Source organism: Eschrichtius robustus, chromosome 7 (assembly GCF_028021215.1).
Source record: "Eschrichtius robustus isolate mEscRob2 chromosome 7, mEscRob2.pri, whole genome shotgun sequence".
Classification (NCBI taxonomy): Eukaryota; Metazoa; Chordata; class Mammalia; order Artiodactyla; family Eschrichtiidae; genus Eschrichtius; species Eschrichtius robustus.
In genome coordinates this window covers 62,573,577-62,717,755 of record NC_090830.1, presented here as the reverse complement: position 1 = coordinate 62,717,755, position 144,179 = coordinate 62,573,577, and positions in this window count along the sequence as shown.

Sequence of the window (144,179 nt, the reverse complement as noted above, 5' to 3'; positions counted from 1 at the left end):
GTCTTTGGTAGTATGGTTATTTTAACAGTATTAATTCTTCCAGTCGATGCGCATGCTATATTTTTCCATCTTTTTGTGTTGTCTTCAACTTCTTTCACCAATGGCTGATAGATTTCTGAGCACATGTCTTTTACCTGCTTAGGTGTGTTTATTCCTAGGTATCTTATTCTTTTTGATGTCATTGCATATGGTATAGTTTTCTTAATTTTTCTTTCTGACAGCTTTGAGTTTTGTTTTTTCTTCTTTTTCTAATTCCTTCAGGTGTAATGTTAGGTTGTTTATTTGATATTTTTCTTGATTCCTAAGAATAAGCTTGTATCACTATAACTTCCCCCTGTGAACTGCGTTGGCTGTGTCCCATAGATTTTGGATCATTGTGTGTTCATTTTCATTTGTCTTGGGTATTTTTAGAATCCCTCTTTAATTTCTTCAGTGTTCCTTTCTTCCCCTTTTATTCCCTTCATCTGTGATGTGAGGACTATCTTTAATATTATGTTTGGATTTCTTTCAGTTTTGTTTATGTGTGTGTGTGTGTGTGTGAGTGTGTGTGTGTGTGTGATTATTTAAGTTGCCGAGCTCTTAATTTCACATGGACACTGAAAACCCTGCATTGTTACTCTGCTCCCCCACAGTTACTGAATTTGACCTTATATTTTACATCTACTTGTTTTGTGTGTCCCTTAACTTCTTATTGTGAATATAGATGATTTTATTACTGTTTTTTTTTTTCCCATCCTTCCTATTAGCTGTGTCCATGGTTGATTTACTACCTTTGTTGAATATTTGCCTTAACCAATGAGGTTTTTCCTTTAGTAAGTTTCCTTTCCTAATTTTTATGTTTCAATCGTGACCTTTTCTTTTTCACTTAGAAAAGCCCCTTTAAGATTTCTCATAAAGCTGGTTTGGCGATGCTGAGCTCTTTTAGTTTTGCTTCTCTGTAAAACTTTAGATCTCACCATCAAATCTGAAGGAGAGCCTTGCTGGGTAGAGTATTTTTGCTTATAGGCTTTTCCCTTTCATGACTTTAAATATACCATGCCACTCCCTTCTGGCATGCAGAGGTTATCCTGAAAAGTCAGCAGATAACTTTATGCAATTTCCCATGTTTGTAACTTGTTGCTTTTCCTTTGCTCCTTTTAATAGTGTCTTTTTATCTTTATTTTTTTTTTTTCCATTTTAATTACAATGAGTCTTGGTGTGGTCCTCTTTGGGTTGATCCTGTTTTGGCCTTACTGTGTTTACTGGACTTGGATGTCTGTTTTCTTTCCCAGGTTAGGGAAGTTTTCAACTCTTATGTCTTCAGGTATGTTCTACACTGCTTTGTCTTTCCTTTTTGCTTCTGGGACCAGTATAATGCAAATATTAGTAGACTTGATGTTGTTTCACAAGTCTGTTCAACTTTCCTCATTTCATTTTAATCTATTGTTTTACCGTTCATCTTCAGTGATTGCCAGTACTCTGTCCTTCAGTTTTCTGATTCATTCCTCTGTATCGTTTAGTCTACAGTAGTTTCCTTTAATGTATTTTTCATTTCAGTTATTGTATTCCTCATCTCTGTTTTGTTGTTCTTTAATGGTCTAACTCTTTTTAAAAAAAATTTCTAACTTCTTGCTCTGGTCGTCCATTCTTCTCCTGAGTTCTTTGATCATCTTTACAGTCATTACCTTGAGCCCTTTGTTGAGGAGATTGGCTATCTCCACTTCACTTAGATCTTCTTCTGAATTCTTATCTTGGTCCTTCATTTGGATTGTGTTTCTGTGTCACCTCATTTTTCTTAACATCCTGTTTTTATTGCTATGTGTGCAGTAGGTTCGTTACATTTCCTGACCTTGGGGAAGTGGCCTTTTGTAGGAGCTGTCCTATGGGTCCCAGCAGCCCCCTCTCCCCTGGTCACTAGAGCTATATATTCTAGGTGTACCCCCTATGTGGGCTGCTTGGGCTCTTCCGCTGTGGTGGGCTGACTACTGTGGGTAGCCTGGTAGGCTTGGCTGCCCCCAGACTGCTTGTTTGCCAGGCTCTGCCTTGTATGGAGGCTGTCTGTGCTGCTTGGTGAGACTAAATCATAAGGCAGCTGGCTGCACAACTCTGGGGGACACCAAATCTGGTGCTGGTTCACTTATGGGTAGGATTGCAGTCCAGGTGATATCAGGGCTAGTGCCCAGTCACTGGTTTTGGGGCTATGCTGGCTACTGGGAGGAAGAGACAGGTTCTGCGTTCTGGCTGCAGGGCCCAGGAGCCACAGAGTTGGTGTTGGATCACTGTTCCTGACACAGCTCTCTGCAGGGCCGGGGGTATCCCTAATCTTGTGTTGGCATTCTGATGGGCAGGGTCAGGACCCAGCTGAGTCCATGGCTGCTTCTGGCCTGCAATTAAGTGGCCTGGTTACACAGGCTGCTGGGCTGTGGTATTCCTGGAGCTGGTGTGTGCCTGTTGGTGTATGAGGCTGATCCCACTGCTAAAGCAGGTTTGCTGTTGGGTAGGTCCAAGCTCCATCCAGTCCCTGTGCAGTTACCACCTGCCGATGGTGAGGCTGACTCCAAGGACAGAGCAGGCTCACTTGTCAGAGGGGCCAGGGACTCTGGGGCTGGTGCCTGTCCACTGAGGTGTGGAGGCTGGTCCTGGGGCTTTTGGTGGCTGGACTCATGTCCAGGGGCAGCTGTGCACTGACAGGACCTGAAGGCAGCCTGTTTGCTGGTGGATGGGGCTATGCCCCTGCTCAGTTAGTTGCTTGGCCTGCAGCATCCTAGTACTTGTGTCTGTAGTCTGGTGGAAATGGGTGGGGCTCGGTCCTGAGGCCGATAAGCTACAGGGAGGATTCTGAAATTATGCTTGCTGGTACCAGCGTCCACGAGGTAGAAGGAGCTCCCACGAATGGCTGCTGCCAGTGTCTCTGTCCCTGAGGCTGTGCTGTAGTTGCCTCTTGCCTCTCTGGGAGACTCTCCAAGATCAGGAGGTAGGTGTGACCCGGGATCCTTTCAAATGACTGCTTCTGTTCTGATTCTCAGATCATGTGGGATTTTGTGAGCATCTTTTAAGAGTGGAATCTCTATTTCCCACAACCCTCTGGCTCTCTGGAAAATAAGCACTACTGGTCTTCAAAGCCCAACTTTCTAGGAACTCTTCTTTCCACAACAGGATCCCTGGGCTTGGGAGCCTGATGTTGGCTTCATACCCCTTGCTACCTGGGAGCACCTCTGAAATTGTAATTATTCTCCCATTTGTGGGCCACCCACTTGGTGGTATGGGTCTTGACTCTATTGAGATTTTGCCCTTCCTTTCTGTCTTGTCGAGGTGCCTTCCTTATATCTTTAGCTGTAAAACATCTTTTATGGTAGGTCCCGGCCTTTTTCATCAATTGCTGTTCTGTAAACAGTTGTGACTTTGGTGTGCCCATGAGAGGCATCAAGCTCTGGGTCTTTGAATGCTACCATGTTGGACAATCTCTCTACTTCATTCTGAAATCATATTATTTAAGTTTTCTTAATATCTTATTTGATTAGCGACAGTTTGAAATTTATTATCACTCATGTTTACTTCGCCTGTTTAAAAAAATTGAATAGTGCATTCATTCAGTTTGAAATGAAGGTAGTGACCTGTGAATTTCCATACCTCAAAAATCAAGGATAGGACAAAAGCCTTTTCTACTTGTGTTACCCTCAAACTCTGCACCCCACCCCAGCCTGGGGATTAACCTCTTGCACCCATGCTCACCTTCTGTTTTCGGACCTTTAACCATCATTGCATCTGTATGTGTGTTGACAAAGTGAACTCTAGTCTTTGCAGTTTTTGTGTTTTGTTTTTTGGTTTAGGGAACAGTCCTACTATGAATGTACATTTACTGCTCTACTGAAGTTCATATATAAACCTGCCAAGCACATTACCAGAATTGGAATTGCTTGTATATACACTTTGATAAATTTTAGAGACAATGGTAGAACAGAAGTAAATTGTATTTCAAATGCCACAATATTCTCACACCATGAAAACCCTTCCCTTTTTAATATATCTGTGTGTAGTTTATCTTTATGCCCATACTATATTTCCCAGAGATGGGTAAGTGTTATGTTTCTTGCTGGCACATTTAACGTATTGTTCAAAGTCAGGCGTTTAGTGGTTTTAGCATGATCCTATTTCCATGAACTCGCAAATACAAGATCTTCTCTCACACTGTCTTTTACTCCCTGCTGTTTTATATTGCCCTCTTCATTCTCAGTCCTGGTCTTTCTTTATGTTCTTCATCAACCTGGATAGGTTATACTATTTTCTCCCTTATTCAAGACCAATAGAATAGAATAGAATACAACACCCAGAAATAAACCCTGATATATGGCCAAATGATTTTTGACAAGTTTCCAAGACTTTTCAAAGTAGAAAGGATAGTATTTTCAACACATGGTGCTGAGAAGTCTTGTGGGCAACATGCAAAAGAAGGAAGATGGACCCTTACCTAACATCATATGTAAAAATTAATGAAAACGTATCAAGAAACTAAATATAAGACCTAATAATATAAAACGTCTTAGAAGAAGATACAGGACAAGAGCTTCATGATATTGGATTTGGCAGTGTTTTCCTCCATATGAAGTGAAGGAACAACAAAGGTACAGCTAACAAAAAAATAAGCAATTTGCAGTACATAAGTTAAAAAAAAAATGTGTATCAAAGAAATGTGAACAGAATAAAATGGCAACCCACAAGATGGGAGAAAATATTTCAGAGCCATCTATCTGACAAGAGATTTCTATTCAGAACATACAGAGAACTCCTGCAACTGAACAAAAACAAACACCCTGATTCAAAAATGGATAAAAGACTTGAATAGATGGTTCTTCAAAAAGATGTACAAATGACTAAGCACTTGAATAGATGCTCCATATCACTAAATGCATGTTTATATGTTTGTGTGCATGCATATACACACAAGCACACACACACATACACAAGCAGAAAACAACTATTGGTGAGGATGTGAGGGAGTTGGAACCATTGTGCTATGTCAGAGGGAATGCAGAATGATACAGCTGCTTTGCAAAAGAGTATGGCAATTTTTCAGATATTGAAAAATAGAATTACTACATGATCCAGGAATTTTACTATGATGTATACCCAAAGGTATTGAAATCAGGGTCTTAAGGAAATATTTGTACTCCAGTGTTTAGAGCAGTAATAATCACAGTAGCTAAAATATGAAAGCAACCTCATTGTTCATCCACTAGTTCCTGGATAAACAAAGTGTGGTATACCCATATAATACAATAGTATTCAGTGTTAAAAAGGAAAAGATCTAGGAATATGTTACAACATGGATGAATCTTGAGGAAATTTAGCTACCAAAAATGCCATTTTTGTGACTTTTAGTGAGTCATAACAATACAACTACTTATTTCAATTATATGGGGGTACTTAGTGTAGTCAAAACCATAGAAATTGGGAGGGTAATGACGCTTTTCAGGTGGTTATGGAACAAAAAGGAAAGTTATATTTAAAGGATATAGAGTTACAGTTTTAAAACGTAGAAAAGAATTAGAAAGATAAATGGTGATGTTGATCGCCCAATAATATGAATGCATTTAGTATCACTGAACGGTGCACTTTATAATAACTAACATGTTATATTTTATGTTATTTGATTTTACCAACATACAAAATTGGGAAAGAATGTAATATCAGGAAAGGGAGTGGACCTGGGATAGAGCAGAGAGTAATCAGAAGGGTGAGACACTGCATATGTTGAAGAAGAAGAGCTGAGAGTCTTCATTGGCCAGAAGAGACTTTATAAAAGAGAAAAAAAAATTACTCTGAGGGTGTATTAGATAGATATATGTGGGTGTGCTGTTATCTCCCATGGGTTATCTTAAAGAGTCTTTAATAAAGTCCATAAGGCTTGCTGAGGCTTTTTTAAAAACTGGATTCCCTAGGAGATAATTAGAGGGTGGTACTTAAGTCTATGTCTAGGTTGACAGATTTTGCAGGGAAGACGAACCTGAGAACAGTGGAGGTCTTAAGAGTGTAAGTACATGGAAATTAGAAAAAAAAAATAATAAAGGGAATTAGGAAAACTTTGGACTTCAAAGGTCATGTATTATTACTGAGTCAGACCTGAGGTTTCTAAGGAGTTATATACACAGTTGCTATTTGGATTACTTGTTGATAAAGATAAGTGGAAAAACTAGAGTCGTTCCCAAGTGTAGGTAAGATATAATGAGAGGATGGAGGTGGAAAGTAGGGAGACCCAGAGAAAAGTGGGAAGGTCATATTGGGCCAAGATGGTGGTAATATCCAACAGAACAGACGGTAGGACAGACTATGGATTCATCTTTTTTTATTTTGCCTCCCCCCTTCATCCTTAATAATTCTTTGGGAATATTTCACTGCTCTGTGATGCAGGTACAGAATTCGAGTGAGGAGGCTACACCTTCAGTGTCCAGCTGTCTGAGTCCTCAGTGTGCTTCAAATGATGGAGAACTATTGCTTCTTTATGAGAAGGGTTAGTACCTCGTAGCTAAGCTTAAGCTGGAGCTTATGCAATATTGATTCCATTTTATATATACTGTTGGCATGGAGGTTCCTCCTCCTCTTTTCTTGAACATTATGAAATGAATCTATATTTCTCAGTATTTGGGTATATCAGATAAATACGTTAAGTAAAGGAATCTTATATATTGCTCCCTGCATAGTTTGCTCTTTCTTGTTTCTCTTTTACCTTTACTAAATTAGCACAGGGAGAGACCTTGAAATGTTCTAATCAGGAGAGATTAGAACATCATATTTCTAGAGAGGTTGCTTGGACAGAGCAGGGGTCCCAGTGAGAATCCAAGCTTCTGTTTCTACTTGGAAGTGTACCTGTGTAGAATAGAGGGCTCCAGGAAATATCCTAGAATATTCCAGTGTCCCTGTGGGAGATCATTAAGAGAGGCAGGATCTGGTACCAGATCAGTGTACTATGACATGTTTGTCAGTCATCTGATGTGAGATTCTCAGAGCCAATCCCATATGGTAGGGCTGAGTGCAGAGTGATGAAGAACCTGTGAAAGCCTTTGATTGCATGTTAAAGATGAAGCTCTGATTTCGGGGAGAATTTTCTTACCTGACTGAATGTCACCCTTCTGTGGGGATGAGATTCTGTGCTTTTCCTCTGTTGATGACCACTGACTGCAAATCATTAGAGGATCATGTCTAGAAAGCATTCTTTATTTAATTTCTTAAAGAAGAAAGCATAGAAAACATTTTTATCCACTTTCAAATTGAGGATCAAGGGGAATTACATCAGTGAAAATGTCAGAGTAGGGAGCTCTGGCTTGTGTCCATCCCCAGAAACACTGACATACGTGGTAAAACCTGTCAAAATGACCTTATCAACACATGTAAGTTTTCTTTTCTTTTCACGCTGTAGATTTATCTTTCATTGAAACTTTACTTACTACAGGATGTGGAGAATAAACAGGGAAGTAGAAACTGTATTTCCTGATGAGAGAATCACTAAGTCACATTAGCTGTTCTGAACTCTGCCTTACTCACCGTGACTCTAATTAAAACAAACAAACAAACAAAACACTTTTTTTTTTGGTAAGTCAGTTCTGACATTTCCTCGTTAAAGACAAGGTAACAGATACAGACTTAGATCTACCAGAATTGAGCAAACTTTTGATTGTACCTGTGTTGAACATATGAGCATGACCTGCTACAAATCTTCATTATACTTATTGCCACAACGGGCAAATTCCCTTTTTCCACTCCTGATATGTTGCATGTAAGGAATGCATAGGTCACTAAACCCAGCTGGTCACAGGTAAACTCTGCCACATGGATTACTGCATGTTTTCCTGCTGGAAGACCACACATTCTCGAGGATCATGCCTGCAGAGTATCTGGGCTCTTCTTTTTTTCTGGATAAAGGTTAGATAATCACCTAATTTTATGAGAAATATATAAATTGTATTTGCATATTTTTCAGGTTTTTATTTATCCATTCTCTTTCAAGTCCTAAGTGCAAATATTAAAGTGATTTCCAAGAGGGTGGTAAATAAGACAGCTCCAAAATTAGCAATAAATCATAATGCAATTGTGAATGCATTAATGTGATTAATATGTAGATACTTATGTAAATGCAAGTTTAGTAATGCTTTGTGGAGAGCTTCAGAATCTAGGTATTAAAAAAAAAAAAAAAAAGAAGGAGTTCTTGAAACTCTCAGGGAATTATAGAGAAGTCTTTGTGTCTATAAATATCATTCTGAAATAATGCATATTCTCAGAAATAAACTAGGCATAACATTGTAGGAAAAAACTTCATGAAATGAAAGAGCATGTGAGATGGCCATACAAGAAAAAGAATATTCTCAGAGAATAATGAACAGTGTGGAGTTCAGCAGAAGGGTCATACGCATTCAGAGAGCAAAACTTTGGAGAGCCTAGTTGTGAGTTCCTCATATTTCATCTCTGGAGACACGGTAGTCATTTGAAATATGATGTTATAAGATGACGTTAACATACTTAAATACTTTCGTTTAGAAATGACCACTTAGAACCAGAGTAAATGAAAGAGAACACAAAATTATGTTTATGTTGATTTTTAAAGACCTCAGGTGAGTGCTGATTATTTAAAAATGCATGATGTCTTTCACTGCAAAGTAAAGGAGCTGTTACAGTGGAGGATTACTGGACTGAATGTCAATATTATGACATAGTATGAGTGTGTTTCGTGTTTGGTAATTGCAATCATTGTTGCTTTTGTTGTGGTCATCCATTTGCAGTGCTTGGTGTCAGTTGATTTATCTCTTGTAAAAATAAAATACAGTCTGTGTGTGTGTGAAAAAAAAACATACATGATGTCTTGACTAAAGTTGTATGGAATTTGAGATCTGGAAAAAAGCATTTCTTTTCTGTAATGCTAGGATGATAATTGGACATTTTTGCAAGAAAGAGATTTCAGGATGCAAATCTCGTGTCTCTAAGGTGGGAAGTCAGTTCATGGTGGAACATTCTATTAAACTTGTGTGAGTGGAGAAATATTTCTTTGGAAGGAAGAGGTCACGAATCCCTTTTTAATAGTTAATGGTTTATAGCATACCGAATGAGCAAAATGGCTATTTCTGAACTTTAGAAAAAAATAATATAGTTTTTCTGCATTTATAACATGAGGCTGATGTAAAATATCAAAAATTCTTTATTTTGAAAAGCAATGTAATCAATTTGACATAATTCATATATATTGAACCTGTGGTACACACACACACAGTAAAACTTACATTCAGAAAATTGTTTGCACTTAAGAAATATTTTCAAGTGTAGGTGATTTACAATGTTGTGGGTTTTTTAAATACATGTTTATTGGAGTATACTTACTTTATAACACCGTATTAGTTTCTGCTTTACAACAAAGTGAATCAGCTATATGTATACATATATTCCCCATACACCCCCCCCCTTGAGGCTCCCTCCCACACTCCCTATCCCACCCCTCTGGGGGACATAAAGCACCGAGCTGATCTCCCTGTGCTATGCGGCAGCTTACCACTAGCTGTTTTACATTTCGTACTGTATATATGTCAGTGCTACTCTCTCACTACGTCCCTGTCTCCCCTTGCCCCCTGTGTCCTTAAGTCCGTTCTCTACATCTGTGTCTTTATTCCTGCCCTGTCACTAGGTTCGTCAGTACCATTTTTCTAGATTCCATATATATGTGTTAGCGTACGGTATTTGTTTTTCTCTTTCTGACTTACTTCACTCTGTATGACAGACTCTAGGTCCAACCACCTCACTGCAAATAACTCAATTTTGTTCCTTTTTATGGCTGAGTAATACTCCATTGTATAGATGTGCCACATCTTCTTTATATATTAATCTGTCGATGGACACTTAGGTTGCTTCTATGTCCTGGCTATTGTAAATAGTGCTACAGTGAACATTGTGGTACATGTATCTTTTTGAATTATGGTTTTCTCCGGGTATATGCCCAGTAGTGGGATTGCTGGGTCATATGGTAGTTCTATTTTTTAGCTTTTAAGGAATCTCCCTACTGTTCTCCATAGTGGCTGTATCATTTTACATTCCCACCGACAGTTCAGGAGGGTTCACTTTTCTCCACACCCTCTGCAGCCTTTATACATTGTTGTATTAATTTCTGCTGTGCAGCAACGTGACTCAGTTTTATATATATCTATCTATATATCTATCTATCTATATCTATATATCTATATATCTATTCTTTTCCATTATGGTTTATCACAGGATATTGAACATAGTTTCCTGTGCTATACAGTAGGTCTTGGTGGGTTGTCCATCCTATGTAGAATAGTTTGCTTCTGCTATTCCAAAACTCCCAATCTTGCCTTCACTCTCTCCTTGGCAACCACAACTCTCTTTTCTATATCTGTGTGTTTGTTTCTGTTTCGCTGACATGCTCATTTGTGTCCTGTTTTCGATTCCACATATAAGTGATATTATATGGTATTTGTCTTTCTCTCTCTGACTTACTTCACTTAGTATCATTATCTCTAGGTCCATCCATGTTGCTGCAAATGGCATTATTTCATTCTTTTTTATGTCTGAGTAATATCTTTTGTATACGTATACCACACCTTCTTTATACACTCATTTTTCAATGAACATTTAGGTTGTTTCCATGTCTTGGCTGTTATAAATAGTGCTGCTATGAACATAGGGTTTCATGTATCTTTTTGAATTATAGTTTTGTCTAGATATATGTCCACAAGTGGGATTGCTAGATCATATGGCAACTCTCTTTATAGTTTTTTTGAGGAACCTCCATACTGTTTTCCATAGTGGCTGCACCAACTTACATGGCCACCGACAGTGTAGAAGGGTTCCCTTTTCTCCATACCCCCTCCAGCATTTGTTAATTGTAGATTTTTTTTAATGATGGCCATTCTGATCAGTGTGAAGTGATACCTCATTGTAATTTGGATTTGCATTTATCTAATAATTAGTGATGATGAGCATCTTTTCATGTGCCTATTGGCTCTCAGTATGTCTTCTTTGGAGAAATGTTTATTTAGGTCTTCTACCCATTTTTCCATTGAGTTATTTGTTATTTTGTTATTGAGTTGTATGAGCTGTTTGTATAGTTTGGAAATTAAACCCTTGTCAGTCTCATCATTTGCTAATATTTTCTCCCAGTCCATAGGTTGTATTTTCATTTTGATTATGGTTTCCTTTGCTGTGCAAAAGCTTATAAGTTTGATTAGTTCCTGTTTCTTTTTTGCTTTTACAGTAAGTCCCCTACATATGAACAAGTTCTGTTCCAAGAGTGCGTTTGTAAGTTCAATTTGTTTGTAAGTCCAACAAAGTTCGCCTAGGTACCCAACTTACACAGTCGGCTATATGGTATTGTACCGTAATAGGTTTATAATACTTTTCACGCAAACAATACATAAAAAAACAAGCACAAAAACAAAGAAAGCATGTTTAATCTTACAGTACAGTAACTTGAAAAGTACAGTAATACAGTACAACAGCTGGGATACTCGGGCTGGCATCGAGGGAACAGGCGAGCAGCGTTACTGATTGGAGGAGGGAGGGGAGGTGGGAGATGGTAGGGGTGAAGGATTATCAGCAGTAGGAGACAGAGGGCAAGCTGCAATTTCACTCCTACCTGACGTTGATGGCAAAGGTTCTGGTTCCTTGCTGGATTTAATTCTATCTACCCTCTTGAAAGAATGATCCATTGATGTCTGGGTAGTAGCTCTGTTTTTCTCATCTTAGATGACAAGGTAACACTGGATTGCAATCTGAATGGCTGCTGCCACCTTTGGGTCCCATTCTAGGTTCGGGTCCTGTGCCTCAAAAACTAACAGTGCTTCCTCAAGTAACGAAGATTCCCTTGCCATTTTCTGTGTCGTGAATCTCTTCAGTTCTTCAGTTACTTTTTCTTCCTCCTGTCCCTCTTCATCCTTTCTCTGGGCCTCCAATTCCATCAGTAAGCTCCTCATGTTGCACAGCAAGGAGTTCAGCGAAATCGTCCTCTTGCAGATCTAGCTCCAGCTTCTCGCTGAGGGTCACTACGTTGCTGAAGACCTCTTCGGACTTCTGATCTACCTTCTCAAATCCACAAAAATCATGAACAAACTGTGGGCAAAGGTTCTTCCAAACCCCATTCAGCGTGACCGCCATACCCTCACACCATGCAAAGTCAATGTTTTTTATGGTCTTGTAGATGTTATAGTCCTCCCAAAGTTGTCCCTAGGTTGTTCCTGATTTGTCACTTACCTTTACTGCCTGACAAATAGTGTGACATAAATAATATTTCTTGAAAGTCGCTATAACGCCCTGGTCCATAGGTTGGATGAGCAACATAGTATTTGGTGACAGATGCAGTACTTTGACGTTGGGATGAAAGTCATCCATGAATGGGGGGTGGCCCAGAGCATAGTCGAGCAGCAAAAGAATGTTTTGCTGGAACGTCTTTCTCCAAGCAATATTTCTCTACATCTGGGATAAAGTGGTGGCAAAACCAGTCCTGGAACGTGGCCTGTGTAATCCGGGATTTGGGGTTACGCTTCCACACAACAGGAAGAGAGCCCTTGGCTATGGTTTTAAGGGTTCTTGGGTTCTGTGAATGATAAACTAAGAGAGGTTTCAGCTTCAATTCACCGGAAGCATTGCCACCAAACAACAGTTAGCCTATCCTTTGCTGCTTTACAGCCCGGCGTCAACTTTTCCTCCTCACTGACGTAACTTCGGTCTGGCATCCTCTTCCAGTACAGTTGTGTCTCATCCACATTAAAAACCTGGTTGGGTAAATACACACCATCATCAATAATTTCTCAAAGTGTTTCTGGAAGTTCCTGGACAGCTACCCTATCTGCACTTGCTGTCTCTCCACTTACTTTTACATTGTGAAGGCTGGCTCTAGCCTTGAACCGATGAAACCAGCCATGGCTGGCATTAAAAGATGTGCCCTCTGATTCTTTGCCGTGTTTCTTCTTCAAGTCTTCATAAAGGCTTTTAGCTTTCTCTTGAATCAGCGTTAAGTTGAGCAGGACTCAGCGCTGATGTTGATCCTGCATCCGCACACTGAGAAGTTTCTCCATCTCCTCCATCACTTTTCCATGCTTCTTGGATATTGTGTCAACATTGTCGGCACAGCAGACTTCACATGTTCCATGATCTTGTCCTTGTTCTTTAGATTCGTGCCAATGATTGAATGATTCATGTTGTAAGAATGAGCGATGTCTAACATCTTTTTGCCTCGCTCCACTCTCTCAATTACTTTCACTTTTGTTTCCGTCATTATCGCTCGGCGCTTATTAACAGTACCAGCTACATCACCTCTGCTTTTACGCTTGCTTCCAGACATCTTGGGCTTGAAATAAATGTACTGTACTACTGTACTCCATACAGTACTGTAAAGTACACAAAAGCACAACCACATAGAGAGGAAGCACGCACGTGACAATGTATGCCAGACACGTGAACTAACTTACATGATTGGACACGCGAATGGACGTTTGCATCTTTGAAAGTTTGCAACTTGAAGGTTCGTATGTAGGTGACTTACTGTATTTGTACTGCCTAGGGAGAACTACCTAGGAAAATTTTGGTATGACTTATGTCAGAGAATGTTTTGCTTATGCTCTCTTCTAGGAGTTATAAGGTGTCCTATCTTATATTTAAGCATATACGCCGTTTTGAGTTTATTTTTGTGTATGGTGTGAGGGTATGTTCTGACTTCACTGATTTGCATACGGCTCTCCAACTTTCAAAACACCACTTGCTGAAGAGACTGTCTTTTCCCCATTGTATATTCTTGCCTCCTTTGTCAAAGGTTAATTGCCCATAGGTGTGTGGGTTTATTTCTTAGCTCTCTATTCTATTCCATTGATCCATGTATCTCTTTCTGTGCCAATACAATGCGGCTTTGATTACTGTAACTTTGTAGTATTTTCTGAAGTTTAGGAGGGTTATGCCTCCTGCTTTGTTCTTTTTCCTGGGGATTGTGTTCACATTTCTGACTTTTTATGGTTCCAGATACATTTTAGGATTATTTGTTCTAGTTCTGGGGAAAATGTCATGGGTAATTTGATAGGGATCACATTAAATCTGTAGATTGCTTTGGGTAGTGTAGCCATTTTAACAGTATTAATTCCTCCCATCTAAGAGCGTGGGATGTCTTTCCATTTCTTTGAATCATCTTCAGCTTCCTTTACTAATGTTTTGTAGTTCTCAGTATATAAGTCTTTCACCTCCTTGGTGAGGTTTATTCCTAAGCATTTAATTTTTTTGATGCCATTAAGAAAAGGATTGCTTGTTTACATTTCCTTTCTGATATTTCATTGTTAGTGTAAAGAAATGCAACCAGGGACTTCCCTGGTGGCTCCGTGGTTGAGAATCCGCCTGCCAATACAGGGGACACGGGTTTGAGCCCTGATGCAGGAAGATCTCACATGCCGTGGAGCAACTAAACCTGTGTGCCACAACTACTTAGCCTGCACTCTAGAGCCAGTGAGCCACAAATACTGAGCCCATGTGCCACAACTACTTAAGCCTGCATGCCTAGAGCCCGTGCTCCACAACAAGAGAAGCCACTGCAATGAGAAGCCTGCGCACCACAAGAAAGTCTAGTCCCCACTGGCCACAACTAGAGAAAGCCCGTGCACAGCAATGAAGACCCAATGCAGCCAAAATAAATTTAAAAAAAAAAGAAAGAAAAACCAGGAAATGCAACCAATTTATATATGTTAATCTTGTATCCTGCTACTTTGCTGAATTTGTTTATCAGTTCTAGTAGTGTTTGTGTGGAATTTTTAGGGTTTCCTTTATATATATTATCATGCCATCTGCATATAATGACAACTTTACCTCTTCCCTTCCAACTTGGTTAGATTTTATTTCTTTTTCTTGTCTGATTGTTGTGGCTAGGACTTCCAATACTATGTTGAAGAGAAGACGTGAGAGTGGGCATCCTTGTCTTGTTCCAGATTTTAGCGGGAAGGCTTTCAGCTTATGAACGTTGAGTATTATATTGGCTGTGGGTTTGTCATAAATAGCTTTTAGTATGTTGAGATATGTTTCCTCTGTACCCACGTTGGTAAGTGTTTTTACCATGAATGGATGTTGAAGCTTTTCAAATGCTTTTTCGCCATCTATTGAGATGATCCTTTGTTTCTCGTTTTTCCTTTGTCGATGGGGTGTATCATGTTGATTGATTTGCATATGTTTGAAACAGCTTTGTGAAACTGGGGTGAATCAAATTTGGTCATGGTGTATGATCCTCTTATGTGTTGTCGGATTCGGTTTTCTAATATTCAGTTGAGAATTTTTGCATCTATATTTATCAACGATATTGGCCTGCAGTTTTCTTTTTTGGTAGTGTCTTTTTCTGTGTTTTTTTTTTTAAGTCTTTATTGAATTTGTTCCAATATTGCTTCTGTTTTATGTTTTGGTTTCTTGTTTGTGAGGCATGTGGGATCTTAGCTCCAAAACCAGGGCTTGAACCCGCACCCCCTGCACTGGAAAGCGAAATCTTAACTGCTGGACCACCAGAAAAGTCCCCATCTGTTTTATTTGTTTTTTAAGTAAATTTCTTTCTTTATTTATTTTTGGATGCATTGGGCATTCGTTGCTGTGCTCGGGCTCTCTCTAGTTGCGGTGAGCGGGGGCTACTCTTCGTTGTGGTGTGCAGGCTGTTCATTGTGGTGGCTTCTTTTGTTGCACATCATGGGCTCTAGGTCCGTGGGCTTCAGCAGTTGTGGCTATCAGGCTCAGTAGTTGTGGCTCGTGGGCTGTAGAGCGCAGGCTCAGTAGTTGTGGCCCACAGGCTTAGTTGCTCCATGGCATGTGGGATCTTTCCAGACCAGGTCTCGAACCTATGTCCCCTGCAGTGGCAGACAGATTCTTAACCACTGTGCCACCAGGGAAGTCCCCCCTCCCCATCTGTTTTTGATATCAGCGTGATAGTGGCTTCATAGAATGTCTTTGGAAGTATTCCTTACTCTTCAATCTTTTCGAAGAGTTTGAGAAGGATCTGTGTAAGTTCTGCTTTTTATATTTGGTAGAAATTGCCTGTGAAACCATCTGATCCTGGACTTCTGTTGGTAGGGAGTTTTTTTTAAATTACAGATTCTATTTTTTTAAAAATTCTATTTATTTATTTATTTATTTTGGCTGTGTTGGGTCTTCGTTTCTGTGCGCTTGCTTTCTCTAGTTGCAGCGAGCGGGGGCCACTCTTCATCACGGTGCATGGGCCTCTCACTATCGTGGCCTCTCTTGTTGTGGAGCACGGGCTCCAGACGCTCAGGCTCAGTAGTTGTGGCTCACGGGCCCAGTTGCTCCGCGGCATGTGGGATCTTCCTAGACCAGGGCTCGAACCCGTGTCCCCTGCATTGGCAGGCCGATTCTCAACCACCGTGCCACCAGGGAAGCCCTCTATTTTGCTTTTAGTGATCAGTATGTTCAAGTTATCTATTTCTTCTTGATTCAGTTTTGTTCGGCTGTAAAAAATATATATATTTTTAAGTTATGTTAGCAGCTAAATACTTACCATGTATTAGACCACAAAAGAGAGAAGAAAAAATATTAAAATATTTTTTCAAATACAACAAGTATTGAAATGTTTTAAAGAAATTAGTATAATAATACTAATTACAATAATGACAAATTGTTCTGAACTTAAAGACTACATATATCTAAGATGCTTATTATATGCTTATTGTTTTATTGTTTTTAAATACATAGAATGTTTTCTCCTTTCTAATGTAATTCTTTTATTTTACCTGTATACTGTGAAAAAAATTGAGTTGCACATAATATAAAAAATTACACTTTAATAGGAGATATTAATCCATTTACATTTACTATAGTACTGAAAATACTTAGGTTTAGCGTTCCATGTCATTGAGTGCTCTTTTTTATTTATTTATTTTTAAAAAAGATTTAATTTGGGGGGGGTGCATAAATTATTCATTTATTTATTTATTTAATTTTAACATCTTTATTGGACTATAATTGCTTTACAATGGTGTGTTAGTCTCTGCTTTAGAACAAAGTGAATCAGCTATACATATCCATATATCCCCATATCTCCTCCCTGTTGCGTCTCCCTCCCGCCCTCCCTATCCCACCCCTCTAAGTGGTCATAAAGCACTGAGCTGATCTCCCTCTTCTATGCAGCTGTTTCCTACTAGCTAGCTATTTTACATTTGGTAGTATATATAAGTCCATGCCACTCTCTCACTTCGTCCCAGCTTACCCTTCCCCCTCCCCATGTCCTCAAGTCCATTCTCTATGTCTGCGTCTTTATTCCTGTCCTGTCCCTAGGTTCTTCCCAACGGTTTCTTTTCCTTTTCTTTTTAGATTCCACATATATGTGTTAGCATACAGTATTTGTTTTTCTCTTTCTGACTTACTTCACTGTGTATGACAGACTCTAGGTCCATCCATCTCACTACAAATAACTCAATTTCATTTCTTTTTATGGCTGAGTAATATTCCATTTTATATTGAAGACGTGCAACATCTTTTTTACCCATTCATCAGTTGATGGACACTTAGGTTGCTTCCATGTCCTAGCTATTGCAAATAGAGCTGCAATGAACATTGTGGAACATGACTCTTTTTGAATTATGGTTTTCTCCAGGTATATGCCCAGTAGTGGGATTGCTGTGTCATATGGTAGTCCTATTTTTAGTTTTTTAAGGAACCTCGATACCGTTCTCGATAGTGGCTGTATCAATTTACACTCCCACCAACGGTGCAAGAGGGTTCCCTTTTTTCCACACCTCTGCAGCATTTATTGGTTGTAGATTTTTTTGATGATGGCCATTCTTACCTGTGTGTGGTGATACCTCATTGTAATTTCGAGTTGCATTTCTCTAATGATCAGTGGTGTTGAGCATTCTTTCATGTGTTTGTTGGCAATCTGTATATCTTCTTTGCAGAAATGTCTATTTAGGTCTTCTGCCCATTTATGGATTGGGTTGTTTGTTTTTTGTTTTTTTTTTTTTTTTTTTGATATTGAGCTGCATGGGCTGCTTGTAAAGTTTGGAGATTAATCCTTTGTCAGCTGCTTCATTGGCAAATATTTTCTCCCCTTCTGAGGGTGGCCTTTTTGTCTTGTTTACGTTTTCCTTTGCTGTGCAAAAGCTTTTAAGTCTCCTTAGGTCTCATTTGTTTATGTTTCTTTTTAATTTCCGTTTTCTAGGAGGTGGGTCAAAAAGGATCTTGCTGTGATTGATGTCATAGAGTGTTCTGCCTATGTTTTCCTCTAAGAGTTTGATAGTGTCTGGCCTTACATTTAGGTCTTTAATCCACTTTGAGTTTATTTTTGTGTATGGTGTTAGGGAGTCTTCTAATTTCATTCTTTTACCGGTAGCTGTCCAGTTTTCCCAGCACCACTTATTGAAGAGGCTGTGATTTCTCCATTGTATATTCTTGCCTCCTTTATCAAAAATAAGGTGACCATATGTGTATGGGTTTATGTCCGGGCTTTCTCTCCTGTTCCATTGCTCTATATTTCTGTTTTTGTGCCAGTACCATACTGTCTTGACTACTGTAGCTTTGTAGTATTGTCTGAAGTCAGGGAGCCTGATTCCTCCAGCTCTGTTTTTCTTCTCAAGATTGCTTTGGCTGTTCGGGGTCTTTTGTGTTTCCATACAAATTGTGAAATTGTGATTGCAATTACCAAACATGAAACACACTCATACTATGTCATAATATTGACATTCAGTCCAGTAATCCTCCACTGTAACAGCTCCTTTACTTTGCAGTGAAAATTGATTTGTATATTCTTTGCCTCTGAGTCCTTGTGGGATTTTTTTTTTTTAATTCAGACAGAAAGTCACAAAAATTATACTCATCCTCATCAGTTCACTCAGTCCCATGTAATTAATTTTTTTTTCATCTTCATCTTTTGTTAGCACTTTTATGAGTTCATCAGTTTTTCATTAGAGTTCTGAAAATGCTTATTCATTCAGTTCAGCAGTACAGTCAGTTACCAGAAACCTGTACTTGTCAGAGTCTTTTCCATGAATTTCTTGAAGATGTAAACCTTTTACAGGAACATATTTGCAAAATCATCAGAGTACACCCAGAACTGTCTGTAAATGACAAAAGACTTAAAAATGACCACGGTTAAAGATTTGATGAAAGTTCAAAATAATGCAGTTGACAAGAAAATTAGTTATTTCTGAGATATACATTTTAAAGTAATAACTAGGATTATTACTTATAACATTATACCAGAACATATAAGATTTTTAGAAATTTCATGTAATGTCTGAAACATTTATATTAACATATTTCCATACATATTTCCATACAAATACAAATATAAGATTTTTAGAAATTTCGTGTAATGTCTGAAACATTTATATTAACATATTTCCATACAAATAACCCAATGAAAGTTTAGTTTTAGTTGTTTTGTTTGTTTTTTTATACTGCAGGTTCTTATTAGGCATCAATTTTATACACATCAGTGTATACATGCCAATCCCAATCGCCCAATTCAGCACACCACCATCCCCACCCCACCGCACTTTTCCCCCCTTGGTGTCCATATGTTCATTCTCTACATCTGTGTCTCAACTTCTGCCCTGCAAACTGGCTCATCTGTACCATTTTTCTAGGTTCCACATACATGCATTAATATACGATATTTGTTTTTCTCTTTCTGACTTACTTCACTCTGTATGACAGTCTCTAGATCCATCCTCGTCTCAACAAATGACTCAATTTCGTTCCTTTTTATGGCTGAGTAATATTCCATTGTATATACGTACCACATCTTCTTTATCCATTCGTCTGTTGATGGGCATTTAGGTTGCTTCCATGACCTGGCTATTGTAAATAGTGCTGCAATGAACATTCGGGTGCATGTGTCTTTTTGAATTACGGTTTTCTCTGGGTATATGCCCAGTAGTGGGATTGCTGGGTCATATGGTAATTCTATTTTTAGTTTTTTAAGGAACCTCCATATTGTTCTCCATAGTGGCTGTATCAATTTACATTCCCACCAACAGTGCAAGAGGTTTCCCTTTTCTCCACACCCTCTCCAGCATTTGTGGTTTGTAGATTTTCTGATGATGCCCATTCTAACAGGAGTGAGGTGATACCTCATTGTAGTTTTGATTTGCATTTCTCTAATAATTAGTGATGTTGAGCATCTTTTCATGTGCTTCATGGCCGTCTGTATGTCTTCTTTGGAGAAATGTCTATTTAGGTCTTCTGCCCATTTTTGGATTGGGGTGTTTGTTTCTTTAATATTGAGCTGAATGAGCTGTTTATATATTTTGGAGATTAATCCTTTGTCCGTTGATTCATTTGCAAATATTTTCTCCCATTCTGAGGGTTGTCTTTTCGTCTTGTTTATGGTTTCCTTTGCTGTGCAAAAGCTTTGAAGTTTCATTAGGTCCCACTTGTTTATTTTTGTTTTTATTTCCATTATTCTAGGAGGTGGATCAAAAAAGATCTTGCTGTGATTTATGTCAAAGAGTGTTCTTCCTATGTTTTCCTCTAAGAGTTTTATAGTGTCCAGTCTTATATTTAGGTCTCTAATCCATTTTGAGTTTATTTTTGTGTATGGTGTTAGGGAGTATTCTAATTTCATTCTTTTACCGGTAGCTGTCCAGTTTTCCCAGCACCACTTATTGAAGAGGCTGTGATTTCTCCATTGTATATTCTTGCCTCCTTTATCAAAAATAAGGGGACCATATGTGTATGGGTTTACGTCTGGGCTTTCTCTCCTGTTCCATTGCTCTATATTTCTGTTTTTGTGCCAGTACCATACTGTCTTGACTACTGTAGCTTTGTAGTATTGTCTGAAGTCAGGGAGCCTGATTCCTCCAGCTCTGTTTTTCTTCTCAAGATTGCTTTGGCTGTTCGGGGTCTTTTGTGTTTCCATACAAATTGTGAAATATTTTTGTTCTAGTTCTCTGGAAAATTCCATTGGTAGTTTGATAGGGATTGCATTGAATCTGTAGATTGCGTTGGGTAGTAGAGTCATTTTCACAATGTTGATTCTTCCAATCCAAGAACATGGTATATCTCTGTATCTGTTTGTGTCATCTTTGATTTCTTTCATCAGTGTCTTATAGTTTGTTGAGTAAACGTCTTTTGTCTCCTTAGGTAGGTTTATTCCTAGGTATTTTATTCTTTGTGTTGCAGTGGTAAATGGGAGTGTTTCCCTAATTTTTCTTTCAGAATTTTCATCTTTAGTGTATAGGAATGAAAGAGATATCTGTACGTTAATTTTGTATCCTGCAACCTTACCAGTTCGTTGATTAACTCTAGTAGGTTTCTGGTAGCATCTTTAGGATTCTCTATGTATAGTATCATGTCATCTGCAAACAGTGAGAGCTTAACTTCTTCTTTTCCGATTTGGATTCCTTTTATTTCTTTTTCTTCTCTGATTGCTGTAGCTAAAAATTCCAAAAGTGTGTGGAATAATAGTGGTGAGAGTGGGCAACCTTGTCTTGTTCCTGATCTTGGTGGAAATGATTTCACTTTTTCACCATTGAGAACGATGCTGGCTGTGGGTTTGTCATATATGGCCTTTATTATGTTGAGGAAAGTTCCCTCTATGCCTACTTTCTGGAGGGTTTTTATGATAAATGGGTGTTTAATATTGTCGAAAGCATTTTCTGCATCTATTGAGATGACCATATGGTTTATATCCTTCAGTTTTTTAATATGGTGTATCACATTGATTTGCATGTATTGAAGAATCCTTGCATCCCTGGGATAAACCCCACTTGATCATGGTGTATGATCCTTTTAAGGCGCTGTTGGATTCTGTTTGCTAGTATTGTGCAGTGGATTTTTGCAGCTATGTTCATCAGTGATATTGACCTGTAGTTTTCTTTCTTTGTGACATCTTTGTCTGGTTTTGGTGTCAGGGAGATGGTGGTCTCATAGAATAAGTTTGGGAGAGTTCCTCCCTCTGCTATATTTTGGAAGAGTTTGAGAAGGATAGGTGTTAACTCTTCTCTAAATGTTTGATAGAATTTGCCTGTGAAGCCATCTGGTCCTGGGCTTTTGTTTGTTGGAAGATTTTTAATCACAGTCTCAAGTTCAGTACTTGGGATTGGTTTGTTTGTAGTTTCTATTTCTTCCTGGTTCAGTCTTGGAAGGTTGTGCTTTTCTAAGAATTTGTCCATTTCTTCCAGGTTGTCCATTTTATTGGCATATAGTTGCTTGCAGTAATCTCTCATGATCCTTTGTATGTCTGCAGTGTCAGTTGTTACTTCTCCTTTTTCATTTGTAATTCTATTGATTTGAGTCGTCTCCCTTTTTTTCTTGATGAGTCTGGCTAATGGTTTATCAATTTTGTTTATCTTCTCAAAGAACCAGCTTTTAGTTTTTTTGATCTTTGCTGTTGTTTCCTTCATTTCTGTTTCATTTATTTCTGGTCTGATCTTTATGATGTCTTTCCTCTGCTGACTTTGTTTTTTTTTTTTTTTTCTCTAATTGCTTTAGGTGTAAGGTTAACTTGTTTATTTGAGATATTTCTTGTTTCTTGAGGTAGGATTGTATTGCTATAAACTTCTCTCTTAGAACTGCTCTTGCTGCATCCCATAGGTTTTGGGTCTTCATGTTTTCATTGTCATTTGTTTCTAGGTATTTTTTTATTTCCTCTTTGATTTCTTCAGTGATGTCTTGGTTATTAAGTAGTGTATTGTTGAGCGTCCATGTGTTTCTATTTTTTACAGATTTTTTTCCTGTAATTGATATCTAGTCTGATAGCATTGTTGTCGGAAAAGATACTTGATACGATTTCAATTTTCTTATATTCACCAAGGCTTGATTTGTGACCCAAGGTATGATCTATCCTGGAGAATGTTCCAGGAGCACTTGAGAAAAAGTGTATTCTGTTGTTTTTGGATGGAATGTCCTCTAAATATCAATTAAGTTCATCTTGTTTAATGTAACATTTAAAGCTTGTGTTTCCTTATTTATTTTCATTGTGGATGATCTGTTCATTGGTGAAAGAGGGGTGCTAAAGTCCCCTACTAGGATTCTGTTACTGTCGATTTCCCCTTTTATGGCTGTTAGCATTTGCCTTATGTATTGAGGTGCTCCTATGTTGGGTGCATAAATATATACAATTGTTATATCTTCTTCTTGGATTGATCCCTTGATCATTATGTAGTGTCCTTCTTTGTCTCCTGTAATAGTCTTTATTTTAAAGTCTTTTTTGTCTGATATGAGAATTGCTACTCTAGCTTTCTTTTGATTTCCATTTGCATGGAATATCTTATTCCATCCCCTCACTTTCCATCTGTATGTGTCCCTATGTCTGAAGTGGGTCTCTTGTAGACCACATACATACCGGTCGTGTTTTCGGATCCATTCAGCCAGTCTATGTCTTTTGGTTGGAGCATTTAATCCATTTACATTTAAGGTAATTATTGATATGTATGTTCTTATTACCATTTTCTTAATTGTTTTGAGTTTCTTATTATAGGTCTTTTCCTTCTCTTGTGTTTCCTGCCTAGAGAAGTTCCTTTAGCATTTGTTGTAAAGCGGGTTTGGTGGTGCTGAATTCTCTTAGCTTTTGCTTGTCTGTAAAGGTTTTAATTTCTCTGTCGAATCTGAACGAGATCCTTGGTGGGTCGAGTAATCTTGGTTGTAGCTTTTCCCCTTTCATTACTTTAAATATGTCCTGCCAGTCCCTTCTGGCTTGCAGAGTTTCTGCTGAAAGTTCAGCTGTTAACCTTATGGGGATTGCCTTGTATGTTATTTGTTGTTTTTCCCTTGCTGCTTTTAATATTTTTTCTTTGTATTTAATTTTTGATAGTTTGATTAATATATGTTTTGGCATGTTTCTCCTTGGGTTTATCTTGTATGGGACTCCCTGCGCTTCCTGGACTTGATTAACAATATCCTTTCCCATATTAGGGAAGTTTTCAACTATAATCTCTTTAAATATTTTCTCAGTGTCTTTCTTCTTCTCTTCTGCATCTGGGACCCCTATATTCGAATATTGGTGCGTTTAATGTTTTCCCAGAGATGTCTCAGATTGTCCTCAATTCTTTTCATTCTTTTTTCTTTATTTTGCTTTGCAGTAGTTACTTCCACTATTTTATCTTCCAGGTCATTTATCCATTCTTCTGCCTCAGTTATTCTGCTATTGTTTCCTTCTAGAGAATTTTTAATTCCATTTATTGTGTTGTTCATCATTGTTTGTTTGCTCTTTAGTTCTTGTAGGTCCTTGTTAAACGTTTCTTGTCTATTCTCCATTCCAGTTCCAAGATTTGGGATCATCTTTACTATCATTACTCTGAATTCTTCTTCAGGTAGACTGCCTATTTCCTCCACATTTGTTTGGTCTGGTGGGTTTTTACCTTGCTCCTTCATCTGCTGTGTGTTTCTGTGTCTTCTCATTTGGCTTTGGGGACTGTGTTTGGGGTCTCCTTTTCAGAGGCTGCAGATTCGTAGTTCGCGTTGTATTTGGTGTCTGCCCCCAGTGGCTAAGGTTGGTTCAGTGGGTTGTGTAGGCTTTCTGATGGAGGGGACTGGTGCCTGTGTTCTGGTGGGTGTGTCTGGATCTTGTCTTTCTGGTGGACAGATCCGCATCTGGTGGTGTGTTTTGGGGTGTCTGTGACCTTATTGTGATTTTTGGCAGCCCCTCTGCTAATGGGTGGGCCTGCATTCCTGTCTTGCTAGTTGTTTGGCATGGGATGTCCAGCACTGGATCTTGCTGGTCTCTGAGTGGAGCTGGTTCTTAGCGTTGAGACGGATATCTCTGGGAGAGCTTTCGCCATTTGATATTACAAGGTGCCAGAGGTCTCTGGTAGACCAATGTCCTGAACTCGGCTCTCCCACCTCAGAGGCACAGGCTTGACACCCGGCTGGAGCACCAAGACCCTGTCAGCCACACAGCTGGGGGTGAGAGCAAGAGGTAGCTTTGGTACATCTCAAAGACCACCCATGAGGTGCACTGACCACTTTCTCTCCAGAAGTGAAGAAAACAAAATTCAGACTTTGGCTAGTCAGCCACTTTGGTAGCCAGCCTCCAAGATGGACCTAATTATCCCCTAATTATCTCCCAGTCTCCATGTACCAGTGTGGCTCCTCGCACTTGAAAAGGGTTGACTGTTTAACTAATAAGAAATTGCAGAAATGACAAAGTGCAGCTTCCAAAGTTATAAAAGACATTGCAGCTTCTGCTTTGGTTTCTGCTAGATCACTCATCCTGGGGTAAGCCAGCTGCCATGTCATGAGGACACTCAAGCAGCCCTAAGGAGAGATCCATGTGGCAAGGAACTGAGGCCTCTTACCTACAGCCACGTGAGTGAGTCATCTCAGAAGTCAAAAGATTTAATTTTTTAAATTTTTGGTTGTGTTGGGTCTTCGTTGCTGCACAGGGTTTCTCCAGTTGTTACTAGAGAAGCAGGGGTTACTCTTCGTTGTGGTGCACGGGCTTCTCCTTGCAGTGGTTTCTCTTGTTGTGGAGTATGGGCTCTAGGTGCATGGGCTTCAGTAGTTGTGTCATGCAGGCTCAATAGTTGTTGCTTGCAGGCTCTAGAGCACAGGCTCAGTACTTGTGGCACACGGGCTTAGTTGCACTGCGGCATGTGGGATCTTCCCAGACCAGGGATGGAACCCCTGTTCCCTGCATTGGCAGGCAAATTCTTACCCACTGTGCCACCAGGGAAGTCCAGTGTGCTCTTTTTTAAACCTAGTCTGTTTTCATTATTTTCTATCTTAACGATTCTGTATTAAAGAAAAAAAAAATAATACTCCTTTCTACCCCTCCTCTTTGAGGATTAAATATGAAGAAGTATGTCTTATTTATTAACCTCAAATTTTCACCTTACTTTTAAGAAGTAATCACAATGTCAAGTATTTAATACTTTTCACTTCCACCTTGAAAAGCATGGCTATTAAAGTGCTAATACAATTACCTTCCCTCGTCTATCTTTTTTAGTTTTTGTTATGTATAAAAAACAATGAAAAACATGCATGGTTTGTAAGGAAATGACAAATTTCAGAAAATTCAGCATCTGAATACACTCTAAACATAGCTTCTAGATAAAGACACAGAAAATTGCCAGATACTCAGAGGCCCCCTGGTCCCATTCTAGTGACTCCCCTTAAGGTTTAATATTGTTCTGGTATCTAACAAAAAGATAACTTTACCTGTATTTTGTATTTTATATAAATGTTATGGCACAGTAAAATCACTTTTGGATTGGGCTTTTTTTATTTTATGTTGTTTGTGAATATGCCTATATGGTTGCCTGTTGTTGTGATCATGCATTGCCACTGTTGCATAGGATTCCATAATGTAAATATTTAACTATTAATTAATTTATTCCAATGTGTATTACAATATGAGTGATTTTCAGTTTGTGTCTATTGAGAACAGCACTGGTATATAAATTCTAGAACTTGAGCTTTGGTGGTGTGTGTATAAATTATTGTTCAGTATACACGTAGTAGTAAAATTTTCGAGTCATAGCTTTCTTGTGTTTATCTTTTTAGATATTTCTAAATATTTTCAAAACATTTGTATGATTTTTCATCTTCAGCAGCAGTGAATGAGATTCAAGGATTATACACATTCTTGTCAAACTTGATAATACCTGTCATTTTCATTTGAACTTTCTGGTTGGTGAGTGATAATTCCAGGTATCACGCTTTTGCATTTAATTGACTACTAAGAAGCCAAGCATCTTTTGATATGATTACTTAACATTCTGTACTCTCTTTTTTGAAATATCTTTTGGTATATTTCCCCCATTTTGCTATTCCATTATCTTCTTATTGAAGACTTCCTTTTTTTTAACATCTGAAGACTTCTTATTTAGGAGTTTTTAATACATGCTTGAGATGAGTTCTTCTCTCTTTCTGTCTCTCCTTCTCTTTCTTTAGATGAGTGTCAGTTTTTAATGTTAATAACATCTAATTTGTTATTTTCCTCTTTATTTATTTAGTCTTATTTCTATTTATTTATGTAGTCTTCTTACCTGTAGCAGAACACATTATTTATTCTAAACCACAAATATGTTTTCATTTCTTCAATAAATGTAATTATTAAGCTTTAAATTTAAGTTAACTTTCTAAACTAAATATGTTGTATCATAGTGAGCATTCATTTTTCTATGACAGCTGAAAGGTTACATTTATTCAGAAAATGTTGTATCAGCTTTCTTTTCATTTGCTCCTACTTCTCATTGATTCACAGTGGTAAACATCACTTCATCCATGGATCTGACTTTTCTCTGATTTCTCATGGTCATTCTCACTAATTCGTCTTGTCTCCTGAAATCTTTAGCAATCCCATTATTCCACAGAAGGAAAAACCTTCCTTGGGCCTTTTTCCTCAGAAGATTGATTATTCCCACATTTTAAATGGAGGATTGCAATAAGTTAGGAGAAAATGCCACAAGGGTCTCTCATTTTTTTTTTTTTTTCACATCCTGTATCAGCCTCTGCTTGCACTCTCTGTTCAAAGATATTTGTGCAACACATTGATGGAAGATGCCACTTGTTTCTCTCCTTGGGGAAAAGACAGATTAATTACCTAACAAATAAAATAAAGAGAGTGTCTTGCTCTTTTCAAATGTTGGACAGGATTGCTTGCATCCTAATTTAAATATTTCAGGTGACTGAAGCTTAAGATTCCTAAGCTTTAATCCATACTTGCACCATGCACAGCACCCAACAGGAGAGCTTTACATAACACCATGAGACACTTGTGTGCAAGTGGAACAGATACAAATATAAAACTATTGCTGTCTTTTTGTGTCATAAAAATGATTTTTTGTCTCATTTAAAATATTTTTTTCTAAAATCCAAAAAACGTCTCAGGCTAAAATATTGTTATTTCAAATATGGTAAAATCGAAGACCCTTCAAATTTCTTTCCAGTTTTGTTGATGATGGGATGCCGTCAGAGATATGACTTCATTAAACACAATAGGTAAGATTCCTTCATAGGCCTGATTGGGGAATATGAAAATAAACCCCAGAAAAATCTGGACATTTTCTAGTTCTCAAATATTGGTTAAGATGGTAGAAAGGGCCCTTCTTTGTCCTATATGTTAATGCAGATCAATTGTGAGAGGTGGGGATAAAACAAGCAGCCTAAATATCCTTTATGTTTGTTGTACTACTAGTAGAAAGAGGAAGGGTCAACATGTCACCATGGTTGATATAGCAAATAAGCTGCTTGAAACTACACAGAAATGTACCTGCTTGTATTTTCTGTGCAGTTACCCTCTCTTTTGGTGTGCCCTGATACCTCCCTCAACTTATGTACCAACTCCAGCAGCATTAAGCAGAAATCCAAAGAAATCTATTCTTTGGAATTATGAGGAAGGGAAGAGTCAAACATTTTATAACATGCTCTATACAAGGATACACGTCACCATCCTTATCTATGCCATGCCATGCATGGAGGGTCAGTAGGTTCAGGGGATTCTGGAAGCACCAAGTTCTGTGGGGTTAATCACAGTTGCATTCATGGGCAGTAAAAGAGAAGGGCCTTATCTTGGTCACTTTCTCAATGCTAGTAGCTACAAAAAGCAGAGGATAGCAGACATCTTAGGGAGAAGAACCAACATTAAATGAAATGTCCTAATTACTCTAGGCAACCTCTCATGGTGGCCTCCCATAACTCCTCAAATCCCTACATACTTGCACAAGGGATAGTGTAATATTACTGGAGTGTCTGACTGCAGATTAACGTTATTTTTGTTGAAAAAAATAAAAATAGGTTCAAGTGATAGGGTTTGAAAAGTGTTCACAGTGTGAGGGAAACTATTGTAACAGTGTGGACAGAACCCTTTGGATGGATTCATCATGTTTTTTTTTGTTTGTTTGTTTGTTTGTTTTTTGCTGCTTCAGAATCTGTAGTAGCGATTGGTGTGTTCCATGATACATCCCCGCTTCTTATAAGTTTTAGATGGAATACCCCATTAGGAAGAAGTGCACGTAAGGAAGATTAGTGAGTCAAACTCCTCTGCCCTCTGTCAGCAGTGGGTGCAAAGGGATTTAGACCAAGTGCTTTCATCCTTTGATTTGCAAAGTTTTCACTATATGAATGATGTTTTGTTTGTTTGCAGGTCAGGAGCCTTGGTCTCAATATCCCTGTTTAAAAAGTGTTATCACGTGTCTGCCAGAAAGAATTGCTGATGATACTGGGAAAAATTGAGAGTTATCCTTAACAATTAAGGGTTTTGTAGCAACATGGATGGACCTAGAGATTGTTATACTGAGTGAAGCAAGTCAGACACAGAAAGACAGATATCATATGATATTGCTTATATGAGGAATCTAAAAAAGAAAAAAAAAGGTACAAATGAACTTATTTACACAACAGAAATAGAATCATGGATATAGAAAACAAACTTATGGTTACCAGGGGATAAGTGGGGAAGGGATAAATTGGGAGATTGGGACTGACTTATACACACTACTATATATAAAATAGATAAAGACCTGCTTTATAGCACAGGGAACTCTACTCAGTGGTCTGTACTGGCGTATACGGAAAAAGAATCTTATAAAAAAAAAAAAAAAAACAAGGGTTTTGGGATTATATAATAAATATAAATGTGCAAACCTTTAACATGAAAGGAAAAATCAGTTAACTCTGTGGTCCCTGTTATGGTGTAAATATTTTGTACCTCTAATTTTAAACTTTTGAAACCTAGCTCCCATGTTGATGGTATTAGGAGGTGGGGCTTTTGGGAGGTGATTAGGTTATGAGGCCAGAGACCTCAAACATGGGATTAGTGACCTAATAAATGTAGCACACATAAGACCTTATGCCCATTCCATGATTTCATTGCCGAGCGAGAAGACGCACATTATGAACCAGAAATTGGTCCCTCGCCAGACACTAAGTCAGCTGGCAACTTGTTCTTTTTTTAAAAAAATTAATTAGATAATTAATTAATTAATTTTTTGGCTGTGTTGGGTCTTTGGTGCGGTGCGTGGGCTTCTCATTGAGTGGCTTCTCTTGTTGTGGAGCACGGGCTCTAGGCGTGTGGGTTTCAGTAGTTGTGGCTCACGGGCTCAGTAGTTGTGGCCTGTGGACTCTAGAGCACAGGCTCAGTATTTGTGGTGCACGGGCTTAGTTGTTCCATGGCATGTGGGATCTTCCTGGACCAGGGCTCGAACCCTTGTCCCCTTTATTGGTAGGCAGATTCTTAACCACTGCACCTCCAGGGAAGCCCCTGGTTACTTGTTCTTGAACTTTTCAGCCTCAGCAATTATGAGAAAACAAAAAATATTCTGTTGTTTATAAAATACCAAGTCTCTCGTATTTTGTTTTAGCAGTCAAAGAGCTGGCTGAGGAGAAATATCTGTGAGCTTGAAGACATATCAGGAGAAACCTTTAAATCTCAAAAGAAAAGAGAAAATGGGCAGGAAAGAAATCAACAGAACAGAGTAATCAATAATTGTGGAACAATGAAAAATGCTGTGACCTATACATAATGGGTATAGCAGGAGGAGAATAAAGATAATAAAGAACAGAAAATATTTTTTTTAAAAATGACTGAGAATCTCCCCAAATGAATGTCTGACACTAAATCCACAACATCCAAACTTAGAAGAACATATGAATAGTAAAGAAAACTGACCAATATCTCTCAGGAACATCAATGCAAAAATCCTCAACAAAATATTACCAAATCGAATCCAACAATATTTTGAGAGAATTTTATATCATGAATGAGAGGAAATAATCCCAGGTATGAAAGGCTTGCTCAACATTCTAGAATCAAATAATTATATCCATCACATCAACACCTTAAAGACAATCATTAGCATATCAATAGATTCAGAAGAACTTTGAAAAAATCTAACACCCATTCTTCATAAAAAACTCTCAGTTAAAGAAATAGACTGGAGCTTTCTCAAGTTGATAACAAAGATTTACAGGAAACTTTTATCTTACATCATGATTAATGGTCAAAACCATGAAGCTTTTCCACTAAGTTCAGGTAAAAGCAAGGATGTCCCCTTTCATGACTCCTTTTCCATATTTTACTCCAAGTCCTTGCTAATGCAATAAGGCACGAAAATAAATAAAACAAATACAGATTGGGTAGAAAAAAATGAAAGCAACCTAAATAAAATGTGGACCAATATACTTTATGGACACCTCACCAAAGAAAATAGACACTAAGCATATAAGTATACAGAAGAATAATCCAGATTACATGCTGCCATGAAAAAGCAAATTAAAAATACAATTACATACCACTATGTAACACTTAGAATGGCTAAAATGTGAACAATGACAAGAACAAATTCTGTAGGAGATGTGGGACAATAGGAAATGTCATTTGTCATTGGTGGAAATGAAAAATAATACAGCTACTTTGGTAGTCTGATTAACACTTGCTAGAATATTGAGCATTCCCTTACTGTACAATCCGTCAAGTGTTCTCATGGATATTTACTGAAAGTAGTTTAAAAAACATACTTCCAGAGGAAAACCTGCATATGGATATTTATAGCACCTAATTCAATATTGCCAAAATGTGAATGAAACTAAGGTGTCCTCCAATAGGTGAATGAAATGATATAGTATTAATATATTCTGGGAATGGGATAATATTGAGCACTAAAAAAGTAAGCTATCAAGCCATATAAAGAGATGGGAATTCTTTTTTTTTTTTTTCTTTTGAAATATAGGTGATTTTCTTTATTTTGAAATTTAAATTTTATTGGAGTATAGTTGATTTACAGTGTTGTGTTCATTTCAGCTGCACAGCAAGTGATTCAGTTACACATATGCATATATTCATTCTTTTTCAGATTCTTTTCTGATAACGGTATTCCCAGAATACTGAGTAGAGCTCCCTGTGCTATACAGTAGGTCCTTGTTGCTTATCTGTTATATATAGTCATATTCGTATGTTTACCCCAAGCTCCTGATTTATCCCTACCCCCCACCTCTCCCCTTTGGTAACCATAAGTTTGTTTTCCAAGTCTGTGAGTCTGCCTCTGTTTTGTAAGTTAGTTCATTTGTATCAATTTTTAGCTTCCACCTAGAAGTGATATCACCCAATATTTGTCTTACTCTGTCTGACTTACTTCACTTAGTACAATCATCTCTAGGTCCATCCATGTTACTGCAACTGGCATTATTTTCTTCTATTTTATGGCTGAGTCATATTCCTTTATATATATGTATCACATATTCTTTACCTATATTCATATGTTGATGGACATTTTGGTTGCTTCCATGTCTTCGCTATTGTAAAGAGTGTTGCAGTGAACATTGGGGAAGATGTGTCTTTTCGATTTATGCTTTCCTCCAGATATGCACACAGGAGTGAACTTGCTGGATCATCTGGTAGCTCTATTTTATTTTATTTTACTTCATTTCATTTCAGTTTCAATTTTGTTGGAATAGAGTTGATTTACAATGTTGTGTTACTTTCTGCTGCACAGCACAGTGAAGCAGTTATACATATATCCAATCCTTTTTGGATTCCTTTCCCATACAGGTCATTACAGAGTATTGAGTAGAGTTCCTTGTGCTATACAGTAAGCCCTTATTTGTTATCTCTTTTATATATAGTGGTGTGTATATGTCAATCCCAATTTCCAATTTATCCCTCCCACCTCCTCTTACTCTGGTAACCTCCATTCTGTGCTCCATAGTGGCTGTTACCAATTGGCATTGCCACCGATAGCATAGAATTGGTGGCGCAGTGGTTAAGAATCTGCCTGCCAGTTCAGGGGACACAGGTTCGAGCCCTGGACCGGGAAGATCTCACATGCCACAGAACAAGTAAGCCCGTGCACCACAACTACTCAGTCTGCGCTCTAGAGCCCACGAGCCACAACTACTGAAGCCTGTGTGCCTACAGCTTGTGCTCCACAGCAAGAGAAGCCACCACAAAGAGAAGGCTTCGTACCACAACAATGAGTAGCCCCCGCTTGCTGCAACTATAGAAAAGCCGCACGCAGCAACGAAGACCCAACGCAGATTAAAAAAAAAAAATAAGTAGTAGATTTCTCTTTTTTCCACACCCTCTGAAGCATTTCTTGTTTGTAGACATTGTGATGATGGCTATTCTGAGTGGTTCCAGGTGATACTTCTTTGTACATCTGATTTGCATTTGTCTAACATAAAGCAATGGTGAGTATCTTCATATGTGCTTTTTTTTTTGAACAGTGTCAGTAAGATTGATCCCTTGAAAAAGGGTTATTGAAAGGTTGCCTTGTTTTGAAGTCTACTTCGATTACCTACCCCAAGATATTTTTTGAGGGCTGTTGTCATTTACAGCTCCCCAGGCGTTGTGAATATGAAGTGCGTATAAGGTCCAGTTTTAGAATTGTTGTTATGGGAAACAGAAGGCGGCAGGATTTCTACTGTCCCTCTCTGGTTACTGACACAACCTTAGATGAAGGGCAAGTCCTGTTCTTGGGTATTAAATTAGAGTGGAATGTGCCTGACCAAACATGTAAGGGCTCCTGTCCCATTCCTTCTTCCCCCTTACCCTTCATCCCCCGAACAAGTATAAACCCCTGCAAAATCACCTGTTGAGGGTGCTGTCTTGTAGAGTGGGATGACCCTTACGAAGGAGTCGGGAGGTCGGAACCCAAACACCAGGATATGTTGAGAGCAGGTGATTTTCCAAATGTCATCCAGCCCAGAGAGTCCACCATCCTTTGGGTGTCAGAGGGTTGGTTTAGTAGTATGAGGGCACACTTAGACCTGGAGATAGTGATCCCATGCAGAGGGGACCAGGTACTACATGTTCAAGGGGGGCGAATTAGCTGGCATATCCTCCCGAGGTCCTCAGGCCCACAACAGTCCAGCCTTGGGACCAAATTGTGTCCGTGTCCAGGGATGTGACACTAGTACATTCACTGCGACTAAACAAATTTAGTGATCATTTTTCTTTTCTTTAATTTAATTTTAAATTTATAATGGAGTATATAGTTGATTTATCATGTTGTGTTCATTTTTGACATACACCAACATGATTCATTTATACAGAGATAACTATGTATTCTTTTTAGAATTATTTTCCCATTGAGGTTACTAAAGGGTGTTGAGAAGAGTTCCAAGTGCTCTACAGCAGGTCCATGTTGATTACAAGTTTTCTCTCTGTAAATATGTATATACTAACTCCAACCTCATGATTTATACCTCCAACACACCTTTCCAGTTTGGTAACCATAAGTTTGTGTTCTAAGTCTGGGACTCTGTTTCGGTGTTGTAAGATAGTACCTTTCTATCAATTTTTAGATTCCACCGATAAGTAATATCATATGATATTTTTCATTGCCTGATTTATGACACTTAGTATGAATGTATGTAGGTCCTTCTGAGTGGCCCTAAATGGCCTTATTTCATTCACTTCATGGCTGAGTAATATTCCATTGTACATATCTACCATAATTTCTTTATCCATTCTTCCTTCCAAGGACTTTTAGGTCGCTTCCGAGTAGAGGCTCTTGTAAACAGGGCTGCATAAATTTTAGAGTGCCTGGGTCCTGTCAATTTACGTTTTTTCCAAGATACAGGCCCAGGAGTGGAAGCGCCATATGCTCTGAAGCTCTGGTTTTTAGATTTTTAAGGAATCACCACCCACTTCTCCAGAGTGGCTGTTAGCAATTTACATTCCCACCATCAGCTTGTCAGGGTTCCCTTTTCTCCACGCCCTGTCCTGCATTTCAGGTTTTACAGTTTGTGAGGTTGGCCATTCTGACTGGTGTGAAGTGATATCTCTTTGTAGTATTAATTTACATTGCCCGCCTGTTTTGTTGGTCAAAAATGGAGTAAGGGTTTTTCCTGAATATATTAAGGAATAACGCATACGGCCTTTTTGGCAAACTGCATCACTGGGGATGTTCAGCAGCTTTGCATGTGCTTTAATGACGAGTGCAAACTACCCCTTGAAATCCCTTTCCTGCAATTCTGCCTTGCTTACAAGGCCTTTACGAATACTTGGCTCAAGAAATGACTCCATTAGAGGTGTCCATTACAACCCTGCATGTTTGTGAATTGCAGTGCCCCTGAGCACCGGTTTTCAACTTGTTTAGGGAAGCAGACACAAAGGGGCAGGATTTCTACACACCCATTCCAGTTACTGGGACACCTGAAGGACAGGGAAATTCTTCTTCCAGGTAGGAAACTAGAGTAGCATATGCCTGTCCAAACATCTAAGGCTTGTGTCTCATTCCATCCCGCTATTCCCCTTCTTCACCGGAAAATTCCAAGCCGTGCAGAACCGGCTGTTGAGTGTGCTGCCTTCCCAAAGTGGGGAGACTCTAAGGAAAGGAGCTGGGGAACCCGAATACCAGGAGACGTGGAGATGAGGTGACTTTTCCAAAGTCTTCCCGATCAGACGGTGTACCATCCTCTGGATGTGCCATGCATGTTTTAGCTGTAGGAAGGGTCCCCTGCACCTGGAGGTATGGGACCCATGGAATGGGGGCCAGGCACTATTACTCTAAAAGTGCTGCATTTGCTGTCCCATCCTCACGAAGCCTCTCAGACCAACGAGTGTAGAGCCTTAGGTCCCATCCAGCTCTGTGTCTAGATATGGTCAGTCCAGGTTGCATCACAGCCCTTGAACAAATTTTGTAAGAATTTCTCTCTCTCTCTCACTGTCTTTATTTTGTTCTTGTTATTTAATTTTATAATGGGGTATAGCTGATTTTCAATACTGTGTTTCTTCCTGCTCTACATCTATCCACTTGATTCACTTAAAGAGAGACATCAATACATTCTTTTACAGATTCTTACCAGTCTTATATATCCTTTTCTGGTGATAACAGTGTGCTGAGTCCAGCTCTTTGAGCTATAGAGTAGGTGCTGTCGAATACCTATTTTGTTTATGGAACCGTATCTGTGCTAATTTCAACCTCCTGGTTTATGCATCACCCTGCCCCACCTTTCTCCTTTAGCAGCAATAAGTGTGTTTTCTAAATGTGTGACTCCGTTTCTGTTTTGTAATTGTGTTCATGTGAAGGCATTTTTAGATACTATCTATAAGTGATACCTTATGATAAGTCTCTTTTTATGTCTGACTTATGTCACTTAGGATGATCGTACCTCAGTCTCCACGAGTTGCTGCCACTGGCCTTATTTCATTGATTTAATTGCTGAGTAATATTCCATTGTACATAAGTACCACATCTTCTTTATCCATTTTTTCCTTCCAAGGACATATAAGTTGTACCCAAATCGAGGCATTTCTAAACAGAGCAGCCCTAAACTTTGGGGTGCCTGTGTCTTGTCGATTTTTTGGTTTTCCCAAGATATACGTCCATGAGGGGAAGTGCTGTATGCTCTGTAGCTCTGTGTTTTAGAAGTTTTAAGATACAGCATACACTTCTCAAGAGTGGCCGGTGGCAATTTACATCCCGCCGATCAGCATAACAAGGCTCCCTTTTCTCCATGGCCTGTCCTGCATTTCTGGGTTTTACACTTTTTCAGCATGGGCCTTTTGACCAATGCGAAGTGAGACATTTTTGTAATGCTGATTTGCATTGCCCGCTTGTTTAGTTAGCCAAAAAGAGCATCTGCGTTTTTTCCAAAATTTATTCAGGAAAGAACGCAGACGCCCTTTTTGGCCAACTGCATAATTGTCGAAGATCTGCAGAATTTCATGTGATTTAAAGGCGAGTCCAATCTACCTGTGAAAAACTGTTTCCTGCAATTCTGTCTTGCTTTGAAATCCTCTTCGTTGCCTTACCTCAATATATTTTTGGACGAGAGTGATCATTTATAACTCTGCAGGTTTGTGAATTGCAGTGCCCCTGAGTTCCATTTTTCAACTCGCTTTCTTGGGAGCTGGCCGCAAAAGCGCAGGATGGCTTCAGGACCTATTCTGGTTCCCTGGGGCAGGCTGAGCCTGTGGTTAATTCTTCTTCCTGATGGAAATTAGAGTGACCTGTGCCTTTCCCAACACCTAGAGCTAGCCTCTCATGGGTTCCCCCTCTTCCCATTCATCCTCAGGACAAATTGCAACCTGTACGAAACAGGAGGTTAAAGGTGCTGATTCTCCAAGTGGGGAGATTGTTAGTAAAGCGGATGGAATGGCGATCCCGAGCACCAGGAGATGAGGAATGAGGTGCGTTTCAGAAACCTTTCCCGATCACACTGTATACCATCCACTGGGTTTCCCATGCATTTTTTCGCTGTAAGAAGATTCCCTTGAACCTGGAGATTTGGGACCCATACAATGGGTACCACGCACTATTACTTTAAAGGGTAGGCTTTTGCTCACCCAACCTCACCAATCCTCTCAGCCCCAAGAGTGTCCAGCCTTATATCTATTCCAGCTGTGTGTCTCGATACGGTCGATCCAGGTTGCTTCACTGCCCCTGAACGAACTTTGTACGAATTTCTCTCTCTTTCACTGTCTTTGTTGGGGTTTTTTTTGTAATGTATTTTTACAATGGGGTTTAGCTGATTTTCACTGCTGTGTTTATGCCGCTTTTTACCGACTTGATTCATTTACAGAGAGATATCAATACATAGGTTTTAAGATTCTTACTAGTCAGATATACTCTTGTGTGGTGAATAGGGGGCGTTGAGTCCAGTTCACTGAGCAACGGGTAGGTGTTGTCTGTTACATATTTGGTTTATGGAACGGTATGTGTGCTAATTTCAAACCCTTGTTTTATGCCTCACCCCACCTCACCTTTCCAGTTAAGCAGCCAACCAGTGTTTTCTAAATGTGTGACTCTGTTCTGTTTTGTAATCAGGTCATGTGTAGCGATTTTTACTTTCCCTCTATAAGTGATATCTTATGATAAGTGTCTCTTTCTGTGTGACTTATTTCACTTAGAAACATCGTACCTAAATCCACTCATCATGCTTCTAGTAGCCGTATGACATCGATTTCATGGCTGAGTGATATTCCATTGTACATAAATACCACACTTCTTTATCCATTTTTCTCTATCCTGGCATATTTATGGTGTACTGAAGTGGAGGTTCTTGTAAACAGAGCAGGCCTAAACTTTGGGGTGCCTGTGTCTTGTTGATTTTTAGTTTTCCCATTTTATACGCCCACGAGTGGAAGGGCCCTATGCTCTCTAGCTGTGTTTTTTAGATGTTTTAGGAAACACCATGCACTTCTCCAGAGTGGCCGTTGGCAATTTACATCCCGCCCATCAGCCTAACAAGGCTCCCTTTTCTCCCTGGCCTGTCCTGCACTTCTGGTTTTTACACTGTTTTGGATGGCCTTTGGACGGATGGGAAGTGAGACTTATTTGTAGTGCTGATTTGAATATATTCAGGAAAAAACGCATACACCGTTTTTGGCCAGGTGCATCATTGTAGACGTTTTGCCGCTTTTCATGTGCTCTAAAGGCGATTCTTATCTACCTCCTGAAATCTGGGGGCTTGTTCCCGCACATTCCTCTCTAATGTACAACCTCGGAACACTACCTCCAGGAAGACTCTGTTGCCCTAGTAACAAGGGTTGAGAACGTAATAATGCTGCCGCCTTGTGGCTGTTTCTCACAATAGCAGCTTTAAACCCAGAGCTAATGTTTGCTTAATAGTCAAAAGGACAGCAGGGCTGTAAATGACACCTCCCCTCAAAAAATGCCCTGGGGTAGGGAATAGGCAAGAAAATTCAACACATGACAAATTTTTCAAAAAGTCAATATGAAGAGAGAAGTTGTACTCACTCTTTAAAAAAAAAAAAAAAAGAGGAAAAGAAAAAAAGGACATGCCTAAATCTCAGTATAAGGAATTATTAGCCACATGCAAATCCAACCTCCAAAAAGTTTCAGCTCACACCAGTCAAGTGACCATCAGCAAAACGTTTACAAACTATAAATGCTGAAGGGGTTTTAGAGAACTTTGTACCTTCTAGCAGCTGGTGGGATGTAAAGTGGTAACAGCACTAACAAAAACTGAATGGAGCTGCTGTACAAGGTAAAAATTGAGCTACCAGATGATGTGGCAGGGCACCTTTTGGGCCTATAATCTAAGACCACCAGAATCGGAAAGACAGAGGCAGGCAAATGTGCACTTCAGCAATATTGAAATAGCCAAGACATGGAAGCAAAAAAAAGGTCCATAAACAGATGAATTGACAAAGAAGAAGTGGTATATGTACAGAATGGAATAGTAGCCTCGGGAAGAAAACGAAGAGTGCCGTTTTCAGGATTAAAAATGAGCCTAGAAATAATCATATTAGGTAAAGTAAGTCAAAAGGGAATGACAAATATCCTATGATACCATTTATACAAGTGATCCTAAGATTGCTACCAATGAACATACTTCCACAGAAAAAGACACTCACAGACTTATAAAACAAACTAATGGTTAACCAAAATGAAAGGTGGAAGGATGGAAAAATTAGGATTCTGGGGCTAACCTAAATAGGCTAATGTATGTTAAATGTATATAAACACTTAACATATGAACTATATATATTTCGTGCAATTCTGCCTTGCTTTCAAATCCTCTTCTTTGCCTTCCTTCAATATATTTTTGGACGAGAGTTACCATTTATAACTTTACAGGATTGTGAATTGCAGTGCCCCTGATCTCCATTTTTCAACTCGCTTTTTTGGAAGCTGGCCGAAAAACCGCAGGATTGCTTAAGGCCCTATTGTGGTTCCGTGGAGCAGGCTGAGCCTGTGGTTAATTCTTCTTCCTGATGGGAAATTAGAGTGACCTATACCTGTCCCAACACCTAGAGCTTGCCTCTCATGGGTTCCTCCCTCTTCCCATTCATCCTCAGGACAAACTGCAACCTGTACGGAACAGGAGGTTAAAGGTGCTGATTCTCCAAGTGGCGAGATTGTTAGTAAAGCGGCTGGAATGGCGAACCCGAGCACAAGGAGATGAGAAATGAGGTGCGTTTCAGAAACCTTTCTCGATCACACTCTATACCATCCACTGGGTTTCCCATGCATTTTTTCGCTGTAGGAAGACTCCCTTGAACCTGGAGATTTGGGACCCATAGAATGGGTACCATGCAGTACTACTTTAAAGGGTCTGCGTTTGCTCACCCAACCTCACCAAACCTCTCAGCCCCAAGAGTGTCCACCCTTATGTGGCAATCAGCTGTGGGTCTAGATATGGTCAATCCAGGTGGCATCACAGCCCCTGAACGAATTTTGTAAGAATTTCTCTCTATTTCACTGTCTTTGTTTCACGGGTTTTTAAAAGTAATTGATTTTTATAATGGGGTATAGCTGCTTTTCACTGCTGTGTTTATGCCGCTTTACACCCACTTGACTCACTTACAGAGAGATATCAATGCATAGGTTTTAAGAGTCTTACTAGTCAGATATATTATATGGCGGTGAATACGGGGTGTTGTGTCCAGTTCACTGAGCAAGGAGTAGGTCTTGTCTATTACTTATTGGGTTTATGGAACGGTATCTGAGATAATTTGAAACCCTTGTTTTATGCATCACCCCACCTCACCTTTCCCGTTAGGCAGCCATAGTGTGTTTTCTAAACGTGTGACCCTGTTCTGTTTTGTAATTCAGTTCAATGGTAGCGGTTTTTACATTCCCTCTATAAGTGATATCTTATGATAAGTGTCTTTTTCTGTGTGACTTATTTCACTTAGAATCGTCGTACCTAAATCCACTCATCATGCTGCTACTAGCCTTATGACGTTGATTTCATGGCTGAGTGATATTCCATTGTACATAAGGACCACAACTTCTTTATCCATTTTTCTCTTTCCTGGGATATTTAAGGTGTAACGAAGTGGAGGTTCTTGTCAACAGAGCAGCCCTTTATTTTGGGGTGCCTGTGTCTTGCTGATTTTTAGTTTTCCCAATTTATACGCCCATGAGTGGAAGTGCCCTATGCTCTCTAAGCTGAGTTTTGTAGATATTTCAGGACACACGGTACACTTCTCCAGAGTGGCTGTTGGCAATTTACATCCCGCCCATCAGTGTAGCAAGGCTCCCGTTTCTCCATGGCCTGTCCGGCATTTCTGGTTTTGACACTTTATTCAGCATGACCCTTTTGACCGATGGGAAGCGAGACTTCTTTGTAGCGCTGATTTGCCTTCCCAGTTTACTTGGTTGGCCAAAAAGGGCGTATGCGTTTTTTCCTGAATATATTCAGGAAAAAACGCATACGCCCTTTTTGGCCGAGGACATCATGGTCGAGGTTTTGCCGCTTTTCCTGTGCTCTAAAGGCGATTCGAATCTGCCTCCTGAAATCTGTTTTGTGCAATGCTGCCTTGCTTTCAAATCCTCCTCGTTGCCTTCCCTCAATATATTTGTGGACGAGAGTTATCATTTATAAGTCTGCAGGTTTGTGAATTGCAGTGCCCCTGAGCTCCATTTTTCAAATCGCTTTCTTGGGAGCTGGCCGCAAAAGCGCAGGATACCTCAGGCCCTATTCTGCTTCCGGGCGGCAGACTGAGCCTGTGGTTAATTCTTCTTCCTGATGGGAAAATAGAGTGACCTGTGCCTGTCCCAACACCTAGAGCTAGTCTCTCATTGGTTCCCCCTCTTCCCGTTCATCCTCAGGACAAATTGCAACCTGTATGGAACAGGAGGTTAAAGGTGCTGATTCTCCAAGGAGGGAGATTGCTAGTAAAGCGGCTGGAATGGTGAACCCGAGCACAAGGAGATGAGAAATGAGGTGCGTTTTAGAAACCTTTCCCGATCACTCGGTGTACCATCTTCTGGGTTTCTCATGCATGTTTTCGATATAGGAAGATGCCCTTGAACCTGGAGATTTGGGACCCTTGGGATGGGTACCACGCAGTATTACTTTAAAGGGTCTGCGTTTGCTCACCCAACCTCACCAAACCTCTCAGCCCCAAGAGTGTCCACCCTTATGTCTCAATCAGCTGCGGGTCTAGATATGGTCTATCCAGGTGGCATCACAGCCCCTGAACGAATTTTGTAAGAATTTCTCTCTCTTTCACTCTCTTTGTTTCACGGGTTTTTAAAATTAATTGATTTTTATAATGGGGTTTAGCTGCTTTTCACTGCTGTGTTTATGCAGCTTTACACCCAATTGACTCACTTACAGAGAGATATCAATACATAGGTTTTAACATTCTTACTAGTCAGATATATTCTTGGGCGGTGAATAGGGGGTGTTGAGTACAGTTCCCTGAGCAAGGAGTAGGTCTTGTCTATTACATATTGGGTTTATGGAACGGTATCTGATCTAATTTGAAACCCTTGTTTTATGCATCACCCCACCTCACCTTTCCCGATAAGCAGCCATAGTGTGTTTTCTAAAGTGTGACTCTGTTTTGTTTTGTAATTCAGTTCAAGGGTAGCGGTTTTTACATTCCCTCTATAAGTGATATCTTATGATAAGTGTCTTTTTCTGTGTGACTTATTTGACTTAGAATCGTCGTACCTAAATCCACTCATCATGCTGCTACTAGCCTTATGACGTTGATTTCATGGCTGAGTGATATTCCATTGTACATAAGGACCACAACTTCTTTATCCATTTTTCTCTTTCCTGGGATATTTAAGGTGTAACGAAGTGGAGGTTCTTGTCAACAGAGCAGCCCTACACTTTGGGGTGCTTGTGTCTTGCTGATTTTTAGTTTTCCCAATTTATACGCCCATGAGTGGAAGTGCCCTATGCTCTCTAAGCTGAGTTTTGTAGATGTTTCAGGACACACCGTACACTTCTCCAGAGTGGCTGTTGGCAATTTACATCCCGCCCATCAGCGTAGTAAGGCTCCCGTTTCTCCGTGGCCTGTCCTGCATTTCTGGTTTTGACACTTTATTCAGCATGGCCCTTTTGACCGATGGGAAGCGAGACTTCTTTGTAGCGCTGATTTGCCTTTCCAGGTTGCTTGGTTGGCCAAAAAGGGCGTATGCGTTTTTTCCTGAATATATTCAGGAAAAAACGCATACGCCCTTTTTGGCCAAGGGCATCATTGTCGAGGTTTTGCCGCTTTTCCTGTGCTTTAAAGGCGATTCGAATCTGCCTCCTGAAATCTGTTTCCTGCAATTCTGCCTTGCTTTCAAATCCTCTTTGTTGCCTTCCCTCAATATATTTGTAGACGAGAGTTATCATTTATAAGTCTGCAGGTTTGTGAATTGCAGTGCCCCTGAGCTCCATTTTTCAACTCGCTCTCTTGGGAGCTGGCCGCAAAAGCGCAAGGTTTTCTTTAGGCCCTATTCTGCTTCCGGGCGGCAGACTGAGCCTGTGGTTAATTCTTCTTCCTGATGGGAAAATAGAGTGACCTGTGCCTGTCCCAACACCTAGAGCTAGTCTCTCATTGGTTCCCCCTCTTCCCGTTCATCCTCAGGACAAATTGCCACCTGTATGGAACAGGAGGTTAAAGGTGCTGATTCTCCAAGGAGGGAGATTACTAGTAAAGCGGCTGGAATGGCGAACCCGAGCACAAGGAGATGAGAAATGAGGTGCGTTTTAGAAACCTTTCCCGATCACTCGGTGGACCATCTTCTGGGTTTCTCATGCATGTTTTCGATGTAGGAAGATGCCCTTGAACCTGGAGATTTGGGACCCATGGGATGGGTACCACGCAGTATTACTTTAAAGCGTCTGCGTTTGCTCACCCAACCTCACCAAACCTCTCAGCCCCAAGAGTGTCCACCCTTATGTCTCAATCAGCTGCAGGTCTAGATATGGTCAATCCAGGTGGCATCACAGCCCCTGAACGAATTTTGTGAGAATTTCTCTCTCTTTCACTGTCTTTGTTTCACGGGTTTTTAAAATTAATTGAGTTTTATAATGGGGTTTAGCTGCTTTTCACTGCTGTGTTTATGCAGCTTTACACCCACTTGACTCACTTACAGAGAGATATCAATACATAGGTTTTACGATTCTTACTAGTCAGATATATTCTTGGGCGGTGAATAGGGTGTGTTGAGTCCAGTTCCCTGAGCAAGGAGTAGGTCTTGTCTATTACATATTGGGTTTATGGAACGGTATCTGAGCTAATTTGAAACCCTTGTTTTCTGCATCACCCCACCTCACCTTTCCCGTTAGGCAGCCGTAGTGTGTTTTCTAACCGTGTGACTCTGTTCTGATTTGTAATTCAGTTCAAGGGTAGTGGTTTTTACATTCCCTCTATAAGTGATATCTTATGATAAGTGTCTTTTTCTGTGTGACTTATTTCACTTAGAATCGTCGTACCTAAATCCACTCATCATGCTGCTACTAGCCTTATGACTTTGATTTCATGGCTGAGTGATATTCCATTGTACATAAGGACCACAACTTCTTTATCCATTTTTCCCTTTCCTGGGATATTTAAGGTGTAACGAAGTGGAGGTTCTTGTCAACAGAGCAGCCCTACACTTTGGGGTGCTTGTGTCTTGCTGATTTTTAGTTTTCCCAATTTATACGCCCATGAGTGGAAGTGCCCTATGCTCTCTAAGCTGAGTTTTGTAGATGTTTCAGGACACACCGTACACTTCTCCAGAGTGGCTGTTGGCAATTTACATCCCGCCCATCAGCGTAGCAAGGCTCCCGTTTCTCCGTGGCCTGTCCTGCATTTCTGGTTTTGACACTTTATTCAGCATGGCCCTTTTGACCGATGGGAAGCGAGACTTCTTTGTAGCGCTGATTTGCCTTTCCAGGTTGCTTGGTTGGCCAAAAAGGGCGTATGCGTTTTTTCCTGAATATATTCAGGAAAAAACGCATACGCCCTTTTTGGCCAAGGGCATCATTGTCGAGGTTTTGCCGCTTTTCCTGTGCTTTAAAGTCGATTCGAATCTGCCTCCTGAAATCTGTTTCCTGCAATTCTGCCTTGCTTTCAAATCCTCTTTGTTGCCTTCCCTCAATATATTTGTAGACGAGAGTTATCATTTATAAGTCTGCAGGTTTGTGAATTGCAGTGCCCCTGAGCTCCATTTTTCAACTCGCTCTCTTGGGAGCTGGCCGCAAAAGCGCAGGATTGCTTTAGGCCCTATTCTGCTTCCGGGCGGCAGACTGAGCCTGTGGTTAATTCTTCTTCCTGATGGGAAAATAGAGTGACCTGTGCCTGTCCCAACACCTAGAGCTAGTCTCTCATTGGTTCCCCCTCTTCCCGTTCATCCTCAGTTCAAATTGCAACCTGTATGGAACAGGAGGTTAAAGGTGCTGATTCTCCAAGGAGGGAGATTGCTAGTAAAGCGGCTGGAATGGCGAACCCGAGCACAAGGGGATGAGAAATGAGGTGCGTTTTAGAAACCTTTCCCGATCACTCGGTGGACCATCTTCTGGGTTTCTCATGCATGTTTTCGATGTAGGCAGATGCCCTTGAACCTGGAGATTTGGGACCCATGGGATGGGTACCACGCAGTATTACTTTAAAGCGTCTGCGTTTGCTCACCCAACCTCACCAAACCTCTCAGCCCCAAGAGTGTCCACCCTTATGTCTCAATCAGCTGCAGGTCTAGATATGGTCAATCCAGGTGGCATCACAGCCCCTGAACGAATTTTGTGAGAATTTCTCTCTCTTTCACTGTCTTTGTTTCACGGGTTTTTAAAGTTAATTGAGTTTTATAATGGGGTTTAGCTGCTTTTCACTGCTGTGTTTATGCAGCTTTACACCCACTTGACTCACTTACAGAGAGATATCAATACATAGGTTTTATGATTCTTACTAGTCAGATATATTCTTGGGCGGTGAATAGGGGGTGTTGAGTCCAGTTCCCTGAGCAAGGAGTAGGTCTTGTCTATTACATATTGGGTTTATGGAACGGTATCTGAGCTAATTTGAAACCCTTGTTTTATGCATCACCCCACCTCACCTTTCCCGTTAGGCAGCCATAGTGTGTTTTCTAACCGTGTGACTCTGTTCTGTTTTGTAATTCAGTTCAAGGGTAGCGGTTTTTACATTCCCTCTATAAGTGATATCTTATGATAAGTGTCTTTTTCTGTGTGACTTATTTCACTTAGAATCGTCGTACCTAAATCCACTCATCATGCTGCTACTAGCCTTATGACGTTGATTTCATGGCTGAGTGATATTCCATTGTACATAAGGACCACAACTTCTTTATCCATTTTTCTCTTTCCTGGGATATTTAAGGTGTAACGAAGTGGAGGTTCTTGTCAACAGAGCAGCCCTAAACTTTGGGGTGCTTGTGTCTTGCTGATTTTTAGTTTTCCCAATTTATACGCCCATGAGTGGAAGTGCCCTATGCTCTCTAAGCTGAGTTTTGTAAATGTTCCAGGACACACCGTACACTTCTCCAGAGTGGCTGTTGGCAATTTACGTCCCGCCCATCAGCGTAGCAAGGCTCCCGTTTCTCCGTGGCCTGTCCTGCATTTCTGGTTTTGACACTTTATTCAGCATGGCCCTTTTGACCGATGGGAAGCGAGACTTCTTTGTAGCGCTGATTTGCCTTTCCAGGTTGCTTGGTTGGCCAAAAAGGGCGTATGCGTTTTTTCCTGAATATATTCAGGAAAAAACGCATACGCCCTTTTTGGCCAAGGGCATCATTGTCGAGGTTTTGCCGCTTTTCCTGTGCTTTAAAGGCGATTCGAATCTGCCTCCTGAAATCTGTTTCCTGCAATTCTGCCTTGCTTTCAAATCCTCTTTGTTGCCTTCCCTCAATATATTTGTAGACGAGAGTTATCATTTATAAGTCTGCAGGTTTGTGAATTGCAGTGCCCCTGAGCTCCATTTTTCAACTCGCTCTCTTGGGAGCTGGCCGCAAAAGCGCAGGATTGCTTTAGGCCCTATTCTGCTTCCGGGCGGCAGACTGAGCCTGTGGTTAATTCTTCTTCCTGATGGGAAAATAGAGTGACCTGTGCCTGTCCCAACACCTAGAGCTAGTCTCTCATTGGTTCCCCCTCTTCCCGTTCATCCTCAGTTCAAATTGCCACCTGTATGGAACAGGAGGTTAAAGGTGCTGATTCTCCAAGGAGGGAGATTGCTAGTAAAGCGGCTGGAATGGCGAACCCGAGCACAAGGGGATGAGAAATGAGGTGCGTTTTAGAAACCTTTCCCGATCACTCGGTGGACCATCTTCTGGGTTTCTCATGCATGTTTTCGATGTAGGCAGATGCCCTTGAACCTGGAGATTTGGGACCCATGGGATGGGTACCACGCAGTATTACTTTAAAGCGTCTGCGTTTGCTCACCCAACCTCACCAAACCTCTCAGCCCCAAGAGTGTCCACCCTTATGTCTCAATCAGCTGCAGGCCTAGATATGGTCAATCCAGGTGGCATCACAGCCCCTGAACGAATTTTGTAAGAATTTCTCTCTCTTTCACTGTCTTTGTTTCACGGGTTTTTAAAATTAATTGGGTTTTGTAATGGTGTTTAGCTGCTTTTCACTGCTGTGTTTATGCAGCTTTACACCCACTTGACTCACTTACAGAGAGATATGAATACATAGGTTTTAAGATTCTTACTAGTCAGATATATTCTTGGGCGGTGAATAGGGGGTGTTGAGTCCAGTTCCCTGAGCAAGGAGTAGGTCTTGTCTATTACATATTGGGTTTATGGAACGGTATCTGAGCTAATTTGAAACCCTTGTTTTAAGCATCACCCCTCCTCACCTTTCCCGTTAGGCAGCCGTAGTGTGTTTTCTAACCGTGTGACTCTGTTCTGTTTTGTAATGCAGTTCAAGGGTAGCGGTTTTTACATTCCCTCTATAAGTGATATCTTATGATAAGTGTCTTTTTCTGTGTGACTTATTTCACTTAGAATCGTCGTACCTAAATCCACTCATCATGCTGCTACTAGCCTTATGACGTTGATTTCATGGCTGAGTGATATTCCATTGTACATAAGGACCACAAATTCTTTATCCATTTTTCCCTTTCCTGGGATATTTAAGGTGTAACGAAGTGGAGGTTCTTGTCAACAGAGCAGCCCTACACTTTGGGGTGCTTGTGTCTTGCTGATTTTTAGTTTTCCCAATTTATACGCCCATGAGTGGAAGTGCCCTATGCTCTCTAAGCTGAGTTTTGTAGATGTTTCAGGACACACCGTACACTTCTCCAGAGTGGCTGTTGGCAATTTACATCCCGCCCATCAGCGTAGCAAGGCTGCCGTTTCTCCGTGGCCTGTCCTGAATTTCTGGTTTTGAAACTTTATTCAGCATGGCCCTTTTGACCGATGGGAAGCGAGACTTCTTTGTAGCGCTGATTTGCCTTTCCAGGTTGCTTGGTTGGCCAAAAAGGGCGTATGCGTTTTTTCCTGAATATATTCAGGAAAAAACGCATACGCCCTTTTTGGCCAAGGGCATCATTGTCGAGGTTTTGCCGCTTTTCCTGTGCTTTAAAGGCGATTCGAATCTGCCTCCTGAAATCTGTTTCCTGCAATTCTGCCTTGCTTTCAAATCCTCTTTGTTGCCTTCCCTCAATATATTTGTAGACGAGAGTTATCATTTATAAGTCTGCAGGTTTGTGAATTGCAGTGCCCCTGAGCTCCATTTTTCAACTCGCTCTCTTGGGAGCTGGCCGCAAAAGCGCAAGGTTTTCTTTAGGCCCTATTCTGCTTCCGGGCGGCAGACTGAGCCTGTGGTTAATTCTTCTTCCTGATGGGAAAATAGAGTGACCTGTGCCTGTCCCAACACCTAGAGCTAGTCTCTCATTGGTTCCCCCTCTTCCCGTTCATCCTCAGGACAAATTGCCACCTGTATGGAACAGGAGGTTAAAGGTGCTGATTCTCCAAGGAGGGAGATTACTAGTAAAGCGGCTGGAATGGCGAACCCGAGCACAAGGAGATGAGAAATGAGGTGCGTTTTAGAAACCTTTCCCGATCACTCGGTGGACCATCTTCTGGGTTTCTCATGCATGTTTTCGATGTAGGAAGATGCCCTTGAACCTGGAGATTTGGGACCCATGGGATGGGTACCACGCAGTATTACTTTAAAGCGTCTGCGTTTGCTCACCCAACCTCACCAAACCTCTCAGCCCCAAGAGTGTCCACCCTTATGTCTCAATCAGCTGCAGGTCTAGATATGGTCAATCCAGGTGGCATCACAGCCCCTGAACGAATTTTGTGAGAATTTCTCTCTCTTTCACTGTCTTTGTTTCACGGGTTTTTAAAATTAATTGAGTTTTATAATGGGGTTTAGCTGCTTTTCACTGCTGTGTTTATGCAGCTTTACACCCACTTGACTCACTTACAGAGAGATATCAATACATAGGTTTTACGATTCTTACTAGTCAGATATATTCTTGGGCGGTGAATAGGGGGTGTTGAGTCCAGTTCCCTGAGCAAGGAGTAGGTCTTGTCTATTACATATTGGGTTTATGGAACGGTATCTGAGCTAATTTGAAACCCTTGTTTTATGCATCACCCCACCTCACCTTTACCGTTAGGCAGCCGTAGTGTGTTTTCTAACCGTGTGACTCTGTTCTGATTTGTAATTCAGTTCAAGGGTAGTGGTTTTTACATTCCCTCTATAAGTGATATCTTATGATAAGTGTCTTTTTCTGTGTGACTTATTTCACTTAGAATCGTCGTACCTAAATCCACTCATCATGCTGCTACTAGCCTTATGACTTTGATTTCATGGCTGAGTGATATTCCATTGTACATAAGGACCACAACTTCTTTATCCATTTTTCCCTTTCCTGGGATATTTAAGGTGTAACGAAGTGGAGGTTCTTGTCAACAGAGCAGCCCTACACTTTGGGGTGCTTGTGTCTTGCTGATTTTTAGTTTTCCCAATTTATACGCCCATGAGTGGAAGTGCCCTATGCTCTCTAAGCTGAGTTTTGTAGATGTTTCAGGACACACCGTACACTTCTCCAGAGTGGCTGTTGGCAATTTACATCCCGCCCATCAGCGTAGCAAGGCTCCCGTTTCTCCGTGGCCTGTCCTGCATTTCTGGTTTTGACACTTTATTCAGCATGGCCCTTTTGACCGATGGGAAGCGAGACTTCTTTGTAGCGCTGATTTGCCTTTCCAGGTTGCTTGGTTGGCCAAAAAGGGCGTATGCGTTTTTTCCTGAATATATTCAGGAAAAAACGCATACGCCCTTTTTGGCCAAGGGCATCATTGTCGAGGTTTTGCCGCTTTTCCTGTGCTTTAAAGTCGATTCGAATCTGCCTCCTGAAATCTGTTTCCTGCAATTCTGCCTTGCTTTCAAATCCTCTTTGTTGCCTTCCCTCAATATATTTGTAGACGAGAGTTATCATTTATAAGTCTGCAGGTTTGTGAATTGCAGTGCCCCTGAGCTCCATTTTTCAACTCGCTCTCTTGGGAGCTGGCCGCAAAAGCGCAGGATTGCTTTAGGCCCTATTCTGCTTCCGGGCGGCAGACTGAGCCTGTGGTTAATTCTTCTTCCTGATGGGAAAATAGAGTGACCTGTGCCTGTCCCAACACCTAGAGCTAGTCTCTCATTGGTTCCCCCTCTTCCCGTTCATCCTCAGTTCAAATTGCAACCTGTATGGAACAGGAGGTTAAAGGTGCTGATTCTCCAAGGAGGGAGATTGCTAGTAAAGCGGCTGGAATGGCGATCCCGAGCACAAGGGGATGAGAAATGAGGTGCGTTTTAGAAACCTTTCCCGATCACTCGGTGGACCATCTTCTGGGTTTCTCATGCATGTTTTCGATGTAGGCAGATGCCCTTGAACCTGGAGATTTGGGACCCATGGGATGGGTACCACGCAGTATTACTTTAAAGCGTCTGCGTTTGCTCACCCAACCTCACCAAAACTCTCAGCCCCAAGAGTGTCCACCCTTATGTCTCAATCAGCTGCAGGTCTAGATATGGTCAATCCAGGTGGCATCACAGCCCCTGAACGAATTTTGTAAGAATTTCTCTCTCTTTCACTGTCTTTGTTTCACGGGTTTTTAAAGTTAATTGAGTTTTATAATGGGGTTTAGCTGCTTTTCACTGCTGTGTTTATGCAGCTTTACACCCACTTGACTCACTTACAGAGAGATATCAATACATAGGTTTTATGATTCTTACTAGTCAGATATATTCTTGGGCGGTGAATAGGGGGTGTTGAGTCCAGTTCCCTGAGCAAGGAGTAGGTCTTGTCTATTACATATTGGGTTTATGGAACGGTATCTGAGCTAATTTGAAACCCTTGTTTTATGCATCACCCCACCTCACCTTTCCCGTTAGGCAGCCATAGTGTGTTTTCTAACCGTGTGACTCTGTTCTGTTTTGTAATTCAGTTCAAGGGTAGCGGTTTTTACATTCCCTCTATAAGTGATATCTTATGATAAGTGTCTTTTTCTGTGTGACTTATTTCACTTAGAATCGTCGTACCTAAATCCACTCATCATGCTGCTACTAGCCTTATGACGTTGATTTCATGGCTGAGTGATATTCCATTGTACATAAGGACCACAACTTCTTTATCCATTTTTCTCTTTCCTGGGATATTTAAGGTGTAACGAAGTGGAGGTTCTTGTCAACAGAGCAGCCCTAAACTTTGGGGTGCTTGTGTCTTGCTGATTTTTAGTTTTCCCAATTTATACGCCCATGAGTGGAAGTGCCCTATGCTCTCTAAGCTGAGTTTTGTAAATGTTCCAGGACACACGGTACACTTCTCCAGAGTGGCTGTTGGCAATTTACGTCCCGCCCATCAGCGTAGCAAGGCTCCCGTTTCTCCGTGGCCTGTCCTGCATTTCTGGTTTTGAAACTTTATTCAGCATGGCCCTTTTGACCGATGGGAAGCGAGACTTCTTTGTAGCGCTGATTTGCCTTTCCAGGTTGCTTGGTTGGCCAAAAAGGGCGTATGCGTTTTTTCCTGAATATATTCAGGAAAAAACGCATACGCCCTTTTTGGCCAAGGGCATCATTGTCGAGGTTTTGCCGCTTTTCCTGTGCTTTAAAGGCGATTCGAATCTGCCTCCTGAAATCTGTTTCCTGCAATTCTGCCTTGCTTTCAAATCCTCTTTGTTGCCTTCCCTCAATATATTTGTAGACGAGAGTTATCATTTATAAGTCTGCAGGTTTGTGAATTGCAGTGCCCCTGAGCTCCATTTTTCAACTCGCTCTCTTGGGAGCTGGCCGCAAAAGCGCAAGGTTTTCTTTAGGCCCTATTCTGCTTCCGGGCGGCAGACTGAGCCTGTGGTTAATTCTTCTTCCTGATGGGAAAATAGAGTGACCTGTGCCTGTCCCAACACCTAGAGCTAGTCTCTCATTGGTTCCCCCTCTTCCCGTTCATCCTCAGGACAAATTGCCACCTGTATGGAACAGGAGGTTAAAGGTGCTGATTCTCCAAGGAGGGAGATTACTAGTAAAGCGGCTGGAATGGCGAACCCGAGCACAAGGAGATGAGAAATGAGGTGCGTTTTAGAAACCTTTCCCGATCACTCGGTGGACCATCTTCTGGGTTTCTCATGCATGTTTTCGATGTAGGAAGATGCCCTTGAACCTGGAGATTTGGGACCCATGGGATGGGTACCACGCAGTATTACTTTAAAGCGTCTGCGTTTGCTCACCCAACCTCACCAAACCTCTCAGCCCCAAGAGTGTCCACCCTTATGTCTCAATCAGCTGCAGGTCTAGATATGGTCAATCCAGGTGGCATCACAGCCCCTGAACGAATTTTGTGAGAATTTCTCTCTCTTTCACTGTCTTTGTTTCACGGGTTTTTAAAATTAATTGAGTTTTATAATGGGGTTTAGCTGCTTTTCACTGCTGTGTTTATGCAGCTTTACACCCACTTGACTCACTTACAGAGAGATATCAATACATAGGTTTTACGATTCTTACTAGTCAGATATATTCTTGGGCGGTGAATAGGGGGTGTTGAGTCCAGTTCCCTGAGCAAGGAGTAGGTCTTGTCTATTACATATTGGGTTTATGGAACGGTATCTGAGCTAATTTGAAACCCTTGTTTTCTGCATCACCCCACCTCACCTTTCCCGTTAGGCAGCCGTAGTGTGTTTTCTAACCGTGTGACTCTGTTCTGATTTGTAATTCAGTTCAAGGGTAGTGGTTTTTACATTCCCTCTATAAGTGATATCTTATGATAAGTGTCTTTTTCTGTGTGACTTATTTCACTTAGAATCGTCGTACCTAAATCCACTCATCATGCTGCTACTAGCCTTATGACTTTGATTTCATGGCTGAGTGATATTCCATTGTACATAAGGACCACAACTTCTTTATCCATTTTTCCCTTTCCTGGGATATTTAAGGTGTAACGAAGTGGAGGTTCTTGTCAACAGAGCAGCCCTACACTTTGGGGTGCTTGTGTCTTGCTGATTTTTAGTTTTCCCAATTTATACGCCCATGAGTGGAAGTGCCCTATGCTCTCTAAGCTGAGTTTTGTAGATGTTTCAGGACACACCGTACACTTCTCCAGAGTGGCTGTTGGCAATTTACATCCCGCCCATCAGCGTAGCAAGGCTCCCGTTTCTCCGTGGCCTGTCCTGCATTTCTGGTTTTGACACTTTATTCAGCATGGCCCTTTTGACCGATGGGAAGCGAGACTTCTTTGTAGCGCTGATTTGCCTTTCCAGGTTGCTTGGTTGGCCAAAAAGGGCGTATGCGTTTTTTCCTGAATATATTCAGGAAAAAACGCATACGCCCTTTTTGGCCAAGGGCATCATTGTCGAGGTTTTGCCGCTTTTCCTGTGCTTTAAAGTCGATTCGAATCTGCCTCCTGAAATCTGTTTCCTGCAATTCTGCCTTGCTTTCAAATCCTCTTTGTTGCCTTCCCTCAATATATTTGTAGACGAGAGTTATCATTTATAAGTCTGCAGGTTTGTGAATTGCAGTGCCCCTGAGCTCCATTTTTCAACTCGCTCTCTTGGGAGCTGGCCGCAAAAGCGCAGGATTGCTTTAGGCCCTATTCTGCTTCCGGGCGGCAGACTGAGCCTGTGGTTAATTCTTCTTCCTGATGGGAAAATAGAGTGACCTGTGCCTGTCCCAACACCTAGAGCTAGTCTCTCATTGGTTCCCCCTCTTCCCGTTCATCCTCAGTTCAAATTGCAACCTGTATGGAACAGGAGGTTAAAGGTGCTGATTCTCCAAGGAGGGAGATTGCTAGTAAAGCGGCTGGAATGGCGAACCCGAGCACAAGGGGATGAGAAATGAGGTGCGTTTTAGAAACCTTTCCCGATCACTCGGTGGACCATCTTCTGGGTTTCTCATGCATGTTTTCGATGTAGGCAGATGCCCTTGAACCTGGAGATTTGGGACCCATGGGATGGGTACCACGCAGTATTACTTTAAAGCGTCTGCGTTTGCTCACCCAACCTCACCAAACCTCTCAGCCCCAAGAGTGTCCACCCTTATGTCTCAATCAGCTGCAGGTCTAGATATGGTCAATCCAGGTGGCATCACAGCCCCTGAACGAAATTTGTAAGAATTTCTCTCTCTTTCACTGTCTTTGTTTCACGGGTTTTTAAAGTTAATTGAGTTTTATAATGGGGTTTAGCTGCTTTTCACTGCTGTGTTTATGCAGCTTTACACCCACTTGACTCACTTACAGAGAGATATCAATACATAGGTTTTATGATTCTTACTAGTCAGATATATTCTTGGGCGGTGAATAGGGGGTGTTGAGTCCAGTTCCCTGAGCAAGGAGTAGGTCTTGTCTATTACATATTGGGTTTATGGAACGGTATCTGAGCTAATTTGAAACCCTTGTTTTATGCATCACCCCACCTCACCTTTCCCGTTAGGCAGCCATAGTGTGTTTTCTAACCGTGTGACTCTGTTCTGTTTTGTAATTCAGTTCAAGGGTAGCGGTTTTTACATTCCCTCTATAAGTGATATCTTATGATAAGTGTCTTTTTCTGTGTGACTTATTTCACTTAGAATCGTCGTACCTAAATCCACTCATCATGCTGCTACTAGCCTTATGACGTTGATTTCATGGCTGAGTGATATTCCATTGTACATAAGGACCACAACTTCTTTATCCATTTTTCTCTTTCCTGGGATATTTAAGGTGTAACGAAGTGGAGGTTCTTGTCAACAGAGCAGCCCTAAACTTTGGGGTGCTTGTGTCTTGCTGATTTTTAGTTTTCCCAATTTATACGCCCATGAGTGGAAGTGCCCTATGCTCTCTAAGCTGAGTTTTGTAAATGTTCCAGGACACACCGTACACTTCTCCAGAGTGGCTGTTGGCAATTTACGTCCCGCCCATCAGCGTAGCAAGGCTCCCGTTTCTCCGTGGCCTGTCCTGCATTTCTGGTTTTGACACTTTATTCAGCATGGCCCTTTTGACCGATGGGAAGCGAGACTTCTTTGTAGCGCTGATTTGCCTTTCCAGGTTGCTTGGTTGGCCAAAAAGGGCGTATGCGTTTTTTCCTGAATATATTCAGGAAAAAACGCATACGCCCTTTTTGGCCAAGGGCATCATTGTCGAGGTTTTGCCGCTTTTCCTGTGCTTTAAAGGCGATTCGAATCTGCCTCCTGAAATCTGTTTCCTGCAATTCTGCCTTGCTTTCAAATCCTCTTTGTTGCCTTCCCTCAATATATTTGTAGACGAGAGTTATCATTTATAAGTCTGCAGGTTTGTGAATTGCAGTGCCCCTGAGCTCCATTTTTCAACTCGCTCTCTTGGGAGCTGGCCGCAAAAGCGCAGGATTGCTTTAGGCCCTATTCTGCTTCCGGGCGGCAGACTGAGCCTGTGGTTAATTCTTCTTCCTGATGGGAAAATAGAGTGACCTGTGCCTGTCCCAACACCTAGAGCTAGTCTCTCATTGGTTCCCCCTCTTCCCGTTCATCCTCAGTTCAAATTGCAACCTGTATGGAACAGGAGGTTAAAGGTGCTGATTCTCCAAGGAGGGAGATTGCTAGTAAAGCGGCTGGAATGGCGAACCCGAGCACAAGGGGATGAGAAATGAGGTGCGTTTTAGAAACCTTTCCCGATCACTCGGTGGACCATCTTCTGGGTTTCTCATGCATGTTTTCGATGTAGGCAGATGCCCTTGAACCTGGAGATTTGGGACCCATGGGATGGGTACCACGCAGTATTATTTTAAGCGTCTGCGTTTGCTCACCCAACCTCACCAAACCTCTCAGCCCCAAGAGTGTCCACCCTTATGTCTCAATCAGCTGCAGGTCTAGATATGGTCAATCCAGGTGGCATCACAGCCCCTGAACGAATTTTGTAAGAATTTCTCTCTCTTTCACTGTCTTTGTTTCACGGGTTTTTAAAGTTAATTGAGTTTTATAATGGGGTTTAGCTGCTTTTCACTGCTGTGTTTATGCAGCTTTACACCCACTTGACTCACTTACAGAGAGATATCAATACATAGGTTTTATGATTCTTACTAGTCAGATATATTCTTGGGCGGTGAATAGGGGGTGTTGAGTCCAGTTCCCTGAGCAAGGAGTAGGTCTTGTCTATTACATATTGGGTTTATGGAACGGTATCTGAGCTAATTTGAAACCCTTGTTTTATGCATCACCCCACCTCACCTTTCCCGTTAGGCAGCCATAGTGTGTTTTCTAACCGTGTGACTCTGTTCTGTTTTGTAATTCAGTTCAAGGGTAGCGGTTTTTACATTCCCTCTATAAGTGATATCTTATGATAAGTGTCTTTTTCTGTGTGACTTATTTCACTTAGAATCGTCGTACCTAAATCCACTCATCATGCTGCTACTAGCCTTATGACGTTGATTTCATGGCTGAGTGATATTCCATTGTACATAAGGACCACAACTTCTTTATCCATTTTTCTCTTTCCTGGGATATTTAAGGTGTAACGAAGTGGAGGTTCTTGTCAACAGAGCAGCCCTAAACTTTGGGGTGCTTGTGTCTTGCTGATTTTTAGTTTTCCCAATTTATACGCCCATGAGTGGAAGTGCCCTATGCTCTCTAAGCTGAGTTTTGTAAATGTTCCAGGACACACCGTACACTTCTCCAGAGTGGCTGTTGGCAATTTACGTCCCGCCCATCAGCGTAGCAAGGCTCCCGTTTCTCCGTGGCCTGTCCTGCATTTCTGGTTTTGAAACTTTATTCAGCATGGCCCTTTTGACCGATGGGAAGCGAGACTTCTTTGTAGCGCTGATTTGCCTTTCCAGGTTGCTTGGTTGGCCAAAAAGGGCGTATGCGTTTTTTCCTGAATATATTCAGGAAAAAACGCATACGCCCTTTTTGGCCAAGGGCATCATTGTCGAGGTTTTGCCGCTTTTCCTGTGCTTTAAAGGCGATTCGAATCTGCCTCCTGAAATCTGTTTCCTGCAATTCTGCCTTGCTTTCAAATCCTCTTTGTTGCCTTCCCTCAATATATTTGTAGACGAGAGTTATCATTTATAAGTCTGCAGGTTTGTGAATTGCAGTGCCCCTGAGCTCCATTTTTCAACTCGCTCTCTTGGGAGCTGGCCGCAAAAGCGCAAGGTTTTCTTTAGGCCCTATTCTGCTTCCGGGCGGCAGACTGAGCCTGTGGTTAATTCTTCTTCCTGATGGGAAAATAGAGTGACCTGTGCCTGTCCCAACACCTAGAGCTAGTCTCTCATTGGTTCCCCCTCTTCCCGTTCATCCTCAGGACAAATTGCCACCTGTATGGAACAGGAGGTTAAAGGTGCTGATTCTCCAAGGAGGGAGATTACTAGTAAAGCGGCTGGAATGGCGAACCCGAGCACAAGGAGATGAGAAATGAGGTGCGTTTTAGAAACCTTTCCCGATCACTCGGTGGACCATCTTCTGGGTTTCTCATGCATGTTTTCGATGTAGGAAGATGCCCTTGAACCTGGAGATTTGGGACCCATGGGATGGGTACCACGCAGTATTACTTTAAAGCGTCTGCGTTTGCTCACCCAACCTCACCAAACCTCTCAGCCCCAAGAGTGTCCACCCTTATGTCTCAATCAGCTGCAGGTCTAGATATGGTCAATCCAGGTGGCATCACAGCCCCTGAACGAATTTTGTGAGAATTTCTCTCTCTTTCACTGTCTTTGTTTCACGGGTTTTTAAAATTAATTGAGTTTTATAATGGGGTTTAGCTGCTTTTCACTGCTGTGTTTATGCAGCTTTACACCCACTTGACTCACTTACAGAGAGATATCAATACATAGGTTTTACGATTCTTACTAGTCAGATATATTCTTGGGCGGTGAATAGGGGGTGTTGAGTCCAGTTCCCTGAGCAAGGAGTAGGTCTTGTCTATTACATATTGGGTTTATGGAACGGTATCTGAGCTAATTTGAAACCCTTGTTTTCTGCATCACCCCACCTCACCTTTCCCGTTAGGCAGCCGTAGTGTGTTTTCTAACCGTGTGACTCTGTTCTGATTTGTAATTCAGTTCAAGGGTAGTGGTTTTTACATTCCCTCTATAAGTGATATCTTATGATAAGTGTCTTTTTCTGTGTGACTTATTTCACTTAGAATCGTCGTACCTAAATCCACTCATCATGCTGCTACTAGCCTTATGACTTTGATTTCATGGCTGAGTGATATTCCATTGTACATAAGGACCACAACTTCTTTATCCATTTTTCCCTTTCCTGGGATATTTAAGGTGTAACGAAGTGGAGGTTCTTGTCAACAGAGCAGCCCTACACTTTGGGGTGCTTGTGTCTTGCTGATTTTTAGTTTTCCCAATTTATACGCCCATGAGTGGAAGTGCCCTATGCTCTCTAAGCTGAGTTTTGTAGATGTTTCAGGACACACCGTACACTTCTCCAGAGTGGCTGTTGGCAATTTACATCCCGCCCATCAGCGTAGCAAGGCTCCCGTTTCTCCGTGGCCTGTCCTGCATTTCTGGTTTTGACACTTTATTCAGCATGGCCCTTTTGACCGATGGGAAGCGAGACTTCTTTGTAGCGCTGATTTGCCTTTCCAGGTTGCTTGGTTGGCCAAAAAGGGCGTATGCGTTTTTTCCTGAATATATTCAGGAAAAAACGCATACGCCCTTTTTGGCCAAGGGCATCATTGTCGAGGTTTTGCCGCTTTTCCTGTGCTTTAAAGTCGATTTGAATCTGCCTCCTGAAATCTGTTTCCTGCAATTCTGCCTTGCTTTCAAATCCTCTTTGTTGCCTTCCCTCAATATATTTGTAGACGAGAGTTATCATTTATAAGTCTGCAGGTTTGTGAATTGCAGTGCCCCTGAGCTCCATTTTTCAACTCGCTCTCTTGGGAGCTGGCCGCAAAAGCGCAGGATTGCTTTAGGCCCTATTCTGCTTCCGGGCGGCAGACTGAGCCTGTGGTTAATTCTTCTTCCTGATGGGAAAATAGAGTGACCTGTGCCTGTCCCAACACCTAGAGCTAGTCTCTCATTGGTTCCCCCTCTTCCCGTTCATCCTCAGTTCAAATTGCAACCTGTATGGAACAGGAGGTTAAAGGTGCTGATTCTCCAAGGAGGGAGATTGCTAGTAAAGCGGCTGGAATGGCGAACCCGAGCACAAGGGGATGAGAAATGAGGTGCGTTTTAGAAACCTTTCCCGATCACTCGGTGGACCATCTTCTGGGTTTCTCATGCATGTTTTCGATGTAGGCAGATGCCCTTGAACCTGGAGATTTGGGACCCATGGGATGGGTACCACGCAGTATTACTTTAAAGCGTCTGCGTTTGCTCACCCAACCTCACCAAACCTCTCAGCCCCAAGAGTGTCCACCCTTATGTCTCAATCAGCTGCAGGTCTAGATATGGTCAATCCAGGTGGCATCACAGCCCCTGAACGAATTTTGTAAGAATTTCTCTCTCTTTCACTGTCTTTGTTTCACGGGTTTTTAAAGTTAATTGAGTTTTATAATGGGGTTTAGCTGCTTTTCACTGCTGTGTTTATGCAGCTTTACACCCACTTGACTCACTTACAGAGAGATATCAATACATAGGTTTTATGATTCTTACTAGTCAGATATATTCTTGGGCGGTGAATAGGGGGTGTTGAGTCCAGTTCCCTGAGCAAGGAGTAGGTCTTGTCTATTACATATTGGGTTTATGGAACGGTATCTGAGCTAATTTGAAACCCTTGTTTTATGCATCACCCCACCTCACCTTTCCCGTTAGGCAGCCATAGTGTGTTTTCTAACCGTGTGACTCTGTTCTGTTTTGTAATTCAGTTCAAGGGTAGCGGTTTTTACATTCCCTCTATAAGTGATATCTTATGATAAGTGTCTTTTTCTGTGTGACTTATTTCACTTAGAATCGTCGTACCTAAATCCACTCATCATGCTGCTACTAGCCTTATGACGTTGATTTCATGGCTGAGTGATATTCCATTGTACATAAGGACCACAACTTCTTTATCCATTTTTCTCTTTCCTGGGATATTTAAGGTGTAACGAAGTGGAGGTTCTTGTCAACAGAGCAGCCCTAAACTTTGGGGTGCTTGTGTCTTGCTGATTTTTAGTTTTCCCAATTTATACGCCCATGAGTGGAAGTGCCCTATGCTCTCTAAGCTGAGTTTTGTAAATGTTCCAGGACACACCGTACACTTCTCCAGAGTGGCTGTTGGCAATTTACGTCCCGCCCATCAGCGTAGCAAGGCTCCCGTTTCTCCGTGGCCTGTCCTGCATTTCTGGTTTTGACACTTTATTCAGCATGGCCCTTTTGACCGATGGGAAGCGAGACTTCTTTGTAGCGCTGATTTGCCTTTCCAGGTTGCTTGGTTGGCCAAAAAGGGCGTATGCGTTTTTTCCTGAATATATTCAGGAAAAAACGCATACGCCCTTTTTGGCCAAGGGCATCATTGTCGAGGTTTTGCCGCTTTTCCTGTGCTTTAAAGGCGATTCGAATCTGCCTCCTGAAATCTGTTTCCTGCAATTCTGCCTTGCTTTCAAATCCTCTTTGTTGCCTTCCCTCAATATATTTGTAGACGAGAGTTATCATTTATTATTCTGCAGGTTTGTGAATTGCAGTGCCCCTGAGCTCCATTTTTCAACTCGCTCTCTTGGGAGCTGGCCGCAAAAGCGCAGGATTGCTTTAGGCCCTATTCTGCTTCCGGGCGGCAGACTGAGCCTGTGGTTAATTCTTCTTCCTGATGGGAAAATAGAGAGACCTGTGCCTGTCCCAACACCTAGAGCTAGTCTCTCATTGGTTCCCCCTCTTCCCGTTCATCCTCAGTTCAAATTGCCACCTGTATGGAACAGGAGGTTAAAGGTGCTGATTCTCCAAGGAGGGAGATTGCTAGTAAAGCGGCTGGAATGGCGAACCCGAGCACAAGGGGATGAGAAATGAGGTGCGTTTTAGAAACCTTTCCCGATCACTCGGTGGACCATCTTCTGGGTTTCTCATGCATGTTTTCGATGTAGGCAGATGCCCTTGAACCTGGAGATTTGGGACCCATGGGATGGGTACCACGCAGTATTACATTAAAGCGTCTGCGTTTGCTCACCCAACCTCACCAAACCTCTCAGCCCCAAGAGTGTCCACCCTTATGAGTCAATCAGCTGCAGGCCTAGATATGGTCAATCCAGGTGGCATCACAGCCCCTGAACGAATTTTGTAAGAATTTCTCTCTCTTTCACTGTCTTTGTTTCACGGGTTTTTAAAATTAATTGAGTTTTATAATGGGGTTTAGCTGCTTTTCACTGCTGTGTTTATGCAGCTTTACACCCACTTGACTCACTTACAGGGAGATATGAATACATAGGTTTTAAGATTCTTACTAGTCAGATATATTCTTGGGCGGTGAATAGGGGGTGTTGAGTCCAGTTCCCTGAGCAAGGAGTAGGTCTTGTCTATTACATATTGGGTTTATGGAACGGTATCTGAGCTAATTTGAAACCCTTGTTTTATGCATCACCCCACCTCACCTTTCCCGTTAGGCAGCCGTAGTGTGTTTTCTAACCGTGTGACTCTGTTCTGTTTTGTAATGCAGTTCAAGGGTAGCGGTTTTTACATTCCCTCTATAAGTGATATCTTATGATAAGTGTCTTTTTCTGTGTGACTTATTTCACTTAGAATCGTCGTACCTAAATCCACTCATCATGCTGCTACTAGCCTTATGACTTTGATTTCATGGCTGAGTGATATTCCATTGTACATAAGGACCACAACTTCTTTATCCATTTTTCCCTTTCCTGGGATATTTAAGGTGTAACGAAGTGGAGGTTCTTGTCAACAGAGCAGCCCTACACTTTGGGGTGCTTGTGTCTTGCTGATTTTTAGTTTTCCCAATTTATACGCCCATGAGTGGAAGTGCCCTATGCTCTCTAAGCTGAGTTTTGTAGATGTTTCAGGACACACCGTACACTTCTCCAGAGTGGCTGTTGGCAATTTACATCCCGCCCATCAGCGTAGCAAGGCTCCCGTTTCTCCGTGGCCTGTCCTGCATTTCTGGTTTTGACACTTTATTCAGCATGGCCCTTTTGACCGATGGGAAGCGAGACTTCTTTGTAGCGCTGATTTGCCTTTCCAGGTTGCTTGGTTGGCCAAAAAGGGCGTATGCGTTTTTTCCTGAATATATTCAGGAAAAAACGCATACGCCCTTTTTGGCCAAGGGCATCATTGTCGAGGTTTTGCCGCTTTTCCTGTGCTTTAAAGGCGATTCGAATCTGCCTCCTGAAATCTGTTTCCTGCAATTCTGCCTTGCTTTCAAATCCTCTTTGTTGCCTTCCCTCAATATATTTGTAGACGAGAGTTATCATTTATAAGTCTGCATGTTTGTGAATTGCAGTGCCCCTGAGCTCCATTTTTCAACTCGCTCTCTTGGGAGCTGGCCGCAAAAGCGCAGGATTGCTTTAGGCCCTATTCTGCTTCCGGGCGGCAGACTGAGCCTGTGGTTAATTCTTCTTCCTGATGGGAAAATAGAGTGACCTGTGCCTGTCCCAACACCTAGAGCTAGTCTCTCATTGGTTCCCCCTCTTTCCGTTCATCCTCAGGACAAATTGCCACCTGTATGGAACAGGAGGTTAAAGGTGCTGATTCTCCAAGGAGGGAGATTGCTAGTAAAGCGGCTGGAATGGCGAACTCGAGCACAAGGAGATGAGAAATGAGGTGCGTTTTAGAAACCTTTCCCGATCACTCGGTGGACCATCTTCTGGGTTTCTCATGCATGTTTTCGATGTAGGAAGATGCCCTTGAACCTGGAGATTTGGGACCCATGGGATGGGTACCACGCAGTATTACTTTAAAGCGTCTGCGTTTGCTCACCCAACCTCACCAAACCTCTCAGCCCCAAGAGTGTCCACCCTTATGTCTCAATCAGCTGCAGGTCTAGATATGGTCAATCCAGGTGGCATCACAGCCCCTGAACGAATTTTGTGAGAATTTCTCTCTCTTTCACTGTCTTTGTTTCACGGGTTTTTAAAATTAATTGAGTTTTATAATGGGGTTTAGCTGCTTTTCACTGCTGTGTTTATGCAGCTTTACACCCACTTGACTCACTTACAGAGAGATATCAATACATAGGTTTTAAGATTCTTACTAGTCAGATATATTCTTGGGCGGTGAATAGGGGGTGTTGAGTCCAGTTCCCTGAGCAAGGTGTAGGTCTTGTCTATTACATATTGGGTTTATGGAACGGTATCTGAGCTAATTTGAAACCCTTGTTTTATGCATCACCCCACCTCACCTTTCCCGTTAGGCAGCCGTAGTGTGTTTTCTAACCGTGTGACTCTGTTCTGTTTTGTAATGCAGTTCAAGGGTAGCGGTTTTTACATTCCCTCTATAAGTGATATCTTATGATAAGTGTCTTTTTCTGTGTGACATATTTCACTTAGAATTGTCGTACCTAAATCCACTCATCATGCTGCTACTAGCCTTATGACGTTGATTTCATGGCTGAGTGATATTCCATTGTACATAAGGACCACAACTTCTTTATCCATTTTTCTCTTTCCTGGGATATTTAAGGTGTAACGAAGTGGAGGTTCTTGTCAACAGAGCAGCCCTAAACTTTGGGGTGCTTGTGTCTTGCTGATTATTAGTTTTCCCAATTTATACGCCCATGAGTGGAAGTGCCCTATGCTCTCTAAGCTGAGTTTTGTAAATGTTTCAGGACACACCGTTCACTTCTCCAGATTGGCTGTTGGCAATTTACATCCCGCCCATCAGCGTAGCAAGGCTCCCGTTTCTCCGTGGCCTGTCCTGCATTTCTGGTTTTGACACTTTATTCAGCATGGCCCTTTTGACCGATGGGAAGCGAGACTTCTTTGTAGCGCTGATTTGCCTTTCCAGGTTGCTTGGTTGGCCAAAAAGGGCGTATGCGTTTTTTCCTGAATATATTCAGGAAAAAACGCATACGCCCTTTTTGGCCAAGGGCATCATTGTCGAGGTTTTGCCGCTTTTCCTGTGCTTTAAAGGCGATTCGAATCTGCCTCCTGAAATCTGTTTCCTGCAATTCTGCCTTGCTTTCAAATCCTCTTTGTTGCCTTCCCTCAATATATTTGTAGACGAGAGTTATCATTCATAAGTCTGCAGGTTTGTGAATTGCAGTGCCCCTGAGCTCCATTTTTCAACTCGCTCTCTTGGGAGCTGGCCGCAAAAGTGCAGGATTGCTTTAGGCCCTATTATGCTTCCGGGCGGCAGACTGAGCCTGTGGTTAATTCTTCTTCCTGATGGGAAAATAGAGTGACCTGTGCCTGTCCCAACACCTAGAGCTACTCTCTCATTGGTTCCCCCTCTTCCCGTTCATCCTCAGGACAAATTGCCACCTGTATGGAACAGGAGGTTAAAGGTGCTGATTCTCCAAGGAGGGAGATTGCTAATAAAGCGGCTGGAATGGCGAACTCGAGCACAAGGAGATGAGAAATGAGGTGCGTTTTAGAAACCTTTCCCGATCACTCGGTGGACCATCTTCTGGGTTTCTCATGCATGTTTTCGATGTAGGAAAATGCCCTTGAACCTGGAGATTTGGGACCCATGGGATGGGTACCACGCAGTATTACTTTAAAGCGTCTGCGTTTGCTCACCCAACCTCACCAAACCTCTCAGCCCCAAGAGTGTCCACCCTTATGAGTCAATCAGCTGCAGGCCTAGATATGGTCAATCCAGGTGGCATCACAGCCCCTGAACGAATTTTGTAAGAATTTCTCTCTCTTTCACTGTCTTTGTTTCACGGGTTTTTAAAATTAATTGAGTTTTATAATGGGGTTTAGCTGCTTTTCACTGCTGTGTTTATGCAGCTTTACACCCACTTGACTCACTTACAGGGAGATATGAATACATAGGTTTTAAGATTCTTACTAGTCAGATATATTCTTGGGCGGTGAATAGGGGGTGTTGAGTCCAGTTCCCTGAGCAAGGAGTAGGTCTTGTCTATTACATATTGGGTTTATGGAACGGTATCTGAGCTAATTTGAAACCCTTGTTTTATGCATCACCCCACCTCACCTTTCCCGTTAGGCAGCCGTAGTGTGTTTTCTAACCGTGTGACTCTGTTCTGTTTTGTAATGCAGTTCAAGGGTAGCGGTTTTTACATTCCCTCTATAAGTGATATCTTATGATAAGTGTCTTTTTCTGTGTGACTTATTTCACTTAGAATCGTCGTACCTAAATCCACTCATCATGCTGCTACTAGCCTTATGACTTTGATTTCATGGCTGAGTGATATTACATTGTACATAAGGACCACAACTTCTTTATCCATTTTTCCCTTTCCTGGGATATTTAAGGTGTAACGAAGTGGAGGTTCTTGTCAACAGAGCAGCCCTACACTTTGGGGTGCTTGTGTCTTGCTGATTTTTAGTTTTCCCAATTTATACGCCCATGAGTGGAAGTGCCCTATGCTCTCTAAGCTGAGTTTTGTAGATGTTTCAGGACACACCGTACACTTCTCCAGAGTGGCTGTTGGCAATTTACATCCCGCCCATCAGCGTAGCAAGGCTCCCGTTTCTCCGTGGCCTGTCCTGCATTTCTGGTTTTGACACTTTATTCAGCATGGCCCTTTTGACTGATGGGAAGCGAGACTTCTTTGTAGCGCTGATTTGCCTTTCCAGGTTGCTTGGTTGGCCAAAAAGGGCGTATGCGTTTTTTCCTGAATATATTCAGGAAAAAACGCATACGCCCTTTTTGGCCAAGGGCATCATTGTCGAGGTTTTGCCGCTTTTCCTGTGCTTTAAAGGCGATTCGAATCTGCCTCCTGAAATCTGTTTCCTGCAATTCTGCCTTGCTTTCAAATCCTCTTTGTTGCCTTCCCTCAATATATTTGTAGACGAGAGTTATCATTCATAAGTCTGCAGGTTTGTGAATTGCAGTGCCCCTGAGCTCCATTTTTCAACTCGCTCTCTTGGGAGCTGGCCGCAAAAGTGCAGGATTGCTTTAGGCCCTATTATGCTTCCGGGCGGCAGACTGAGCCTGTGGTTAATTCTTCTTCCTGATGGGAAAATAGAGTGACCTGTGCCTGTCCCAACACCTAGAGCTACTCTCTCATTGGTTCCCCCTCTTCCCGTTCATCCTCAGGACAAATTGCCACCTGTATGGAACAGGAGGTTAAAGGTGCTGATTCTCCAAGGAGGGAGATTGCTAATAAAGCGGCTGGAATGGCGAACTCGAGCACAAGGAGATGAGAAATGAGGTGCGTTTTAGAAACCTTTCCCGATCACTCGGTGGACCATCTTCTGGGTTTCTCATGCATGTTTTCGATGTAGGAAGATGCCCTTGAACCTGGAGATTTGGGACCCATGGGATGGGTACCACGCAGTATTACTTTAAAGCGTCTGCGTTTGCTCACCCAACCTCACCAAACCTCTCAGCCCCAAGAGTGTCCACCCTTATGAGTCAATCAGCTGCAGGCCTAGATATGGTCAATCCAGGTGGCATCACAGCCCCTGAACGAATTTTGTAAGAATTTCTCTCTCTTTCACTGTCTTTGTTTCACGGGTTTTTAAAATTAATTGAGTTTTATAATGGGGTTTAGCTGCTTTTCACTGCTGTGTTTATGCAGCTTTACACCCACTTGACTCACTTACAGGGAGATATGAATACATAGGTTTTAAGATTCTTACTAGTCAGATATATTCTTGGGCGGTGAATAGGGGGTGTTGAGTCCAGTTCCCTGAGCAAGGAGTAGGTCTTGTCTATTACATATTGGGTTTATGGAACGGTATCTGAGCTAATTTGAAACCCTTGTTTTATGCATCACCCCACCTCACCTTTCCCGTTAGGCAGCCGTAGTGTGTTTTCTAACCGTGTGACTCTGTTCTGTTTTGTAATGCAGTTCAAGGGTAGCGGTTTTTACATTCCCTCTATAAGTGATATCTTATGATAAGTGTCTTTTTCTGTGTGACTTATTTCACTTAGAATCGTCGTACCTAAATCCACTCATCATGCTGCTACTAGCCTTATGACTTTGATTTCATGGCTGAGTGATATTCCATTGTACATAAGGACCACAACTTCTTTATCCATTTTTCCCTTTCCTGGGATATTTAAGGTGTAACGAAGTGGAGGTTCTTGTCAACAGAGCAGCCCTACACTTTGGGGTGCTTGTGTCTTGCTGATTTTTAGTTTTCCCAATTTATACGCCCATGAGTGGAAGTGCCCTATGCTCTCTAAGCTGAGTTTTGTAGATGTTTCAGGACACACCGTACACTTCTCCAGAGTGGCTGTTGGCAATTTACATCCCGCCCATCAGCGTAGCAAGGCTCCCGTTTCTCCGTGGCCTGTCCTGCATTTCTGGTTTTGACACTTTATTCAGCATGGCCCTTTTGACCGATGGGAAGCGAGACTTCTTTGTAGCGCTGATTTGCCTTTCCAGGTTGCTTGGTTGGCCAAAAAGGGCGTATGCGTTTTTTCCTGAATATATTCAGGAAAAAACGCATACGCCCTTTTTGGCCAAGGGCATCATTGTCGAGGTTTTGCCGCTTTTCCTGTGCTTTAAAGTCGATTCGAATCTGCCTCCTGAAATCTGTTTCCTGCAATTCTGCCTTGCTTTCAAATCCTCTTTGTTGCCTTCCCTCAATATATTTGTAGACGAGAGTTATCATTTATAAGTCTGCAGGTTTGTGAATTGCAGTGACCCTGAGCTCCATTTTTCAACTCGCTCTCTTGGGAGCTGGCCGCAAAAGCGCAGGATTGCTTTAGGCCCTATTCTGCTTCCGGGCGGCAGACTGAGCCTGTGGTTAATTCTTCTTCCTGATGGGAAAATAGAGTGACCTGTGCCTGTCCCAACACCTAGAGCTAGTCTCTCATTGGTTCCCCCTCTTCCCGTTCATCCTCAGTTCAAATTGCCACCTGTATGGAACAGGAGGTTAAAGGTGCTGATTCTCCAAGGAGGGAGATTGCTAGTAAAGCGGCTGGAATGGCGAACCCGAGCACAAGGGGATGAGAAATGAGGTGCGTTTTAGAAACCTTTCCCGATCACTCGGTGGACCATCTTCTGGGTTTCTCATGCATGTTTTCGATGTAGGCAGATGCCCTTGAACCTGGAGATTTGGGACCCATGGGATGGGTACCACGCAGTATTACTTTAAAGCGTCTGCGTTTGCTCACCCAACCTCACCAAACCTCTCAGCCCCAAGAGTGTCCACCCTTATGTCTCAATCAGCTGCAGGTCTAGATATGGTCAATCCAGGTGGCATCACAGCCCCTGAACGAATTTTGTAAGAATTTCTCTCTCTTTCACTGTCTTTGTTTCACGGGTTTTTAAAATTAATTGGGTTTTGTAAAGGTGTTTAGCTGCTTTTCACTGCTGTGTTTATGCAGCTTTACACCCACTTGACTCACTTACAGAGAGATATGAATACATAGGTTTTAAGATTCTTACTAGTCAGATATATTCTTGGGCGGTGAATAGGGGGTGTTGAGTCCAGTTCCCTGAGCAAGGAGTAGGTCTTGTCTATTACATATTGGGTTTATGGAACGGTATCTGAGCTAATTTGAAACCCTTGTTTTAAGCATCACCCCTCCTCACCTTTCCCGTTAGGCAGCCGTAGTGTGTTTTCTAACCGTGTGACTCTGTTCTGTTTTGTAATGCAGTTCAAGGGTAGCGGTTTTTACATTCCCTCTATAAGTGATATCTTATGATAAGTGTCTTTTTCTGTGTGACTTATTTCACTTAGAATCGTCGTACCTAAATCCACTCATCATGCTGCTACTAGCCTTATGACGTTGATTTCATGGCTGAGTGATATTCCATTGTACATATGGACCACAAATTCTTTATCCATTTTTCCCTTTCCTGGGATATTTAAGGTGTAACGAAGTGGAGGTTCTTGTCAACAGAGCAGCCCTACACTTTGGGGTGCTTGTGTCTTGCTGATTTTTAGTTTTCCCAATTTATACGCCCATGAGTGGAAGTGCCCTATGCTCTCTAAGCTGAGTTTTGTAGATGTTTCAGGACACACCGTACACTTCTCCAGAGTGGCTGTTGGCAATTTACATCCCGCCCATCAGCGTAGCAAGGCTGCCGTTTCTCCGTGGCCTGTCCTGCATTTCTGGTTTTCACACTTTATTCAGCATGGCCCTTTTGACCGATGGGAAGCGAGACTTCTTTGTAGCGCTGATTTGCCTTTCCAGGTTGCTTGGTTGGCCAAAAAGGGCGTATGCGTTTTTTCCTGAATATATTCAGGAAAAAACGCATACGCCCTTTTTGGCCAAGGGCATCATTGTCGAGGTTTTGCCGCTTTTCTTGTGCTTTAAAGGCGATTCGAATCTGCCTCCTGAAATCTGTTTCCTGCAATTCTGCCTTGCTTTCAAATCCTCTTTGTTGCCTTCCCTCAATATATTTGTAGACGAGAGTTATCATTTATAAGTCTGCAGGTTTGTGAATTGCAGTGCCCCTGAGCTCCATTTTTCAACTCGCTCTCTTGGGAGCTGGCCGCAAAAGCGCAGGATTGCTTTAGGCCCTATTTTGCTTCCGGGCGGCAGACTGAGCCTGTGGTTAATTCTTCTTCCTGATGGGAAAATAGAGTGACCTGTGCCTGTCCCAACACCTAGAGCTAGTCTCTCATTGGTTCCCCCTCTTCCCGTTCATCCTCAGGACAAATTGCCACCTGTATGGAACAGGAGGTTAAAGGTGCTGATTCTCCAAGGAGGGAGATTGCTAGTAAAGCGGCTGGAATGGCGAACTCGAGCACAAGGAGATGAGAAATGAGGTGCGTTTTAGAAACCTTTCCCGATCACTCGGTGGACCATCTTCTGGGTTTCTCATGCATGTTTTCGATGTAGGAAGATGCCCTTGAACCTGGAGATTTGGGACCCATGGGATGGGTACCACGCAGTATTACTTTAAAGCGTCTGCGTTTGCTCACCCAACCTCACCAAACCTCTCAGCCCCAAGAGTGTCCACCCTTATGTCTCAATCAGCTGCAGGTCTAGATATGGTCAATCCAGGTGGCATCACAGCCCCTGAACGAATTTTGTGAGAATTTCTCTCTCTTTCACTGTCTTTGTTTCACGGGTTTTTAAAATTAATTGAGTTTTATAATGGGGTTTAGCTGCTTTTCACTGCTGTGTTTATGCAGCTTTACACCCACTTGACTCACTTACAGAGAGATATCAATACATAGGTTTTAAGATTCTTACTAGTCAGATATATTCTTGGGCGGTGAATAGGGGGTGTTGAGTCCAGTTCCCTGAGCAAGGTGTAGGTCTTGTCTATTACATATTGGGTTTATGGAACGGTATCTGAGCTAATTTGAAACCCTTGTTTTATGCATCACCCCACCTCACCTTTCCCGTTAGGCAGCCGTAGTGTGTTTTCTAACCGTGTGACTCTGTTCTGTTTTGTAATGCAGTTCAAGGGTAGCGGTTTTTACATTCCCTCTATAAGTGATATCTTATGATAAGTGTCTTTTTCTGTGTGACATATTTCACTTAGAATCGTCGTACCTAAATCCACTCATCATGCTGCTACTAGCCTTATGACGTTGATTTCATGGCTGAGTGATATTCCATTGTACATAAGGACCACAACTTCTTTATCCATTTTTCTCTTTCCTGGGATATTTAAGGTGTAACGAAGTGGAGGTTCTTGTCAACAGAGCAGCCCTAAACTTTGGGGTGCTTGTGTCTTGCTGATTTTTAGTTTTCCCAATTTATACGCCCATGAGTGGAAGTGCCCTATGCTCTCTAAGCTGAGTTTTGTAAATGTTTCAGGACACACCGTTCACTTCTCCAGAGTGGCTGTTGGCAATTTACATCCCGCCCATCAGCATAGCAAGGCTCCCGTTTCTCCGTGGCCTGTCCTGCATTTCTGGTTTTGACACTTTATTCAGCATGGCCCTTTTGACCGATGGGAAGCGAGACTTCTTTGTAGCTCTGATTTGCCTTTCCAGGTTGCTTGGTTGGCCAAAAAGGGCGTATGCGTTTTTTCCTGAATATATTCAGGAAAAAACGCATACGCCCTTTTTGGCCAAGGGCATCATTGTCGAGGTTTTGCCGCTTTTCCTGTGCTTTAAAGGCGATTCGAATCTGCCTCCTGAAATCTGTTTCCTGCAATTCTGCCTTGCTTTCAAATCCTCTTTGTTGCCTTCCCTCAATATATTTGTAGAGGAGAGTTATCATTCATAAGTCTGCAGGTTTGTGAATTGCAGTGCCCCTGAGCTCCATTTTTCAACTCGCTCTCTTGGGAGCTGGCCGCAAAAGTGCAGGATTGCTTTAGGCCCTATTATGCTTCCGGGCGGCAGACTGAGCCTGTGGTTAATTCTTCTTCCTGATGGGAAAATAGAGTGACCTGTGCCTGTCCCAACACCTAGAGCTACTCTCTCATTGGTTCCCCCTCTTCCCGTTCATCCTCAGGACAAATTGCCACCTGTATGGAACAGGAGGTTAAAGGTGCTGATTCTCCAAGGAGGGAGATTGCTAATAAAGCGGCTGGAATGGCGAACTCGAGCACAAGGAGATGAGAAATGAGGTGCGTTTTAGAAACCTTTCCCGATCACTCGGTGGACCATCTTCTGGGTTTCTCATGCATGTTTTCGATGTAGGAAGATGCCCTTGAACCTGGAGATTTGGGACCCATGGGATGGGTACCACGCAGTATTACTTTAAAGCGTCTGCGTTTGCTCACCCAACCTCACCAAACCTCTCAGCCCCAAGAGTGTCCACCCTTATGAGTCAATCAGCTGCAGGCCTAGATATGGTCAATCCAGGTGGCATCACAGCCCCTGAACGAATTTTGTAAGAATTTCTCTCTCTTTCACTGTCTTTGTTTCACGGGTTTTTAAAATTAATTGAGTTTTATAATGGGGTTTAGCTGCTTTTCACTGCTGTGTTTATGCAGCTTTACACCCACTTGACTCACTTACAGGGAGATATGAATACATAGGTTTTAAGATTCTTACTAGTCAGATATATTCTTGGGCGGTGAATAGGGGGTGTTGAGTCCAGTTCCCTGAGCAAGGAGTAGGTCTTGTCTATTACATATTGGGGTTATGGAACGGTATCTGAGCTAATTTGAAACCCTTGTTTTATGCATCACCCCACCTCACCTTTCCCGTTAGGCAGCCGTAGTGTGTTTTCTAACCGTGTGACTCTGTTCTGTTTTGTAATGCAGTTCAAGGGTAGCGGTTTTTACATTCCCTCTATAAGTGATATCTTATGATAAGTGTCTTTTTCTGTGTGACTTATTTCACTTAGAATCGTCGTACCTAAATCCACTCATCATGCTCTACTAGCCTTATGACTTTGATTTCATGGCTGAGTGATATTCCATTGTACATAAGGACCACAACTTCTTTATCCATTTTTCCCTTTCCTGGGATATTTAAGGTGTAACGAAGTGGAGGTTCTTGTCAACAGAGCAGCCCTACACTTTGGGGTGCTTGTGTCTTGCTGATTTTTAGTTTTCCCAATTTATACGCCCATGAGTGGAAGTGCCCTATGCTCTCTAAGCTGAGTTTTGTAGATGTTTCAGGACACACCGTACACTTCTCCAGAGTGGCTGTTGGCAATTTACATCCCGCCCATCAGCGTAGCAAGGCTCCCGTTTCTCCGTGGCCTGTCCTGCATTTCTGGTTTTGACACTTTATTCAGCATGGCCCTTTTGACCGATGGGAAGCGAGACTTCTTTGTAGCGCTGATTTGCCTTTCCAGGTTGCTTGGTTGGCCAAAAAGGGCGTATGCGTTTTTTCCTGAATATATTCAGGAAAAAACGCATACGCCCTTTTTGGCCAAGGGCATCATTGTCGAGGTTTTGCCGCTTTTCCTGTGCTTTAAAGTCGATTCGAATCTGCCTCCTGAAATCTGTTTCCTGCAATTCTGCCTTGCTTTCAAATCCTCTTTGTTGCCTTCCCTCAATATATTTGTAGATGAGAGTTATCATTTATAAGTCTGCAGGTTTGTGAATTGCAGTGCCCCTGAGCTCCATTTTTCAACTCGCTCTCTTGGGAGCTGGCCGCAAAAGCGCAGGATTGCTTTAGGCCCTATTCTGCTTCCGGGCGGCAGACTGAGCCTGTGGTTAATTCTTCTTCCTGATGGGAAAATAGAGTGACCTGTGCCTGTCCCAACACCTAGAGCTAGTCTCTCATTGGTTCCCCCTCTTCCCGTTCATCCTCAGTTCAAATTGCAACCTGTATGGAACAGGAGGTTAAAGGTGCTGATTCTCCAAGGAGGGAGATTGCTAGTAAAGCGGCTGGAATGGCGAACCCGAGCACAAGGGGATGAGAAATGAGGTGCGTTTTAGAAACCTTTCCCGATCACTCGGTGGACCATCTTCTGGGTTTCTCATGCATGTTTTCGATGTAGGCAGATGCCCTTGAACCTGGAGATTTGGGACCCATGGGATGGGTACCACGCAGTATTACTTTAAAGCGTCTGCGTTTGCTCACCCAACCTCACCAAACCTCTCAGCCCCAAGAGTGTCCACCCTTAGGTCTCAATCAGCTGCAGGTCTAGATATGGTCAATCCAGGTGGCATCACAGCCCCTGAAAGAATTTTGTAAGAATTTCTCTCTCTTTCACTGTCTTTGTTTCACGGGTTTTTAAAATTAATTGGGTTTTGTAATGGTGTTTAGCTGCTTTTCACTGCTGTGTTTATGCAGCTTTACACCCACTTGACTCACTTACAGAGAGATATGAATACATAGGTTTTAAGATTCTTACTAGTCAGATATATTCTTGGGCGGTGAATAGGGGGTGTTGAGTCCAGTTCCCTGAGCAAGGAGTAGGTCTTGTCTATTACATATTGGGTTTATGGAACGGTATCTGAGCTAATTTGAAACCCTTGTTTTAAGCATCACCCCTCCTCACCTTTCCCGTTAGGCAGCCGTAGTGTGTTTTCTAACCGTGTGACTCTGTTCTGTTTTGTAATGCAGTTCAAGGGTAGCGGTTTTTACATTCCCTCTATAAGTGATATCTTATGATAAGTGTCTTTTTCTGTGTGACTTATTTCACTTAGAATCGTCGTACCTAAATCCACTCATCATGCTGCTACTAGCCTTATGACGTTGATTTCATGGCTGAGTGATATTCCATTGTACATATGGACCACAAATTCTTTATCCATTTTTCCCTTTCCTGGGATATTTAAGGTGTAACGAAGTGGAGGTTCTTGTCAACAGAGCAGCCCTACACTTTGGGGTGCTTGTGTCTTGCTGATTTTTAGTTTTCCCAATTTATACGCCCATGAGTGGAAGTGCCCTATGCTCTCTAAGCTGAGTTTTGTAGATGTTTCAGGACACACCGTACACTTCTCCAGAGTGGCTGTTGGCAATTTACATCCCGCCCATCAGCGTAGCAAGGCTGCCGTTTCTCCGTGGCCTGTCCTGCATTTCTGGTTTTCACACTTTATTCAGCATGGCCCTTTTGACCGATGGGAAGCGAGACTTCTTTGTAGCGCTGATTTGCCTTTCCAGGTTGCTTGGTTGGCCAAAAAGGGCGTATGCGTTTTTTCCTGAATATATTCAGGAAAAAACGCATACGCCCTTTTTGGCCAAGGGCATCATTGTCGAGGTTTTGCCGCTTTTCCTGTGCTTTAAAGGCGATTCGAATCTGCCTCCTGAAATCTGTTTCCTGCAATTCTGCCTTGCTTTCAAATCCTCTTTGTTGCCTTCCCTCAATATATTTGTAGACGAGAGTTATCATTTATAAGTCTGCAGGTTTGTGAATTGCAGTGCCCCTGAGCTCCATTTTTCAACTCGCTCTCTTGGGAGCTGGCCGCAAAAGCGCAGGATTGCTTTAGGCCCTATTTTGCTTCCGGGCGGCAGACTGAGCCTGTGGTTAATTCTTCTTCCTGATGGGAAAATAGAGTGACCTGTGCCTGTCCCAACACCTAGAGCTAGTCTCTCATTGGTTCCCCCTCTTCCCGTTCATCCTCAGGACAAATTGCCACCTGTATGGAACAGGAGGTTAAAGGTGCTGATTCTCCAAGGAGGGAGATTGCTAGTAAAGCGGCTGGAATGGCGAACTCGAGCACAAGGAGATGAGAAATGAGGTGCGTTTTAGAAACCTTTCCCGATCACTCGGTGGACCATCTTCTGGGTTTCTCATGCATGTTTTCGATGTAGGAAGATGCCCTTGAACCTGGAGATTTGGGACCCATGGGATGGGTACCACGCAGTATTACTTTAAAGCGTCTGCGTTTGCTCACCCAACCTCACCAAACCTCTCAGCCCCAAGAGTGTCCACCCTTATGTCTCAATCAGCTGCAGGTCTAGATATGGTCAATCCAGGTGGCATCACAGCCCCTGAACGAATTTTGTGAGAATTTCTCTCTCTTTCACTGTCTTTGTTTCACGGGTTTTTAAAATTAATTGAGTTTTATAATGGGGTTTAGCTGCTTTTCACTGCTGTGTTTATGCAGCTTTACACCCACTTGACTCACTTACAGAGAGATATCAATACATAGGTTTTAAGATTCTTACTAGTCAGATATATTCTTGGGCGGTGAATAGGGGGTGTTGAGTCCAGTTCCCTGAGCAAGGTGTAGGTCTTGTCTATTACATATTGGGTTTATGGAACGGTATCTGAGCTAATTTGAAACCCTTGTTTTATGCATCACCCCACCTCACCTTTCCCGTTAGGCAGCCGTAGTGTGTTTTCTAACCGTGTGACTCTGTTCTGTTTTGTAATGCAGTTCAAGGGTAGCGGTTTTTACATTCCCTCTATAAGTGATATCTTATGATAAGTGTCTTTTTCTGTGTGACATATTTCACTTAGAATCGTCGTACCTAAATCCACTCATCATGCTGCTACTAGCCTTATGACGTTGATTTCATGGCTGAGTGATATTCCATTGTACATAAGGACCACAACTTCTTTATCCATTTTTCTCTTTCCTGGGATATTTAAGGTGTAACGAAGTGGAGGTTCTTGTCAACAGAGCAGCCCTAAACTTTGGGGTGCTTGTGTCTTGCTGATTTTTAGTTTTCCCAATTTATACGCCCATGAGTGGAAGTGCCCTATGCTCTCTAAGCTGAGTTTTGTAAATGTTTCAGGACACACCGTTCACTTCTCCAGAGTGGCTGTTGGCAATTTACATCCCGCCCATCAGCATAGCAAGGCTCCCGTTTCTCCGTGGCCTGTCCTGCATTTCTGGTTTTGACACTTTATTCAGCATGGCCCTTTTGACCGATGGGAAGCGAGACTTCTTTGTAGCTCTGATTTGCCTTTCCAGGTTGCTTGGTTGGCCAAAAAGGGCGTATGCGTTTTTTCCTGAATATATTCAGGAAAAAACGCATACGCCCTTTTTGGCCAAGGGCATCATTGTCGAGGTTTTGCCGCTTTTCCTGTGCTTTAAAGGCGATTCGAATCTGCCTCCTGAAATCTGTTTCCTGCAATTCTGCCTTGCTTTCAAATCCTCTTTGTTGCCTTCCCTCAATATATTTGTAGAGGAGAGTTATCATTCATAAGTCTGCAGGTTTGTGAATTGCAGTGCCCCTGAGCTCCATTTTTCAACTCGCTCTCTTGGGAGCTGGCCGCAAAAGTGCAGGATTGCTTTAGGCCCTATTATGCTTCCGGGCGGCAGACTGAGCCTGTGGTTAATTCTTCTTCCTGATGGGAAAATAGAGTGACCTGTGCCTGTCCCAACACCTAGAGCTACTCTCTCATTGGTTCCCCCTCTTCCCGTTCATCCTCAGGACAAATTGCCACCTGTATGGAACAGGAGGTTAAAGGTGCTGATTCTCCAAGGAGGGAGATTGCTAATAAAGCGGCTGGAATGGCGAACTCGAGCACAAGGAGATGAGAAATGAGGTGCGTTTTAGAAACCTTTCCCGATCACTCGGTGGACCATCTTCTGGGTTTCTCATGCATGTTTTCGATGTAGGAAGATGCCCTTGAACCTGGAGATTTGGGACCCATGGGATGGGTACCACGCAGTATTACTTTAAAGCGTCTGCGTTTGCTCACCCAACCTCACCAAACCTCTCAGCCCCAAGAGTGTCCACCCTTATGAGTCAATCAGCTGCAGGCCTAGATATGGTCAATCCAGGTGGCATCACAGCCCCTGAACGAATTTTGTAAGAATTTCTCTCTCTTTCACTGTCTTTGTTTCACGGGTTTTTAAAATTAATTGAGTTTTATAATGGGGTTTAGCTGCTTTTCACTGCTGTGTTTATGCAGCTTTACACCCACTTGACTCACTTACAGGGAGATATGAATACATAGGTTTTAAGATTCTTACTAGTCAGATATATTCTTGGGCGGTGAATAGGGGGTGTTGAGTCCAGTTCCCTGAGCAAGGAGTAGGTCTTGTCTATTACATATTGGGGTTATGGAACGGTATCTGAGCTAATTTGAAACCCTTGTTTTATGCATCACCCCACCTCACCTTTCCCGTTAGGCAGCCGTAGTGTGTTTTCTAACCGTGTGACTCTGTTCTGTTTTGTAATGCAGTTCAAGGGTAGCGGTTTTTACATTCCCTCTATAAGTGATATCTTATGATAAGTGTCTTTTTCTGTGTGACTTATTTCACTTAGAATCGTCGTACCTAAATCCACTCATCATGCTGCTACTAGCCTTATGACTTTGATTTCATGGCTGAGTGATATTCCATTGTACATAAGGACCACAACTTCTTTATCCATTTTTCCCTTTCCTGGGATATTTAAGGTGTAACGAAGTGGAGGTTCTTGTCAACAGAGCAGCCCTACACTTTGGGGTGCTTGTGTCTTGCTGATTTTTAGTTTTCCCAATTTATACGCCCATGAGTGGAAGTGCCCTATGCTCTCTAAGCTGAGTTTTGTAGATGTTTCAGGACACACCGTACACTTCTCCAGAGTGGCTGTTGGCAATTTACATCCCGCCCATCAGCGTAGCAAGGCTCCCGTTTCTCCGTGGCCTGTCCTGCATTTCTGGTTTTGACACTTTATTCAGCATGGCCCTTTTGACCGATGGGAAGCGAGACTTCTTTGTAGCGCTGATTTGCCTTTCCAGGTTGCTTGGTTGGCCAAAAAGGGCGTATGCGTTTTTTCCTGAATATATTCAGGAAAAAACGCATACGCCCTTTTTGGCCAAGGGCATCATTGTCGAGGTTTTGCCGCTTTTCCTGTGCTTTAAAGTCGATTCGAATCTGCCTCCTGAAATCTGTTTCCTGCAATTCTGCCTTGCTTTCAAATCCTCTTTGTTGCCTTCCCTCAATATATTTGTAGATGAGAGTTATCATTTATAAGTCTGCAGGTTTGTGAATTGCAGTGCCCCTGAGCTCCATTTTTCAACTCGCTCTCTTGGGAGCTGGCCGCAAAAGCGCAGGATTGCTTTAGGCCCTATTCTGCTTCCGGGCGGCAGACTGAGCCTGTGGTTAATTCTTCTTCCTGATGGGAAAATAGAGTGACCTGTGCCTGTCCCAACACCTAGAGCTAGTCTCTCATTGGTTCCCCCTCTTCCCGTTCATCCTCAGTTCAAATTGCAACCTGTATGGAACAGGAGGTTAAAGGTGCTGATTCTCCAAGGAGGGAGATTGCTAGTAAAGCGGCTGGAATGGCGAACCCGAGCACAAGGGGATGAGAAATGAGGTGCGTTTTAGAAACCTTTCCCGATCACTCGGTGGACCATCTTCTGGGTTTCTCATGCATGTTTTCGATGTAGGCAGATGCCCTTGAACCTGGAGATTTGGGACCCATGGGATGGTTACCACGCAGTATTATTTTAAGCGTCTGCGTTTGCTCACCCAACCTCACCAAACCTCTCAGCCCCAAGAGTGTCCACCCTTATGTCTCAATCAGCTGCAGGTCTAGATATGGTCAATCCAGGTGGCATCACAGCCCCTGAACGAATTTTGTAAGAATTTCTCTCTCTTTCACTGTCTTTGTTTCACGGGTTTTTAAAGTTAATTGAGTTTTATAATGGGGTTTAGCTGCTTTTCACTGCTGTGTTTATGCAGCTTTACACCCACTTGACTCACTTACAGAGAGATATCAATACATAGGTTTTATGATTCTTACTAGTCAGATATATTCTTGGGCAGTGAATAGGGGGTGTTGAGTCCAGTTCCCTGAGCAAGGAGTAGGTCTTGTCTATTACATATTGGGTTTATGGAACGGTATCTGAGCTAATTTGAAACCCTTGTTTTATGCATCACCCCACCTCACCTTTCCCGTTAGGCAGCCATAGTGTGTTTTCTAACCGTGTGACTCTGTTCTGTTTTGTAATTCAGTTCAAGGGTAGCGGTTTTTACATTCCCTCTATAAGTGATATCTTATGATAAGTGTCTTTTTCTGTGTGACTTATTTCACTTAGAATCCTCGTACCTAAATCCACTCATCATGCTGCTACTAGCCTTATGACGTTGATTTCATGGCTGAGTGATATTCCATTGTACATAAGGACCACAACTTCTTTATCCATTTTTCTCTTTCCTGGGATATTTAAGGTGTAACGAAGTGGAGGTTCTTGTCAACAAAGCAGCCCTAAACTTTGGGGTGCTTGTGTCTTGCTGATTTTTAGTTTTCCCAATTTATACGCCCATGAGTGGAAGTGCCCTATGCTCTCTAAGCTGAGTTTTGTAAATGTTCCAGGACACACCGTACACTTCTCCAGAGTGGCTGTTGGCAATTTACGTCCCGCCCATCAGCGTAGCAAGGCTCCCGTTTCTCCGTGGCCTGTCCTGCATTTCTGGTTTTGACACTTTATTCAGCATGGCCCTTTTGACCGATGGGAAGCGAGACTTCTTTGTAGCGCTGATTTGCCTTTCCAGGTTGCTTGGTTGGCCAAAAAGGGCGTATGCGTTTTTTCCTGAATATATTCAGGAAAAAACGCATACGCCCTTTTTGGCCAAGGGCATCATTGTCGAGGTTTTGCCGCTTTTCCTGTGCTTTAAAGGCGATTCGAATCTGCCTCCTGAAATCTGTTTCCTGCAATTCTGCCTTGCTTTCAAATCCTCTTTGTTGCCTTCCCTCAATATATTTGTAGACGAGAGTTATCATTTATAAGTCTGCAGGTTTGTGAATTGCAGTGCCCCTGAGCTCCATTTTTCAACTCGCTCTCTTGGGAGCTGGCCGCAAAAGCGCAGGATTGCTTTAGGCCCTATTCTGCTTCCGGGCGGCAGACTGAGCCTGTGGTTAATTCTTCTTCCTGATGGGAAAATAGAGTGACCTGTGCCTGTCCCAACACCTAGAGCTAGTCTCTCATTGGTTCCCCCTCTTCCCGTTCATCCTCAGTTCAAATTGCCACCTGTATGGAACAGGAGGTTAAAGGTGCTGATTCTCCAAGGAGGGAGATTGCTAGTAAAGCGGCTGGAATGGCGAACCCGAGCACAAGGGGATGAGAAATGAGGTGCGTTTTAGAAACCTTTCCCGATCACTCGGTGGACCATCTTCTGGGTTTCTCATGCATGTTTTCGATGTAGGCAGATGCCCTTGAACCTGGAGATTTGGGACCCATGGGATGGGTACCACGCAGTATTACTTTAAAGCGTCTGCGTTTGCTCACCCAACCTCACCAAACCTCTCAGCCCCAAGAGTGTCCACCCTTATGTCTCAATCAGCTGCAGGTCTAGATATGGTCAATCCAGGTGGCATCACAGCCCCTGAACGAATTTTGTAAGAATTTCTCTCTCTTTCACTGTCTTTGTTTCACGGGTTTTTAAAATTAATTGGGTTTTGTAATGGGGTTTAGCTGCTTTTCACTGCTGTGTTTATGCAGCTTTACACCCACTTGACTCATTTACAGAGAGATATGAATACATAGGTTTTAAGATTCTTACTAGTCAGATATATTCTTGGGCGGTGAATAGGGGGTGTTGAGTCCAGTTCCCTGAGCAAGGAGTAGGTCTTGTCTATTACATATTGGGTTTATGGAACGGTATCTGAGCTAATTTGAAACCCTTGTTTTAAGCATCACCCCTCCTCACCTTTCCCGTTAGGCAGCCGTAGTGTGTTTTCTAACCGTGTGACTCTGTTCTGTTTTGTAATGCAGTTCAAGGGTAGCGGTTTTTACATTCCCTCTATAAGTGATATCTTATGATAAGTGTCTTTTTCTGTGTGACTTATTTCACTTAGAATCGTCGTACCTAAATCCACTCATCATGCTGCTACTAGCCTTATGACGTTGATTTCATGGCTGAGTGATATTCCATTGTACATATGGACCACAAATTCTTTATCCATTTTTCCCTTTCCTGGGATATTTAAGGTGTAACGAAGTGGAGGTTCTTGTCAACAGAGCAGCCCTACACTTTGGGGTGCTTGTGTCTTGCTGATTTTTAGTTTTCCCAATTTATACGCCCATGAGTGGAAGTGCCCTATGCTCTCTAAGCTGAGTTTTGTAGATGTTTCAGGACACACCGTACACTTCTCCAGAGTGGCTGTTGGCAATTTAAATCCCGCCCATCAGCGTAGCAAGGCTGCCGTTTCTCCGTGGCCTGTCCTGCATTTCTGGTTTTCACACTTTATTCAGCATGGCCCTTTTGACCGATGGGAAGCGAGACTTCTTTGTAGCGCTGATTTGCCTTTCCAGGTTGCTTGGTTGGCCAAAAAGGGCGTATGCGTTTTTTCCTGAATATATTCAGGAAAAAACGCATACGCCCTTTTTGGCCAAGGGCATCATTGTCGAGGTTTTGCCGCTTTTCCTGTGCTTTAAAGGCGATTCGAATCTGCCTCCTGAAATCTGTTTCCTGCAATTCTGCCTTGCTTTCAAATCCTCTTTGTTGCCTTCCCTCAATATATTTGTAGACGAGAGTTATCATTTATAAGTCTGCAGGTTTGTGAATTGCAGTGCCCCTGAGCTCCATTTTTCAACTCGCTCTCTTGGGAGCTGGCCGCAAAAGCGCAGGATTGCTTTAGGCCCTATTCTGCTTCCGGGCGGCAGACTGAGCCTGTGGTTAATTCTTCTTCCTGATGGGAAAATAGAGTGACCTGTGCCTGTCCCAACACCTAGAGCTAGTCTCTCATTGGTTCCCCCTCTTCCCGTTCATCCTCAGGACAAATTGCCACCTGTATGGAACAGGAGGTTAAAGGTGCTGATTCTCCAAGGAGGGAGATTGCTAGTAAAGCGGCTGGAATGGCGAACTCGAGCACAAGGAGATGAGAAATGAGGTGCGTTTTAGAAACCTTTCCCGATCACTCGGTGGACCATCTTCTGGGTTTCTCATGCATGTTTTCGATGTAGGAAGATGCCCTTGAACCTGGAGATTTGGGACCCATGGGATGGGTACCACGCAGTATTACTTTAAAGCGTCTGCGTTTGCTCACCCAACCTCACCAAACCTCTCAGCCCCAAGAGTGTCCACCCTTATGTCTCAATCAGCTGCAGGCCTAGATATGGTCAATCCAGGTGGCATCACAGCCCCTGAACGAATTTTGTAAGAATTTCTCTCTCTTTCACTGTCTTTGTTTCACGGGTTTTTAAAATTAATTGAGTTTTATAATGGGGTTTAGCTGCTTTTCACTGCTGTGTTTATGCAGCTTTACACCCACTTGACTCACTTACAGAGAGATATCAATACATAGGTTTTAAGATTCTTACTAGTCAGATATATTCTTGGGCGGTGAATAGGGGGTGTTGAGTCCAGTTCCCTGAGCAAGGAGTAGGTCTTGTCTATTACATATTGGGTTTATGGAACGGTATCTGAGCTAATTTGAAACCCTTGTTTTATGCATCACCCCACCTCACCTTTCCCATTAGGCAGCCGTAGTGTGTTTTCTAACCGTGTGACTCTGTTCTGTTTTGTAATGCAGTTCAAGGGTAGCGGTTTTTACATTCCCTCTATAAGTGATATCTTATGATAAGTGTCTTTTTCTGTGTGACTTATTTCACTTAGAATCGTCGTACCTAAATCCACTCATCATGCTGCTACTAGCCTTATGACGTTGATTTCATGGCTGAGTGATATTCCATTGTACATAAGGACCACAACTTCTTTATCCATTTTTCTCTTTCCTGGGATATTTAAGGTGTAACGAAGTGGAGGTTCTTGTCAACAGAGCAGCGCTAAACTTTGGGGTGCTTGTGTCTTGCTGATTTTTAGTTTTCCCAATTTATACGCCCATGAGTGGAAGTGCCCTATGCTCTCTAAGCTGAGTTTTGTAAATGTTTCAGGACACACCGTACACTTCTCCAGAGTGGCTGTTGGCAATTTACATCCCGCCCATCAGCGTAGCAAGGCTCCCGTTTCTCCGTGGCCTGTCCTGCATTTCTGGTTTTGACACTTTATTCAGCATGGCCCTTTTGACCGATGGGAAGCGAGACTTCTTTGTAGCGCTGATTTGCCTTTCCAGGTTGCTTGGTTGGCCAAAAAGGGCGTATGCGTTTTTTCCTGAATATATTCAGGAAAAAACGCATACGCCCTTTTTGGCCAAGGGCATCATTGTCGAGGTTTTGCCGCTTTTCCTGTGCTTTAAAGGCGATTCGAATCTGCCTCCTGAAATCTGTTTCCTGCAATTCTGCCTTGCTTTCAAATCCTCTTTGTTGCCTTCCCTCAATATATTTGTAGACGAGAGTTATCATTTATAAGTCTGCAGGTTTGTGAATTGCAGTGCCCCTGAGCTCCATTTTTCAACTCGCTCTCTTGGGAGCTGGCCGCAAAAGCGCAGGATTGCTTCAGGCCCTATTCTGCTTCCGGGCGGCAGACTGAGCCTGTGGTTAATTCTTCTTCCTGATGGGAAAATAGAGTGACCTGTGCCTGTCCCAACACCTAGAGCTAGTCTCTCATTGGTTCCCCCTCTTCCCGTTCATCCTCAGTTCAAATTGCCACCTGTATGGAACAGGAGGTTAAAGGTGCTGATTCTCCAAGGAGGGAGATTGCTAGTAAAGCGGCTGGAATGGCGAACCCGAGCACAAGGGGATGAGAAATGAGGTGCGTTTTAGAAACCTTTCCCGATCACTCGGTGGACCATCTTCTGGGTTTCTCATGCATGTTTTCGATGTAGGCAGATGCCCTTGAACCTGGAGATTTGGGACCCATGGGATGGGTACCACACAGTATTACTTTAAAGCGTCTGCGTTTGCTCACCCAACCTCACCAAACCTCTCAGCCCCAAGAGTGTCCACCCTTATGTCTCAATCAGCTGCAGGTCTAGATATGGTCAATCCAGGTGGCATCACAGCCCCTGAACGAATTTTGTAAGAATTTCTCTCTCTTTCACTGTCTTTGTTTCACGGGTTTTTAAAATTAATTGGGTTTTGTAATGGGGTTTAGCTGCTTTTCACTGCTGTGTTTATGCAGCTTTACACCCACTTGACTCACTTACAGAGAGATATGAATACATAGGTTTTAAGATTCTTACTAGTCAGATATATTCTTGGGCGGTGAATAGGGGGTGTTGAGTCCAGTTCCCTGAGCAAGGAGTAGGTCTTGTCTATTACATATTGGGTTTATGGAACGGTATCTGAGCTAATTTGAAACCCTTGTTTTAAGCATCACCCCTCCTCACCTTTCCCGTTAGGCAGCCGTAGTGTGTTTTCTAACCGTGTGACTCTGTTCTGTTTTGTAATGCAGTTCAAGGGTAGCGGTTTTTACATTCCCTCTATAAGTGATATCTTATGATAAGTGTCTTTTTCTGTGTGACTTATTTCACTTAGAATCGTCGTACCTAAATCCACTCATCATGCTGCTACTAGCCTTATGACGTTGATTTCATGGCTGAGTGATATTCCATTGTACATAAGGACCACAAATTCTTTATCCATTTTTCCCTTTCCTGGGATATTTAAGGTGTAACGAAGTGGAGGTTCTTGTCAACAGAGCAGCCCTACACTTTGGGGTGCTTGTGTCTTGCTGATTTTTAGTTTTCCCAATTTATACGCCCATGAGTGGAAGTGCCCTATGCTCTCTAAGCTGAGTTTTGTAGATGTTTCAGGACACACCGTACACTTCTCCAGAGTGGCTGTTGGCAATTTACATCCCGCCCATCAGCGTAGCAAGGCTGCCGTTTCTCCGTGGCCTGTCCTGCATTTCTGGTTTTCACACTTTATTCAGCATGGCCCTTTTGACCGATGGGAAGCGAGACTTCTTTGTAGCGCTGATTTGCCTTTCCAGGTTGCTTGGTTGGCCAAAAAGGGCGTATGCGTTTTTTCCTGAATATATTCAGGAAAAAACGCATACGCCCTTTTTGGCCAAGGGCATCATTGTCGAGGTTTTGCCGCTTTTCCTGTGCTTTAAAGGCGATTCGAATCTGCCTCCTGAAATCTGTTTCCTGCAATTCTTCCTTGCTTTCAAATCCTCTTTGTTGCCTTCCCTCAATATATTTGTAGACGAGAGTTATCATTTATAAGTCTGCAGGTTTGTGAATTGCAGTGCCCCTGAGCTCCATTTTTCAACTCGCTCTCTTGGGAGCTGGCCGCAAAAGCGCAGGATTGCTTTAGGCCCTATTCTGCTTCCGGGCGGCAGACTGAGCCTGTGGTTAATTCTTCTTCCTGATGGGAAAATAGAGTGACCTGTGCCTGTCCCAACACCTAGAGCTAGTCTCTCATTGGTTCCCCCTCTTCCCGTTCATCCTCAGGACAAATTGCCACCTGTATGGAACAGGAGGTTAAAGGTGCTGATTCTCCAAGGAGGGAGATTGCTAGTAAAGCGGCTGGAATGGCGAACTCGAGCACAAGGAGATGAGAAATGAGGTGCGTTTTAGAAACCTTTCCCGATCACTCGGTGGACCATCTTCTGGGTTTCTCATGCATGTTTTCGATGTAGGAAGATGCCCTTGAACCTGGAGATTTGGGACCCATGGGATGGGTACCACGCAGTATTACTTTAAAGCGTCTGCGTTTGCTCACCCAACCTCACCAAACCTCTCAGCCCCAAGAGTGTCCACCCTTATGTCTCAATCAGCTGCAGGTCTAGATATGGTCAATCCAGGTGGCATCACAGCCCCTGAACGAATTTTGTAAGAATTTCTCTCTCTTTCACTGTTTTGTTTCACGGGTTTTTAAAGTTAATTGAGTTTTATAATGGGGTTTAGCTGCTTTTCACTGCTGTGTTTATGCAGCTTTACACCCACTTGACTCACTTACAGATAGATATCAATACATAGGTTTTATGATTCTTACTAGTCAGATATATTCTTGGGCGGTGAATAGGGGGTGTTGAGTCCAGTTCCCTGAGCAAGGAGTAGGTCTTGTCTATTACATATTGGGTTTATGGAACGGTATCTGAGCTAATTTGAAACCCTTGTTTTATGCATCACCCCACCTCACCTTTCCCGTTAGGCAGCCATAGTTTGTTTTCTAACCGTGTGACTCTGTTCTGTTTTGTAATTCAGTTCAAGGGTAGCGGTTTTTACATTCCCTCTATAAGTGATATCTTATGATAAGTGTCTTTTTCTGTGTGACTTATTTCACTTAGAATCCTCGTACCTAAATCCACTCATCATGCTGCTACTAGCCTTATGACGTTGATTTCATGGCTGAGTGATATTCCATTGTACATAAGGACCACAACTTCTTTATCCATTTTTCTCTTTCCTGGGATATTTAAGGTGTAACGAAGTGGAGGTTCTTGTCAACAGAGCAGCCCTAAACTTTGGGGTGCTTGTGTCTTGCTGATTTTTAGTTTTCCCAATTTATACGCCCATGAGTGGAAGTGCCCTATGCTCTCTAAGCTGAGTTTTGTAAATGTTCCAGGACACACCGTACACTTCTCCAGAGTGGCTGTTGGCAATTTACGTCCCGCCCATCAGCGTAGCAAGGCTCCCGTTTCTCCGTGGCCTGTCCTGCATTTCTGGTTTTGACACTTTATTCAGCATGGCCCTTTTGACCGATGGGAAGCGAGACTTCTTTGTAGCGCTGATTTGCCTTTCCAGGTTGCTTGGTTGGCCAAAAAGGGCGTATGCGTTTTTTCCTGAATATATTCAGGAAAAAACGCATACGCCCTTTTTGGCCAAGGGCATCATTGTCGAGGTTTTGCCGCTTTTCCTGTGCTTTAAAGGCGATTCGAATCTGCCTCCTGAAATCTGTTTCCTGCAATTCTGCCCTGCTTTCAAATCCTCTTTGTTGCCTTCCCTCAATATATTTGTAGACGAGAGTTATCATTTATAAGTCTGCAGGTTTGTGAATTGCAGTGCCCCTGAGCTCCATTTTTCAACTCGCTCTCTTGGGAGCTGGCCGCAAAAGCGCAGGATTGCTTTAGGCCCTATTCTGCTTCCGGGCGGCAGACTGAGCCTGTGGTTAATTCTTCATCCTGATGGGAAAATAGAGTGACCTGTGCCTGTCCCAACACCTAGAGCTAGTCTCTCATTGGTTCCCCCTCTTCCCGTTCATCCTCAGTTCAAATTGCCACCTGTATGGAACAGGAGGTTAAAGGTGCTGATTCTCCAAGGAGGGAGATTGCTAGTAAAGCGGCTGGAATGGCGAACCCGAGCACAAGGGGATGAGAAATGAGGTGCGTTTTAGAAACCTTTCCCGATCACTCGGTGGACCATCTTCTGGGTTTCTCATGCATGTTTTCGATGTAGGCAGATGCCCTTGAACCTGGAGATTTGGGACCCATGGGATGGGTACCACGCAGTATTACTTTAAAGCGTCTGCGTTTGCTCACCCAACCTCACCAAACCTCTCAGCCCCAAGAGTGTCCACCCTTATGTCTCAATCAGCTGCAGGTCTAGATATGGTCAATCCAGGTGGCATCACAGCCCTTGAACGAATTTTGTAAGAATTTCTCTCTCTTTCACTGTCTTTGTTTCACGGGTTTTTAAAATTAATTGAGTTTTATAATGGGGTTTAGCTGCTTTTCACTGCTGTGTTTATGCAGCTTTACACCCACTTGACTCACTTACAGAGAGATATCAATACATAGGTTTTAAGATTCTTACTAGTCAGATATATTCTTGGGCGGTGAGTAGGGGGTGTTGAGTCCAGTTCCCTGAGCAAGGAGTAGGTCTTGTCTATTACATATTGGGTTTATGGAACGGTATCTGAGCTAATTTGAAACCCTTGTTTTATGCATCACCCCACCTCACCTTTCCCATTAGGCAGCCGTAGTGTGTTTTCTAACCGTGTGACTCTCTTCTGTTTTGTAATGCAGTTCAAGGGTAGCGGTTTTTACATTCCCTCTATAAGTGATATCTTATGATAAGTGTCTTTTTCTGTGTGACTTATTTCACTTAGAATCGTCGTACCTAAATCCACTCATCATGCTGCTACTAGCCTTATGACGTTGATTTCATGGCTGAGTGATATTCCATTGTACATAAGGACCACAACTTCTTTATCCATTTTTCTCTTTCCTGGGATATTTAAGGTGTAACGAAGTGGAGGTTCTTGTCAACAGAGCAGCGCTAAACTTTGGGGTGCTTGTGTCTTGCTGATTTTTAGTTTTCCCAATTTATACGCCCATGAGTGGAAGTGCCCTATGCTCTCTAAGCTGAGTTTTGTAAATGTTTCAGGACACACCGTACACTTCTCCAGAGTGGCTGTTGGCAATTTACATCCCGCCCATCAGCGTAGCAAGGCTCCCGTTTCTCCGTGGCCTGTCCTGCATTTCTGGTTTTGACACTTTATTCAGCATGGCCCTTTTGACCGATGGGAAGCGAGACTTCTTTGTAGCGCTGATTTGCCTTTCCAGGTTGCTTGGTTGGCCAAAAAGGGCGTATGCGTTTTTTCCTGAATATATTCAGGAAAAAACGCATACGCCCTTTTTGGCCAAGGGCATCATTGTCGAGGTTTTGCCGCTTTACCTGTGCTTTAAAGGCGATTCGAATCTGCCTCCTGAAATCTGTTTCCTGCAATTCTGCCTTGCTTTCAAATCCTCTTTGTTGCCTTCCCTCAATATATTTGTAGACGAGAGTTATCATTTATAAGTCTGCAGGTTTGTGAATTGCAGTGCCCCTGAGCTCCATTTTTCAACTCGCTCTCTTGGGAGCTGGCCGCAAAAGCGCAGGATTGCTTCAGGCCCTTTTCTGCTTCCGGGCGGCAGACTGAGCCTGTGGTTAATTCTTCTTCCTGATGGGAAAATAGAGTGACCTGTGCCTGTCCCAACACCTAGAGCTAGTCTCTCATTGGTTCCCCCTCTTCCCGTTCATCCTCAGGACAAATTGCCACCTGTATGGAACAGGAGGTTAAAGGTGCTGATTCTCCAAGAAGGGAGATTGCTAGTAAAGCGGCTGGAATGGCGAACCCGAGCACAAGGAGATGAGAAATGAGGTGCGTTTTAGAAACCTTTCCCGATCACTCGGTGGACCATCTTCTGGGTTTCTCATGCATGTTTTCGATGTAGGAAGATGCCCTTGAACCTGGAGATTTGGGACCCATGGGATGGTTACCACGCAGTATTACTTTAAAGCGTCTGCGTTTGCTCACCCAACCTCACCAAACATCTCAGCCTCAAGAGTGTCCACCCTTATGTCTCAATCAGCTGCAGGTCTAGATATGGTCAATCCAGGTGGCATCACCGCCCCTGAACGAATTTTGTGAGAATTTCTCTCTCTTTCACTGTCTTTGTTTCACCGGTTTTTAAAATTAATTGAGTTTTATAATGGGGTTTAGCTGCTTTTCACTGCTGTGTTTATGCAGCTTTACAACCACTTGACTCACTTACAGGGAGATATCAATACATAGGTTTTAAGATTCTTACTAGTCAGATATATTCTTGGGCGGTGAATAGGGGGTGTTGAGTCCAGTTCCCTGAGCAAGGATTAGGTCTTGTCTATTACATATTGGGTTTATGGAACGGTATCTGAGCTAATTTGAAACCCTTGTTTTATGCATCACCCCACCTCACCTTTCCCGTTAGGCAGCCATAGTGTGTTTTCTAACCGTGTGACTCTGTTCTGTTTTGTAATTCAGTTCAAGGGTAGCGGTTTTTACATTCCCTCTATAAGTGATATCTTATGATAAGTGTCTTTTTCTGTGTGACTTATTTCACTTACAATCGTCGTACCTAAATCCACTCATCATGCTGCTACTAGCCTTATGACGTTGATTTCATGGCTGAGTGATATTCCATTGTACATAAGGACCACAACTTCTTTATCCATTTTTCTCTTTCCTGGGATATTTAAGGTGTAACGAAGTGGAGGTTCTTGTCAACAGAGCAGCGCTAAACTTTGGGGTGCTTGTGTCTTGCTGATTTTTAGTTTTCCCAATTTATACGCCCATGAGTGGAAGTGCCCTATGCTCTCTAAGCTGAGTTTTGTAAATGTTTCAGGACACACCGTTCACTTCTCCAGAGTGGCTGTTGGCAATTTACATCCCGCCCATCAGCGTAGCATGGCTCCCGTTTCTCCGTGGCCTGTCCTGCATTTCTGGTTTTGACACTTTATTCAGCATGGCCCTTTTGACCGATGGGAAGCGAGACTTCTTTGTAGCGCTGATTTGCCTTTCCAGGTTGCTTGGTTGGCCAAAAAGGGCGTATGCGTTTTTTCCTGAATATATTCAGGAAAAAACGCATACGCCCTTTTTGGCCAAGGGCATCATTGTCGAGGTTTTGCCGCTTTTCCTGTGCTTTAAAGGTGATTCGAATCTGCCTCCTGAAATCTGTTTCCTGCAATTCTGCCTTGCTTTCAAATCCTCTTTGTTGCCTTCCCTCAATATATTTGTAGACGAGAGTTATCATTTATAAGTCTGCATGTTTGTGAATTGCAGTGCCCCTGAGCTCCATTTTTCAACTCGCTCTCTTGGGAGCTCGCCGCAAAAGTGCAGGATTGCTTTAGGCCCTATTATGCTTCCGGGCGGCAAAGTGAGCCTGTGGTTAATTCTTCTTCCTGATGGGAAAATAGAGTGACCTGTGCCTGTCCCAACACCTAGAGCTAGTCTCTCATTGGTTCCCCCTCTTCCCGTTCATCCTCAGGACAAATTGCCACCTGTATGGAACAGGAGGTTAAAGGTGCTGATTCTCCAAGGAGGGAGATTGCTAGTAAAGCGGCTGGAATGGCGAACTCGAGCACAAGGAGATGAGAAATGAGGTGCGTTTTAGAAACCTTTCCCGATCACTCGGTGGACCATCTTCTGGGTTACTCATGCATGTTTTCGATGTAGGCAGATGCCCTTGAACCTGGAGATTTGGGACCCATGGGATGGGTACCACGCAGTATTACTTTAAAGCGTCTGCGTTTGCTCACCCAACCTCACCAAACCTCTCAGCCCCAAGAGTGTCCACCCTTATGTCTCAATCAGCTGCAGGCCTAGATATGGTCAATCCAGGTGGCATCACAGCCCCTGAACGAATTTTGTAAGAATTTCTCTCTCTTTCACTGTCTTTGTTTCACGGGTTTTTAAAATTAATTGAGTTTTATAATGGGGTTTAGCTGCTTTTCACTGCTGTGTTTATGCAGCTTTACACCCACTTGACTCACTTACAGGGAGATATGAATACATAGGTTTTAAGATTCTTACTAGTCAGATATATTCTTGGGCGGTGAATAGGGGGTGTTGAGTCCAGTTCCCTGAGCAAGGAGTAGGTCTTGTCTATTACATATTGGGTTTATGGAACGGTATCTGAGCTAATTTGAAACCCTTGTTTTATGCATCACCCCACCTCACCTTTCCCGTTAGGCAGCCGTAGTGTGTTTTCTAACCGTGTGACTCTGTTCTGTTTTGTAATGCAGTTCAAGGGTAGCGGTTTTTACATTCCCTCTATAAGTGATATCTTATGATAAGTGTCTTTTTCTGTGTGACTTATTTCACTTAGAATCGTCGTACCTAAATCCACTCATCATGCTGCTACTAGCCTTATGACTTTGATTTCATGGCTGAGTGATATTCCATTGTACATAAGGACCACAACTTCTTTATCCATTTTTCCCTTTCCTGGGATATTTAAGGTGTAACGAAGTGGAGGTTCTTGTCAACAGAGCAGCCCTACACTTTGGGGTGCTTGTGTCTTGCTGATTTTTAGTTTTCCCAATTTATACGCCCATGAGTGGAAGTGCCCTATGCTCTCTAAGCTGAGTTTTGTAGATGTTTCAGGACACACCGTACACTTCTCCAGAGTGGCTGTTGGCAATTTACATCCCGCCCATCAGCGTAGCAAGGCTCCCGTTTCTCCGTGGCCTGTCCTGCATTTCTGGTTTTGACACTTTATTCAGCATGGCCCTTTTGACCGATGGGAAGCGAGACTTCTTTGTAGCGCTGATTTGCCTTTCCAGGTTGCTTGGTTGGCCAAAAAGGGCGTATGCGTTTTTTCCTGAATATATTCAGGAAAAAACGCATACGCCCTTTTTGGCCAAGGGCATCATTGTCGAGGTTTTGCCGCTTTTCCTGTGCTTTAAAGGCGATTCGAATCTGCCTCCTGAAATCTGTTTCCTGCAATTCTGCCTTGCTTTCAAATCCTCTTTGTTGCCTTCCCTCAATATATTTGTAGACGAGAGTTATCATTTATAAGTCTGCAGGTTTGTGAATTGCAGTGCCCCTGAGCTCCATTTTTCAACTCGCTCTCTTGGGAGCTGGCCGCAAAAGCGCAGGATTGCTTTAGGCCCTATTCTGCTTCCGGGCGGCAGACTGAGCCTGTGGTTAATTCTTCTTCCTGATGGGAAAATAGAGTGACCTGTGCCTGTCCCAACACCTAGAGCTAGTCTCTCATTGGTTCCCCCTCTTTCCGTTCATCCTCAGGACAAATTGCCACCTGTATGGAACAGGAGGTTAAAGGTGCTGATTCTCCAAGGAGGGAGATTGCTAGTAAAGCGGCTGGAATGGCGAACTCGAGCACAAGGAGATGAGAAATGAGGTGCGTTTTAGAAACCTTTCCCGATCACTCGGTGGACCATCTTCTGGGTTTCTCATGCATGTTTTCGATGTAGGAAGATGCCCTTGAACCTGGAGATTTGGGACCCATGGGATGGGTACCACGCAGTATTACTTTAAAGCGTCTGCGTTTGCTCACCCAACCTCACCAAACCTCTCAGCCCCAAGAGTGTCCACCCTTATGAGTCAATCAGCTGCAGGCCTAGATATGGTCAATCCAGGTGGCATCACAGCCCCTGAACGAATTTTGTAAGAATTTCTCTCTCTTTCACTGTCTTTGTTTCACGGGTTTTTAAAATTAATTGAGTTTTATAATGGGGTTTAGCTGCTTTTCACTGCTGTGTTTATGCAGCTTTACACCCACTTGACTCACTTACAGGGAGATATGAATACATAGGTTTTAAGATTCTTACTAGTCAGATATATTCTTGGGCGGTGAATAGGGGGTGTTGAGTCCAGTTCCCTGAGCAAGGAGTAGGTCTTGTCTATTACATATTGGGTTTATGGAACGGTATCTGAGCTAATTTGAAACCCTTGTTTTATGCATCACCCCACCTCACCTTTCCCGTTAGGCAGCCGTAGTGTGTTTTCTAACCGTGTGACTCTGTTCTGTTTTGTAATGCAGTTCAAGGGTAGCGGTTTTTACATTCCCTCTATAAGTGATATCTTATGATAAGTGTCTTTTTCTGTGTGACTTATTTCACTTAGAATCGTCGTACCTAAATCCACTCATCATGCTGCTACTAGCCTTATGACGTTGATTTCATGGCTGAGTGATATTCCATTGTACATAAGGACCACAACTTCTTTATCCATTTTTCCCTTTCCTGGGATATTTAAGGTGTAACGAAGTGGAGGTTCTTGTCAACAGAGCAGCCCTACACTTTGGGGTGCTTGTGTCTTGCTGATTTTTAGTTTTCCCAATTTATACGCCCATGAGTGGAAGTGCCCTATGCTCTCTAAGCTGAGTTTTGTAGATGTTTCAGGACACACCGTACACTTCTCCAGAGTGGCTGTTGGCAATTTACATCCCGCCCATCAGCGTAGCAAGGCTCCCGTTTCTCCGTGGCCTGTCCTGCATTTCTGGTTTTGACACTTTATTCAGCATGGCCCTTTTGACCGATGGGAAGCGAGACTTCTTTGTAGCGCTGATTTGCCTTTCCAGGTTGCTTGGTTGGCCAAAAAGGGCGTATGCGTTTTTTCCTGAATATATTCAGGAAAAAACGCATACGCCCTTTTTGGCCAAGGGCATCATTGTCGAGGTTTTGCCGCTTTTCCTGTGCTTTAAAGTCGATTAAAATCTGCCTCCTGAAATCTGTTTCCTGCAATTCTGCCTTGCTTTCAAATCCTCTTTGTTGCCTTCCCTCAATATATTTGTAGACGAGAGTTATCATTTATAAGTCTGCAGGTTTGTGAATTGCAGTGCCCCTGAGCTCCATTTTTCAACTCGCTCTCTTGGGAGCTGGCCGCAAAAGCGCAGGATTGCTTTAGGCCCTATTGTGCTTCCGGGCGGCAGACTGAGCCTGTGGTTAATTCTTCTTCCTGATGGGAAAATAGAGTGACCTGTGCCTGTCCCAACACCTAGAGCTAGTCTCTCATTGGTTCCCCCTCTTCCCGTTCATCCTCAGTTCAAATTGCAACCTGTATGGAACAGGAGGTTAAAGGTGCTGATTCTCCAAGGAGGGAGATTGCTAGTAAAGCGGCTGGAATGGCGAACCCGAGCACAAGGGGATGAGAAATGAGGTGCGTTTTAGAAACCTTTCCCGATCACTCGGTGGACCATCTTCTGGGTTTCTCATGCATGTTTTTGATGTAGGCAGATGCCCTTGAACCTGGAGATTTGGGACCCATGGGATGGGTACCACGCAGTATTACTTTAAAGCGTCTGCGTTTGCTCACCGAACCTCACCAAACCCCTCAGCCCCAAGAGTGTCCACCCTTATGTCTCAATCAGCTGCAGGTCTAGATATGGTCAATCCAGGAGGCATCACAGCCCCTGAACGAATTTTGTAAGAATTTCTCTCTCTTTCACTGCCTTTGTTTCACGGGTTTTTAAAGTTAATTGAGTTTTATAATGGGGTTTAGCTGCTTTTCACTGCTGTGTTTATGCAGCTTTACACCCACTTGACTCACTTACAGAGAGATATCAATACATAGGTTTTATGATTCTTACTAGTCAGATATATTCTTGGGCGGTGAATAGGGGGTGTTGAGTCCAGTTCCCTGAGCAAGGAGTAGGTCTTGTCTATTACATATTGGGTTTATGGAACGGTATCTGAGCTAATTTGAAACACTTGTTTTATGCATCACCCCACCTCACCTTTCCCGTTAGGCAGCCATAGTGTGTTTTCTAACCGTGTGACTCTGTTCTGTTTTGTAATTCAGTTCAAGGGTAGCGGTTTTTACATTCCCTCTATAAGTGATATCTTATGATAAGTGTCTTTTTCTGTGTGACTTATTTCACTTAGAATCGTCGTACCTAAATCCACTCATCATGCTGCTACTAGCCTTATGACGTTGATTTCATGGCTGAGTGATATTCCATTGTACATAAGGACCACAACTTCTTTATCCATTTTTCCCTTTCCTGGGATATTTAAGGTGTAACGAAGTGGAGGTTCTTGTCAACAGAGCAGCCCTACACTTTGGGGTGCTTGTGTCTTGCTGATTTTTAGTTTTCCCAATTTATACGCCCATGAGTGGAAGTGCCCTATGCTCTCTAAGCTGAGTTTTGTAGATGTTTCAGGACACACCGTACACTTCTCCAGAGTGGCTGTTGGCAATTTACATCCCGCCCATCAGCGTAGCAAGGCTCCCGTTTCTCCGTGGCCTGTCCTGCATTTCTGGTTTTGACACTTTATTCAGCATGGCCCTTTTGACCGATGGGAAGCGAGACTTCTTTGTAGCGCTGATTTGCCTTTCCAGGTTGCTTGGTTGGCCAAAAAGGGCGTATGCGTTTTTTCCTGAATATATTCAGGAAAAAACGCATACGCCCTTTTTGGCCAAGGGCATCATTGTCGAGGTTTTGCCGCTTTTCCTGTGCTTTAAAGTCGATTAAAATCTGCCTCCTGAAATCTGTTTCCTGCAATTCTGCCTTGCTTTCAAATCCTCTTTGTTGCCTTCCCTCAATATATTTGTAGACGAGAGTTATCATTTATAAGTCTGCAGGTTTGTGAATTGCAGTGCCCCTGAGCTCCATTTTTCAACTCGCTCTCTTGGGAGCTGGCCGCAAAAGCGCAGGATTGCTTTAGGCCCTATTGTGCTTCCGGGCGGCAGACTGAGCCTGTGGTTAATTCTTCTTCCTGATGGGAAAATAGAGTGACCTGTGCCTGTCCCAACACCTAGAGCTAGTCTCTCATTGGTTCCCCCTCTTCCCGTTCATCCTCAGTTCAAATTGCAACCTGTATGGAACAGGAGGTTAAAGGTGCTGATTCTCCAAGGAGGGAGATTGCTAGTAAAGCGGCTGGAATGGCGAACCCGAGCACAAGGGGATGAGAAATGAGGTGCGTTTTAGAAACCTTTCCCGATCACTCGGTGGACCATCTTCTGGGTTTCTCATGCATGTTTTTGATGTAGGCAGATGCCCTTGAACCTGGAGATTTGGGACCCATGGGATGGGTACCACGCAGTATTACTTTAAAGCGTCTGCGTTTGCTCACCGAACCTCACCAAACCCCTCAGCCCCAAGAGTGTCCACCCTTATGTCTCAATCAGCTGCAGGTCTAGATATGGTCAATCCAGGTGGCATCACAGCCCCTGAACGAATTTTGTAAGAATTTCTCTCTCTTTCACTGTCTTTGTTTCACGGGTTTTTAAAGTTAATTGAGTTTTATAATGGGGTTTAGCTGCTTTTCACTGCTGTGTTTATGCAGCTTTACACCCACTTGACTCACTTACAGAGAGATATCAATACATAGGTTTTATGATTCTTACTAGTCAGATATATTCTTGGGCGGTGAATAGGGGGTGTTGAGTCCAGTTCCCTGAGCAAGGAGTAGGTCTTGTCTATTACATATTGGGTTTATGGAACGGTATCTGAGCTAATTTGAAACACTTGTTTTATGCATCACCCCACCTCACCTTTCCCGTTAGGCAGCCATAGTGTGTTTTCTAACCGTGTGACTCTGTTCTGTTTTGTAATTCAGTTCAAGGGTAGCGGTTTTTACATTCCCTCTATAAGTGATATCTTATGATAAGTGTCTTTTTCTGTGTGACTTATTTCACTTAGAATCGTCGTACCTAAATCCACTCATCATGCTGCTACTAGCCTTATGACGTTGATTTCATGGCTGAGTGATATTCCATTGTACATAAGGACCACAACTTCTTTATCCATTTTTCTCTTTCCTGGGATATTTAAGGTGTAACGAAGTGGAGGTTCTTGTCAACAGAGCAGCCCTAAACTTTGGGGTGCTTGTGTCTTGCTGATTTTTAGTTTTCCCAATTTATACGCCCATGAGTGGAAGTGCCCTATGCTCTCTAAGCTGAGTTTTGTAAATGTTCCAGGACACACCGTACACTTCTCCAGAGTGGCTGTTGGCAATTTACATCCCGCCCATCAGCGTAGCAAGGCTCCCGTTTCTCCGTGGCCTGTCCTGCATTTCTGGTTTTGACACTTTATTCAGCATGGCCCTTTTGACCGATGGGAAGCGAGACTTCTTTGTAGCGCTGATTTGCCTTTCCAGGTTGCTTGGTTGGCCAAAAAGGGCGTATGCGTTTTTTCCTGAATATATTCAGGAAAAAACGCATACGCCCTTTTTGGCCAAGGGCATCATTGTCGAGGTTTTGCCGCTTTTCCTGTGCTTTAAAGGCGATTCGAATCTGCCTGCTGAAATCTGTTTCCTGCAATTCTGCCTTGCTTTCAAATCCTCTTTGTTGCCTTCCCTCAATATATTTGTAGACGAGAGTTATCATTTATAAGTCTGCAGGTTTGTGAATTGCAGTGCCCCTGAGCTCCATTTTTCAACTCGCTCTCTTGGGAGCTGGCCGCAAAAGCGCAGGATTGCTTTAGGCCCTATTCTGCTTCCGGGCGGCAGACTGAGCCTGTGGTTAATTCTTCTTCCTGATGGGAAAATAGAGTGACCTGTGCCTGTCCCAACACCTAGAGCTAGTCTCTCATTGGTTCCCCCTCTTCCCGTTCATCCTCAGTTCAAATTGCCACCTGTATGGAACAGGAGGTTAAAGGTGCTGATTCTCCAAGGAGGGAGATTGCTAGTAAAGCGGCTGGAATGGCGAACCCGAGCACAAGGGGATGAGAAATGAGGTGCGTTTTAGAAACCTTTCCCGATCACTCGGTGGACCATCTTCTGGGTTTCTCATGCATGTTTTCGATGTAGGCAGATGCCCTTGAACCTGGAGATTTGGGACCCATGGGATGGGTACCACGCAGTATTACTTTAAAGCGTCTGCGTTTGCTCACCCAACCTCACCAAACCTCTCAGCCCCAAGAGTGTCCACCCTTATGTCTCAATCAGCTGCAGGTCTAGATATGGTCAATCCAGGTGGCATCACAGCCCCTGAACGAATTTTGTAAGAATTTCTCTCTCTTTCACTGTCTTTGTTTCACGGGTTTTTAAAATTAATTGGGTTTTGTAATGGGGTTTAGCTGCTTTTCACTGCTGTGTTTATGCAGCTTTACACCCACTTGACTCACTTACAGAGAGATATGAATACATAGGTTTTAAGATTCTTACTAGTCAGATATATTCTTGGGCGGTGAATAGGGGGTGTTGAGTCCAGTTCCCTGAGCAAGGAGTAGGTCTTGTCTATTACATATTGGGTTTATGGAACGGTATCTGAGCTAATTTGAAACCCTTGTTTTAAGCATCACCCCTCCTCACCTTTCCCGTTAGGCAGCCGTAGTGTGTTTTCTAACCGTGTGACTCTGTTCTGTTTTGTAATGCAGTTCAAGGGTAGCGGTTTTTACATTCCCTCTATAAGTGATATCTTATGATAAGTGTCTTTTTCTGTGTGACTTATTTCACTTAGAATCGTCGTACCTAAATCCACTCATCATGCTGCTACTAGCCTTATGACGTTGATTTCATGGCTGAGTGATATTCCATTTTACATAAGGACCACAAATTCTTTATCCATTTTTCCCTTTCCTGGGATATTTAAGGTGTAACGAAGTGGAGGTTCTTGTCAACAGAGCAGCCCTAAACTTTGGGGTGCTTGTGTCTTGCTGATTTTTAGTTTTCCCAATTTATACGCCCATGAGTGGAAGTGCCCTATGCTCTCTAAGCTGAGTTTTGTAAATGTTTCAGGACACACCGTACACTTCTCCAGAGTGGCTGTTGGCAATTTACATCCCGCCCATCAGCGTAGCAAGGCTGCCGTTTCTCCGTGGCCTGTCCTGCATTTCTGGTTTTCACACTTTATTCAGCATGGCCCTTTTGACCGATGGGAAGCGAGACTTCTTTGTAGCGCTGATTTGCCTTTCCAGGTTGCTTGGTTGGCCAAAAAGGGCGTATGCGTTTTTTCCTGAATATATTCAGGAAAAAACGCATACGCCCTTTTTGGCCAAGGGCATCATTGTCGAGGTTTTGCCGCTTTTCCTGTGCTTTAAAGGCGATTCGAATCTGCCTCCTGAAATCTGTTTCCTGCAATTCTGCCTTGCTTTCAAATCCTCTTTGTTGCCTTCCCTCAATATATTTGTAGACGAGAGTTATCATTTATAAGTCTGCAGGTTTGTGAATTGCAGTGTCCCTGAGCTCCATTTTTCAACTCGCTCTCTTGGGAGCTGGCCGCAAAAGCGCAGGATTGCTTTAGGCCCTATTCTGCTTCCGGGCGGCAGACTGAGCCTGTGGTTAATTCTTCTTCCTGATGGGAAAATAGAGTGACCTGTGCCTGTCCCAACACCTAGAGCTAGTCTCTCATTGGTTCCCCCTCTTCCCGTTCATCCTCAGGACAAATTGCCACCTGTATGGAACAGGAGGTTAAAGGTGCTCATTCTCCAAGGAGGGAGATTGCTAGTAAAGCGGCTGGAATGGCGAACTCGAGCACAAGGAGATGAGAAATGAGGTGCGTTTTAGAAACCTTTCCCGATCACTCGGTGGACCATCTTCTGGGTTTCTCATGCATGTTTTCGATGTAGGAAGATGCCCTTGAACCTGGAGATTTGGGACCCATGGGATGGGTACCACGCAGTATTACTTTAAAGCGTCTGCGTTTGCTCACCCAACCTCACCAAACCTCTCAGCCCCAAGAGTGTCCACCCTTATGTCTCAATCAGCTGCAGGTCTAGATATGGTCAATCCAGGTGGCATCACAGCCCCTGAACGAATTTTGTGAGAATTTCTCTCTCTTTCACTGTCTTTGTTTCACGGGTTTTTAAAATTAATTGAGTTTTATAATGGGGTTTAGCTGCTTTTCACTGCTGTGTTTATGCAGCTTTACACCCACTTGACTCACTTACAGAGAGATATGAATACATAGGTTTTAAGATTCTTACTAGTCAGATATACTCTTGGGCGGTGAATAGGGGGTGTTGAGTCCAGTTCCCTGAGCAAGGTGTAGGTCTTGTCTATTACATATTGGGTTTATGGAACGGTATCTGAGCTAATTTGAAACCCTTGTTTTATGCATCACCCCACCTCACCTTTCCCGTTAGGCAGCCGTAGTGTGTTTTCTAACCGTGTGACTCTGTTCTGTTTTGTAATGCAGTTCAAGGGTAGCGGTTTTTACATTCCCTCTATAAGTGATATCTTATGATAAGTGTCTTTTTCTGTGTGACTTATTTCACTTAGAATCGTCGTACCTAAATCCACTCATCATGCTGCTACTAGCCTTATGACGTTGATTTCATGGCTGAGTGATATTCCATTGTACATAAGGACCACAACTTCTTTATCCATTTTTCTCTTTCCTGGGATATTTAAGGTGTAACGAAGTGGAGGTTCTTGTCAACAGAGCAGCCCTAAACTTTGGGGTGCTTGTGTCTTGCTGATTTTTAGTTTTCCCAATTTATACGCCCATGAGTGGAAGTGCCCTATGCTCTCTAAGCTGAGTTTTGTAAATGTTTCAGGACACACCGTTCACTTCTCCAGAGTGGCTGTTGGCAATTTACATCCCGCCCATCAGCGTAGCAAGGCTCCCGTTTCTCCGTGGCCTGTCCTGCATTTCTGGTTTTGACACTTTATTCAGCATGGCCCTTTTGACCGATGGGAAGCGAGACTTCTTTGTAGCGCTGATTTGCCTTTCCAGGTTGCTTGGTTGGCCAAAAAGGGCGTATGCGTTTTTTCCTGAATATATTCAGGAAAAAACGCATACGCCCTTTTTGGCCAAGGGCATCATTGTCGAGTTTTTGCCGCTTTTCCTGTGCTTTAAAGGCGATTCGAATCTGCCTCCTGAAATCTGTTTCCTGCAATTCTGCCTTGCTTTCAAATCCTCTTTGTTGCCTTCCCTCAATATATTTGTAGAGGAGAGTTATCATTCATAAGTCTGCAGGTTTGTGAATTGCAGTGCCCCTGAGCTCCATTTTTCAACTCGCTCTCTTGGGAGCTGGCCGCAAAAGTGCAGGATTGCTTTAGGCCCTATTATGCTTCCGGGCGGCAGACTGAGCCTGTGGTTAATTCTTCTTCCTGATGGGAAAATAGAGTGACCTGTGCCTGTCCCAACACCTAGAGCTACTCTCTCATTGGTTCCCCCTCTTCCCGTTCATCCTCAGGACAAATTGCCACCTGTATGGAACAGGAGGTTAAAGGTGCTGATTCTCCAAGGAGGGAGATTGCTAATAAAGCGGCTGGAATGGCGAACTCGAGCACAAGGAGATGAGAAATGAGGTGCGTTTTAGAAACCTTTCCCGATCACTCGGTGGACCATCTTCTGGGTTTCTCATGCATGTTTTCGATGTAGGAAGATGCCCTTGAACCTGGAGATTTGGGACCCATGGGATGGGTACCACGCAGTATTACTTTAAAGCGTCTGCGTTTGCTCACCCAACCTCACCAAACCTCTCAGCCCCAAGAGTGTCCACCCTTATGAGTCAATCAGCTGCAGGCCTAGATATGGTCAATCCAGGTGGCATCACAGCCCCTGAACGAATTTTGTAAGAATTTCTCTCTCTTTCACTGTCTTTGTTTCACGGGTTTTTAAAATTAATTGAGTTTTATAATGGGGTTTAGCTGCTTTTCACTGCTGTGTTTATGCAGCTTTACACCCACTTGACTCACTTACAGGGAGATATGAATACATAGGTTTTAAGATTCTTACTAGTCAGATATATTCTTGGGCGGTGAATAGGGGGTGTTGAGTCCAGTTCCCTGAGCAAGGAGTAGGTCTTGTCTATTACATATTGGGTTTATGGAACGGTATCTGAGCTAATTTGAAACCCTTGTTTTATGCATCACCCCACCTCACCTTTCCCGTTAGGCAGCCGTAGTGTGTTTTCTAACCGTGTGACTCTGTTCTGTTTTGTAATGCAGTTCAAGGGTAGCGGTTTTTACATTCCCTCTATAAGTGATATCTTATGATAAGTGTCTTTTTCTGTGTGACTTATTTCACTTAGAATCGTCGTACCTAAATCCACTCATCATGCTGCTACTAGCCTTATGACTTTGATTTCATGGCTGAGTGATATTCCATTGTACATAAGGACCACAACTTCTTTATCCATTTTTCCCTTTCCTGGGATATTTAAGGTGTAACGAAGTGGAGGTTCTTGTCAACAGAGCAGCCCTACACTTTGGGGTGCTTGTGTCTTGCTGATTTTTAGTTTTCCCAATTTATACGCCCATGAGTGGAAGTGCCCTATGCTCTCTAAGCTGAGTTTTGTAGATGTTTCAGGACACACCGTACACTTCTCCAGAGTGGCTGTTGGCAATTTACATCCCGCCCATCAGCGTAGCAAGGCTCCCGTTTCTCCGTGGCCTGTCCTGCATTTCTGGTTTTGACACTTTATTCAGCATGGCCCTTTTGACCGATGGGAAGCGAGACTTCTTTGTAGCGCTGATTTGCCTTTCCAGGTTGCTTGGTTGGCCAAAAAGGGCGTATGCGTTTTTTCCTGAATATATTCAGGAAAAAACGCATACGCCCTTTTTGGCCAAGGGCATCATTGTCGAGGTTTTGCCGCTTTTCCTGTGCTTTAAAGTCGATTCGAATCTGCCTCCTGAAATCTGTTTCCTGCAATTCTGCCTTGCTTTCAAATCCTCTTTGTTGCCTTCCCTCAATATATTTGTAGACGAGAGTTATCATTTATAAGTCTGCAGGTTTGTGAATTGCAGTGCCCCTGAGCTCCATTTTTCAACTCGCTCTCTTGGGAGCTGGCCGCAAAAGCGCAGGATTGCTTTAGGCCCTATTCTGCTTCCGGGCGGCAGACTGAGCCTGTGGTTAATTCTTCTTCCTGATGGGAAAATAGAGTGACCTGTGCCTGTCCCAACACCTAGAGCTAGTCTCTCATTGGTTCCCCCTCTTCCCGTTCATCCTCAGTTCAAATTGCAACCTGTATGGAACAGGAGGTTAAAGGTGCTGATTCTCCAAGGAGGGAGATTGCTAGTAAAGCGGCTGGAATGGCGAACCCGAGCACAAGGGGATGAGAAATGAGGTGCGTTTTAGAAACCTTTCCCGATCACTCGGTGGACCATCTTCTGGGTTTCTCATGCATGTTTTCGATGTAGGCAGATGCCCTTGAACCTGGAGATTTGGGACCCATGGGATGGGTACCACGCAGTATTATTTTAAGCGTCTGCGTTTGCTCACCCAACCTCACCAAACCTCTCAGCCCCAAGAGTGTCCACCCTTATGTCTCAATCAGCTGCAGGTCTAGATATGGTCAATCCAGGTGGCATCACAGCCCCTGAACGAATTTTGTAAGAATTTCTCTCTCTTTCACTGTCTTTGTTTCACGGGTTTTTAAAATTAATTGGGTTTTGTAATGGGGTTTAGCTGCTTTTCACTGCTGTGTTTATGCAGCTTTACACCCACTTGACTCACTTACAGAGAGATATGAATACATAGGTTTTAAGATTCTTACTAGTCAGATATATTCTTGGGCGGTGAATAGGGGGTGTTGAGTCCAGTTCCCTGAGCAAGGAGTAGGTCTTGTCTATTACATATTGGGTTTATGGAACGGTATCTGAGCTAATTTGAAACCCTTGTTTTAAGCATCACCCCTCCTCACCTTTCCCGTTAGGCAGCCGTAGTGTGTTTTCTAACCGTGTGACTCTGTTCTGTTTTGTAATGCAGTTCAAGGGTAGCGGTTTTTACATTCCCTCTATAAGTGATATCTTATGATAAGTGTCTTTTTCTGTGTGACTTATTTCACTTAGAATCGTCGTACCTAAATCCACTCATCATGCTGCTACTAGCCTTATGACGTTGATTTCATGGCTGAGTGATATTCCATTGTACATAAGGACCACAAATTCTTTATCCATTTTTCCCTTTCCTGGGATATTTAAGGTGTAACGAAGTGGAGGTTCTTGTCAACAGAGCAGCCCTACACTTTGGGGTGCTTGTGTCTTGCTGATTTTTAGTTTTCCCAATTTATACGCCCATGAGTGGAAGTGCCCTATGCTCTCTAAGCTGAGTTTTGTAGATGTTTCAGGACACACCGTACACTTCTCCAGAGTGGCTGTTGGCAATTTAAATCCCGCCCATCAGCGTAGCAAGGCTGCCGTTTCTCCGTGGCCTGTCCTGCATTTCTGGTTTTCACACTTTATTCAGCATGGCCCTTTTGACCGATGGGAAGCGAGACTTCTTTGTAGCGCTGATTTGCCTTTCCAGGTTGCTTGGTTGGCCAAAAAGGGCGTATGCGTTTTTTCCTGAATATATTCAGGAAAAAACGCATACGCCCTTTTTGGCCAAGGGCATCATTGTCGAGGTTTTGCCGCTTTTCCTGTGCTTTAAAGGCGATTCGAATCTGCCTCCTGAAATCTGTTTCCTGCAATTCTGCCTTGCTTTCAAATCCTCTTTGTTGCCTTCCCTCAATATATTTGTAGACGAGAGTTATCATTTATAAGTCTGCAGGTTTGTGAATTGCAGTGCCCCTGAGCTCCATTTTTCAACTCGCTCTCTTGGGAGCTGGCCGCAAAAGCGCAGGATTGCTTTAGGCCCTATTCTGCTTCCGGGCGGCAGACTGAGCCTGTGGTTAATTCTTCTTCCTGATGGGAAAATAGAGTGACCTGTGCCTGTCCCAACACCTAGAGCTAGTCTCTCATTGGTTCCCCCTCTTCCCGTTCATCCTCAGGACAAATTGCCACCTGTATGGAACAGGAGGTTAAAGGTGCTGATTCTCCAAGGAGGGAGATTGCTAGTAAAGCGGCTGGAATGGCGAACTCGAGCACAAGGAGATGAGAAATGAGGTGCGTTTTAGAAACCTTTCCCGATCACTCGGTGGACCATCTTCTGGGTTTCTCATGCATGTTTTCGATGTAGGAAGATGCCCTTGAACCTGGAGATTTGGGACCCATGGGATGGGTACCACGCAGTATTACTTTAAAGCGTCTGCGTTTGCTCACCCAACCTCACCAAACCTCTCAGCCCCAAGAGTGTCCACCCTTATGTCTCAATCAGCTGCAGGCCTAGATATGGTCAATCCAGGTGGCATCACAGCCCCTGAACGAATTTTGTAAGAATTTCTCTCTCTTTCACTGTCTTTGTTTCACGGGTTTTTAAAATTAATTGAGTTTTATAATGGGGTTTAGCTGCTTTTCACTGCTGTGTTTATGCAGCTTTACACCCACTTGACTCACTTACAGAGAGATATCAATACATAGGTTTTAAGATTCTTACTAGTCAGATATATTCTTGGGCGGTGAATAGGGGGTGTTGAGTCCAGTTCCCTGAGCAAGGAGTAGGTCTTGTCTATTACATATTGGGTTTATGGAACGGTATCTGAGCTAATTTGAAACCCTTGTTTTATGCATCACCCCACCTCACCTTTCCCATTAGGCAGCCGTAGTGTGTTTTCTAACCGTGTGACTCTGTTCTGTTTTGTAATGCAGTTCAAGGGTAGCGGTTTTTACATTCCCTCTATAAGTGATATCTTATGATAAGTGTCTTTTTCTGTGTGACTTATTTCACTTAGAATCGTCGTACCTAAATCCACTCATCATGCTGCTACTAGCCTTATGACGTTGATTTCATGGCTGAGTGATATTCCATTGTACATAAGGACCACAACTTCTTTATCCATTTTTCTCTTTCCTGGGATATTTAAGGTGTAACGAAGTGGAGGTTCTTGTCAACAGAGCAGCGCTAAACTTTGGGGTGCTTGTGTCTTGCTGATTTTTAGTTTTCCCAATTTATACGCCCATGAGTGGAAGTGCCCTATGCTCTCTAAGCTGAGTTTTGTAAATGTTTCAGGACACACCGTACACTTCTCCAGAGTGGCTGTTGGCAATTTACATCCCGCCCATCAGCGTAGCAAGGCTCCCGTTTCTCCGTGGCCTGTCCTGCATTTCTGGTTTTGACACTTTATTCAGCATGGCCCTTTTGACCGATGGGAAGCGAGACTTCTTTGTAGCGCTGATTTGCCTTTCCAGGTTGCTTGGTTGGCCAAAAAGGGCGTATGCGTTTTTTCCTGAATATATTCAGGAAAAAACGCATACGCCCTTTTTGGCCAAGGGCATCATTGTCGAGGTTTTGCCGCTTTTCCTGTGCTTTAAAGGCGATTCGAATCTGCCTCCTGAAATCTGTTTCCTGCAATTCTGCCTTGCTTTCAAATCCTCTTTGTTGCCTTCCCTCAATATATTTGTAGACGAGAGTTATCATTTATAAGTCTGCAGGTTTGTGAATTGCAGTGCCCCTGAGCTCCATTTTTCAACTCGCTCTCTTGGGAGCTGGCCGCAAAAGCGCAGGATTGCTTCAGGCCCTATTCTGCTTCCGGGCGGCAGACTGAGCCTGTGGTTAATTCTTCTTCCTGATGGGAAAATAGAGTGACCTGTGCCTGTCCCAACACCTAGAGCTAGTCTCTCATTGGTTCCCCCTCTTCCCGTTCATCCTCAGTTCAAATTGCCACCTGTATGGAACAGGAGGTTAAAGGTGCTGATTCTCCAAGGAGGGAGATTGCTAGTAAAGCGGCTGGAATGGCGAACCCGAGCACAAGGGGATGAGAAATGAGGTGCGTTTTAGAAACCTTTCCCGATCACTCGGTGGACCATCTTCTGGGTTTCTCATGCATGTTTTCGATGTAGGCAGATGCCCTTCAACCTGGAGATTTGGGACCCATGGGATGGGTACCACGCAGTATTACTTTAAAGCGTCTGCGTTTGCTCACCCAACCTCACCAAACCTCTCAGCCCCAAGAGTGTCCACCCTTATGTCTCAATCAGCTGCAGGTCTAGATATGGTCAATCCAGGTGGCATCACAGCCCCTGAACGAATTTTGTAAGAATTTCTCTCTCTTTCACTGTCTTTGTTTCACGGGTTTTTAAAATTAATTGGGTTTTGTAATGGGGTTTAGCTGCTTTTCACTGCTGTGTTTATGCAGCTTTACACCCACTTGACTCACTTACAGAGAGATATGAATACATAGGTTTTAAGATTCTTACTAGTCAGATATATTCTTGGGCGGTGAATAGGGGGTGTTGAGTCCAGTTCCCTGAGCAAGGAGTAGGTCTTGTCTATTACATATTGGGTTTATGGAACGGTATCTGAGCTAATTTGAAACCCTTGTTTTAAGCATCACCCCTCCTCACCTTTCCCGTTAGGCAGCCGTAGTGTGTTTTCTAACCGTGTGACTCTGTTCTGTTTTGTAATGCAGTTCAAGGGTAGCGGTTTTTACATTCCCTCTATAAGTGATATCTTATGATAAGTGTCTTTTTCTGTGTGACTTATTTCACTTAGAATCGTCGTACCTAAATCCACTCATCATGCTGCTACTAGCCTTATGACGTTGATTTCATGGCTGAGTGATATTCCATTGTACATAAGGACCACAAATTCTTTATCCATTTTTCCCTTTCCTGGGATATTTAAGGTGTAACGAAGTGGAGGTTCTTGTCAACAGAGCAGCCCTACACTTTGGGGTGCTTGTGTCTTGCTGATTTTTAGTTTTCCCAATTTATACGCCCATGAGTGGAAGTGCCCTATGCTCTCTAAGCTGAGTTTTGTAGATGTTTCAGGACACACCGTACACTTCTCCAGAGTGGCTGTTGGCAATTTACATCCCGCCCATCAGCGTAGCAAGGCTGCCGTTTCTCCGTGGCCTGTCCTGCATTTCTGGTTTTCACACTTTATTCAGCATGGCCCTTTTGACCGATGGGAAGCGAGACTTCTTTGTAGCGCTGATTTGCCTTTCCAGGTTGCTTGGTTGGCCAAAAAGGGCGTATGCGTTTTTTCCTGAATATATTCAGGAAAAAACGCATACGCCCTTTTTGGCCAAGGGCATCATTGTCGAGGTTTTGCCGCTTTTCCTGTGCTTTAAAGGCGATTCGAATCTGCCTCCTGAAATCTGTTTCCTGCAATTCTTCCTTGCTTTCAAATCCTCTTTGTTGCCTTCCCTCAATATATTTGTAGACGAGAGTTATCATTTATAAGTCTGCAGGTTTGTGAATTGCAGTGCCCCTGAGCTCCATTTTTCAACTCGCTCTCTTGGGAGCTGGCCGCAAAAGCGCAGGATTGCTTTAGGCCCTATTCTGCTTCCGGGCGGCAGACTGAGCCTGTGGTTAATTCTTCTTCCTGATGGGAAAATAGAGTGACCTGTGCCTGTCCCAACACCTAGAGCTAGTCTCTCATTGGTTCCCCCTCTTCCCGTTCATCCTCAGGACAAATTGCCACCTGTATGGAACAGGAGGTTAAAGGTGCTGATTCTCCAAGGAGGGAGATTGCTAGTAAAGCGGCTGGAATGGCGAACTCGAGCACAAGGAGATGAGAAATGAGGTGCGTTTTAGAAACCTTTCCCGATCACTCGGTGGACCATCTTCTGGGTTTCTCATGCATGTTTTCGATGTAGGAAGATGCCCTTGAACCTGGAGATTTGGGACCCATGGGATGGGTACCACGCAGTATTACTTTAAAGCGTCTGCGTTTGCTCACCCAACCTCACCAAACCTCTCAGCCCCAAGAGTGTCCACCCTTATGTCTCAATCAGCTGCAGGTCTAGATATGGTCAATCCAGGTGGCATCACAGCCCCTGAACGAATTTTGTAAGAATTTCTCTCTCTTTCACTGTTTTGTTTCACGGGTTTTTAAAGTTAATTGAGTTTTATAATGGGGTTTAGCTGCTTTTCACTGCTGTGTTTATGCAGCTTTACACCCACTTGACTCACTTACAGAGAGATATCAATACATAGGTTTTATGATTCTTACTAGTCAGATATATTCTTGGGCGGTGAATAGGGGGTGTTGAGTCCAGTTCCCTGAGCAAGGAGTAGGTCTTGTCTATTACATATTGGGTTTATGGAACGGTATCTGAGCTAATTTGAAACCCTTGTTTTATGCATCACCCCACCTCACCTTTCCCGTTAGGCAGCCATAGTTTGTTTTCTAACCGTGTGACTCTGTTCTGTTTTGTAATTCAGTTCAAGGGTAGCGGTTTTTACATTCCCTCTATAAGTGATATCTTATGATAAGTGTCTTTTTCTGTGTGACTTATTTCACTTAGAATCCTCGTACCTAAATCCACTCATCATGCTGCTACTAGCCTTATGACGTTGATTTCATGGCTGAGTGATATTCCATTGTACATAAGGACCACAACTTCTTTATCCATTTTTCTCTTTCCTGGGATATTTAAGGTGTAACGAAGTGGAGGTTCTTGTCAACAGAGCAGCCCTAAACTTTGGGGTGCTTGTGTCTTGCTGATTTTTAGTTTTCCCAATTTATACGCCCATGAGTGGAAGTGCCCTATGCTCTCTAAGCTGAGTTTTGTAAATGTTCCAGGACACACCGTACACTTCTCCAGAGTGGCTGTTGGCAATTTACGTCCCGCCCATCAGCGTAGCAAGGCTCCCGTTTCTCCGTGGCCTGTCCTGCATTTCTGGTTTTGACACTTTATTCAGCATGGCCCTTTTGACCGATGGGAAGCGAGACTTCTTTGTAGCGCTGATTTGCCTTTCCAGGTTGCTTGGTTGGCCAAAAAGGGCGTATGCGTTTTTTCCTGAATATATTCAGGAAAAAACGCATACGCCCTTTTTGGCCAAGGGCATCATTGTCGAGGTTTTGCCGCTTTTCCTGTGCTTTAAAGGCGATTCGAATCTGCCTCCTGAAATCTGTTTCCTGCAATTCTGCCCTGCTTTCAAATCCTCTTTGTTGCCTTCCCTCAATATATTTGTAGACGAGAGTTATCATTTATAAGTCTGCAGGTTTGTGAATTGCAGTGCCCCTGAGCTCCATTTTTCAACTCGCTCTCTTGGGAGCTGGCCGCAAAAGCGCAGGATTGCTTTAGGCCCTATTCTGCTTCCGGGCGGCAGACTGAGCCTGTGGTTAATTCTTCTTCCTGATGGGAAAATAGAGTGACCTGTGCCTGTCCCAACACCTAGAGCTAGTCTCTCATTGGTTCCCCCTCTTCCCGTTCATCCTCAGTTCAAATTGCCACCTGTATGGAACAGGAGGTTAAAGGTGCTGATTCTCCAAGGAGGGAGATTGCTAGTAAAGCGGCTGGAATGGCGAACCCGAGCACAAGGGGATGAGAAATGAGGTGCGTTTTAGAAACCTTTCCCGATCACTCGGTGGACCATCTTCTGGGTTTCTCATGCATGTTTTCGATGTAGGCAGATGCCCTTGAACCTGGAGATTTGGGACCCATGGGATGGGTACCACGCAGTATTACTTTAAAGCGTCTGCGTTTGCTCACCCAACCTCACCAAACCTCTCAGCCCCAAGAGTGTCCACCCTTATGTCTCAATAATCTGCAGGTCTAGATATGGTCAATCCAGGTGGCATCACAGCCCTTGAACGAATTTTGTAAGAATTTCTCTCTCTTTCACTGTCTTTGTTTCACGGGTTTTTAAAATTAATTGAGTTTTATAATGGGGTTTAGCTGCTTTTCACTGCTGTGTTTATGCAGCTTTACACCCACTTGACTCACTTACAGAGAGATATCAATACATAGGTTTTAAGATTCTTACTAGTCAGATATATTCTTGGGCGGTGAGTAGGGGGTGTTGAGTCCAGTTCCCTGAGCAAGGAGTAGGTCTTGTCTATTACATATTGGGTTTATGGAACGGTATCTGAGCTAATTTGAAACCCTTGTTTTATGCATCACCCCACCTCACCTTTCCCATTAGGCAGCCGTAGTGTGTTTTCTAACCGTGTGACTCTGTTCTGTTTTGTAATGCAGTTCAAGGGTAGCGGTTTTTACATTCCCTCTATAAGTGATATCTTATGATAAGTGTCTTTTTCTGTGTGACTTATTTCACTTAGAATCGTCGTACCTAAATCCACTCATCATGCTGCTACTAGCCTTATGACGTTGATTTCATGGCTGAGTGATATTCCATTGTACATAAGGACCACAACTTCTTTATCCATTTTTCTCTTTCCTGGGATATTTAAGGTGTAACGAAGTGGAGGTTCTTGTCAACAGAGCAGCGCTAAACTTTGGGGTGCTTGTGTCTTGCTGATTTTTAGTTTTCCCAATTTATACGCCCATGAGTGGAAGTGCCCTATGCTCTCTAAGCTGAGTTTTGTAAATGTTTCAGGACACACCGTACACTTCTCCAGAGTGGCTGTTGGCAATTTACATCCCGCCCATCAGCGTAGCAAGGCTGCCGTTTCTCCGTGGCCTGTCCTGCATTTCTGGTTTTCACACTTTATTCAGCATGGCCCTTTTGACCGATGGGAAGCGAGACTTCTTTGTAGCGCTGATTTGCCTTTCCAGGTTGCTTGGTTGGCCAAAAAGGGCGTATGCGTTTTTTCCTGAATATATTCAGGAAAAAACGCATACGCCCTTTTTGGCCAAGGGCATCATTGTCGAGGTTTTGCCGCTTTTCCTGTGCTTTAAAGGCGATTCGAATCTGCCTCCTGAAATCTGTTTCCTGCAATTCTGCCTTGCTTTCAAATCCTCTTTGTTGCCTTCCCTCAATATATTTGTAGACGAGAGTTATCATTTATAAGTCTGCAGGTTTGTGAATTGCAGTGCCCCTGAGCTCCATTTTTCAACTCGCTCTCTTGGGAGCTGGCCGCAAAAGCGCAGGATTGCTTCAGGCCCTATTCTGCTTCCGGGCGGCAGACTGAGCCTGTGGTTAATTCTTCTTCCTGATGGGAAAATAGAGTGACCTGTGCCTGTCCCAACACCTAGAGCTAGTCTCTCATTGGTTCCCCCTCTTCCCGTTCATCCTCAGGACAAATTGCCACCTGTATGGAACAGGAGGTTAAAGGTGCTGATTCTCCAAGAAGGGAGATTGCTAGTAAAGCGGCTGGAATGGCGAACCCGAGCACAAGGAGATGAGAAATGAGGTGCGTTTTAGAAACCTTTCCCGATCACTCGGTGGACCATCTTCTGGGTTTCTCATGCATGTTTTCGATGTAGGAAGATGCCCTTGAACCTGGAGATTTGGGACCCATGGGATGGTTACCACGCAGTATTACTTTAAAGCGTCTGCGTTTGCTCACCCAACCTCACCAAACATCTCAGCCTCAAGAGTGTCCACCCTTATGTCTCAATCAGCTGCAGGTCTAGATATGGTCAATCCAGGTGGCATCATCGCCCCTGAACGAATTTTGTGAGAATTTCTCTCTCTTTCACTGTCTTTGTTTCACCGGTTTTTAAAATTAATTGAGTTTTATAATGGGGTTTAGCTGCTTTTCACTGCTGTGTTTATGCAGCTTTACAACCACTTGACTCACTTACAGGGAGATATCAATACATAGGTTTTAAGATTCTTACTAGTCAGATATATTCTTGGGCGGTGAATAGGGGGTGTTGAGTCCAGTTCCCTGAGCAAGGAGTAGGTCTTGTCTATTACATATTGGGTTTATGGAACGGTATCTGAGCTAATTTGAAACCCTTGTTTTATGCATCACCCCACCTCACCTTTCCCGTTAGGCAGCCATAGTGTGTTTTCTAACCGTGTGACTCTGTTCTGTTTTGTAATTCAGTTCAAGGGTAGCGGTTTTTACATTCCCTCTATAAGTGATATCTTATGATAAGTGTCTTTTTCTGTGTGACTTATTTCACTTAGAATCGTCGTACCTAAATCCACTCATCATGCTGCTACTAGCCTTATGACGTTGATTTCATGGCTGAGTGATATTCCATTGTACATAAGGACCACAACTTCTTTATCCATTTTTCTCTTTCCTGGGATATTTAAGGTGTAACGAAGTGGAGGTTCTTGTCAACAGAGCAGCCCTACACTTTGGGGTGCTTGTGTCTTGCTGATTTTTAGTTTTCCCAATTTATACGCCCATGAGTGGAAGTGCCCTATGCTCTCTAAGCTGAGTTTTGTAGATGTTTCAGGACACACCGTACACTTCTCCAGAGTGGCTGTTGGCAATTTACATCCCGCCCATCAGCGTAGCAAGGCTCCCGTTTCTCCGTGGCCTGTCCTGCATTTCTGGTTTTGACACTTTATTCAGCATGGCCCTTTTGACCGATGGGAAGCGAGACTTCTTTGTAGCGCTGATTTGCCTTTCCAGGTTGCTTGGTTGGCCAAAAAGGGCGTATGCGTTTTTTCCTGAATATATTCAGGAAAAAACGCATACGCCCTTTTTGGCCAAGGGCATCATTGTCGAGGTTTTGCCGCTTTTCCTGTGCTTTAAAGGCGATTCGAATCTGCCTCCTGAAATCTGTTTCCTGCAATTCTGCCTTGCTTTCAAATCCTCTTTGTTGCCTTCCCTCAATATATTTGTAGACGAGAGTTATCATTTATAAGTCTGCAGGTTTGTGAATTGCAGTGCCCCTGAGCTCCATTTTTCAACTCGCTCTCTTGGGAGCTGGCCGCAAAAGCGCAGGATTGCTTTAGGCCCTATTCTGCTTCCGGGCGGCAGACTGAGCCTGTGGTTAATTCTTCTTCCTGATGGGAAAATAGAGTGACCTGTGCCTGTCCCAACACCTAGAGCTAGTCTCTCATTGGTTCCCCCTCTTTCCGTTCATCCTCAGGACAAATTGCCACCTGTATGGAACAGGAGGTTAAAGGTGCTGATTCTCCAAGGAGGGAGATTGCTAGTAAAGCGGCTGGAATGGCGAACTCGAGCACAAGGAGATGAGAAATGAGGTGCGTTTTAGAAACCTTTCCCGATCACTCGGTGGACCATCTTCTGGGTTTCTCATGCATGTTTTCGATGTAGGAAGATGCCCTTGAACCTGGAGATTTGGGACCCATGGGATGGGTACCACGCAGTATTACTTTAAAGCGTCTGCGTTTGCTCACCCAACCTCACCAAACCTCTCAGCCCCAAGAGTGTCCACCCTTATGAGTCAATCAGCTGCAGGCCTAGATATGGTCAATCCAGGTGGCATCACAGCCCCTGAACGAATTTTGTAAGAATTTCTCTCTCTTTCACTGTCTTTGTTTCACGGGTTTTTAAAATTAATTGAGTTTTATAATGGGGTTTAGCTGCTTTTCACTGCTGTGTTTATGCAGCTTTACACCCACTTGACTCACTTACAGGGAGATATGAATACATAGGTTTTAAGATTCTTACTAGTCAGATATATTCTTGGGCGGTGAATAGGGGGTGTTGAGTCCAGTTCCCTGAGCAAGGAGTAGGTCTTGTCTATTACATATTGGGTTTATGGAACGGTATCTGAGCTAATTTGAAACCCTTGTTTTATGCATCACCCCACCTCACCTTTCCCGTTAGGCAGCCGTAGTGTGTTTTCTAACCGTGTGACTCTGTTCTGTTTTGTAATGCAGTTCAAGGGTAGCGGTTTTTACATTCCCTCTATAAGTGATATCTTATGATAAGTGTCTTTTTCTGTGTGACTTATTTCACTTAGAATCGTCGTACCTAAATCCACTCATCATGCTGCTACTAGCCTTATGACGTTGATTTCATGGCTGAGTGATATTCCATTGTACATAAGGACCACAACTTCTTTATCCATTTTTCCCTTTCCTGGGATATTTAAGGTGTAACGAAGTGGAGGTTCTTGTCAACAGAGCAGCCCTACACTTTGGGGTGCTTGTGTCTTGCTGATTTTTAGTTTTCCCAATTTATACGCCCATGAGTGGAAGTGCCCTATGCTCTCTAAGCTGAGTTTTGTAGATGTTTCAGGACACACCGTACACTTCTCCAGAGTGGCTGTTGGCAATTTACATCCCGCCCATCAACGTAGCAAGGCTCCCGTTTCTCCGTGGCCTGTCCTGCATTTCTGGTTTTGACACTTTATTCAGCATGGCCCTTTTGACCGATGGGAAGCGAGACTTCTTTGTAGCGCTGATTTGCCTTTCCAGGTTGCTTGGTTGGCCAAAAAGGGCGTATGCGTTTTTTCCTGAATATATTCAGGAAAAAACGCATACGCCCTTTTTGGCCAAGGGCATCATTGTCGAGGTTTTGCCGCTTTTCCTGTGCTTTAAAGTCGATTAAAATCTGCCTCCTGAAATCTGTTTCCTGCAATTCTGCCTTGCTTTCAAATCCTCTTTGTTGCCTTCCCTCAATATATTTGTAGACGAGAGTTATCATTTATAAGTCTGCAGGTTTGTGAATTGCAGTGCCCCTGAGCTCCATTTTTCAACTCGCTCTCTTGGGAGCTGGCCGCAAAAGCGCAGGATTGCTTTAGGCCCTATTGTGCTTCCGGGCGGCAGACTGAGCCTGTGGTTAATTCTTCTTCCTGATGGGAAAAAAGAGTGACCTGTGCCTGTCCCAACACCTAGAGCTAGTCTCTCATTGGTTCCCCCTCTTCCCGTTCATCCTCAGTTCAAATTGCAACCTGTATGGAACAGGAGGTTAAAGGTGCTGATTCTCCAAGGAGGGAGATTGCTAGTAAAGCGGCTGGAATGGCGAACCCGAGCACAAGGGGATGAGAAATGAGGTGCGTTTTAGAAACCTTTCCCGATCACTCGGTGGACCATCTTCTGGGTTTCTCATGCATGTTTTTGATGTAGGCAGATGCCCTTGAACCTGGAGATTTGGGACCCATGGGATGGGTACCACGCAGTATTACTTTAAAGCGTCTGCGTTTGCTCACCGAACCTCACCAAACCCCTCAGCCCCAAGAGTGTCCACCCTTATGTCTCAATCAGCTGCAGGTCTAGATATGGTCAATCCAGGTGGCATCACAGCCCCTGAACGAATTTTGTAAGAATTTCTCTCTCTTTCACTGTCTTTGTTTCACGGGTTTTTAAAGTTAATTGAGTTTTATAATGGGGTTTAGCTGCTTTTCACTGCTGTGTTTATGCAGCTTTACACCCACTTGACTCACTTACAGAGAGATATCAATACATAGGTTTTATGATTCTTACTAGTCAGATATATTCTTGGGCGGTGAATAGGGGGTGTTGAGTCCAGTTCCCTGAGCAAGGAGTAGGTCTTGTCTATTACATATTGGGTTTATGGAACGGTATCTGAGCTAATTTGAAACACTTGTTTTATGCATCACCCCACCTCACCTTTCCCGTTAGGCAGCCATAGTGTGTTTTCTAACCGTGTGACTCTGTTCTGTTTTGTAATTCAGTTCAAGGGTAGCGGTTTTTACATTCCCTCTATAAGTGATATCTTATGATAAGTGTCTTTTTCTGTGTGACTTATTTCACTTAGAATCGTCGTACCTAAATCCACTCATCATGCTGCTACTAGCCTTATGACGTTGATTTCATGGCTGAGTGATATTCCATTGTACATAAGGACCACAACTTCTTTATCCATTTTTCTCTTTCCTGGGATATTTAAGGTGTAACGAAGTGGAGGTTCTTGTCAACAGAGCAGCCCTAAACTTTGGGGTGCTTGTGTCTTGCTGATTTTTAGTTTTCCCAATTTATACGCCCATGAGTGGAAGTGCCCTATGCTCTCTAAGCTGAGTTTTGTAAATGTTCCAGGACACACCGTACACTTCTCCAGAGTGGCTGTTGGCAATTTACATCCCGCCCATCAGCGTAGCAAGGCTCCCGTTTCTCCGTGGCCTGTCCTGCATTTCTGGTTTTGACACTTTATTCAGCATGGCCCTTTTGACCGATGGGAAGCGAGACTTCTTTGTAGCGCTGATTTGCCTTTCCAGGTTGCTTGGTTGGCCAAAAAGGGCGTATGCGTTTTTTCCTGAATATATTCAGGAAAAAACGCATACGCCCTTTTTGGCCAAGGGCATCATTGTCGAGGTTTTGCCGCTTTTCCTGTGCTTTAAAGGCGATTCGAATCTGCCTCCTGAAATCTGTTTCCTGCAATTCTGCCTTGCTTTCAAATCCTCTTTGTTGCCTTCCCTCAATATATTTGTAGACGAGAGTTATCATTTATAAGTCTGCAGGTTTGTGAATTGCAGTGCCCCTGAGCTCCATTTTTCAACTCGCTCTCTTGGGAGCTGGCCGCAAAAGCGCAGGATTGCTTTAGGCCCTATTCTGCTTCCGGGCGGCAGACTGAGCCTGTGGTTAATTCTTCTTCCTGATGGGAAAATAGAGTGACCTGTGCCTGTCCCAACACCTAGAGCTAGTCTCTCATTGGTTCCCCCTCTTCCCGTTCATCCTCAGTTCAAATTGCCACCTGTATGGAACAGGAGGTTAAAGGTGCTGATTCTCCAAGGAGGGAGATTGCTAGTAAAGCGGCTGGAATGGCGAACCCGAGCACAAGGGGATGAGAAATGAGGTGCGTTTTAGAAACCTTTCCCGATCACTCGGTGGACCATCTTCTGGGTTTCTCATGCATGTTTTCGATGTAGGCAGATGCCCTTGAACCTGGAGATTTGGGACCCATGGGATGGGTACCACGCAGTATTACTTTAAAGCGTCTGCGTTTGCTCACCCAACCTCACCAAACCTCTCAGCCCCAAGAGTGTCCACCCTTATGTCTCAATCAGCTGCAGGTCTAGATATGGTCAATCCAGGTGGCATCACAGCCCCTGAACGAATTTTGTAAGAATTTCTCTCTCTTTCACTGTCTTTGTTTCACGGGTTTTTAAAATTAATTGGGTTTTGTAATGGGGTTTAGCTGCTTTTCACTGCTGTGTTTATGCAGCTTTACACCCACTTGACTCACTTACAGAGAGATATGAATACATAGGTTTTAAGATTCTTACTAGTCAGATATATTCTTGGGCGGTGAATAGGGGGTGTTGAGTCCAGTTCCCTGAGCAAGGAGTAGGTCTTGTCTATTACATATTGGGTTTATGGAACGGTATCTGAGCTAATTTGAAACCCTTGTTTTAAGCATCACCCCTCCTCACCTTTCCCGTTAGGCAGCCGTAGTGTGTTTTCTAACCGTGTGACTCTGTTCTGTTTTGTAATGCAGTTCAAGGGTAGCGGTTTTTACATTCCCTCTATAAGTGATATCTTATGATAAGTGTCTTTTTCTGTGTGACTTATTTCACTTAGAATCGTCGTACCTAAATCCACTCATCATGCTGCTACTAGCCTTATGACGTTGATTTCATGGCTGAGTGATATTCCATTTTACATAAGGACCACAAATTCTTTATCCATTTTTCCCTTTCCTGGGATATTTAAGGTGTAACGAAGTGGAGGTTCTTGTCAACAGAGCAGCCCTACACTTTGGGGTGCTTGTGTCTTGCTGATTTTTAGTTTTCCCAATTTATACGCCCATGAGTGGAAGTGCCCTATGCTCTCTAAGCTGAGTTTTTTAGATGTTTCAGGACACACCGTACACTTCTCCAGAGTGGCTGTTGGCAATTTACATCCCGCCCATCAGCGTAGCAAGGCTGCCGTTTCTCCGTGGCCTGTCCTGCATTTCTGGTTTTCACACTTTATTCAGCATGGCCCTTTTGACCGATGGGAAGCGAGACTTCTTTGTAGCGCTGATTTGCCTTTCCAGGTTGCTTGGTTGGCCAAAAAGGGCGTATGCGTTTTTTCCTGAATATATTCAGGAAAAAACGCATACGCCCTTTTTGGCCAAGGGCATCATTGTCGAGGTTTTGCTGCTTTTCCTGTGCTTTAAAGGCGATTCGAATCTGCCTCCTGAAATCTGTTTCCTGCAATTCTGCCTTGCTTTCAAATCCTCTTTGTTGCCTTCCCTCAATATATTTGTAGACGAGAGTTATCATTCATAAGTCTGCAGGTTTGTGAATTGCAGTGCCCCTGAGCTCCATTTTTCAACTCGCTCTCTTGGGAGCTGGCCGCAAAAGTGCAGGATTGCTTTAGGCCCTATTATGCTTCCGGGCGGCAGACTGAGCCTGTGGTTAATTCTTCTTCCTGATGGGAAAATAGAGTGACCTGTGCCTGTCCCAACACCTAGAGCTAGTCTCTCATTGGTTCCCCCTCTTCCCGTTCATCCTCAGGACAAATTGCCACCTGTATGGAACAGGAGGTTAAAGGTGCTGATTCTCCAAGGAGGGAGATTGCTAGTAAAGCGGCTGGAATGGCGAACTCGAGCACAAGGAGATGAGAAATGAGGTGCGTTTTAGAAACCTTTCCCGATCACTCGGTGGACCATCTTCTGGGTTTCTCATGCATGTTTTCGATGTAGGAAGATGCCCTTGAACCTGGAGATTTGGGACCCATGGGATGGGTACCACGCAGTATTACTTTAAAGCGTCTGCGTTTGCTCACCCAACCTCACCAAACCTCTCAGCCCCAAGAGTGTCCACCCTTATGTCTCAATCAGCTGCAGGTCTAGATATGGTCAATCCAGGTGGCATCACAGCCCCTGAACGAATTTTGTAAGAATTTCTCTCTCTTTCACTGTTTTGTTTCACGGGTTTTTAAAGTTAATTGAGTTTTATAATGGGGTTTAGCTGCTTTTCACTGCTGTGTTTATGCAGCTTTACACCCACTTGACTCACTTACAGAGAGATATCAATACATAGGTTTTATGATTCTTACTAGTCAGATATATTCTTGGGCGGTGAATAGGGGGTGTTGAGTCCAGTTCCCTGAGCAAGGAGTAGGTCTTGTCTATTACATATTGGGTTTATGGAACGGTATCTGAGCTAATTTGAAACCCTTGTTTTATGCATCACCCCACCTCACCTTTCCCGTTAGGCAGCCATAGTTTGTTTTCTAACCGTGTGACTCTGTTCTGTTTTGTAATTCAGTTCAAGGGTAGCGGTTTTTACATTCCCTCTATAAGTGATATCTTATGATAAGTGTCTTTTTCTGTGTGACTTATTTCACTTAGAATCCTCGTACCTAAATCCACTCATCATGCTGCTACTAGCCTTATGACGTTGATTTCATGGCTGAGTGATATTCCATTGTACATAAGGACCACAACTTCTTTATCCATTTTTCTCTTTCCTGGGATATTTAAGGTGTAACGAAGTGGAGGTTCTTGTCAACAGAGCAGCCCTAAACTTTGGGGTGCTTGTGTCTTGCTGATTTTTAGTTTTCCCAATTTATACGCCCATGAGTGGAAGTGCCCTATGCTCTCTAAGCTGAGTTTTGTAAATGTTCCAGGACACACCGTACACTTCTCCAGAGTGGCTGTTGGCAATTTACGTCCCGCCCATCAGCGTAGCAAGGCTCCCGTTTCTCCGTGGCCTGTCCTGCATTTCTGGTTTTGACACTTTATTCAGCATGGCCCTTTTGACCGATGGGAAGCGAGACTTCTTTGTAGCGCTGATTTGCCTTTCCAGGTTGCTTGGTTGGCCAAAAAGGGCGTATGCGTTTTTTCCTGAATATATTCAGGAAAAAACGCATACGCCCTTTTTGGCCAAGGGCATCATTGTCGAGGTTTTGCCGCTTTTCCTGTGCTTTAAAGGCGATTCGAATCTGCCTCCTGAAATCTGTTTCCTGCAATTCTGCCCTGCTTTCAAATCCTCTTTGTTGCCTTCCCTCAATATATTTGTAGACGAGAGTTATCATTTATAAGTCTGCAGGTTTGTGAATTGCAGTGCCCCTGAGCTCCATTTTTCAACTCGCTCTCTTGGGAGCTGGCCGCAAAAGCGCAGGATTGCTTTAGGCCCTATTCTGCTTCCGGGCGGCAGACTGAGCCTGTGGTTAATTCTTCTTCCTGATGGGAAAATAGAGTGACCTGTGCCTGTCCCAACACCTAGAGCTAGTCTCTCATTGGTTCCCCCTCTTCCCGTTCATCCTCAGTTCAAATTGCCACCTGTATGGAACAGGAGGTTAAAGGTGCTGATTCTCCAAGGAGGGAGATTGCTAGTAAAGCGGCTGGAATGGCGAACCCGAGCACAAGGGGATGAGAAATGAGGTGCGTTTTAGAAACCTTTCCCGATCACTCGGTGGACCATCTTCTGGGTTTCTCATGCATGTTTTCGATGTAGGCAGATGCCCTTGAACCTGGAGATTTGGGACCCATGGGATGGGTACCACGCAGTATTACTTTAAAGCGTCTGCGTTTGCTCACCCAACCTCACCAAACCTCTCAGCCCCAAGAGTGTCCACCCTTATGTCTCAATAATCTGCAGGTCTAGATATGGTCAATCCAGGTGGCATCACAGCCCTTGAACGAATTTTGTAAGAATTTCTCTCTCTTTCACTGTCTTTGTTTCACGGGTTTTTAAAATTAATTGAGTTTTATAATGGGGTTTAGCTGCTTTTCACTGCTGTGTTTATGCAGCTTTACACCCACTTGACTCACTTACAGAGAGATATCAATACATAGGTTTTAAGATTCTTACTAGTCAGATATATTCTTGGGCGGTGAGTAGGGGGTGTTGAGTCCAGTTCCCTGAGCAAGGAGTAGGTCTTGTCTATTACATATTGGGTTTATGGAACGGTATCTGAGCTAATTTGAAACCCTTGTTTTATGCATCACCCCACCTCACCTTTCCCATTAGGCAGCCGTAGTGTGTTTTCTAACCGTGTGACTCTGTTCTGTTTTGTAATGCAGTTCAAGGGTAGCGGTTTTTACATTCCCTCTATAAGTGATATCTTATGATAAGTGTCTTTTTCTGTGTGACTTATTTCACTTAGAATCGTCGTACCTAAATCCACTCATCATGCTGCTACTAGCCTTATGACGTTGATTTCATGGCTGAGTGATATTCCATTGTACATAAGGACCACAACTTCTTTATCCATTTTTCTCTTTCCTGGGATATTTAAGGTGTAACGAAGTGGAGGTTCTTGTCAACAGAGCAGCGCTAAACTTTGGGGTGCTTGTGTCTTGCTGATTTTTAGTTTTCCCAATTTATACGCCCATGAGTGGAAGTGCCCTATGCTCTCTAAGCTGAGTTTTGTAAATGTTTCAGGACACACCGTACACTTCTCCAGAGTGGCTGTTGGCAATTTACATCCCGCCCATCAGCGTAGCAAGGCTGCCGTTTCTCCGTGGCCTGTCCTGCATTTCTGGTTTTCACACTTTATTCAGCATGGCCCTTTTGACCGATGGGAAGCGAGACTTCTTTGTAGCGCTGATTTGCCTTTCCAGGTTGCTTGGTTGGCCAAAAAGGGCGTATGCGTTTTTTCCTGAATATATTCAGGAAAAAACGCATACGCCCTTTTTGGCCAAGGGCATCATTGTCGAGGTTTTGCCGCTTTTCCTGTGCTTTAAAGGCGATTCGAATCTGCCTCCTGAAATCTGTTTCCTGCAATTCTGCCTTGCTTTCAAATCCTCTTTGTTGCCTTCCCTCAATATATTTGTAGACGAGAGTTATCATTTATAAGTCTGCAGGTTTGTGAATTGCAGTGCCCCTGAGCTCCATTTTTCAACTCGCTCTCTTGGGAGCTGGCCGCAAAAGCGCAGGATTGCTTCAGGCCCTATTCTGCTTCCGGGCGGCAGACTGAGCCTGTGGTTAATTCTTCTTCCTGATGGGAAAATAGAGTGACCTGTGCCTGTCCCAACACCTAGAGCTAGTCTCTCATTGGTTCCCCCTCTTCCCGTTCATCCTCAGGACAAATTGCCACCTGTATGGAACAGGAGGTTAAAGGTGCTGATTCTCCAAGAAGGGAGATTGCTAGTAAAGCGGCTGGAATGGCGAACCCGAGCACAAGGAGATGAGAAATGAGGTGCGTTTTAGAAACCTTTCCCGATCACTCGGTGGACCATCTTCTGGGTTTCTCATGCATGTTTTCGATGTAGGAAGATGCCCTTGAACCTGGAGATTTGGGACCCATGGGATGGTTACCACGCAGTATTACTTTAAAGCGTCTGCGTTTGCTCACCCAACCTCACCAAACATCTCAGCCTCAAGAGTGTCCACCCTTATGTCTCAATCAGCTGCAGGTCTAGATATGGTCAATCCAGGTGGCATCACCGCCCCTGAACGAATTTTGTGAGAATTTCTCTCTCTTTCACTGTCTTTGTTTCACCGGTTTTTAAAATTAATTGAGTTTTATAATGGGGTTTAGCTGCTTTTCACTGCTGTGTTTATGCAGCTTTACAACCACTTGACTCACTTACAGGGAGATATCAATACATAGGTTTTAAGATTCTTACTAGTCAGATATATTCTTGGGCGGTGAATAGGGGGTGTTGAGTCCAGTTCCCTGAGCAAGGAGTAGGTCTTGTCTATTACATATTGGGTTTATGGAACGGTATCTGAGCTAATTTGAAACCCTTGTTTTATGCATCACCCCACCTCACCTTTCCCGTTAGGCAGCCATAGTGTGTTTTCTAACCGTGTGACTCTGTTCTGTTTTGTAATTCAGTTCAAGGGTAGCGGTTTTTACATTCCCTCTATAAGTGATATCTTATGATAAGTGTCTTTTTCTGTGTGACTTATTTCACTTAGAATCGTCGTACCTAAATCCACTCATCATGCTGCTACTAGCCTTATGACGTTGATTTCATGGCTGAGTGATATTCCATTGTACATAAGGACCACAACTTCTTTATCCATTTTTCTCTTTCCTGGGATATTTAAGGTGTAACGAAGTGGAGGTTCTTGTCAACAGAGCAGCCCTACACTTTGGGGTGCTTGTGTCTTGCTGATTTTTAGTTTTCCCAATTTATACGCCCATGAGTGGAAGTGCCCTATGCTCTCTAAGCTGAGTTTTGTAGATGTTTCAGGACACACCGTACACTTCTCCAGAGTGGCTGTTGGCAATTTACATCCCGCCCATCAGCGTAGCAAGGCTCCCGTTTCTCCGTGGCCTGTCCTGCATTTCTGGTTTTGACACTTTATTCAGCATGGCCCTTTTGACCGATGGGAAGCGAGACTTCTTTGTAGCGCTGATTTGCCTTTCCAGGTTGCTTGGTTGGCCAAAAAGGGCGTATGCGTTTTTTCCTGAATATATTCAGGAAAAAACGCATACGCCCTTTTTGGCCAAGGGCATCATTGTCGAGGTTTTGCCGCTTTTCCTGTGCTTTAAAGGCGATTCGAATCTGCCTCCTGAAATCTGTTTCCTGCAATTCTGCCTTGCTTTCAAATCCTCTTTGTTGCCTTCCCTCAATATATTTGTAGACGAGAGTTATCATTTATAAGTCTGCAGGTTTGTGAATTGCAGTGCCCCTGAGCTCCATTTTTCAACTCGCTCTCTTGGGAGCTGGCCGCAAAAGCGCAGGATTGCTTTAGGCCCTATTCTGCTTCCGGGCGGCAGACTGAGCCTGTGGTTAATTCTTCTTCCTGATGGGAAAATAGAGTGACCTGTGCCTGTCCCAACACCTAGAGCTAGTCTCTCATTGGTTCCCCCTCTTTCCGTTCATCCTCAGGACAAATTGCCACCTGTATGGAACAGGAGGTTAAAGGTGCTGATTCTCCAAGGAGGGAGATTGCTAGTAAAGCGGCTGGAATGGCGAACTCGAGCACAAGGAGATGAGAAATGAGGTGCGTTTTAGAAACCTTTCCCGATCACTCGGTGGACCATCTTCTGGGTTTCTCATGCATGTTTTCGATGTAGGAAGATGCCCTTGAACCTGGAGATTTGGGACCCATGGGATGGGTACCACGCAGTATTACTTTAAAGCGTCTGCGTTTGCTCACCCAACCTCACCAAACCTCTCAGCCCCAAGAGTGTCCACCCTTATGAGTCAATCAGCTGCAGGCCTAGATATGGTCAATCCAGGTGGCATCACAGCCCCTGAACGAATTTTGTAAGAATTTCTCTCTCTTTCACTGTCTTTGTTTCACGGGTTTTTAAAATTAATTGAGTTTTATAATGGGGTTTAGCTGCTTTTCACTGCTGTGTTTATGCAGCTTTACACCCACTTGACTCACTTACAGGGAGATATGAATACATAGGTTTTAAGATTCTTACTAGTCAGATATATTCTTGGGCGGTGAATAGGGGGTGTTGAGTCCAGTTCCCTGAGCAAGGAGTAGGTCTTGTCTATTACATATTGGGTTTATGGAACGGTATCTGAGCTAATTTGAAACCCTTGTTTTATGCATCACCCCACCTCACCTTTCCCGTTAGGCAGCCGTAGTGTGTTTTCTAACCGTGTGACTCTGTTCTGTTTTGTAATGCAGTTCAAGGGTAGCGGTTTTTACATTCCCTCTATAAGTGATATCTTATGATAAGTGTCTTTTTCTGTGTGACTTATTTCACTTAGAATCGTCGTACCTAAATCCACTCATCATGCTGCTACTAGCCTTATGACGTTGATTTCATGGCTGAGTGATATTCCATTGTACATAAGGACCACAACTTCTTTATCCATTTTTCCCTTTCCTGGGATATTTAAGGTGTAACGAAGTGGAGGTTCTTGTCAACAGAGCAGCCCTACACTTTGGGGTGCTTGTGTCTTGCTGATTTTTAGTTTTCCCAATTTATACGCCCATGAGTGGAAGTGCCCTATGCTCTCTAAGCTGAGTTTTGTAGATGTTTCAGGACACACCGTACACTTCTCCAGAGTGGCTGTTGGCAATTTACATCCCGCCCATCAACGTAGCAAGGCTCCCGTTTCTCCGTGGCCTGTCCTGCATTTCTGGTTTTGACACTTTATTCAGCATGGCCCTTTTGACCGATGGGAAGCGAGACTTCTTTGTAGCGCTGATTTGCCTTTCCAGGTTGCTTGGTTGGCCAAAAAGGGCGTATGCGTTTTTTCCTGAATATATTCAGGAAAAAACGCATACGCCCTTTTTGGCCAAGGGCATCATTGTCGAGGTTTTGCCGCTTTTCCTGTGCTTTAAAGTCGATTAAAATCTGCCTCCTGAAATCTGTTTCCTGCAATTCTGCCTTGCTTTCAAATCCTCTTTGTTGCCTTCCCTCAATATATTTGTAGACGAGAGTTATCATTTATAAGTCTGCAGGTTTGTGAATTGCAGTGCCCCTGAGCTCCATTTTTCAACTCGCTCTCTTGGGAGCTGGCCGCAAAAGCGCAGGATTGCTTTAGGCCCTATTGTGCTTCCGGGCGGCAGACTGAGCCTGTGGTTAATTCTTCTTCCTGATGGGAAAAAAGAGTGACCTGTGCCTGTCCCAACACCTAGAGCTAGTCTCTCATTGGTTCCCCCTCTTCCCGTTCATCCTCAGTTCAAATTGCAACCTGTATGGAACAGGAGGTTAAAGGTGCTGATTCTCCAAGGAGGGAGATTGCTAGTAAAGCGGCTGGAATGGCGAACCCGAGCACAAGGGGATGAGAAATGAGGTGCGTTTTAGAAACCTTTCCCGATCACTCGGTGGACCATCTTCTGGGTTTCTCATGCATGTTTTTGATGTAGGCAGATGCCCTTGAACCTGGAGATTTGGGACCCATGGGATGGGTACCACGCAGTATTACTTTAAAGCGTCTGCGTTTGCTCACCGAACCTCACCAAACCCCTCAGCCCCAAGAGTGTCCACCCTTATGTCTCAATCAGCTGCAGGTCTAGATATGGTCAATCCAGGTGGCATCACAGCCCCTGAACGAATTTTGTAAGAATTTCTCTCTCTTTCACTGTCTTTGTTTCACGGGTTTTTAAAGTTAATTGAGTTTTATAATGGGGTTTAGCTGCTTTTCACTGCTGTGTTTATGCAGCTTTACACCCACTTGACTCACTTACAGAGAGATATCAATACATAGGTTTTATGATTCTTACTAGTCAGATATATTCTTGGGCGGTGAATAGGGGGTGTTGAGTCCAGTTCCCTGAGCAAGGAGTAGGTCTTGTCTATTACATATTGGGTTTATGGAACGGTATCTGAGCTAATTTGAAACACTTGTTTTATGCATCACCCCACCTCACCTTTCCCGTTAGGCAGCCATAGTGTGTTTTCTAACCGTGTGACTCTGTTCTGTTTTGTAATTCAGTTCAAGGGTAGCGGTTTTTACATTCCCTCTATAAGTGATATCTTATGATAAGTGTCTTTTTCTGTGTGACTTATTTCACTTAGAATCGTCGTACCTAAATCCACTCATCATGCTGCTACTAGCCTTATGACGTTGATTTCATGGCTGAGTGATATTCCATTGTACATAAGGACCACAACTTCTTTATCCATTTTTCTCTTTCCTGGGATATTTAAGGTGTAACGAAGTGGAGGTTCTTGTCAACAGAGCAGCCCTAAACTTTGGGGTGCTTGTGTCTTGCTGATTTTTAGTTTTCCCAATTTATACGCCCATGAGTGGAAGTGCCCTATGCTCTCTAAGCTGAGTTTTGTAAATGTTCCAGGACACACCGTACACTTCTCCAGAGTGGCTGTTGGCAATTTACATCCCGCCCATCAGCGTAGCAAGGCTCCCGTTTCTCCGTGGCCTGTCCTGCATTTCTGGTTTTGACACTTTATTCAGCATGGCCCTTTTGACCGATGGGAAGCGAGACTTCTTTGTAGCGCTGATTTGCCTTTCCAGGTTGCTTGGTTGGCCAAAAAGGGCGTATGCGTTTTTTCCTGAATATATTCAGGAAAAAACGCATACGCCCTTTTTGGCCAAGGGCATCATTGTCGAGGTTTTGCCGCTTTTCCTGTGCTTTAAAGGCGATTCGAATCTGCCTCCTGAAATCTGTTTCCTGCAATTCTGCCTTGCTTTCAAATCCTCTTTGTTGCCTTCCCTCAATATATTTGTAGACGAGAGTTATCATTTATAAGTCTGCAGGTTTGTGAATTGCAGTGCCCCTGAGCTCCATTTTTCAACTCGCTCTCTTGGGAGCTGGCCGCAAAAGCGCAGGATTGCTTTAGGCCCTATTCTGCTTCCGGGCGGCAGACTGAGCCTGTGGTTAATTCTTCTTCCTGATGGGAAAATAGAGTGACCTGTGCCTGTCCCAACACCTAGAGCTAGTCTCTCATTGGTTCCCCCTCTTCCCGTTCATCCTCAGTTCAAATTGCCACCTGTATGGAACAGGAGGTTAAAGGTGCTGATTCTCCAAGGAGGGAGATTGCTAGTAAAGCGGCTGGAATGGCGAACCCGAGCACAAGGGGATGAGAAATGAGGTGCGTTTTAGAAACCTTTCCCGATCACTCGGTGGACCATCTTCTGGGTTTCTCATGCATGTTTTCGATGTAGGCAGATGCCCTTGAACCTGGAGATTTGGGACCCATGGGATGGGTACCACGCAGTATTACTTTAAAGCGTCTGCGTTTGCTCACCCAACCTCACCAAACCTCTCAGCCCCAAGAGTGTCCACCCTTATGTCTCAATCAGCTGCAGGTCTAGATATGGTCAATCCAGGTGGCATCACAGCCCCTGAACGAATTTTGTAAGAATTTCTCTCTCTTTCACTGTCTTTGTTTCACGGGTTTTTAAAATTAATTGGGTTTTGTAATGGGGTTTAGCTGCTTTTCACTGCTGTGTTTATGCAGCTTTACACCCACTTGACTCACTTACAGAGAGATATGAATACATAGGTTTTAAGATTCTTACTAGTCAGATATATTCTTGGGCGGTGAATAGGGGGTGTTGAGTCCAGTTCCCTGAGCAAGGAGTAGGTCTTGTCTATTACATATTGGGTTTATGGAACGGTATCTGAGCTAATTTGAAACCCTTGTTTTAAGCATCACCCCTCCTCACCTTTCCCGTTAGGCAGCCGTAGTGTGTTTTCTAACCGTGTGACTCTGTTCTGTTTTGTAATGCAGTTCAAGGGTAGCGGTTTTTACATTCCCTCTATAAGTGATATCTTATGATAAGTGTCTTTTTCTGTGTGACTTATTTCACTTAGAATCGTCGTACCTAAATCCACTCATCATGCTGCTACTAGCCTTATGACGTTGATTTCATGGCTGAGTGATATTCCATTTTACATAAGGACCACAAATTCTTTATCCATTTTTCCCTTTCCTGGGATATTTAAGGTGTAACGAAGTGGAGGTTCTTGTCAACAGAGCAGCCCTACACTTTGGGGTGCTTGTGTCTTGCTGATTTTTAGTTTTCCCAATTTATACGCCCATGAGTGGAAGTGCCCTATGCTCTCTAAGCTGAGTTTTTTAGATGTTTCAGGACACACCGTACACTTCTCCAGAGTGGCTGTTGGCAATTTACATCCCGCCCATCAGCGTAGCAAGGCTGCCGTTTCTCCGTGGCCTGTCCTGCATTTCTGGTTTTCACACTTTATTCAGCATGGCCCTTTTGACCGATGGGAAGCGAGACTTCTTTGTAGCGCTGATTTGCCTTTCCAGGTTGCTTGGTTGGCCAAAAAGGGCGTATGCGTTTTTTCCTGAATATATTCAGGAAAAAACGCATACGCCCTTTTTGGCCAAGGGCATCATTGTCGAGGTTTTGCTGCTTTTCCTGTGCTTTAAAGGCGATTCGAATCTGCCTCCTGAAATCTGTTTCCTGCAATTCTGCCTTGCTTTCAAATCCTCTTTGTTGCCTTCCCTCAATATATTTGTAGACGAGAGTTATCATTCATAAGTCTGCAGGTTTGTGAATTGCAGTGCCCCTGAGCTCCATTTTTCAACTCGCTCTCTTGGGAGCTGGCCGCAAAAGTGCAGGATTGCTTTAGGCCCTATTATGCTTCCGGGCGGCAGACTGAGCCTGTGGTTAATTCTTCTTCCTGATGGGAAAATAGAGTGAGCTGTGCCTGTCCCAACACCTAGAGCTACTCTCTCATTGGTTCCCCCTCTTCCCGTTCATCCTCAGGACAAATTGCCACCTGTATGGAACAGGAGGTTAAAGGTGCTGATTCTCCAAGGAGGGAGATTGCTAGTAAAGCGGCTGGAATCGCGAACTCGAGCACAAGGAGATGAGAAATGAGGTGCGTTTTAGAAACCTTTCCCGATCACTCGGTGGACCATCTTCTGGGTTTCTCATGCATGTTTTCGATGTAGGAAGATGCCCTTGAACCTGGAGATTTGGGACCCATGGTATGGGTACCACGCAGTATTACTTTAAAGCGTCTGCGTTTGCTCACCCAACCTCACCAAACATCTCAGCCTCAAGAGTGTCCACCCTTATGTCTCAATCAGCTGCAGGCCTAGATATGGTCAATCCAGGTGGCATCACCGCCCCTGAACGAATTTTGTGAGAATTTCTCTCTCTTTCACTGTCTTTCTTTCACGGGTTTTTAAAATTAATTGAGTTTTATAATGGGGTTTAGCTGCTTTTCACTGCTGTGTTTATGCAGCTTTACACCCACTTGACTCACTTACAGGGAGATATCAATACATAGGTTTTAAGATTCTTACTAGTCAGATATATTCTTGGGCGGTGAATAGGGGGTGTTGAGTCCAGTTCCCTGAGCAAGGAGTAGGTCTTGTCTATTACATATTGGGTTTATGGAACGGTATCTGAGCTAATTTGAAACCCTTGTTTTATGCATCACCCCACCTCACCTTTCCCGTTAGGCAGCCGTAGTGTGTTTTCTAACCGTGTGACTCTGTTCTGTTTTGTAATGCAGTTCAAGGGTAGCGGTTTTTACATTCCCTCTATAAGTGATATCTTATGATAAGTGTCTTTTTCTGTGTGACTTATTTCACTTAGAATCGTCGTACCTAAATCCACTCATCATGCTGCTACTAGCCTTATGACGTTGATTTCATGGCTGAGTGATATTCCATTGTACATAAGGACCACAACTTCTTTATCCATTTTTCTCTTTCCTGGGATATTTAAGGTGTAACGAAGTGGAGGTTCTTGTCAACAGAGCAGCCCTAAACTTTGGGGTGCTTGTGTCTTGCTGATTTTTAGTTTTCCCAATTTATACGCCCATGAGTGGAAGTGCCCTATGCTCTCTAAGCTGAGTTTTGTAAATGTTTCAGGACACACCGTTCACTTCTCCAGAGTGGCTGTTGGCAATTTACATCCCGCCCATCAGCGTAGCAAGGCTCCCGTTTCTCCGTGGCCTGTCCTGCATTTCTGGTTTTGACACTTTATTCAGCATGGCCCTTTTGACCGATGGGAAGCGAGACTTCTTTGTAGCGCTGATTTGCCTTTCCAGGTTGCTTGGTTGGCCAAAAAGGGCGTATGCGTTTTTTCCTGAATATATTCAGGAAAAAACGCATACGCCCTTTTTGGCCAAGGGCATCATTGTCGAGGTTTTGCTGCTTTTCCTGTGCTTTAAAGGCGATTCGAATCTGCCTCCTGAAATCTGTTTCCTGCAATTCTGCCTTGCTTTCAAATCCTCTTTGTTGCCTTCCCTCAATATATTTGTAGACGAGAGTTATCATTTATAAGTCTGCAGGTTTGTGAATTGCAGTGCCCCTGAGCTCCATTTTTCAACTCGCTCTCTTGGGAGCTGGCCGCAAAAGTGCAGGATTGCTTTAGGCCCTATTATGCTTCCGGGCGGCAGACTGAGCCTGTGGTTAATTCTTCTTCCTGATGGGAAAATAGAGTGAGCTGTGCCTGTCCCAACACCTAGAGCTACTCTCTCATTGGTTCCCCCTCTTCCCGTTCATCCTCAGGACAAATTGCCACCTGTATGGAACAGGAGGTTAAAGGTGCTGATTCTCCAAGGAGGGAGATTGCTAGTAAAGCGGCTGGAATGGCGAACTCGAGCACAAGGAGATGAGAAATGAGGTGCGTTTTAGAAACCTTTCCCGATCACTCGGTGGACCATCTTCTGGGTTTCTCATGCATGTTTTCGATGTAGGAAGATGCCCTTGAACCTGGAGATTTGGGACCCATGGTATGGGTACCACGCAGTATTACTTGAAAGCGTCTGCGTTTGCTCACCCAACCTCACCAAACCTCTCAGCCCCAAGAGTGTCCACCCTTATGAGTCAATCAGCTGCAGGCCTAGATATGGTCAATCCAGGTGGCATCACAGCCCCTGAACGAATTTTGTAAGAATTTCTCTCTCTTTCACTGTCTTTGTTTCACGGGTTTTTAAAATTAATTGAGTTTTATAATGGGGTTTAGCTGCTTTTCACTGCTGTGTTTATGCAGCTTTACACCCACTTGACTCACTTACAGGGAGATATGAATACATAGGTTTTAAGATTCTTACTAGTCAGATATATTCTTGGGCGGTGAATAGGGGGTGTTGAGTCCAGTTCCCTGAGCAAGGAGTAGGTCTTGTCTATTACATATTGGGTTTATGGAACGGTATCTGAGCTAATTTGAAACCCTTGTTTTATGCATCACCCCACCTCACCTTTCCCGTTAGGCAGCCGTAGTGTGTTTTCTAACCGTGTGACTCTGTTCTGTTTTGTAATGCAGTTCAAGGGTAGCGGTTTTTACATTCCCTCTATAAGTGATATCTTATGATAAGTGTCTTTTTCTGTGTGACTTATTTCACTTAGAATCGTCGTACCTAAATCCACTCATCATGCTGCTACTAGCCTTATGACGTTGATTTCATGGCTGAGTGATATTCCATTGTACATAAGGACCACAACTTCTTTATCCATTTTTCTCTTTCCTGGGATATTTAAGGTGTAACGAAGTGGAGGTTCTTGTCAACAGAGCAGCCCTAAACTTTGGGGTGCTTGTGTCTTGCTGATTTTTAGTGTTCCCAATTTATACGCCCATGAGTGGAAGTGCCCTATGCTCTCTAAGCTGAGTTTTGTAGATGTTTCAGGACACACCGTACACTTCTCCAGAGTGGCTGTTGGCAATTTACATCCCGCCCATCAGCGTAGCAAGGCTCCCGTTTCTCCGTGGCCTGTCCTGCATTTCTGGTTTTGACCCTTTATTCAGCATGGCCCTTTTGACCGATGGGAAGCGAGACTTCTTTGTAGCGCTGATTTGCCTTTCCAGGTTGCTTGGTTGGCCAAAAAGGGCGTATGCGTTTTTTCCTGAATATATTCAGGAAAAAACGCATACGCCCTTTTTGGCCAAGGGCATCATTGTCGAGGTTTTGCCGCTTTTCCTGTGCTTTAAAGGCGATTCGAATCTGCCTCCTGAAATCTGTTTCCTGCAATTCTGCCTTGCTTTCAAATCCTCTTTGTTGCCTTCCCTCAATATATTTGTAGACGAGAGTTATCATTTATAAGTCTGCAGGTTTGTGAATTGCAGTGCCCCTGAGCTCCATTTTTCAACTCGCTCTCTTGGGAGCTGACCGCAAAAGGGCAGGATTGCTTCAGGCCCTATTCTGCTTCCGGGCGGCAGACTGAGCCTGTGGTTAATTCTTCTTCCTGATGGGAAAATAGAGTGACCTGTGCCTGTCCCAACACCTACAGCTAGTCTCTCATTGGTTCCCCGTCTTCCCGTTCATACTCAGTTCAAATTGCCACCTGTATGGAACAGGAGGTTAAAGGTGCTGATTCTCCAAGGAGGGAGATTGCTAGTAAAGCGGCTGGAATGGCGAACCCGAGCACAAGGGGATGAGAAATGAGGTGCGTTTTAGAAACCTTTCCCGATCACTCGGTGGACCATCTTCTGGGTTTCTCATGCATGTTTTCGATGTAGGCAGATGCCCTTGAACCTGGAGATTTGGGACCCATGGGATGGGTACCACGCAGTATTACTTTAAAGCGTCTGCGTTTGCTCACCCAACCTCACCAAACCTCTCAGCCCCAAGAGTGTCCACCCTTATGTCTCAATCAGCTGCAGGTCTAGATATGGTCAATCCAGGTGGCATCACAGCCACTGAACGAATTTTGTAAGAATTTCTCTCTCTTTCACTGTCTTTGTTTCACGGGTTTTTAAAATTAATTGGGTTTTGTAATGGGGTTTAGCTGCTTTTCACTGCTGTGTTTATGCAGCTTTACACCCACTTGACTCACTTACAGAGAGATATGAATACATAGGTTTTAAGATTCTTACTAGTCAGATATATTCTTGGGCGGTGAATAGGGGGTGTTGAGTCCAGTTCCCTGAGCAAGGAGTAGGTCTTGTCTATTACATATTGGGTTTATGGAACGGTATCTGAGCTAATTTGAAACCCTTGTTTTAAGCATCACCCCTCCTCACCTTTCCCGTTAGGCAGCCGTAGTGTGTTTTCTAACCGTGTGACTCTGTTTTGTTTTGTAATGCAGTTCAAGGGTAGCGGTTTTTACATTCCCTCTATAAGTGATATCTTATGATAAGTGTCTTTTTCTGTGTGACTTATTTGACTTAGAATCGTCGTACCTAAATCCACTCATCATGCTGCTACTAGCCTTATGACGTTGATTTCATGGCTGAGTGATATTCCATTGTACATAAGGACCACAACTTCTTTATCCATTTTTCTCTTTCCTGGGATATTTAAGGTGTAACGAAGTGGAGGTTCTTGTCAACAGAGCAGCGCTAAATTTTGGGGTGCTTGTGTCTTGCTGATTTTTAGTTTTCCCAATTTATACGCCCATGAGTGGAAGTGCCCTATGCTCTCTAAGCTAATTTTTGTAAATGTTTGAGGACACACCGTTCACTTCTCCAGAGTGGCTGTTGGCAATTTACATCCTGCCCATCAGCGTAGCAAGGCTCCCGTTTCTCCGTGGCCTGTCCTGCATTTCTGGTTTTCACACTTTATTCAGCATGGCCCTTTTGACCGATGGGAAGCGAGACTTCTTTGTAGCGCTGATTTGCCTTTCCAGGTTGCTTGGTTGGCCAAAAAGGGCGTATGCGTTTTTTCCTGAATGTATTCAGGAAAAAACGCATACGCCCTTTTTGGCCAAGGGCATCATTGTCGAGGTTTTGCTGCTTTTCCTGTGCTTTAAAGGCGATTCGAATCTGCCTCCTGAAATCTGTTTCCTGCAATTCTGCCTTGCTTTCAAATCCTCTTTGTTGCCTTCCCTCAATATATTTGTAGACGAGAGTTATCATTTATAAGTCTGCAGGTTTGTGAATTGCAGTGCCCCTGAGCTCCATTTTTCAACTCGCTCTCTTGGGAGCTGGCCGCAAAAGTGCAGGATTGCTTTAGGCCCTATTATGCTTCCGGGCGGCAGACTGAGCCTGTGGTTAATTCTTCTTCCTGATGGGAAAATAGAGTGACCTGTGCCTGTCCCAACACCTAGAGCTAGTCTCTCATTGGTTCCCCCTCTTCCCGTTCATCCTCAGGACAAATTGCCACCTGTATGGAACAGGAGGTTAAAGGTGCTGATTCTCCAAGGAGGGAGATTGCTAGTAAAGCGGCTGGAATGGCGAACTCGAGCACAAGGAGATGAGAAATGAGGTGCGTTTTAGAAACCTTTCCCGATCACTCGGTGGACCATCTTCTGGGTTTCTCATGCATGTTTTCGATGTAGGAAGATGCCCTTGAACCTGGAGATTTGGGACCCATGGGATGGGTACCACGCAGTATTACTTTAAAGTGTCTGCGTTTGCTCACCCAACCTCACCAAACATCTCAGCCTCAAGAGTGTCCACCCTTATGTCTCAATCAGCTGCAGGTCTAGATATGGTCAATCCAGGTGGCATCACCGCCCCTGAACGAATTTTGTGAGAATTTCTCTCTCTTTCACTGTCTTTCTTTCACGGGTTTTTAAAATTAATTGAGTTTTATAATGGGGTTTAGCTGCTTTTCACTGCTGTGTTTATGCAGCTTTACACCCACTTGACTCACTTACAGGGAGATATCAATACATAGGTTTTAAGATTCTTACTAGTCAGATATATTCTTGGGCGGTGAATAGGGGGTGTTGAGTCCAGTTCCCTGAGCAAGGAGTAGGTCTTGTCTATTACATATTGGGTTTATGGAACGGTATCTGAGCTAATTTGAAACCCTTGTTTTATGCATCACCCCACCTCACCTTTCCCGTTAGGCAGCCGTAGTGTGTTTTCTAACCGTGTGACTCTGTTCTGTTTTGTAATGCAGTTCAAGGGTAGCGGTTTTTACATTCCCTCTATAAGTGATATCTTATGATAAGTGTCTTTTTCTGTGTGACTTATTTCACTTAGAATCGTCGTACCTAAATCCACTCATCATGCTGCTACTAGCCTTATGACGTTGATTTCATGGCTGAGTGATATTCCATTGTACATAAGGACCACAACTTCTTTATCCATTTTTCTCTTTCCTGGGATATTTAAGGTGTAACGAAGTGGAGGTTCTTGTCAACAGAGCAGCCCTAAACTTTGGGGTGCTTGTGTCTTGCTGATTTTTAGTTTTCCCAATTTATACGCCCATGAGTGGAAGTGCCCTATGCTCTCTAAGCTGAGTTTTGTAAATGTTTCAGGACACACCGTACACTTCTCCAGAGTGGCTGTTGGCAATTGACATCCCGCCCATCAGCGTAGCAAGGCTCCCGTTTCTCCGTGGCCTGTCCTGCATTTCTGGTTTTGACACTTTATTCAGCATGGCCCTTTTGACCGATGGGAAGCGAGACTTCTTTGTAGCGCTGATTTGCCTTTCCAGGTTGCTTGGTTGGCCAAAAAGGGCGTATGCGTTTTTTCCTGAATATATTCAGGAAAAAACGCATACGCCCTTTTTGGCCAAGGGCATCATTGTCGAGGTTTTGCCGCTTTTCCTGTGCTTTAAAGGCGATTCGAATCTGCCTCCTGAAATCTGTTTCCTGCAATTCTGCCTTGCTTTCAAATCCTCTTTGTTGCCTTCCCTCAATATATTTGTAGACGAGAGTTATCATTTATAAGTCTGCAGGTTTGTGAATTGCAGTGCCCCTGAGCTCCATTTTTCAACTCGCTCTCTTGGGAGCTGGCCGCAAAAGCGCAGGATTGCTTTAGGCCCTATTCTGCTTCCGGGCGGCAGACTGAGCCTGTGGTTAATTCTTCTTCCTGATGGGAAAATAGAGTGACCTGTGCCTGTCCCAACACCTAGAGCTAGTCTCTCATTGGTTCCCCCTCTTCCCGTTCATCCTCAGGACAAATTGCCACCTGTATGGAACAGGAGGTTAAAGGTGCTCATTCTCCAAGGAGGGAGATTGCTAGTAAAGCGGCTGGAATGGCGAACTCGAGCACAAGGAGATGAGAAATGAGGTGCGTTTTAGAAACCTTTCCCGATCACTCGGTGGACCATCTTCTGGGTTTCTCATGCATGTTTTCGATGTAGGCAGATGCCCTTGAACCTGGAGATTTGGGACCCATGGGATGGGTACCACGCAGTATTACTTTAAAGCGTCTGCGTTGGCTCACCCAACCTCACCAAACCTCTCAGCCCCAAGAGTGTCCACCCTTATGTCTCAATCAGCTGCAGGTCTAGATATGGTCAATCCAGGTGGCATCACCGCCCCTGAACGAATTTTGTAAGAATTTCTCTCTCTTTCACTGGCTTTGTTTCACGGGTTTTTAAAATTAATTGAGTTTTATAATGGGGTTTAGCTGCTTTTCACTGCTGTGTTTATGCAGCTTTACACCCACTTGACTCACTTACAGAGAGATATCAATACATAGGTTTTAAGATTCTTACTAGTCAGATATATTCTTGGGCGGTGAATAGGGGGTGTTGAGTCCAGTTCCCTGAGCAAGGAGTAGGTCTTGTCTATTACATATTGGGTTTAAGGAACGGTATCTGAGCTAATTTGAAACCCTTGTTTTATGCATCACCCCACCTCACCTTTCCCGTTAGGCAGCCATAGTGTGTTTTCTAACCGTGTGACTCTGTTCTGTTTTGTAATTCAGTTCAAGGGTAGCGGTTTTTACATTCCCTCTATAAGTGATATCTTATGATACGTGTCTTTTTCTGTGTGACTTATTTCACTTAGAATCGTCGTACCTAAATCCACTCATCATGCTGCTACTAGCCTTATGACGTTGATTTCATGGCTGAGTGATATTCCATTGTACATAAGGACCACAACTTCTTTATCCATTTTTCTCTTTCCTGGGATATTTAAGGTGTAACGAAGTGGAGGTTCTTGTCAACAGAGCAGCGCTAAATTTTGGAGTGCTTGTGTCTTGCTGATTTTTAGTTTTCCCAATTTATACGCCCATGAGTGGAAGTGCCCTATGCTCTCTAAGCTGAGTTTTGTAAATGTTTGAGGACACACCGTTCACTTCTCCAGAGTGGCTGTTGGCAATTTACATCCTGCCCATCAGCGTAGCAAGGCTCCCGTTTCTCCGTGGCCTGTCCTGCATTTCTGGTTTTCACACTTTATTCAGCATGGCCCTTTTGACCGATGGGAAGCGAGACTTCTTTGTAGCGCTGATTTGCCTTTCCAGGTTGCTTGGTTGGCCAAAAAGGGCGTATGCGTTTTTTCCTGAATGTATTCAGGAAAAAACGCATACGCCCTTTTTGGCCAAGGGCATCATTGTCGAGGTTTTGCCGCTTTTCCTGTGCTTTAAAGGCGATTCGAATCTGCCTCCTGAAATCTGTTTCCTGCAATTCTGCCTTGCTTTCAAATCCTCTTTGTTGCCTTCCCTCAATATATTTGTAGACGAGAGTTATCATTTATAAGTCTGCAGGTTTGTGAATTGCAGTGCCCCTGAGCTCCATTTTTCAACTCGCTCTCTTGGGAGCTTGCCGCAAAAGTGCAGGATTGCTTTAGGCCCTATTATGCTTCCGGGCGGCAGACTGAGCCTGTGGTTAATTCTTCTTCCTGATGGGAAAATAGAGTGACCTGTGCCTGTCCCAACACCTAGAGCTAGTCTCTCATTGGTTCCCCCTCTTCCCGTTCATCCTCAGGACAAATTGCCACCTGTATGGAACAGGAGGTTAAAGGTGCTGATTCTCCAAGGAGGGAGATTGCTAGTAAAGCGGCTGGAATGGCGAACTCGAGCACAAGGAGATGAGAAATGAGGTGCGTTTTAGAAACCTTTCCCGATCACTCGGTGGACCATCTTCTGGGTTTCTCATGCATGTTTTCGATGTAGGAAGATGCCCTTGAACCTGGAGATTTGGGACCCATGGGATGGGTACCACGCAGTATTACTTTAAAGCGTCTGCGTTTGCTCACCCAACCTCACCAAACATCTCAGCCTCAAGAGTGTCCACCCTTATGTCTCAATCAGCTGCAGGTCTAGATATGGTCAATCCAGGTGGCATCACCGCCCCTGAACGAATTTTGTGAGAATTTCTCTCTCTTTCACTGTCTTTGTTTCACGGGTTTTTAAAATTAATTGAGTTTTATAATGGGGTTTAGCTGCTTTTCACTGCTGTGTTTATGCAGCTTTACACCCACTTGACTCACTTACAGGGAGATATCAATACATAGGTTTTAAGATTCTTACTAGTCAGATATATTCTTGGGCGGTGAATAGGGGGTGTTGAGTCCAGTTCCCTGAGCAAGGAGTAGGTCTTGTCTATTACATATTGGGTTTATGGAACGGTATCTGAGCTAATTTGAAACCCTTGTTTTATGCATCACCCCACCTCACCTTTCCCGTTAGGCAGCCGTAGTGTGTTTTCTAACCGTGTGACTCTGTTCTGTTTTGTAATGCAGTTCAAGGGTAGCGGTTTTTACATTCCCTCTATAAGTGATATCTTATGATAAGTGTCTTTTTCTGTGTGACTTATTTCACTTAGAATCGTCGTACCTAAATCCACTCATCATGCTGCTACTAGCCTTATGACGTTGATTTCATGGCTGAGTGATATTCCATTGTACATAAGGACCACAACTTCTTTATCCATTTTTCTCTTTCCTGGGATATTTAAGGTGTAACGAAGTGGAGGTTCTTGTCAACAGAGCAGCGCTAAACTTTGGGGTGCTTGTGTCTTGCTGATTTTTAGTTTTCCCAATTTATACGCCCATGAGTGGAAGTGCCCTATGCTCTCTAAGCTGAGTTTTGTAAATGTTTCAGGACACACCGTACACTTCTCCAGAGTGGCTGTTGGCAATTGACATCCCGCCCATCAGCGTAGCAAGGCTCCCGTTTCTCCGTGGCCTGTCCTGCATTTCTGGTTTTGACACTTTATTCAGCATGGCCCTTTTGACCGATGGGAAGCGAGACTTCTTTGTAGCGCTGATTTGCCTTTCCAGGTTGCTTGGTTGGCCAAAAAGGGCGTATGCGTTTTTTCCTGAATATATTCAGGAAAAAACGCATACGCCCTTTTTGGCCAAGGGCATCATTGTCGAGGTTTTGCCGCTTTTCCTGTGCTTTAAAGGCGATTCGAATCTGCCTCCTGAAATCTGTTTCCTGCAATTCTGCCTTGCTTTCAAATCCTCTTTGTTGCCTTCCCTCAATATATTTGTAGACGAGAGTTATCATTTATAAGTCTGCAGGTTTGTGAATTGCAGTGCCCCTGAGCTCCATTTTTCAACTCGCTCTCTTGGGAGCTGGCCGCAAAAGCGCAGGATTGCTTTAGGCCCTATTCTGCTTCCGGGCGGCAGACTGAGCCTGTGGTTAATTCTTCTTCCTGATGGGAAAATAGAGTGACCTGTGCCTGTCCCAACACCTAGAGCTAGTCTCTCATTGGTTCCCCCTCTTCCCGTTCATCCTCAGGACAAATTGCCACCTGTATGGAACAGGAGGTTAAAGGTGCTCATTCTCCAAGGAGGGAGATTGCTAGTAAAGCGGCTGGAATGGCGAACTCGAGCACAAGGAGATGAGAAATGAGGTGCGTTTTAGAAACCTTTCCCGATCACTCGGTGGACCATCTTCTGGGTTTCTCATGCATGTTTTCGATGTAGGCAGATGCCCTTGAACCTGGAGATTTGGGACCCATGGGATGGGTACCACGCAGTATTACTTTAAAGCGTCTGCGTTGGCTCACCCAACCTCACCAAACCTCTCAGCCCCAAGAGTGTCCACCCTTATGTCTCAATCAGCTGCAGGTCTAGATATGGTCAATCCAGGTGGCATCACCGCCCCTGAACGAATTTTGTAAGAATTTCTCTCTCTTTCACTGGCTTTGTTTCACGGGTTTTTAAAATTAATTGAGTTTTATAATGGGGTTTAGCTGCTTTTCACTGCTGTGTTTATGCAGCTTTACACCCACTTGACTCACTTACAGAGAGATATCAATACATAGGTTTTAAGATTCTTACTAGTCAGATATATTCTTGGGCGGTGAATAGGGGGTGTTGAGTCCAGTTCCCTGAGCAAGGAGTAGGTCTTGTCTATTACATATTGGGTTTATGGAACGGTATCTGAGCTAATTTGAAACCCTTGTTTTATGCATCACCCCACCTCACCTTTCCCGTTAGGCAGCCATAGTGTGTTTTCTAACCGTGTGACTCTGTTCTGTTTTGTAATTCAGTTCAAGGGTAGCGGTTTTTACATTCCCTCTATAAGTGATATCTTATGATACGTGTCTTTTTCTGTGTGACTTATTTCACTTAGAATCGTCGTACCTAAATCCACTCATCATGCTGCTACTAGCCTTATGACGTTGATTTCATGGCTGAGTGATATTCCATTGTACATAAGGACCACAACTTCTTTATCCATTTTTCTCTTTCCTGGGATATTTAAGGTGTAACGAAGTGGAGGTTCTTGTCAACAGAGCAGCGCTAAATTTTGGGGTGCTTCTGTCTTGCTGATTTTTAGTTTTCCCAATTTATACGCCCATGAGTGGAAGTGCCCTATGCTCTCTAAGCTGAGTTTTGTAAATGTTTGAGGACACACCGTTCACTTCTCCAGAGTGGCTGTTGGCAATTTACATCCCGCCCATCAGCGTAGCAAGGCTCCCGTTTCTCCGTGGCCTGTCCTGCATTTCTGGTTTTCACACTTTATTCAGCATGGCCCTTTTGACCGATGGGAAGCGAGACTTCTTTGTAGCGCTGATTTGCCTTTCCAGGTTGCTTGGTTGGCCAAAAAGGGCGTATGCGTTTTTTCCTGAATGTATTCAGGAAAAAACGCATACGCCCTTTTTGGCCAAGGGCATCATTGTCGAGGTTTTGCCGCTTTTCCTGTGCTTTAAAGGCGATTCGAATCTGCCTCCTGAAATCTGTTTCCTGCAATTCTGCCTTGCTTTCAAATCCTCTTTGTTGCCTTCCCTCAATATATTTGTAGACGAGAGTTATCATTTATAAGTCTGCAGGTTTGTGAATTGCAGTGCCCCTGAGCTCCATTTTTCAACTCGCTCTCTTGGGAGCTTGCCGCAAAAGTGCAGGATTGCTTTAGGCCCTATTATGCTTCCGGGCGGCAGACTGAGCCTGTGGTTAATTCTTCTTCCTGATGGGAAAATAGAGTGACCTGTGCCTGTCCCAACACCTAGAGATAGTCTCTCATTGGTTCCCCCTCTTCCCGTTCATCCTCAGGACAAATTGCCACCTGTATGGAACAGGAGGTTAAAGGTGCTGATTCTCCAAGGAGGGAGATTGCTAGTAAAGCGGCTGGAATGGCGAACTCGAGCACAAGGAGATGAGAAATGAGGTGCGTTTTAGAAACCTTTCCCGATCACTCGGTGGACCATCTTCTGGGTTTCTCATGCATGTTTTCGATGTAGGAAGATGCCCTTGAACCTGGAGATTTGGGACCCATGGGATGGGTACCACGCAGTATTACTTTAAAGCGTCTGCGTTTGCTCACCCATCCTCACCAAACATCTCAGGCTCAAGAGTGTCCACCCTTATGTCTCAATCAGCTGCAGGTCTAGATATGGTCAATCCAGGTGGCATCACCGCCCCTGAACGAATTTTGTGAGAATTTCTCTCTCTTTCACTGTCTTTGTTTCACGGGTTTTTAAAATTAATTGAGTTTTATAATGGGGTTTAGCTGCTTTTCACTGCTGTGTTTATGCAGCTTTACACCCACTTGACTCACTTACAGGGAGATATCAATACATAGGTTTTAAGATTCTTACTAGTCAGATATATTCTTGGGCGGTGAATAGGGGGTGTTGAGTCCAGTTCCCTGAGCAAGGAGTAGGTCTTGTCTATTACATATTGGGTTTATGGAACGGTATCTGAGCTAATTTGAAACCCTTGTTTTATGCATCACCCCACCTCACCTTTCCCGTTAGGCAGCCGTAGTGTGTTTTCTAACCGTGTGACTCTGTTCTGTTTTGTAATGCAGTTCAAGGGTAGCGGTTTTTACATTCCCTCTATAAGTGATATCTTATGATAAGTGTCTTTTTCTGTGTGACTTATTTCACTTAGAATCGTCGTACCTAAATCCACTCATCATGCTGCTACTAGCCTTATGACGTTGATTTCATGGCTGAGTGATATTCCATTGTACATAAGGACCACAACTTCTTTATCCATTTTTCTCTTTCCTGGGATATTTAAGGTGTAACGAAGTGGAGGTTCTTGTCAACAGAGCAGCCCTAAACTTTGGGGTGCTTGTGTCTTGCTGATTTTTAGTTTTCCCAATTTATACGCCCATGAGTGGAAGTGCCCTATGCTCTCTAAGCTGAGTTTTGTAAATGTTTCAGGACACACCGTACACTTCTCCAGAGTGGCTGTTGGCAATTGACATCCCGCCCATCAGCGTAGCAAGGCTCCCGTTTCTCCGTGGCCTGTCCTGCATTTCTGGTTTTGACACTTTATTCAGCATGGCCCTTTTGACCGATGGGAAGCGAGACTTCTTTGTAGCGCTGATTTGCCTTTCCAGGTTGCTTGGTTGGCCAAAAAGGGCGTATGCGTTTTTTCCTGAATATATTCAGGAAAAAACGCATACGCCCTTTTTGGCCAAGGGCATCATTGTCGAGGTTTTGCCGCTTTTCCTGTGCTTTAAAGGCGATTCGAATCTGCCTCCTGAAATCTGTTTCCTGCAATTCTGCCTTGCTTTCAAATCCTCTTTGTTGCCTTCCCTCAATATATTTGTAGACGAGAGTTATCATTTATAAGTCTGCAGGTTTGTGAATTGCAGTGCCCCTGAGCTCCATTTTTCAACTCGCTCTCTTGGGAGCTGGCCGCAAAAGCGCAGGATTGCTTTAGGCCCTATTCTGCTTCCGGGCGGCAGACTGAGCCTGTGGTTAATTCTTCTTCCTGATGGGAAAATAGAGTGACCTGTGCCTGTCCCAACACCTAGAGCTAGTCTCTCATTGGTTCCCCCTCTTCCCGTTCATCCTCAGGACAAATTGCCACCTGTATGGAACAGGAGGTTAAAGGTGCTCATTCTCCAAGGAGGGAGATTGCTAGTAAAGCGGCTGGAATGGCGAACTCGAGCACAAGGAGATGAGAAATGAGGTGCGTTTTAGAAACCTTTCCCGATCACTCGGTGGACCATCTTCTGGGTTTCTCATGCATGTTTTCGATGTAGGCAGATGCCCTTGAACCTGGAGATTTGGGACCCATGGGATGGGTACCACGCAGTATTACTTTAAAGCGTCTGCGTTGGCTCACCCAACCTCACCAAACCTCTCAGCCCCAAGAGTGTCCACCCTTATGTCTCAATCAGCTGCAGGTCTAGATATGGTCAATCCAGGTGGCATCACCGCCCCTGAACGAATTTTGTAAGAATTTCTCTCTCTTTCACTGGCTTTGTTTCACGGGTTTTTAAAATTAATTGAGTTTTATAATGGGGTTTAGCTGCTTTTCACTGCTGTGTTTATGCAGCTTTACACCCACTTGACTCACTTACAGAGAGATATCAATACATAGGTTTTAAGATTCTTACTAGTCAGATATATTCTTGGGCGGTGAATAGGGGGTGTTGAGTCCAGTTCCCTGAGCAAGGAGTAGGTCTTGTCTATTACATATTGGGTTTATGGAACGGTATCTGAGCTAATTTGAAACCCTTGTTTTATGCATCACCCCACCTCACCTT